The sequence below is a fragment of the Thermobia domestica genome, chromosome 7 (genome assembly GCF_964235325.1).
Source record: "Thermobia domestica chromosome 7, izTheDome1.hap1.1, whole genome shotgun sequence".
Classification (NCBI taxonomy): Eukaryota; Metazoa; Arthropoda; class Insecta; order Zygentoma; family Lepismatidae; genus Thermobia; species Thermobia domestica.
In genome coordinates this window covers 78,671,366-78,794,866 of record NC_137460.1, presented here as the reverse complement: position 1 = coordinate 78,794,866, position 123,501 = coordinate 78,671,366, and the positions used below count along the sequence as shown (strand labels likewise).

The following is a 123,501-nucleotide window of genomic DNA, read 5'->3' as shown; positions in this document are numbered from 1 at the left end:
AAGCTCCCGGTCGTTTGAGGGGGGTCCATTTTCAGACAAAAGTTTCTTATTGCATATGAGATACGAACATGAAATTATAAATGAAGCATTAAACAGGTTCACTACATTACATAAGCAAAACAAAACACAAAAGGTAAATTATACGGGATGTTAAACTCAAATCAAAAGGTAAATTAAACAAAAATAAGTCGTGGGCCCATTTCAGTAAAAAAAAAAAAAAGTATTCTATTAGGGGCCCTAGAAATAATATTTATTCGGGCGGATTTGAGATTTGTGAATATTTTCCTCTTAATTAATTTATCATGTATGAAACGGGCCCAGGGTCGTAACTAACGGCTCTGGAGACCTTGCCGAGCGGTAGGGCCCACAGGCTCCGGGGCCCCCTAAAAAGGAAGAGAAAGATGGAAACAAGGGTCCAAGAATTAGAAAAAAAACACCTTTTTCTAGGGGCCCAAATACGCGTATTAATGCTTTGCCCCCTTCCCCCCTAGAAAAAATCTAAGTTACGGCGCTGGCTGCTTCTCAATTGCGATACATTCATTGCTTTAATATGATGCGTAGACAACATAATAGTTCCCAATGGTGCGATCTCTAGCTTTCTGCCTTAATTCAATCACTTGAGTTTTAAATTGAGTTTGTTTTAACGTCTCACGTTTATGATCCAAGGCTAGAGGAGACGGTGTAGATGATAAACGAAATAGTGGAATGAAGAAAGTAAGGGGAAACGAGAGAACCTCTAGAAAACCCACGCACATGTTTTATCCACCACAAAGTCTACTTGGTGAGAGGTGAAATCGAAAATAAAATGTTGACTTTGGTCCAGTTGGTAGATGCACGTGACATCATGAAAGATCATTTTTTTTGTATAGGTCGTTCCTCACCATAATATTTTGCCTCCAAGAGCTGGATTACAGGACCAAGTCACCGATCCCGACAATTCAATCGTTTGATTGATTGATTTAGTAATTCACATCCCGTTTCAGCCAAGCATTAATACGCGTATGGTGAGATGATACTTACTACTTCGAGTGGGCGCAAGTACTCGAGTCAAGAACCATGCCACTAGAAAATGAAATTTTTGAGTTTTACCTCCCACGGTAATGCCGGTTAGGCTAAAGGAAATGGTGTTGATGATAATGAAATTGTGGGATGAAGAAAGTGGGAGGAAACGGGAGAACCCCGAGAAAACCCACGCTCATGGTGTTTGTCCATCACAAAGTTCACTTGGGCTCGGATCGAACCCGGGATCCCAAGCAACAGAGGTGAACGCTCTACTACTGAGCCACCGTGGCCCTAACCATGCCACTAGAATTCGAATCTGGGACTTCGCGCACAGAAACCAAGCATGGTTTCGGATTTAATTTCTGGGAAGGAGAACTTGCCTCAGATCCAAACCTGGATAATGATATATAGCCTATATAACTGCTCATGTGATATGGTACAAGGTATGTCAAGTTTCATTAAAAAAAAACAAACAAACAAAAAAACAAAAAAAACGTAACATTATAACAAATATAAGGATGATAAAGATATTTATTTCAGAAGTGATTTCTTCTGGAAAATCTTGTAAGACACTCTATACACGATAAAATTCTTTTAGTAGCTTCCTTACCATCGATGTTCTGAACAATGTTACAGGATTTCATACTCGTGTGAATCAGATATGCATATATATATATATATATATATATATATATATATATATATATATATATATATATATATATATATATATATATATATATATATATATATATATATATCTTCCTTGTCATAACAAATGACCATGTAGGTAGAGTTTAAGCATTAATACGCCACAAGAAATAACTGTTCACATATTAAAAATATTTCACTAATTTTCGGTGTATACTTTTACGAAAGATTTACACCGGGTGTTACAGCACGATACCTGTTTGGTACAGACGTTCATCGGGATACCACAAAATTGCTATTAATATCGAGCTTTTCTTTTTATTTGAAATACAGTACAATATCATAAAATAATACAGATTTTAATATCATAATCTGAGCTACTCGTGGCCACGTTCCAATATTATTTTAATTAGGCGCAGAAGAAGTCTAAGAGGCACTTACAATCATCCATGTACTTCAAAAACCTTTACAGGCTGGTATCCTATTAGCGATTTCACATTTTTACATGTTCAAGCTTGTGCCATACAATGGAATAAGTCGTAGGAATTCTCTTAGGAGTTTTCTTACGGATAATATTATATTTTCTAGCCTTAAGAGTCTTCATCCCGGCGAAATTAAAATACCGCTAATTTGACAGTAATTATGTGATATCTTCAAATAGATAAAAGATAATTGAAATATGGAACAAGAGCGCCCTAGCGCAATATTATTTTGCGTGAGGTACCGTTATCACAAGTCACTTAGTGACTTTCCGTTTTCAGCTGTTTAGAAACGCGAAAATAAATGCCGATTTTCAAAATGGCTCGAAATCGCAAGCAGATAAGTGAGTCGTGATGACGGTTTTTTATGTAAAATAATATTGTCTAGGGCGCTCTTGTTCCACATTTCGATTATCTTTTATCTATTTGGGGATATCACATAATTACTGTAAAATAAGCAGTATTTTAATTTCGCCGGGATGAAGACTCTTAATTGCCAATCACACCAAATTTTTCCTTGTCATAAAGATTAACGTTAAGATTACGTTTAAGGACGTCACTACAAATAGTACTTCAAAATGTAAAATTCTTTCAGTAATGGTCCCAAAGAAATTAAATGCCGATTGAAAGCAGAAAATTCGTATCATTATTAAGCCCAAATTCTTTTGTTTTCGCAAATTCTGTCGAAGAATATAACGCTTAAAGTAAATCAAATGATAATTGACGACTCGCTGTAGAAAACAGTGTAAGTGCCAAACACAAAAGTTACTGTAACAGTAGAGACGAAAGATAGTAAATTGTGCCCAAGCGTCACAAAATAGAAAATAGTATTGCTCAGAAATACAACCTAGCATATAACCAAGTATGAAAATCTAACTAAGGCATAGATGTATTCAAAAAATAAAATAAGTGAACTGCAGCGAGTCTTCAATTATGCCTGTTGTGCTGTATAGTTAAGAAATATGGTCGCTTACTTTGAGGGGAGATCTTAAACTGAAAGTATTTGAAAATAAAATTCTGAGGCAAATAATAATCGGACTGAAAAAAGACGGAAATGAGGAATGGTAGAAACTTGAAGAATTGTACTGTACTGTTTATCATTGTTAGCGTCATTAAATCGAGGAAGCTCATTGAGTTTGAGTTTGAATTTTCAGTTTAGCGTCCCTTTCAGCAACAAGTCTATATCAGACATGGACCTATGGCTGAACATGGGATCCGAATCATATGAGCTCCCACCGGGAACCGAACCCAAGTCTCCCACACCAAAGGCGCGTATGCTAACCGCTTAGCCACGAGGGAGCGAGCGAGAAGTTCATGCAGCTAGAGGAACGCTTTCAAAATTTTAACTGCATACCCAATCGAGAAAGGGGACACCTTGGTTCAGTGGTAAAGTGCGGGACTTGAAATCGTAAGGGCGGAAGTTCAATTCCCGTTTGGGTCAAACTTTAAGCCAACGGCCATTCCATACTGAATATACCGGTTCTTCTCCGATCACCGAAGTCAAACAGCGTCAGGTCTGCTCAGTACTTGGATAGGTAATCGCCTGGGAACACCAGTTGCTGTTGACATCTCTTTAGCCGGTGGAAAAAAGCCTAGTGATCCCGGGCGTTTGGCTTCGGATCATGAGGCGCAATTCATTCGGAGTTCGAGTCACTCTGACGAGCATGGTCTGAATTTCAACTGTCCTGGATATGCTTGTATTCGTGTTCCTGTCTAGTTTGGTAAAGGTTAAAACCCTGCGCGAGAAAAATCGGGTGCTCAGGAAACTGAGGAATTATCGGTTGATTTTTTTAAAAGTGATAGAACTCTGACCTGTGGCGTCCCTGGTTTGATCTCCGGCTAAGTCAGTTTGTGGTGGGCAAACACCATGTCCATGAGTTTTCTCGAGATATTCTCGTTTCCTCCCACATTTCACTCAACCGATTCTTCCGTTATCATTCACTTGCCTTACTCATCCGTCTCCCTTAGCTTAAAGGGCATAAGCGTGCGACGTTAAACTGAAAGATTTCATTTTATTTAATCTTTTTGTCTTTTTGACACTAGGCTATAGCAGAAGTACCCAACCTGCTATTGCTCACGACTATTCATATGCAAGTATCATTAGCTGTTATTTATTTATTACTTTTACTCGAATGCTTTTATTACCCAATTATATCACTACCTCTCTTCATTCATACGTTTTGCAATAAATACAGTAAATAAGTGAATAATTGAAATATCATACAGTATCACTTTCCTCCTACAGCAATGCTCTTCTGAATACATTCTAGAATTCAGCCTAAGCCAATATTGTAGCCATAAAATTCGCTAACAAAACATCTATACAATTAGTTTAGTAAGGTGAGGTTACATCATCATTTCATGAACATAGTATTGTGACGATTCTGATGGTTATTTTACACTTCAATAAGCGTAATAATTGCAATGCTTAACACCAAACACAACAGAATCTTTTTTTATTATTATTATTATTCCATCGCAAGGCACTCCAAAGAATACTCATGGTTTCTCTACAGTTAAAGAAATAGAAAGTAGGTGTTGGGAAATGGAAAATAATTTTTAAAAGTCTTATTTACATGACAAGTTATATATTTTTAGTGCATTAACATCTGTTTGTGAAGAGGAAGGAAGCGAAAAAAAAAAAAACATTTTTCAAGGTGTTTGTCTCAGCACGAAAATAGCCTTGTCAGAAAGTGTCAACTATAACTGCTTACTAGAAATGTCCTGAAAACATAAACATTACGCACAGAGAAATATATAGATATATTATTAAAAATACAAAATAAATAAAAACAGTGTCTGAATGAAGTCTGTTGGAAAAAGGCTAGTACGTATTTTGTTTTCATTTTGATATTACTTCACAGAGAGGAGGAAGAAGCTTGTAGGTTGTGAAGAAAAGAGTTTATAATGTTACGTGCAAATTACGTACTTTAGCACCAGTGAAGGACGCTCGTCACTAACAACTAGGTTTTTCAGTGATAGCAAGTACTGTCGTACAGTTGTGTATTGAGCGAGTGGATTTTTTCCTCCTTAATTTGTGACACTGATTACAAAGTGAACAAACAAAGCGATGAAAATGTGGGAAAAGATGTGTTACTTGGTATTTTTCAAGTTTCATATTTATTTTAAACAGCACTAAGCAATATTGTGATTGTGAATAATACTTAAGGGGGATTTAAAAGAAAAAAGTGTTTTAAAAGTAAGAAGATGGGTTCTTCAATGTGTAAAGAACAAGATAATACAGTTCCTGCTACTAATAATGCAAATACAGGAGATAAAAACCCTTTTGGACGTGTTGTTAATTATGTTGTGAGAAGAGCTTCCGAGGTAGGTATACTTTGTACTCTTTCTTTCTTTTGAAATTAAATCTTTCAGTTTCACGTCGCACGATTATGCTCTTTAGGCTAAGGGAGATGATGATTAAGGCTAGTAAACGATGATGGAAGAATTGGTGGAATGAGAAAGTGGAAGGAAGCGGGAGTACCCCCGCAGGAAACCCACGGACACGCTTACTAGAACCAGGGACCCCACGCACCAAGGGTAAGCGCTCTACCACTGAGCCAGTGCATCCCCCACTTTGTATTCTTGTTTCTTATACTAAGCATTTAATACATGATATCTTAGCGTCACTCTTTCTTTTAATTACATGATTATTATTGAATCGCATTTTAATAGGGCAAATTTGAAAGGGTTTTTATGGCATGAAAGGAGCATGGGTGCATTCGGTCCTTAGGTCCTCATGATCAGTGATGTAATGCTAGAATTTTTGGTAAGAATACTATCGATCGTTTTCAAAAGTATAGCGTATACTCAAGACTAGTTGGCATATACGCATCCCAATATACGCTCATTCTTTCGTAAATTTAAGGTGAGTATACGCTGGGCTATACAAATGTTAGGTGGGTATACGCCATATACTCCAGTATATGCCCCATTACATCCCTGCTCATGATCATCCATCAAGGAGGTATGAGACTCATGCTTCCGATAGACCTTATTTATTATACACTGATGAATCCACTGTTCTGAACTCAGAATTTCACCCAGTTTTTAAACTGCTAATTTTGATCCAGCTCAAAGGTACCCTGCAGGCGGATTTTATGGTGCATGTGAAGTTGTCATCATGAAAGTTTTTGGCGTGGCATATTTTTTTGGTTGAAAATTATACAATCAAACTTGAGAATGTAAATTTAGGGGGAGAAATGCATATTGGGAGATAGAATATTAAATTTAGGGGGACTAGTGGTAAATTTGTGGGGTTGCGTCCAAAAACTTAGGGAGATGGACATTTCCAACAACAGAGATCGTGGCTTACCACCCCTAAATATTAAAAGATGGATGCCTTTGTAGATTTTCTTTATTCTTGAAACATCATCATAGGTATTATCTCATCATAGACAATGGCGGCTCTCGACGGAAGTCACAGGGAAGAGAGCTTAAGTAATGTATTAATTCTTATTTATAAGAAATAAGGCATTAGGTAAGTTTTCTTCTCTTAGTTTGTAGAAATAAAGTTACATACAGGGTCGGATTAAGGCTTTTGAGGCTCTGGAGTCGACTATTTCAAGGGGGGCCCTACGTTACGAATAATTCCTATGATACGTTTGAATTATCAGTTTCAAACACCTATGTATGGACACATCCCAATTTTCTCTTTTTGTGGTCATGGTTTTCACACAGAAGATGCATGTTTGTTGCGTAAACAGTCTTCAAACACGTAATGTCTGTAAATGTGGGAAGTACATTTACAGCTAACATTGTCATAGGAAATAAGGGTCATGTAAACTCCTCCATTACTACACGAAATAATGATCTTAATGCCATTTTTGATTGAAGATAAGAATGCTGATGCTGTATTAGATTCCGCTTCGCAGATATCAATAATTAGAGAGGATTTAGTTTCACCTAAGGCTAAGATATTGAATATGAACAAACGAATAAAAGGAATTACTCAGAATTCTCTTTTGATAAACAAGATAGCAATTGTGTGTTTCAAAATTAATGAGAGAACATTTTATCATGTATTTTCGCGTGTTTAGTAATTTTTCCCAAGACATGTTGTTAGGGAATGACTTTTTAGTATCTCAGAGGGCCCAAATTGTTTTGAATAGGAACGTTTTATTGTTAAGGAGATTTGAAAAATCTCCTAGATTTGCTCTAAATTATGACAGAGATATTTTAAAGGAATTGTCACCACAAGCTAATAATTTGGTTTGTAATAGAGCCCCAAAATAGCTCACTTTCTCACAAAATAAGTATCGTGAAGACGCTGGTAACGGAAGACTTAACTCTACCGATACCGCGAGCGTAGCGAGCGGAAAAAAATTACCATGATTCTGAATATAATAAGTTGATTGTTATATTATAATATTAAACAGAGGGATTTTTGGGGCCCCGGAGCCTGGGCTCCATTGGCTCCGCACATAATCCGCTCCTGATTACATATATAAGGTATTTTTACCGATGTGATTTCTTCTAATAGTCGCCACAAAATGTGAAAGGTCAATTACTGTAAATTAAGAAGAGTTAATGCATTATGCTCCTTATATAAATATAACCTCTTTGTCATGACTGACATAGCATATATCTGTTTTAATGCCTTCCACCAGTTGTAGCCTTTCCTTCCCTCTATATTTTCCCTTCCACTATACCTTCTATCACGTCCCTTAGAATATAGTTTCTTCTCTTATACAACGTACCAACATCGCTGTTTCCCTCCTACTATTCTTAGCACTTCCTCGCCCACTTCAGATAATTTTCTCCATTCTTCTATACACTCATGTTTCTAGTTATTTTTAGTTGTTTTTGCGTAGTGTCTATGTTTTTACGCGTAGTGTCTGTTTCTACGCGCAGTCATTTTTTAGTTGTTGTGTGCGATGAATATTCTACACAAAACATTTTATGAGTACTTTTTTAAAACTCTTTATTACAAGGGGCACATGCTTCTTTCTCCATTCCTAGCTATCTTTTAAATTTCTTTTCTACTTTAATGTTATTAATAATAATATTACCTAGGTACAGAAAACTTTTTAAATTTCTTCCTTCATATTTCTGTATTCGATACAGATTGCTTCGTTCCAATTATAATTGTTTTTAACGTTTTAACTTTTTTTTTCTTCATGCCATAATCTTTGCAAGTGTTCCTTAGGTTCATAAACATGATGTTAATTTTTATATTCAGATTCCGCATCAACAGTTATATCCCATATATCTAATCCTTTTATCTGTTACCAAAATGGGTCTTCCTTATGCATACCTTTCTTCATTATCTCTTGTAGATAGATATTAAGTAACTTTGGTGAGAGGTAATATCCTGGTCGAACTCTCCTTTCAATTGCATTATTATTTCTTCCCCTATTCTAACATTTATTTGTTGGTCATATGTAAGTTTCTTATCAGTCTTCGGTCACTCTCATCAACAATTTCTAGCTCATCTGTTCAAAACCCTTTTCTAGATCAATAAATGGAACATATACATCCTTTCCTTTTTAAAAATAGACTTTTCACCAATACTCTTAATAAGTCAATATCAACTTTTGTGCTCTTACTTCTCCTGAATCCAAAGTATTCCTTCTTGCTCTTTTATTTGTTCTCCAATGTAACATTGAGTTCAGTATTTGAAACAAAATTGTTTGCTGGACATGACGTAAGACACGATTTTATCAATAGTACAGAGGCAGATTCCTGAATTTCACATGTTCGTTCAACCGGAGAGAGTAAAAGCAATAGATTTCCTTATTCCATTAAATCGATCTTCCTGAGAATTTTAGACCGCCTTTCACTTCCTTGGACCATGCGTTTGCTTCTAGGAGGTCATTAACGGTCAGAGAGGTCGGCGCTGTATTTTCATTTACTTCTACTTTCAATTAAATATCTACTGTTTTAGTACCATTCATTCTAGTATCATGATTCATACATCATTCTTTTCAGAATAAAACAAGCATTCAAATGAAGTCAAGTCCGTGATCGTATGACATACAGGAAAAGATAAATTTGAGATAATTTGGAAAACTTTCTTCCACGAATATCCCTTTCGGGAATTTTTGGGTACCCTGAACTGTGCCCGACTGTATGTATCCGGATACAATCCACCTTGAAATATACTCCCGGTCCTTCGTAACTCAAGTGTCAAGTTACATTGCATACAGTGAACAGTTACGAGGAAAAAAAAAAGAAACTATTTCCCAATCCTGTTGGAAGATCCAAAATGTCATAATAGACAAAAATACAATAATAATAATAATAATAATAATAATAATAATAATAATAATAATAATAATAATAATAATAATAATAATAATAATAATCCAAGCATCATTATTGTCAGAATGGAATCAGATTTCAGTTCTTATGAGTTCAACTTCTCAGCCAATGCTGTCATTTTCGTCCTCAAGGAATCTTTTGGTCACCCTCTCGCTCTTTTCTTGTGGTTCTTTGTGAAAGTTTAGCGTTCCTTTTCATAGCCAAAGCTATCTGAGACGTGAACCTACAGCTTAAGGTGGAATCCGTACCAGCACAATGAGTTCAATACTTTCCCGTCCAGGATCGAAGCTGCGACCGCCAAATGTGCACAAGCTACTAGACTAGCAGAGAGGGCACCTGCTTGATTGTCTTGGACGCCGATTTTGTATATTTCCTTTCAGAGTTTGAACAATGTTTTTCTCGCCCTTGCCCTCCATATTCTTAATGAACTTTATTGGTATTGTTGTGTTCTTGATTTAAGCGTTTTTAATGTTTTCTTAATTTCTGCTTTGCAATCATAACAGATAATTTAAAAGAGCGTCTCACGCGATGAGGTCATCACTACAGAAATTTTCTTTATCGTAATCTGCTTTACACTCTGTTGTCGATCATACATGGTAGTACACAAATGAGTTGAATAATTATGTTCTCGTTAAATCATCCTACTAATTGACGTGAACGTTTGATATGAAGCTCTGTAAATTTCTATTATGAAACGAAATTCATGGTTTCGATGGAAATCTCTGTAATTAAATATTCATTGAAACATCTAACATACAGTAGATGCAGAATAAACAAATGCAATAATGTGCACGTCATTAATATGTTGGAAACCAATTTATTTCAATAATTCTTATTTCTACGTAAATACCAATTTTCATTGTCATCAACATATTTTACAGAACCTAGAAATGAAACTTGTATGACGCTAACGCTAATGCTAGAAATACTGACCAAAGAAAGTCACAATTATTTTGTGCTGTTATTGTGAAGTCCAGTGACGTAACTAAGGGGTGGAAACGGGGCTTGTACCCATTGGGCCAGATTAGGGGGGCGCAAAACTGGACAAATATTTATTTGCATTATAAGGCAAGGAAAGGAGTTTTAGCAAGCTAAAATCATAAAAAATTACCTTAGAAACTTAACAGGACAACAACGACTCACCAACCTTACGATCAGTCGTTGTTTCAGGAAAAATGTTCCGGGGGGTACACTTAGTATTCCGGGGGAGCACTGCTGGTACTATTCTATTTATTATTATATTATAGATGTATTATTTTGGTCTTCTCCGGGGGGGCACTCTCAGAACTCCGGGGGGACAGTACCTCCCAAAAGAATGTCTAGAAAAAACACTGCTTACGATCATATCCATAGAGCATAAGTCAGCTTCAAAGCTATCTTTTGAGGACATTGTGAAAACCTTCGCAGCCAAAAGAGCCCGGAGAGTTAAATTTTAGTTTTTTAGTAATTTAGCTTTTTGTGTTTTCATTTAACTTATATCGATTTAAGAGATCTGTAAAATGTCCGAGTATAATATTCGAGACAATAGCTTCACTGTTTGTCATAATTAAATATTCTATTCTAAAGCAACTGACTGTTGATTCATTCTACATATATGCACATCCCGATATACATAGTTCCAAAAATATTGTGATTTGTAGTTATTAGATAAGACAAGAAAGAATATATCAGTCAAGCATGCTACTCTCAGATTATTTGGAGAACGTATACTAATTAGTTTGGGTTTTATCTTGAATTAAAAATTAAATTATGTACCGCAATTTTAAAATCAAGCTTTATTACTTGAATTAAAAACTGGAGTGGGAGAATTACTGTGTGATGCCAATATCAGGTGTAGTCGGGGAGCGTTTTGGTTTGGTTGGTCAGGGGAAGGGGTAATGCTAGTTCTTGCCCCGGGCAACAACTATCCTAGTTGCGTCGCTGGTAAAGTCATTGAACACTAAGACATAAACCTAACTAGCCATTATAATTCTGATTCGTCGTAATATCAAGTAAAGTTATTTCATGCTGTTTTCTATAGTATTTGGCATTAAACGTAAATGCTTCGTTGCAAACTAGAATTAATCTGATTTTTCTAAATATCCAATATCATTCTCATTCCCCTCTAAACCTTCTTTTCCTTTTTATAATTACACTACTGTCCTTATTTGCTGACAAGCCCTTAATGAGAATTTTTGTTCTTCTTTCTATTACTTTTGTATTTGTTCCTTAGTCAAGGGCGCCGATCCTACGGGGGGGGGGGCAAAGTTCATGTGGGCCACCTAATGTATTTATGAATATACAATATTTGGCATAATTTGAATGCAACTTCTCTTAAAATCCTCATATATATATACCTTCTGCATCTGAATGCCCCCCCCCCAAATTTACAGAGAAATCGGCGCCCTTGTCCTTAGTGCTAAATACCTCTGTTCTAGTTCTCATTGGAATTTTACAGTAGTTCCTAGACATCAACTAAAGGTGAAAGTAATTGGGTCCAGTTGGAACATTCTTCATTAAATTTTGTTTTCACTGCTCTTTAATTTAGTGTTTCCTTGCAATTAACACGACTTAATCTGTTCTCTTAATGAACTACTCGAACAGTATCTGCTGATTTTATTTGTTCTAATTGATCCTCTAGAACAGCGTTTCTCAACCATTTTTTCTTTGGGGCACACCAAAGTATGTTTCAAACTTTCGCGACACCCTTGAATGTGATTTCGTCCCTAGACGCAGAAAAGCAAACACATAAAAGTACATTTCTTTTATTATGGAACGACCATGAGCTACAAATCTCACAAGCAAATTACGTAAGATTCTTAAATAGAAACATATTAATATAAAAGAAACTTACGACTCTTAAGCAGGAGTAAGAGAAAGAAATATTACCAACAGAAATATACGAAGACATCAAACTTAAAATCTCGCAACACATGTGACATGTATTCGCAACACACTAGTGTGTCGCGATGCAGCGGTTGAGAAACGTTGCTCTAAAAAAATAATCTATGGTCTTCCTATGAACCGTAACACCAATTTTGTTTTAGTTTATCTGTCTGTATCTTTAACACCTCACGAAGGGACTTGGAATCCTTATCAAAATTCAGTGTTCTTGCGTTTTCACTGACCAATCAACGTTTATTCCTCTTCCATAAGAAGTTTACTGTTCTTTAGTTGTTTAGATTTTCGTGATCCTACATGTGATTGATTTCTGCAATACCGCCCATGTCAGACTGGCTACAATAGGTTTGATTACAATAACACTTTTTTCTTCAAAATTTTCATTACTTTCAATCAGTTCCATAATACCTTTGATTTCCAGTACAGGAGATAGAGCATTATCTCGGTGGTAAATTTTAGAAATGGTGTCAATTCTCGATGAATGAGCATACATATGCAAAGTGTCCAGGCAATCAAAATTTGAAGCACAGTTTATTTGCAGCAAACGCATATAATTAGTATGGGTTAACAAACAAAACTGTGCAACGTTGTGCCGAGATGTATGATTTTTGACATCTGAAGCATTCTTATGGTTTCACCTTTTGATAAACGATATCGTTTATATATACAGTGCCGGATCCAGGATTTTCTGAGGAGGGTGCACAATAACTACCAAAATAACCAGTCTCATTGAAACTTTTGACAGTGACATGTGACAATATTCTTTACACCTGACAACACTGATACATAGATCGAAGGAAGGGGGTATTTTAAAGAGCAGAGGGTCGCAAGTGATATGCAGAAAAAAAACCTTCTTTCTTCCTGGCTTCTGTTTCTTCCCTACTTGACAAATGTTATATTGCTGTGCTTGGTGAGTCCTTTTTCTTGAAACTTCAGAAAATCAACTTAAACTATTACTTTTGCAATACGTCTCTTTCTTTAAAGCCCCAAATGGAAACATGATGGCAGAAAGTTTCGGAATGTGATGCTATTTTCACTGCTAGCTTTTCATTTTAGATAGTGTATATTTACAACGAAGGGCACTGGTGCACCGGTGCACCCCCTAAATTCGGCCATATATATATATTCGGCCTTTCAGTTTTTGATTTGCATTTCATTTCCTTTTGCCTCCGTAGGCTTCAAATACCTCATCGTTAAATTAATAGGGTTGTATTAATTGTAACATCGCTAGAATGCCAGAAATACTGACCTTTCAAACTTACAATTATTTTCTGCTCTTATCGTAAAATCCTTATATGAACAAAAACACCAGAGGTGCAAAAAGTGCAGCCAAGTTCGTCAGCCTCAAAAAGTGTTGAGATGAGGATGGATGAGCCAAGTTCCTTGGCCACTGCATCTGAAAGGAACACTGAAACTTGATGCGAGGTGTCTAACATATTTGAATACATTAAGATGTCTGTTCCTAGTTTCACGGCCGGGACATTTCAGTCCTAAGGCTAGTGGTGACCCCCAAATCCACCACGCTCACAAACACCACCCCTAAGGCTCGTTAACGTCATTTACTTTGACACTTCGTGGAGGAATATAAGTTTTCCTTGTCTGGGTTTCGAACCACCAATCTTACTGCAGTATTCTGTATATGTGCCTTAACTCATTAGCAAAGTTGATATTCTTAAGGTTGATGGTGGTCCCAAACCCACCACGCCCACCACCACTATCCCTAAGGTTCCTTAACATAATTTTCCTTGACACCTCGCGCCAAGTTCCAGTGTCCCTTTCAGATGCAGTGGCCAAGGAACTTGGCTCATCCATCCTCATCTCAACACTTTTTGAGGCTGACGAACTTGGCTGCACTTTTTGCACCTCTGGTGTTTTTGTTCATATTTCACTTCTTTTTGTAGTTCACCATATCAATATCGTATATTGGAATTCTCAATTGTGGCATATTGCTGGATTTAAATTTAAAATTGCACATTTTTAAAGGAGTTATAATGTGTTACATACAATATTAGTTCCCAAGGGCTCTCCCACTGGGAATCGAACCCAAGACCTGTACAAGAAAGGCGCACATGCTAGCCACTAGAACAACGGGGAGGATTTATTCTATCAAATATCTGTCAGAGCGTTATATCCAAACGAGATTCCAATTCATTTACCCGAACTACAAAATCACAATCGCTAACATCTCATTTTTCATTGCCTAAATACAAAGAGTATCAACAGGGCCCAAAATCCTTGATGCTGAATCCTCGCTGCTACATCACTAGACATAGCTGGTGTTTCAATATACCTAGTTGTTCTCTACTTTTTCACATTGCGAAATTACGGAGTTCATTACATGACGCGCATGTTGCGCAGTTTCATACTGCCTCGGGTTTTCCTTCCAATGATATACACCTTTCAAAAAGCTTGTAAACTTAATAATATTTGCCACCAACATATCCTAACTGTATGTAAAGCTACATGAACTGGCATAAATTAAAGGGGTGCTTCCGGTTGACGTGGAAAGTTGAAATGATGAAGGGGGATGAAGAATTTTCCCACGTTATTTAAATGGTTCTTTTTTTTAAAATATAATCTCATGTTTTAGGAACTTGGAATTGGAATAAAAAATTGAAATTCGGTATGTTTGTACGTTTTCATTGGTATTACCTAAGTAAATCAGTAAAAATAGACAATTCCAACTTTAGAGTGGTTTTCTGGGGAACTGAAAAATCTTTCCCATGGTACGTATTTATATGCGACACCTTTTACACCCCAAAATTATACGGCACTTCCTGTAGAGCAACAATGATTAAATTTGACGTGATTGTAGATTTTCGGAACTAACCGACAGAAAAATTGCCAAAAGTGAATATTTTTAATTTTTAGGGAGTCTAAAGGGGAGATGAAGAAATTCCCCATGCTATTTAAATACACCTTTTTTTGGACAAATAATCTCATATTTTAGGTATTTGAAATTGGAATACAAACGTGAAATTCGGTATGCTTCAACGTTTTCGTTAGTATTACCTACGTAAGTCAGTAAAAATGAAAATATCCAAATTTAGAGTGGTTTATGGGGAACAAAAAAACCTTTTCCATGTTATTTATATTGGACATCTTCTACATCCCAAAACGTTTAGGCACTTCCGGCAGGGTTAGAATGATGAAATTTGGCACAATTGTATCCTCCCGAGACTAACCAACAGGAAAATTGCTAAAATTGAATATTTTTAATTTTTAAGGAGTCTAAAGGAAGATGAAGAAATCACAATGTTATTTAAATAGGCGTTTTCCTGGAATACAAAATCTTATCTTTTAGATAGTTGAAATAGGAAAAGAAACTTGAAATTCGGGAATTGTAAGCTTAAAAGGTGTGAGGAAGTAGGACGAGCAAAGGCGAGGGTATGGGGGCGAACCACCGAAGGGCAAATTCAGAAAATATGAAGAGCAAAAGGCACGAAATTCACTGTTGATGAAAAGGATGATACGTAAGAGATTCTCACTGTTCACAGATAGAGACACGAAGTATCAAGAACATTTTTACATAACAACTGTGGTAACTATAATATAACTCATATATTTACTAAATCGCTTACATTTTGTTGCTAGTCTCACATAAATTCGAACAATTGGATTTCTCATTTCTTCGAAAACTTCATTAGGACAGTTTTTTGCCTATAAAAAATTTCCCATAGCACATTCCTCAGATTTTGGAATTTTTCCATACTCAAGTTATTGTAGGATACCTTTATGCAAAGTTTCAAGTTTCTATCTCATTGGGAAGTACCTAATCAATTTGATGAGTGAGTGAGTGAAACGAGTTTTTTCCTGGCTAAGGATAGTTTTTTGCCTATAAAAAATTTCCCATCGCACATTCCTCAGATTTCGGACTTTTTCCATACTCAAGTTATTGTAGGGTACCTTTATGCAAAGTTTCAAGTTTCTATCTCATTGGAAAGTACCTAATCAATTTGATGAGTGAGTGAGTGAAACGATTTTTTTCCTGACTAAGGACAGTTTCTTGCCTATAAAAGATTTCCCATAGCACATTCCTCAAATTACGGACTTTTTCCATACTTAGGTCGTAATAGGGTACCTTTATGCAAAGTTTCAAGTTTCTATCTAATTGGGAAGTACCTAATCAATTTGATGAGTGAGTGAGTGAAACGATTTTTTTCCTGGCTAAGGACAGTTTTGTGACCATAAAAATTTCCCATAGGACATTCCTCAGATTTTGGACCTTTTCCATACTCAAATTGTTATAGGGTACCTTTATGCAAAGTTTCAAATTTCTATCTAATTTGGAAGTACCTAATCAATTTGATGAGTAAGTGAGTGAAACGATTTTTTCCCTGGCTAAGGACAGTTTTTTGCCCATAAAAGATTTCCCATAGCACATTCCTCAGATTTCGGACTTTTTCCATACTTAGGTCGTTATAGGGTACCTTTATGCAAAGTTTCATGTTTCTATCTCATTGGGAAGTACCTAATCAATTTGATGAGTGAGTGAGTTAAACGATTTTTTTCCTGGCTAAGGACAGTTTTTTGCCCATAAAAGATTTCTCATAAGACATTCCTCAGATTTCGGACTTTTTCCATACTTAGGTTGTTATAGGGTACGTTTATGCAAAGTTTCAAGTTTCTATCTAATTGGGAAGTACCTAATCAATTTGATGAGTGAGTGAGTGAAACGATTTTTTTCCTGGCTAAGGACAGTTTTTAGACCATAAAAAATTTCCCATAGGACACTCCTCAGAATTTGGACTTTTTCCATACTCAAATTGTTATAGGGTACCTTTATGCAAAGTTTCAAGTTTCTATCTCATTGGGAAGTACCTAATCAATTTGATGATTGAGTGAGTGAAACCATGTTTTTAGTGGCTAAGGACAGTTTTTTGACCATAAAAGATTTCCCATAGGACATTCCTCAGATTTTGGACTTTTTCCGTACTCAAATTGTTATAGGGTACCTTTATACAAAGTTTCACGTTTCTATCTAATTGGGAAGTACCTAATCAATTTGATGAGTGAGTCAGTGAGTCAGTGAGCCTGAAAACTGCATATTTTGGGGGTCCAATACTCAAATATGGTTGAAGGTATTAATGTGAGGTTTGGCATATGGGTACATCTGTGAGATATCTCCTAACATTCTAAATTTCATGTTTCTACTCTTAATAGAATTGTTTTAACGAAGCTTCGAAATCGGCGATTTTACCCAAAACTCTTGTTCGTGTATAATATGCTTACGGCAGTGCAGGCCAGTTTTCATTTGCTTCGTGGAACTTGGCTGCCATGCACTTTCGTGCATGTTGAAATATTATGATATATATTTAACTAGCCATTATAATTAGAATTCGTCGTAATATCAAATAAACATATTTCACTGTAAAGCTTCTGCTTCTATTGGTGTTGATGGCAACATTCTCCATACTTAATTGACATTATAGTAGAAGAAGGGTTTTCTTCAAATTTTTTATTGAAGTCCGGCAAAAATTTATTTAAAATTCCATAACATTTTGTTAAAATCCCATTCTACTTTTGTTAAAACCCTAAGAAAAATTTTGTTAAAATCCCATAAATTTAGTTGAAATGATAAACATTTTGTTAAAATACCGTGATCTTTTTTTTTTAATCACAAACTTCTTTTAAAATCTCAAAACTTTTATTAAAATCCCATACAAAATCCAACAAAAGTTTTAAAAATCGCACAAAATTTTGTTAAAATCCAACAAAACTTTTTTAAAACGTCATATAAAAAATTATGAGGTGCATCTGTAATTTAACTTGTCTTTACCGCCTGACATGTAAGACGTGTTTTTAACATATGTCTTTACAGTAACGTTTCGTAGAAACTGTTCTTGGTTTTATTGTTATTAATAAAAAACTAAATGTGTCCATCCAATGAGTCTAATAAAAAAAAACTTTATGATTCTGGCTAAAAAGAAGGCATAAACTTTTAACGAAGACCCTTTTACGAAAATAAGAATTGGATTAGATCTAAAGTCGACGCCTGTTGCAATTTCATCTAAAGTATTACAATGTGATTTTCTTAAATTGCAATTTTCACTCTTCATTGAATTTTTCGTTAAAAAAAAAAAAATCCAGAAGGGCAGTATATATCGAACGCGCTCTACAGAACTTGTCCAAACTTCGCATGGGAACATATGAACTTACTTAATACACATGCCAAATATTTTCTGTCTAGATCAGATATTTTCGATTTTTCGATGTATGACGTAAGAAGGAGGTTTTTTCACAATGAGGAAAGGAGAGGAGGAGGGGAAGGTAGCAGAAAGAAAAAAGCTAGTGTTGGGAGCGTACACATAGTGATGGATACACGAAAGTGTGCCTGTAAAACCATCGACCATGTTATCGGTGTACTTATTTGCCTACTATATATATATATATATATATATATATATATATATATATATATATATATATCAAAGTTAGGTTATCTCTTAGCCCCTTTCCCTCTCCGCATAGTTTAGTAAGAAGAAGAGCAGGAAGTCGTGACGTCACAGAGCATTCAGTTAGAGATAAGTAGTTTACACTTTTAGTTCCCGAATTCTGTAGGATTAAAATTGGGGTTTGGACTTAGTTAAATTGTCTCCCGTCACCACCATCACTGCTACCCATAAGGATGGGGACAACCTCGACAAATGTCGGGGTCAATGCCTGGAAATGAAATATATATAGCAAAATGATATACATATGGAATGCCGGCTAGGTTAAAGGAGAAAGTGATAATGAGAAATGAATGTACTGGTGGAATAAATAAAGTGGGAAGAAACGAGAGAACCCTGAGAAAACCCAAACACACGGTGTTTGTCCACCACAAAGTCCACTTGGCGTGAGGTGGGATCGACCACACACCAAAGGAGAACGCTCTACAACTGAGCCATCACAACCCCATATAGATAGATAGATAGATAGATAGATAGATAGATGTAGATAGATAAATAGGTTTAGTTACTTTCTAAACACAGTTTGGTTACAAGAAGAAAGTTTAACTCGTTGATAATACTGAAATTTAGTGACTTATGAATACTTACTTGACTATTTTGATCCTGCTACCCCTCACAAAAATCGTTAATTGCTATTTAGAAGATTAATTAGAATGGGAATATCCAGTAGATGAGCAAACCAGTTAAACTTTAATTTGAGATTAAATGGTAAACCGTTAAAACGTTAATTAAACAAAGTGTGTAGGCTTGTTACCAAGAGCGACGATTTCTCTGTAGCTTTGGAGGGATTTTTTTTTTTTTTTTTCTGACAAGGGTCTAAGAAGGCATATATGAGGATTTTAAGATAAACTGAATTCAAATTATGCCAAATATTGGTGGCTCACATGAGCATTAGGAGGCCGGGCCCCCCAGGATTGGCGCCCTTGCTTGTTACTAATAAAGATTTGCTAAAAACAGTGAATGACAAATTGTTTCCGCAAACGACAATCTCATTTACTACTTAATTTTATATTAAGTTATTCCCGTATGTTATGAAGTTAATTAAAATGGAAATGTTCCGTCAACAAAACCCTATCCTAACATGCATATAAGTACAGTATATCCTTCTCAGGAAGTAAATATGCCAAGTCAATAGTAAAATCATGTAAAGAATTTTTTTTTTTTTTTTTAGTTTATTAGCATTTACGCCTAATGCTTAACAATTGCATAACAATAAAATAATTGTTATATTCAAGCCATTAAAAGTCAGTTCACAGAGTTAGAGAAGCTTTACTTGTCGTTCAAGGCCAAACACAACAGATGAGGGTTAAAAATTACAGATAAACATATTACATAACACAACAGTCACATTGTAAACAAATTACCTGGACTCTAATAATTACTCCCGTCAATATATGTGTCTTGAATTTTTTTTCCTTTTTCTTTCTGAAAATTTATTTTCTATCTTTCTGTCCTTCCTCAAGCCTTAGAAAGATCACGTGATAATCTGCTTTCACATAACTCTTTTGTTGATGCTATAATAACTTTAATAAGAATACTTGAAGTAGGCGCCCACCAGAAATTTTTGTTGGGAGGGGCCCAATCATTTTTAGGGGGGAGAGATCCAATACTACAAGTCACTACGTCTATGTAGTATTGAACGGATATTATTCTCCCCCCCCCCCCGAAAAGACGATAAGTAATTGTAAAATACTTCCACCCATATTTTCAGAAAAATATATAACTAGAATGTTCTTATAAGAGAAAGAGTATAGATGAAGAGTAAGATCATTTTTTTTTTTTTTTGCTACATCAATCATTTCTCTGTTAAACAATTATAGTTTTATTTAAAAAGTGTACAAATGTATGCTAGGAAAGTTTTTTGCGGGGTCTGGACCTGCGTCTCTGACTTGAAACACTTTTTAAATGAATAAAAAAAATAACAAATAAATTAAATTACTATTGCATATATTGTAAATTAGTATTGTATACTTAGGGGTGTATCCATGGAGAGAAAATGGGGCCCAGCCCCTTAAATGACTTCCAGCTCCCTAAATGGAGTTTGACTGTTAAGTGTTTATTTAAACATGTTTACTAAATCAAATGAGTTTTGATTTTAAGTCTCTTTCAGCAGCGAGGCTATATGAGACGTGGATCTACTGATTAACGTGGAATCCGAACCACATGAGCTCACGCTGGGAATCGAACCCGGTCTCCCACACCAATACATTAAATGACAAATGCTTATAATAAAGCAAATAGAAGTGTCCGTTCTTCGCACGGGAAGTGTAAAGTTTAAATGAATATCAAACCGGAAATTTGAATATACTAAAAAATGTCTCTCTTTTCCGTTTTAGAAGCGAAATTATCGAAAACACTGTAACACATGTTTATTAATTTTTGATTATTTGTTTATATATCGAATTTCATGCCTCCAACTTAATGAATACTCACACTAATCATTTTCTGAATCAATAATCGAAAATTTTAATACTGGAAATTTTAGGAGCCAAAACATGTTTTCGATTAATTACAATTAGAAGTTTATATTAGTGCTCTCAAACGGGTCGGGTTGACCCGACCCGAGCCGTGACCCGACCCGACCCGAGTCGGGTCGGGTCAGCTCGGGTCGGGTTACGGGTCGGGTCGGGTCAGGTCAGCTCGGGTCGGGTTGTCGGGTCGGGTCAGTCGGGTCAGCTCGGGTCGGGTTATCGGGTCGGGTCACTCGGGTCGGGTTGTCGGGTCGGGTCAGTCGGGTCAGCTCGGGTCGGGTTATCGGGTCGGGTCACTCGGGTCGGGTTGTCGGGTCGGGTCAGTCGGGTCAGCTCGGGTCGGGTTATCGGGTCGGGTCACTCGGGTCGGGTTGTCGGGTCGGGTCAGTCGGGTCAGCTCGGGTCGGGTTGTCGGGTCGGGTTATTCGGGTCGGGTTGTCGGGTCGGGTCAATCGGGTCAGGTCGGGTCGGGTTGTCGGGTCGGGTTATTCGGGTCGGGTTGTCGGGTCGGGTCAATCGGGTCAACTCGGGTCGGGTTATCGGGTCGGGTCACTCGGGTCGGGTTATCGGGTCGGGTCAGTCGGGTCGGGTTATCGGGTCAGTCGGGTCGGGTTGTCGGGTCGGGTCAGTCGGGTCAGTTCACTTTGGTCAACTAAGTTTAGGTTGAGCTTAAACTCGGCTGGAGTCGAAAACTGCTGTTTTACACTACCTGCGTAATTAAAAATAGCAATTTTCAATTGATTTTATAGAAGCCATAAATGTATTTTGAACACTTGCAGCTAGTGTTTTTATGGTAAATGCTTATTTTTCTACTTGTGTGTACTTTAATTTTTAAATGTGGAAGATTGATTTTACCAATCGACTGTAATATTAATATCTACGCCAATATGGAGTCTGGATGTAGAACAAAACTAGTTGTTTAAGCAAGGCCAAAAGAAAGATTGGATATGGACGACCAAGCCCAAGCAGGGCCGCGGTAGCTCAGTGGTAGAGAATTCATCTCTGGTGCATGGTGTCCATGGTTCAATCCCAGCTTGTGTTAAGTAGGCTTTGTGGTGGAGAAACGCCGTGTAGTGGGTTTTCTCGGGGTTCTCCTGTTTCCTCCCACTTTCTTCATTCCACCATTTCATTCATTTCTCATGGTCACCATATTCCTTAGCCTCGAAGCAGAATCGAGGGACCTTAAACTCAGGGGTGTAGCTAAGGGGGGGGCATCGGGTCCAGGCCCCCCAAATGGTTTCCTGCCCCCCCAAATGACCAGCTTTAAAAACATCATAGTAAAATTATCTCGCTTCCTTCATTTAAAAGTAACAAAGTTATTGACAATTAATAATATACGGTAAAATAGTATGGAGAAATATTGTTTTTCCATACCGATCGAAAAATAGGATACATTTTTGTGACAGCAGATTACACAATTTACTGCGATTTATATTTGACAGTTTAAAGAGAAACATTTTAACAATATATTATAAATACAGCCATAAAACAAAGGTACTAAACTGATTTGTAAGTACATTATATTTTTATATGCTTTAACAAGTATTTTAAAAGACAGAGAATGGAAAATTTGGTGAGAAACAATGTTTTTATTCAGTTTGGATTTCATTCGCTCTCTTTTATTTCTACTCAGTGTAATAAAATAATTGTTTTTTTTTTTAGTCACGAATAATAAATAAATATTTTTGTCAGGAAACTATAAAGAAATTAAGTGAAATTTAAAGAAAATCAATCTTGTGTACATAGGTTCTGTATACAAGGTCTTAAATTTAAATAAAAAGGTAACCAAGAAAAGTTTTGTTGCTTTTTCACCCACCACCTTCGAACATCGATACGTCACCTAACCTGGAAGATCAAAAATAGTCCCCATCAACATCGACGACCTTCTGAAAACGTTCCTGAAGGCCATGGAATTCATCGCGGTAGAAGTTGGTGGGCCGTGAAACGAAGAAGGTATCAGGTGCATTTTGGACTTTTACTAGGGATTTGAATTGGCGGCCTCTAAGGTGATTGTCCAAAGAATGGAACAGGTAATAATCGGACGGTGCAATACCCGGGGAATATAGTGGTTGCAATATTGTTTCCCATCCAAGGCGGAGAATGGTGTCCTGAGTCATCCTAGCCACGTGGGACTTAGCGTTGTCCCGTAAACGAGGACCCATTTGCAATTCAGAAGTGATGGCTCCAGAGTTTTGAGTTTTTGTTGAGCACAGCTCAACTGCTGACACTACACAGTTGCATTGATACTCTGACCAGCTGGTAGCAGTTCCCGATGCACGATGCACCAAACACACAGAAGGACCTTCTTCTGGTACAGTGCTGGTTTCGGCTGTTTTGAAATCGGTTCATGGGATGCTAACCAATGATGACGGCGCCGTGGAGCTTCGTATAGGACCCACTTTTTATCACATGTCAACGCCCTGTCCAGAAATGGCTCCGAAACAGTAAATAAACCCATGCGACTGCCGCGTTGCCTTCTGGCCCGGAGTCAAAACATGTGAGACCCAACTTGTAGTGCTTCCCAACTTGATGGATGTGCTGCCGAATGGTTTCTCCACACACTGAATTGTAGTCCCAGTTCCTCTTTGTACGTACATGTGTTGGTCTTCTGGCATGTGGTGTTTTCGGGTGTTTGGTCATCGTCCTTAAACTTGTTAAACCATCGCTGCACTGTCCGTGTCGTCACGACACCCTCAACAAAGGCCTGGCATATTTTCTGTTCCGCTACAGCGGCGTTTGACCTCCATTTGAACTCGTTCAGCATACATGATCTTATGACGCTCTGTGGATGTCCCATGTTCCCTCTGTCTTTACGCAAGTTCACTGTGTATCTGAATTGCCACAACCAGGTAGTATGTTGGATATACCCACACCAACAACTGACGTTCGCCTTATCTCCACTCGCATTCAACTCACGGTGTGAGGTCCAATTGAACACAGACCTCCACGAAAAGGGACAGAACTTTCTGGTTATTTTTATAGTTATGCACAAAAGTATAGCGTTTGGTCCCGGGCAGTAGTTCTTGATTAAGCATAATAAAAACTATCTTGAATATAATTTATGGATATTAATAATAATAATAATAATAATAATAATAATAATAATAATAATAATAATAATAATAATAGTAATAATAAATAAGATAAAATAGTGTTTTTAGTTTTCCAGAAGGAAACCAAAATTTTCCTTTCTTTTAGCCCTGAAAAACACTAGCAGCAACACATTTTTTGCTTTGTACATTGTAGCCGCCCCCCCTCAAAAACGACGGGCCCTTCCTACACGAACCTGCTGGCTACACCCCTGCTTAAAGTGAATATTTCATTTTATTTCACCAAGCCCAAGGACATCGATACAAGAACAAGATAAAGATTGGATATGCAAGACGAATTGCATAGTAATATTGCTCTTGGCCTTGTTTTGGTGATCACCAAGTAGCGATGAGCGTATTTTCTAGCTTTCCGTATAGTATGAAATACCATAATCAAAATCAAACTTGGTCTTCATTTGTACCGATCACCAAGACTACGAAATGCAGGACCAAGACTTGACTGCAAGACAAAGAATAAGACGCAGTATTGATGACCAAGACCTAGGGAGCGAATTGTTTGAATTTCATTTGTTGGACTGAAAGTGATGAAATAAAATTAGTACTTTATAATTAAATATCAACCTGTATTTTTAAATTCATATTATGTATCTTCTTACGTGCAACTATATATAATGTAAAATACGTTTTAATTACCGAGAAAGAAAAATCAAAGTGGTCCCGGAATCATAAGAACCTATTTTGGAATGAAAGTTGAAGGGTTGGAAAAAATCACAGGTGTTCTCCTGTTTCCTCAACCCTTATCATTGTAGTTAAACGATTTTCTTTTGTCTCCGCCAAGAGACTCTTGCTACTGCCTTCCGAGAAGACGCCCTGCCGTCCCAGCAGGTGAGAACACTGACCTTGAAGAAAAATTTCGTCACATAGAACTAAAGAAAAAAAAATAAAAATAAATAAAATAAAATAAATAAAATAAATAAAATAAAAATAAAAATAAATTTCTCCCACGTCGGACATTGGTATCAGTTATAAAAAGAAATAACCAAACCTCAAAAGTGCCAAATATTCATTAAGATGCATATACAAATCCCCGCTTGATCTAGCTAGTGGTTAACGTGTAATACTTCGGTACACGTGGTCCGGGTTCAATTCCCAATGGGAGTGCATTTTGGTGTTCACCCAGTGTTGTGACCATAGTGCTCTCAAACGGATCGGGTTGACCCGACCCGACCCGTGACCCGACCCGACCCGACTCGGATCGGGTCAGCTCGGGTCGGGTTACGGGTCGGGTCGGGTCAGGTCAATTCGGGTCGGGTTGTCGGGTCGGGTCAGTCGGGTCAGCTCGGGTCGGGTTATCGGGTCGGGTCACTCGGGTCGGGTTATCGGGTCGGGTCAGTCGGGTCAGGTCGGGTCGGGTTGTCGGGTCGGGTTATTCGGGTCGGGTTGTCGGGTCGGGTCAATCGGGTCAGCTCGGGTCGGGTTGTCGGGTCGGGTTATTCGGGTCGGGTCAATCGGGTCAACTCGGGTCGGGTTATCGGGTCGGGTCACTCGGGTCGGGTTATCGGGTCGGGTCAGTCGGGTCAGATCGGGTCGGGTTGTCGGGTCGGGTCAATCAGGTCGGATCACGGTTCGGGTCAGTCGGGTCGGGTCGGGTCATCGGGTCGGGTCAGTCAATTCGGGTCACGGGTCGGGTCGGGTCGGCCTTCAACCCGACCCGACCCGACCCGTTGAGAGCACTAGTTTATATATCAGACTTCTTACCTCCAACTTAAACGTATGCTCACATGAAGTTCTTCCGTATAAAGAATCGAAAATTTGATTATTATAGAAACTTTTTCCCTTCCCCGTTAGAAGATTAATTATCAAAACATATATTTTCTTATTTTTAATTAAGAATTTAAATACCGAATTCCTCTCACTTAATTTCAGTGAATCCTCTCATCTGGCAGTTAGTTTCACAATAAAGAGTTGAAATTTTCAAGATAGAAACTACCGGTACCTCCTTTTTTTCTTATGTAAGAATAAAATTTTCGAAAAACGCTAAAAACACAAGTTCAGTTATTTTTAATGAAAAGCATATATGCTAAGTTTTTATTTTTTAATTTGAGATAATTACTTCATCCTTGAAAAAAAATAACCCCTCTTTCACCTCCAACATGGTACGGATTTTAAGAAATCCTTTCTTATCACTTGTTTTCATGGCAAGAGAGTTTCCTGTCTTAATTTCATTTTTCTAGCTATATAAATCATGACCTTTATGTTGATAAGCGAGGCGCTTACATATAATAGTATAGATCTGAAGGGAAAAGATTTTAAGCAGTGTCAACATATAGTAATTACGAACTTCCCAAATGTAAATGATTAGTGTAATGCTGAACAATGGCATATCCAGAAATATGTCATGGAGAGCACTAATAATTGCCGTTACGAAGAAATGCGCTTACATAGGCACATACACATATCCCAAGCATTATGCAGTATGACCAGTTGAAATGTGGACTATACGGTCGGCCAGAGTATAGTACCAGTTCATGGCCCTTTGTGACACCAAGTTTAGTATTTTATTTCAATATGTGAGGTGAGGCGAATTGCAAGTGAGACCGATAAGAAATAAATTCTTTTCAGTTTTATTTTAGTTGCACAGCATTGAAATACTGATGAATTTTGCTAAGAAGTAATAAATTAAACTTCCTGATGCTACAGCCATGAAAAAACTATGTATGACGAGCCAGATGGCTCACGTTCGACTGGGTGATGAGTGGCCAACGCATTGGTTCCCAGGCGTCATATTTCTGGCTTTCTGGATCGAAGTTCACTACCTCTTAATTCAGGTAGCTTCAATAGAACCAAGGGCTATGCACACTAGGTCGCGCACGCTAATAATGTGGCTAAACTGGAACTAAATACTACTAGGTCTACAGCACTAATAACGTTTAAAATCCATTTCTTTTTTTAATGGTTTGTTTGCACTTGTAGATGATAACGATAAATGCCTATCATAACGATAAAGAGTTGTAAAGGATTAAGAATACAGTATATAACTAATCTGCTGAAATCTTCAGTAGGATTAAGAATAGAGCATATGAGAAGTATCTTTTTGTTTAAACATGTCTGTGCAAAGCTTTTCCTTTTTTCGTGACAAAGTTCAGTATCTATATAAGAGAATCATAACGTGTCTATATAAAAGAATCACAAATGGAACATACTACATGAAAGCAGAATGGATTTCGGTATCACTGTATTGAAGGGGGAGGACTTAAGCCGAGCCTACGCGCTTTAGGCGTGGGAGACCCGGGTTCGATTCCCCATGTGGTTCGGATTCCACGTTAATCAGTAGGCCCACGTCTCTTATAGCCTCGCTGATGAAAGGGACGTTAAAATCAATTCAGTTCTCATTTATCTAACTGGATGCATACATATGCTATTTTATTAGTCTACGATACTATTATTTAATTGTCTCAGAATGATTTCATTTTTTCTTGAATTTTTCTATTTTGCACAATTTTTACTTTCGAGCGAACGTAGATGGAAGTACAATGATCGTGAAAAAATCGAATTCGAGATTCCAGTTGATTCACACATTTCATGGACTCTATATGTCGAAAAATTGATTTTTGGATGTCGGTCCGTCTGTTTGCCCAGATGTAAAGATATATACTTGCCTAGAGGCCATACCATTCAATGTATCAAACCAAATTTAAAACATAAAATTTTTATACCAAGATTCCCTAGGAGCGATTTTTTGAAGTTTTTTCCTACTTTAAGATAAACATTACAATTTACGATTTGAAAAAACGGCTCTAAAGATTTCGTTTATATTTCATAAACCAATGTTCTAGTTGTTTTTCTAGGAAAAATCTAGAAGGGATAGTTTATTCTTGGAGGTGAGTTTTCCGGACTATTTCCCAAAAACGACACAGATGATTTTGTTCGTATTTCGTAATTGGCCTAGATATATGAAACAGGAAACAGAATTCACATGTCCTTAAATTACCATCGTTGTATATTTTCTTTTTTTTTTTAAATTTATTTTTAATTTGCATGTCCCCAAATATGATTCTTATTTTGTCCTAACCTGAGTTTCGTTACAAATTAGCCATCGTTGACGGCATTATAGATTAAGTATTTAATAATAATAATAATAATAATAATAATAATAATAATAATAATAATAATAATAATAATAATAATAATAATAATAATAATAATAATAATAATAATAGCTCCATGTGAGTATATTCAAAAGCAGCTACGAGCTTAAATAATCTGTAGAACGTCAAAGTCAATACTTTTCCTTAAATTTATTTATATTTTTAACTTTATTTTTTGTTATCATATTTGTTTATGGTATAAAATTATTGTTTATTTTCATCATTTCATGTCCACGTAAAGCAGTAAAATAAATAAATAAATAAATAATAATTGGTGCGAGTGGTCCCGGGTTCGATTCGAAACAATATAATAGGTTCTTCAGGCCAACCATGCTGAATGAAGTTTTTCCATGCTTTTCTTTATTCACACCAGCCAAACGCCGGGATGGTACAGTACCTAACATACTACAGGTTCCAGGCCACTTCCTTCCTTCCCCAGATAGTGTACTCTCAGAGGGACGTCATCCTTCGTATGGGGGCGCGGTGGCTCAGTGGTAGAACGTTCATCTCCAGTGCTGGGGGTCCCTGGTTCGATCACGGCTCGTGCCGTGTGGACTTTGTGGTGGACAAACATCGTGCTCGTGGGTTTTCCCGGGGTTCTACCATTTCCTTCCATTTTCTTCATTTCAATCATTTCTCATTTTCACCGTCTCCTTCAGCCTAACTGGCATAATCGTGGAACGTAAAACTCAAAGATTTCATTTCATTTTTTTGTCATCCTTCATATGTGACGGACTTACGGTGATAGATGCCGATAACGTTGAGAAATATGTATAAAAAAATGATAATAATAATAAACCCCTGGTGAAAATTCTAAATTTTATTTAGCATTTAGTATTTCAGAGAAGTTTTACGCATTTCCCCAGAAAAAAAAAAGATCTGGCCGAACATTGGTCGATTCTTTATATGCCTGGTTTTGTATTATAGTTAATAAAGATCTATTTTGAGATTTCTTAGAAGTTATTTGCATATTAATTAGAATTACTACTTATCAACCTGAGCTGCTGTAATATATATATATATATATATATATATATATATATATATATATATATATATATATATATATATATATATATATATATATATATATATATATATATTTTACAAAAATAGTAACAAATTATTATTCTTTTCGGCTAGTGTACATTTTTAAAGAGATCTCTGCAATTCCAGTTAGACATTATATACCACAGTTGTAATTGGATGTAATTTTATTTAGCGGAGAATTTCATGCTTGAAACTGTGGTCACTCATTGTGAAATTGGGACACCGTTGCATACCTTCCCCCAAAGAGTAGAGCTATTCCTGGTTGAAAGCTTTCGAATCGACCGGTGGGGAAGAATAATTTCTAACGGACCTTGGCAAGCCAAAAATTCTTTACGGTTACCAAAAGAAAACTGGAATTTACTTGTATATTCACAGTGATAAATAAGCTGTTATCTTAAAGTAAAAGAAAAGAAATTGAATCCTTAGTTTTACCGTTTATTGATTTTGCTTTGTAACCTAAAAGAGAGGGATTATTATGGAAAGGCTAATGAAAAGAAAAAAAATAGTATGAAACTCGAAAAATCCCACAGACGCAGTACGATTTGTAGAAGTTTTCATAGTCAGGGATCAAACTGAGAATGCTCACACCAGGAGTTTTCTGGTGTTTAAACCAATTTGTTGAAGAGAGAGAAATATGGCTTATTAAAAATAGTAAACTTAGTCCGTGCAGATGAATAGTCAATTGTCTAACACGAACTGCCTTGTGGCTATGTAGATAGCGTACGCGTTTTTCTTGGCATGAGAGACCCAGATTCGATTCCCGGAGGGAGCCCATGTGGTTAGAATCCCACGTTAAGCTGTAAGCCTACGTCTTATATAGCCTCGCTGCTGAACGGGACGGTATCAACTCAAATCCAATCCAATCAAATGGTTAACAGTATGTGTTTGGTTTAGGTTCGATTTTCTGTGGGACCCAAAATGTTCGTCGTTGGCCAAAAGTCGTGAATCAATTGAGAAGCTATTTAGTTATGAAGTAACAAATTATGGGTTATAAATGACAGAAATAATGCTTCTGAAGTTCATGCGTTAATCATGCATGCATACTCCAGTTTAAAGTCTGCTTCTTTACTCAACCAGCTCATTATAGGCTGAAAAGGCAATTAATGTTATAGCTATACTATTTGCGAGTGAGATATGTCTTTCAGCTTGTGCTCGATTATTATAGTTTTTGCAAGTTGTGACATCTTTCGATTAATATAACGTACGTGTATATAACTTACATCTATAATAAATATTTTTAAAAAATGTCTAACGATGTTTGTTCTCGAACTACTACTTAGAATGCTAAAACCATTTTTATGATTTCTGGTATGTGACTTGGCTCTGGGCTAGCTTAGGATTTTATTACATTACTGAATAAAGGGGGGTATCTTAAGGCGGGTAGAGAAGGTTGAAACTTTATACAAAAAAAAAAAAAAAAAAAAACTCACGATCCTATCAAGTTAGAACTACAAAACTCGATAATATAGACTCCTCATTAAAAATAAGGGAAAACATGTCTCAACTTTTTTTTTTTTTTAATTTTCATTTTAAGAGGGGAGGATTTTCTTCCAGTATCTATCTACAGAAATATGAAATTTATAGCTTAACATACAACAGTTATACTCCTTCGGCTAAAGGAAACTGCTGATTTTAATGAAAGTGAATAATTATGAAGTTCATTTTTCGTGCTTTCTCTCACCGGGAACCAAACCCAGGACCACATGCACCAAAGACTGATGCACTAGCCACCAGACTAGCGAGAAGAGCTGCTTATTCGCGAAGTCTTTCTAAAGCACTGGATCAATTTTGATGATTTTTTAATACTTGAATTGACCCAGGCCTAGCTTAGATTATTGTCACTTTACTTTGATTAAAGATCGTATCCGAAGGGAGTAAAGGAAGGTTCAAAATTTATGCAAAAAATACTAGCTCGTCAAATTAGAAAGATGAAACTTGATACATAAAGCCTTTACTAAAAATAAGGAAACTTACGTCTAAGTGTTTTCGAAAATTTCCGTTTTGCGTAGCGTAGTCGCTAACGCTCTTGCCTTCGGTACGAGCGGCCCTGGGTTCGATTCCCGATGGGGGCACTTGATCGAAAAATGTAAAAAGCATTTTCAGGCAGGAGCGTCATTTCAGATTTTGCTTGGGGGGGGCAAAAACCCCTTGATATAAGTAGAATTTCGCGTTTTTCACTCATTTACTACTACTCTATTGATAAAGTCTATATTAATCTCAAACTCAGAGGGGGGGCAAATGCCCCTCCCTGCCCCCCTAAATGACGCCCCTGTTTTCAGGCCAGCCATCCTGAATGAGCTTTTCCTGGGTTTTTCTCATTCACACCAGGCAAATCTCGGGGGTGATACCTGGCTTATAGATCCCAGGCCGCTTCCTTCCTTCCCTCGCCGAGAAACGTCATCCTTCAAACGTGACGGGCTAAATGGCCATAGATGGCGAAAACCCAGAAATTCTAATCCTAATAAATAAAATCAAGGTACGATATTTGTCCGCCAACTCCTAGACCGCGAAACCGATATCGATAATTTTCGGTTCATGAGTCAACCCTGGCATAACTTACCTTTTTATCTAATTTCTGTCATGGATGAAAGGGGAGTGGGAACGGGATGACGACTATTTTTAGTAATATTATGATTTTTCTGGGAATTTATCTTAGCTTCAGGGTGGCAAAGGTACTCAAAAATATTCCTAAACACTGGTTGCATTAGTTGGATGAATTTCTTTAATATGCCTTTGCGAGCATAACTAGACCGTTTAATATTTTAAAAGCACACAATTATTTCCATATTTTCTGTAGGATACATATTAAAACTCAAGTACTGTGTTAGAAACCTTCTTACTCAGAGTTGTGAATCATATTGCTTTGAAACTTCCTACAAATAATTAACCATAATTGCAGGAGGCGTCAACAGTAATTACTATCAATCAGCTGATGGGAAAAGTTGAAAATATTTTCAAGGTCCCTGCTGACTACGTCATTCAATGAATATTTAAGTGCACTAGGGCTCAGGAGAAGTGACGTAAACTGTATTTTTTCCTTTTTTTAAAAATAACTATTCTCGATTCGTTGTTTTTGTTACTTAATCCCGAAGTAGAAAATATCCACGTTCAGCTGTTTATTGTTTTTAGGTTCCAATATTTTAAATAACAGCTGTGTTTGTCATACATGAATTACAAAATCACAAGAAATAACAATTGTACTTACTCTATTTTTTAAAAATACTACTACTACTACTACTACTACTACTACTACTACTACTACTACTACTACTACTACTACTACTACTACTAATAATAATAATAATAATAATATTAATAATAATAATAATTATTATTATTATTATCATAATGATGATGATAATAATAAAGTAGAGTTTGCTTTTGAGTTTAACGTCCCTTTCAGCAGCGAGAAATAATAAATTCGAAAAAAATTAAATGAAATCTGAGTTTTACGTCACACGCTTATGCCGGTTAGGCTAAAGAGGCCGGTGATAATGAGTAATAAATGAAATGGTGGAATGAAGAAAGTGGAAAGAAACGGGAGAACCCCGAGAAAACCCACGCACACGGTGTTTGTCCACCACAAAGTTCACTTGGCGGGGGCTGGGAGCGAACCCGGGACCCCAAGCAGCAGAGGTGAACGCTCTACCACTGAGCCACCGCGGCCCCTAATAATAAAGTCGAATTTGACATTTCAACTTATTTATATATTCCGAGCCGACAACAAAATCTTTTTCGTTGTTCGTCTAGTATCTATTCATCTATCCAACTGTGCAGAGATCTAAAAGTCATACCGTGGTAGAGCACTTATCTGTGGTACGTGGGGTCTATGGTTCGATCCCTGGCCGAGTAAGCTTGTAGTGGACAACATCGTGTCCGTGTGTTTTCTCGAGGTACCTTCGTTTCCTCCCACCTTATCACTCCACCAATTTTTCCATCATCATTCATTTGCTTAAATTATCGTCTCTCTTAGCTTAATAATCGTGGGACGTTAAACTGAAAGTTTTCATTTAGAAGTCATACCATTCAACTTGTCAAAATTATCGTTAACTTGTTTTTCTGTTTTCGTTTTTCTAAGGGTTTTTTAATGATACAGTGAAACCTCCCTTAACGGACACCTCTCAATAACGAACATTTCTATAATACGGACAAATTTTTTTGTCCCGGCAAAAAACATACGTACGTTCTCTTACGAAACAAAACCCTCCGTTTTACGGACACTCTCAGATACGGACGCGGACAGTCCTTTCTCCCCCCTCCCAAACATTTCAATAACATCTTCAAAACGGACAGAAATTATTCTCGGTTCTGCGTTACACAAACACACCACACACATATGTTTCTTCTGCAACCGTACTGAGGATTCTCAATGGACACTTGCCAAAGAGTTTTATTATCCTTGTAGAAGAAAAAGCATGCATTTTTCGCTAACAAAAGAGTTTAGCTGGTTAGTTGGTTCCTAACGTCTTTTGAGAAGGTTCTGAGAATTTGAAATAAATGGAAAATGCTTACAGTGTGATGATATGTACTTAAGAAAATTACCATACACTCATTATTTTTTGCAGTATACGAATATATTAACACATTCCCCAGCAATAATATTTTTTTAACAGAAATGAATTTCTCTTTCATTCCTCCCAGTAACTCAAATACGTACTAAATAGAGTATTTTCATGTTGAATTTTACGTATTTACGCTCATGCATAATGTATTTTCTGTATATTACTGTATACAATTACCATTGTGAGAAATTACATTTCTGTACTCTCTGTAACGGACACTTCTCAGTAACGGACAAAAATTCATGTCTTATTGGTGTCCGTTATTCAGAGGTTTTACTGCATATAATTTCCCCCCTTATACATAAAAATAAAATTAACTACTTGTTATTAAAAACCGAACTAATTTCCTCGTAAAAGTTATGAGCTCCTTAATAGCTAACACACGTGTTTCTTGCATATGTGGTCCTGAGTTCAATTTGTAATGATGATTCCAAGCAGGTCGGTAGCCAGCCCAAAAATGTGAGGGGGGCCCGACCCAACCATATTATAGTTCGTCACCATATTATAGTTCATTTGCAAGCCTACCGTGAAAATATTAGGGGGGCCCGGCCCCCTTTCCCCCCGTGGATACGGGCCTGATTCCAAGACTCAAGTACAAACCCAAGTAGTCTTTCAGACCCCTCTTTATGTGCAGTAGTTCTGTCTTACATTGTGTTACCATAGCATCAATACTGAAAAACGGGCTCAAATTTCAATCAATCCCCCCCCTCCCCAGAAAAGTTATTAATCCACTCTATATAGTTATGAAAATAGTGGAGGTTCCGTAATCATTCCCCATTTGGTAATTTCCCGTTCGTGAATGTCGCAGCTTTTTCTCGCAAGAAGAATGTCATCGTGGTTTCCAGAGTTGGCATGGGTCAATGAAAACTTGACCCACGACCCACTGACCCCCACCCACCGTGACCCACTCTGACCCACGACCCACCATGACCCATTACCCACCAAGAACCACTCTCATCCACTGTGACCTACTCTGACTCACCAAAATACATCGTCATCAACTCTGAACACGATTCACGGCCCCTTCTGTACTGACTAAAAAGTTTACACTTGTAATAAAAGAAGACTGTGAAATTGTCATAATCGGAGTTTGAATTTCTAGTCAAATCGCTCAAGCACCACTCTTACAATAACGGTGGATCTGACCTTTACGATATAAAATGGTAAAGTGTTTGTTAGTGAGAAAATTGAAATAGTTCGAGGTGGGGGGAAATTAGTGTGTGCTTAAAATATACCTTGTACTAAAAGAGTATCATTGCAAGTGTTAATTTCTGAACGCATTCAAAAGAAACTTCTATTTGCAGGAAAATATCCCAGTACAATATGGAAAAGGTTATGGTTTCTCAGTTCACAGTATTTTTCTCACAAAAGGCTTGAAAAATCAGTTTTTCATAGTGTATAAAGGTGCTCGGGTACCCTATGTGAGAGCATCTCCATAAAGTATGCTCATAATTGTAATTTGTGTAATCACTAAAACACCATGTTAAATTTAAGTTACAAATATGCATAATTACAATTATTATGAATATTTATTCAAAGTAGTTTACCTAAAGCAAAGAAGAGACTTACTAAAAATTAGGTACAAAGTTGAATAAAACTAGAGACTTACTAAAAATTAGTCACAAAGTTGAATAACACAAATAAGCCATTAGTAATACAAGTATACATTTTCCATAACTCGTAATTTTCCACCTTAAAACAAATCTGAAATCGGGTTTATTTCCTGTTGGTAACTCTTTCGTGATAAATCATCCGCAGCGGAATGATGTCTATTCTTCTCTCTAAGAAATAACTAGCTCGTCTACTTTGAGCTTGTCTAGCGGTGGGCCATTAACATTGATGAACAACAAGTTAGATAATCTTTGAGCACTTGATCTATTTCTAATATCAGTCATCTGTAAATTCATAAAGGGAAATCCCCATTCACACTCTGTCGTCGAAATTTATAATACTTCTACCCGATTTCTGCAATTCCTCATCGACAATCTGCTTGTTAGACTTAAGTCTGATAACGATTTTTCTTGGTCAGTTTTGAAATACTCAGCAAGAAGTATCATCTTTATATCACCATACAACATCTTTTCCATATCGACCATGTCAGTTGGTAATGTCGACTCATGGAGAACAGAAACTTCATCTACCACGCCTTCGATAGGGAATCTTGTGAATAAATTATCAATTAAAGCCTGATAAACTGATGATTTCTTATTTGTTTATAAATTTAATCTTTGTAATTACACATAAAGGTTTGATGTCATTACCAAGTTCCCTCCCCCGTCTAGAAAGCGAAAGGGAACGAGGTTCCTGGAAAGTGTTCAGAGGTGAATGGGAATTTCCCTCCTTCTTCCCCTTCAATTACCACATTGCTGCTTGCCATGTGCCAAATTACGATGAATTTCAATTAAATTATCATAGTATAATTATTTTCTTGTTGAATTATCGATACTTTTCAGTGGAAAAAAGGATGGAATTTGAAAATTCCAAATCAAGGTAAGTAGACCAACGTAAAAGGAAAAAAAAGTGTAAAATTTTCCATATAATTATGCGTACAATTGAAACTTAAAATGTCCGTGTAATTAAGCTTACATTACAAATTTTATGCCTATTTTCTCACAACTTTATGGGTTGATTGCCCTGTGCTGTAAGCGCTCCATATAATAAATATAAGCTTCAGCAATTATTATAGTAGAAAGCAATGGATATATGAAGCCAAGTACAGTATTTTTTGTTTCTGATTTTTTTCTTATATAATATCGATCGTTTTCGATCCTTTTTATAAACCAACTCAATACAAATTCTCCATATAGAGAAAGTGCCCCACCCCCATAAAGAAGAATTTAAAAAAATGCTAGAATGTTTATTTTCAATAAAGAGTTAATACACTGAATTTCACCTCCGTAAGTTTAACGGCTTGCGAGATACTCATTTTTTTTCGCAAAATTCGGATTCTGACTACCTCCTTAGGATATTATGCATTATAATGAAAGCAATATAACATCCCAGTTTAGATTAAGGCCTAACTATATACCGAAAGTCATTTCATTTGACTTTGCAATTTGACCATGATGATCACTCACACATAGTTACATTCATTTTTTATTAATTTATATATTACAGTGATTCAAAAACGTATTTTTCCCAGTAGTTAGTTCCTCTAGAAACTCACAGGTCTCGAAAGTCAATAGTAGTATAAGTCCTGTTGCTATTATTACAATTAAAAATATCAATATCCAAAAGTGCCTGAAGTTCTTTTTTCACTTGGTTAGATATACTCATCTCAGGTAAGTAGACAGAAACAAATGGAAAAGGAAGGGAAATAAAGGTCTTGAAAGTAAAACGAAGACAAATTTACCAGTCTTCGGAAGATACTGTCTACAATGCAGTGAGCAGAATGGGTCGGTAGATCATACTGAGAAGGTGGGTCGCAGTGTGTCATGGTGGGTGGTGGGTCACAGTGGATCACAGTGTGTCATGGTGGGTGGTGGGTCGCAGTGGGTTATTGTGGTTGGTGGGCCGCAGTGGTGACGGTGGGTGGTGGGTCACAGTGGGTTACATGCTGTTGACCCACGACCCACTGACGCACTCAGAAAACTTGACCCACTCCATCTCTGGTGGTTTCCCCCTAAAACTATCTTGATCAAGGACAAAAGATCAATTACGGGTGAATAAAATATATTTTCTAATACAAATATTAATCATTAATGCATATACATTTTGTATATGTATATATATATTTGGATTCCACGGTTATGCTAAAGGAGTCAGATGGTTAATGAAAGTGAAATTATTATTTAATGCTCTCTCACCATGAATCGAGCTCGGGACCACTTGTATTAAAGGCACACGCGCTAGCCACTAGACCAGCGGGGCGGACATTTGCATATTATATTATTAATAGGAACCCAGTATTATAGTTTAAAGTTAAACCACTGCAGCAATGTACCACCGCGGTGGCTCAGTGGTAGAGCGTTCACATCTGGTGCACGGGGTCACGCGTTCAAACCCTGCTCCTGCCAAGTGAGCTTTGTGGTGGACAAACACCGTGTGCGTGGGTTTTCTCGGGGTTCTCCCGTTTCCTCCTACTTTCTTCATTTCATTCATTACTCATCACCGTCTCCTTTAGCCTAACCGGCATAACCGTGGGACGTAGAACTCAAAAATTTCATTTCATTTCATTTCACAGATTGACAGATATTTCACCAGAAAATTCTGGTATTTTTTTAAAAAAAATAGTGTACATGACTCAATCAAACATTTAAATTCGAGGTTCATTTCCTGTTTTCTGTATTAGTTTCTCTTAAACATCCCACGTTTATGCTCCAAGTCTAAGGCAGACGATCATAGCATCCGAAATGTTGTTGTATTACCTGTGCCTAAAAGATTTGCCAAGTATAATATATTGAAGATTTGAATTGTTTTCCATTAAGGGACAAGGGATAACATAAAAAAAGGATTGTAGAGTGGTGATCAAGTTGTATACTTGTCCAATTCCTCGTAGCATCCGCTGGTTAAAAGAAAAAAAAAAAAAAAACATCAAAACTGCTTTGATCTAAAAATGCTTGATTACAGAACAAGTAATTCGTAGCAGAAAATTTGTTATTTTGCAAGTAAATGTCTAAATCGTCATTTAAAATAACCAAAACAAAAAAAAAAAGTCACTCATCGGAAACATATTATTTTTTTGTCGCTATATTGGAAGTCGAATACCCCTAGATTTAGTCACTTTTCTCGACAATGGCAACACTGAAAATAACTCTACATATAAATCCATGGGTTAAACAAAATCAAATATGGCATAGGTAGTCAACACTGTTAAAGGAACAAAATAACAATAGTCTAAGCAGCAATTCAAATATTCCCCTCTTTTTTTTTGCCAACCACAAATTGATATAATTTCCAGATTCTCTATGGATCAAGGAAGATATTATAAATATTCATATTTTTTTTTTTTTAAATAAAAAAGTATTGTGAGCTCTTGAGAGAAGAGTTGTTCAGAAAATAATTTTAGAAATTATCCAAAAGAATGAATTAAAAGATTTCGATCTTGACCAAGAATTAGTGTTACGATCAGGGGCCACAAAGTTTCTGAACGACCCCTAATCGAATTTTCGTATTTTCTACGGAAATATCACATCATACTGAGTTAACTGATAGTTTGGGTTTGGCTACACGGTCTGTGGTTCTCCATACATAAGACGTATTATCTGTCAGGAAAGTAAATGTACACCTATTTTTCGAGTCTGGCATTCCTGCGCTCCATCCGTGGAGAGTATGAGAATTAAATCAATCAAATGTTTACTGAGGGGCAAAAAGAAAAGTTTAATCTGAATAAGACATTGTAGAGGAGCACAAGCTGTGAATACGAATAGTGCATAGTGTAAATAAAGGATGACACCGAAAGAGAAAGCCAGAAACAGCTGTTAAACTTAGAAAAAAGAGTGAAAATTGTCGAAGTGGGAACATAAAACTCAAATACAACAAATACGCCGACAACTAAACGTTCACCACGCCATGATCTTGGTGTAGTGGTTAAGGTGCTGGCTTACAAATGAAAAGAACGCGAGTTCGAATCCCCATCAAGGACGTTTTTAAAAAATTTTGTTAATAATACATACAGCTCATGAGAGATGGTAAAAGAGGTCGTATTTAGTCTTTCGTAGCAATTATTATTGGTAATGTTTAATACTGATAGTACTTTTTGTCTTTGCGTATTGCTTTTATTCTCTTCTTAATTTTGAAAGAGAAGAATATCCGAACAAATGCCACCAAAATTCCTCATATTTTGAATGTAAACGCCATTTGCAATTAGTAAAGAATAAAAATTGAACGTTCCGATGTAGCTGCAAAAAGTAAAAAGAAAAACATGGAAGTGGAGTGTTCGAATCCATACTCATGGTTATTAAAAATTCAATTTTTACATGCTTTACACCTCCCGACCACGTTTCTACGTTAGCAATTAAAAGGTTTGTGTTTAGGTTAGGCTGGTCAATACGTTTTGCAAAGGGGCCCGGTTTAGCTCTGACGCACCACAGGTGCGAGCAGGGAGCAAAACACCTCTTCTCTCTCCCTCTGTGTGTCTATTTATCTATCTATCTGTATATATATATAACGCTATTTGTGAATGCCATAACCACCCTAATTTTCAGCGGATTGAGACGAAACTTGGCACAAACATTAATTGTTGAAATATCTTGATGAGTTCGTTAACCAGAATAATCAGATGAAAATGTTCAAAATGGCGGCCCTTCAAACTCTTAAAAACTTCCAAGGGAACCAAATTTCGCCCATAAATAGGTATTCAGAAAGTTTGAATAACTTTTCCTCTTTTACTGAGATATTTGTGTGCTGGGACTTATTGAAATATTGGACCCGATTAATCGCATAAAGAAGGTTCACGCTCTTTCGCTACGGTCAGTTTTTTTTTTCAGGAGGGAGTTATTTTCGTATCGGAACAAGATGATTGTTAGTGATGATATGAAATTACACATTGAAAGTGAAGTAACTTGTGAAACGTGTTATTTGAAAGAATAATATAATAAATGTGCTTTCCCCTAACACAGAGGATTGTAAATCATGCATTTCGAGTTCGGGAGCGTGAATGGCGAGGAGTGTTATTTGATTTGCTTTTTAGTAACACATTGCATTGCAAATAAAGGTAAGCAACATTAGTGGTAAGTAAATTATTATTATTATTATTATTATTATTATTATTATTATTATTATTATTATTATTATTATTATTAATAATAATAATAATAATAATAATAATAATAATAATAATAATAATAATAATAGGTGTTGTTAGTGGCAGGGCAATATCTTCCTCAATTCTTCTTCAAACGTAATAATTGTAACGCCATATCTCCCTTACAAACAAAATATTAGCAATTTATATCGAGAGAACGGGAAATTGTAGAGTGATGGGAGCAACGTTGGACAGTGCACTCATAGTAATCAGAAAAATAAGCGATTTCAATGCAAAATGAACGAAGAGTCATTGTCATGGGTAGTCATGGAGCCACGGCAGAGCCCTCTTTAGGCAAAATGTCGATAACTTATATCGAGAGAACAGGAGGTGATAGTGAGATGGGACGAACGGTGGACACTATGGACCCATAAGACGCATCGAAAAAAATTAGTGGGGGGGGGGCGCCAGCCAGTCTTACTTATTTCCATATAATAATATAAAATTATATTGTCGAAACACACACACGAGTTAGCTAGTAATATTTGACATTATTATTATTATTATTATTATTATTATTATTATTATTATTATTATTATTATTATTATTATTATCGACAGCGTCTTTTCATTACGTGTGCATGTTTGACATGAAGCCAAAGAGGAAATCCATTATTCGTAGAAAGAATAAGAATAGTCAGTTACTTTAACTGTTAACGACAGCGAAAAATACGAAAAGAGTGATTAGCTGTAGCGAAAAGAAACAATACTTTCTCTTAAATGGATAAAAAACCAAGCCGAGATAGATTCGAACTCGCATGGACGGCGTGAAAAGTCAATGCTTTGTCCACTTTTTTTTTAACTGACTCACCGAACGTGTTTCAGTAACTAACTTATTGCTAATTTTACTTGCTTCACTCGTTTAACTTGCTTTTGCTAATAAGTTATAACGACAGAGACACGAACACAGAAACATAAGGAACAGTTAAAAATCATAGATGCTCTCCCGCCGGGAAACGAACCCGGGACACCAGACACCAAAGTCGCACGCGCTAGCTACTAGACCAGAGGGGAGGGCACTGCTCACTCTCTGTGTCGTTAGGGATTACGACCACTGTATTGCCAGCTATCACTTCTGTGGGTTGTATACTATGATCACATGTTTCTTCTTTGCTGGAAGAGTTAAACCTACATTCTATGTAATACATGAGGTATTTAGACCTACATGCTCTTCATATAATGTAATAAAAGGGTCATGCTGGGAATAAGGAAAAGAGCATTCCTTGGACAAAACGGAAACTATTGGCATCAGAAATATTTATCTACGAGGCATGCGCAGAAACATAATTCAGAATAGTTACTGTTTAGTTCAGTAAGCGAAGAAAGGGGTATAAAAAGCAAATATGTCACGTCAACGAGATCGACCGGAGTTGACAGAGGCGGATGCAGATGTATAGTAATACAACAACTTGGTTAAATTGATAATTGGTTCTTTATTCTGTAGTAGATCGTATCACAACTTTACGGGAGAGCAGAGTAAGACTTACTAACGCTGTCATATAGTGAGCTTTAGTAACACGATCATATAGACACAAATGGATGTAACTGTGAGTACTACAACTTGGTTTTAACGAAAGCCGTTTAGATTTTCAGTGGTTTGCAGGGTTGTATAAGACACAAAAAGATAAGACACAATACAATTCTTCATACCTCAGCTTCCAGTAACTAGATACATGCAATTTCTGGTTAGATACTGAAACTGCTGTCGGATTTTAATACATGATGTATTGCAGGATACAAAATGCTTTGCATTACTTGTTTGTTTGTAGACAGCTACTAGCTTAGTGTTCTGAAAGGTTGTGCATAAACCACGGATAGCCAATTCCGGAATTATTACTTTCCGGACCCCCGAAGGTAAAACCGGACAAATTCCGGAATTCGGAAAATTCCCATTTTGGAATAATTCCGGAATTCGAAAAAATCCGGAATTTAGAAATTTCTGATTTCGTTAACATTCCGGAATTCGGAACAATCCGGATTTCGAAGAAATCCGGAGTTTTTCTCAATTCCGGAATTTTCTAAATTCCGGATTCTTCCCGAGTTCTGGAATTTTTCTGAATTATGGAGTTTAACTGAATTCCATAATTTTCCGAAATCCGGAAAGTGAAAGTTCCGCTTCCAAAAAATGAATTTACTTTGGTTAATATGAATCGTGGCGGAAATAAGTCTTTGAGCAGGTAATGGCGACTGCTTTGAAAGAAATGGGGTGTATGAGAATTCAATCTGTCATATTTGTAGTGTCGTGTGGAGAAAAAACAAACTTGTGAACCAACGGTTTAAGAAAAACTGAAGTTATTAATGTAAACTTTGCCGATATCATAAAAGAAATACGAAAGACACTTTGAATGGAAGAAATATAACATACAAGTTTGCAAGCGGAGACAAAGAAACCCAACGTAACCAGACTAAAGATGAATCGTTTACCGCGTAGCGATCAAGTCCAAGCTGTTTTCGAGGGCAAGTTTCGAGTTGAGTCGAGTTTGATAATGGCTCGCTCGCGTGTTCAGTTCGTTTTAACTCGTTTTGAAATAATGGCCTGATTAGACTGGAATTGTGAAAGCCATGAGAAAAGTAAGCAATAACGTGGAATACTTTTAGTGTTGCTCACGACAGGGGTGCGTCTCGTCTCGAAATTTAGTGCATCTCGTGGGGCAATTTTAGTGTATCTCGTCTCGTCTAGACAACGAGAAGACAAGAGTTTTTTTTACAAGACAGCCTCAAATGTCGTAATCACCAATATAAGTATATACTGTAGTTCTTAAAATCAAGGCTGAGACCTGCACTGTCGAATTCTTGAGCCCAACAGAAGACCAACTCGGGTAGTGATATCAACCGGCTCGGCTCGTATCAACTGAGCGAACAGCTCGAGTCGGCTCGGTTGGGATGAGCCGATGACCCGAGGCGGCTCAGTTAGAACGACATTTGAGCTGAGTCGATGGCTCGAGCTTTCTCGGTTGGGATGGGTCCCCTACTCTGCTCATGTGAACCGGTTCAAGCCAGCTAAGTTGAAACTAGTCCATCGGCACGTTTCGATTCAGCTGAAATAACCCGATGGCTCAAATGGGCTTGGTTGGTTGAGCTGTTGGCTCGGCTCAGTTCTCGGTTCGGTTCGATAGTGAACGAGCTGTAAGCTGAGCCGCTCGAGCCGTTGAGAAGCCTAAACCCGGTCCCAGCTGTTTTCAACATGTTTGGCTGGAGCCTATAACTTTTAGTTTTGCCACGAGACGAGACAGAACCCTTTTACACGAGACACGAGACGAGACAGACTACTTGTCCCGTCTCGAAAATGAAAACGTTGGTTGGAATGGCCAAGATTGAAATTGCCAGTGGTCATATAGATTGCAAAAGGAAAATCCCCTTTGTGAGAAAACATGTTGAAAAGCCTTCATAGAAAAGTGTCCTCTGTCTATTAAATGAAACAATCGTGATACATGAGCTTCCAAGAATATCATCCTTAATGTCTTGTCCCCAATTCCTCTTGCTGTAAACTGAGGAATTCTCATTTTTTTCATTTCTGGGTGGAATGATGCCAAACAAAATCAAAGACAGGGAAGATTTTTACAAGGTCAAGAAACCGAACTACCACCACCATCTATTCAATTTGAAAACTGGGTAAGGTCTACATTCATTACAGGCTGTAGTTGAAAGTTCTGGCTGAGATGGCGGAAGAGAACAGAACAGACTACACTTGTCTTTATTCTCTGGTGGCGGTATTCTTTTTGCTATATGAACCGAAAACGGCAAATGAAGTATGTTATCTTGCAACTAAAATTTTGTCTTCTCTCTCTCTCACACACACATACACATAAAACACACTTTTACCATTTTACCAATCGTTCGCTTATTATACAGCAGTCATGTTGTAAAATTCACCTCTTCGTTTGGAAGCCGGGCGAAGGACAAAGAAAGCAAAAATATTGTCGACGAACCCTTCAAATTGTTTGCTTTTAGCAAATTTATGGTACTAACAATACCACTGGAGTTGAAGAGGTTTTACAGGGGGCCTTCCTTTTGTTACGCGGAAACGTTTGATCTGACCAAAGTGCGAAATTGCCCTCTGCTTTCATGTTGAGAAGAGGGGAATACTTCCCTTTCCTAGTGAATAATATTCATTAGAACCTGAATTATCTTCAAAAATGGTTTCTTTCAGGCGCATAAAATCTTTCGAACTTGATAAATGTAAAGAACATTTGGTATAATATTCATGGAACTCCGTTGAAAGCAGAATATATCATGAGAATGATCAGAAAATATCATGAGAATGAGAATTCCAACATTGAAGAACATAATTAACAGAAAAGAAATAGGATACCCAAACCATATTTTTAAACCTGCCATAAAATGTATATCCTATATTTTTACTAATTCCTTACTTCCATGAAAGTATCCTGGGGAGGATATTCTCTCCAATTTTTTCAGACTGAAATCCTTTTATTTCGTACGATTCCCCCCCCTGACACAATACGAAAAAACAAATACTGTTAAAATCCATACAGATGACCCTTCCGGGACTAACTCGGGGCCTTCAAGCCGATGGTCTATCGCCGCAGACCGCTCGGCTTGGTATGAAGATGTACGTTGTATGATTGAGAATAGATCACGACAATATAAGAAACTTTAATCCAAAATGGCAACCCAAAAAATCAACTTTTTTTTAGACCACTAGCTAATCTGGGTGTACTGTCATAAGTTCGTTACACAAACAGGGCAACCACCACATAGTATCACACACCCCGCGGTTATGGGAACAGATTTGAACCATGGAGGTGAAGACTGGCCGCAAGCATTTTTTCGTCCGATGTGTCGTTCAGCTCCCATTACTATGAAACTTTAAGTAGAGCTTACTGTGCAGTAACATAAAATTTCAATGAAATACTTTCCATTACTCAATAAAATTATTTGGTTCCGAGATTTTTTGTAAAATAATAATAATAATAATAATATAATAATAATTGCAACAAATCTAAACATGCTAAAATGGAAAGTAATTTTTGATTGGTATGGGTTAACACTGTGAAACCTAAAGGCTGGAATATATGAAATCAAAGTGTACACACATATCTATCTCTCTATTTATCTATATATCTTTCCATCTCTCTCTCCCATATATACAGACACTATAAAGCAAGTGGGTTGATAGTATACGGTAGTGTCGGGGATGGTGACACCTTTACATCGAACTTTGCTTGTCGTGTAAACAAAATTTGACATTAGTGGCTTCATCTTCGACGTATCTATGAGCAATTTACTGTATATTCGTGTATTAAAACTCGTGAAACAAATTTCTGTTTCAGAATGTAAAAAAAAAAAAAAAAAAAGCCAGGGTCGAGAAGCCTCAGACAACTAACAGCAGAGATATATTATCTTGTAAACTATTTGTCCTTGCCTTGTGAGCTTATTTGAATTTATTTTTAAGACCGTTAGCCAACTTTGGCCGAATGGATGATGATGGGAAAATTAGTGGAATGAAGAAAGTAGTAGGATACTAGACAACTTCGAGAAAACACACACATTCGAAAAATGAAATGAAATTAAATGAAATCTTTGAGTTTTCCATCCCACGGTTAGGCTAAAGAAGACAGTGATGATGAGTAAGGAATGAAATGGTGGAATGAAGAAAGTGGGAGGAAACGGGAAAACCCCGAGAAAACCCACGCACATGGTGTTTGTCCACCACAAAGTTCACTTCGCGGGGCTGGGATCGAACCCGAGACCCCAAGCACCAGAGGTGAACGCTCTACCACTGAGCCACCGCGGTCCTCACACACATTCAATGTCCACCACAAAGCTAACATGGCACTAACCGAGATCGTACCGACTACCACATACACCAGAGGTGAAGGCTTCAGAGTGTAGCTAACGTGACATTTCTTATCTTGTGTGTTCTGGGTAATACTTGTAACTTCGTTGTATCTTGATTAGCATGGTGCAACCTGCTACATTTTACTTTCGTTCCCATGGTATCCTGCTATTTTTTACGAGACAAAACGAGACAAACGAGACGAGACGAGACGGACAGAACCTCTCGAGACGAGACACGAGACGGGACGAGCTCATTTTTTGAGACGAGACACGAGACGAGACATGCTTTGCACGAGACGAGACGAGACAGCCTGAAGCCTCGTCTCGTCTTGTCTCGTGGCAACGCTAAAAACTTTTAACAATTTTTGGCTCGAGCCCGAATACTTGCCCCTTCGGAACTCAAACCCAGAACGTGACCGATGTCCTTCCCTCCTGAAGACTTCTCGACGACCGAGATCGACAGTAGTGGAGTGGATTAGAGGAAAAATTCATAAGAATCATACATATTGTGATAAGAACATAAAATTTTGCACACAGTCTACTAATATAGTAACAAATAAATTCTGACGTAGACCCCAAAAATCCGACGCCAATTTCCTGGAATTCCAGGCGCTGGAACATCTGGAGCACTGGAGAACAGTATGTTATCGCTGGAATAGCCATTACGAGAAAACGGCTTGACCTACAGAGCCAAAGTAAGACTCAAATGCAAGAGAAATAACAAGCCTTTAATTTAAATTCTATATTGTCTTAATTGAACATCATCCAGGGCCGCACGAGGGGCCCAAAATTCATTAAATAACAAAAAAAAAAAAACCTATGGCGTTTGATTACGGTTTTATCCATTTGGGAGCTTTGGTTTAATAGATATCGCAATAACACTTTTGTAAATCGTTTAGCAAAACCTTAAGCTTTACGTTGATGTCCTTTTAGTGTATATGAGATCAATAGTCTCGGAGCTATGTGCATTTAAAGTGATGCACTACACCACTGTTTTCCGTTCATGTTAGTATTGAATAAAAACCTGCAACCATCACACTTTACTTTATCATTTTGTGAGCAAAAGATGAATGCAAAAGTGGCCCACCCAGTGATTGTATCTGACACCGAGGGAAGCATAACAAAGGTATGTTTCCTCCCAGTATACAGTTTCAAATGTTTAGGCAATAGTGAGAAATTAAGCGCGGGTAGGTAGATGTTTGCAGATAATTGCAGTGGCTGGCTAGAGTGACTCCCAGCTGGAAATATGGTTGTAATGATAGCAACTTTGCGCCGTATCTGAAGAAATCTATTTATATTTGACAAACGAGTTGTTGTCTTGAAAAACCAAATTATATTTTATCATCAAGAAAGCCTTTTAATATTACATATGTGTGAAAGAAGCTTGAAGGTGGAACTTTAAATAACGAGCCGGTCTTTCTGCTGTTCATTGGGATGTATGCTGATATTCAGGTAATGTTGATAAAGTTTTTGTTTAACAGAAACAGAGTTGAGAGAAGATTTATATATCACAAGAATCTTCGTTGTTTAAGCTACCAGAATGTATTAAAATCCCTACTCAACTACTGAATAACTTTCTCGCAATCTGTATGAGAAGGTCTAAAAATGTGGTTTGTTTACATTGTTACTGACGTGATCCTAACAAGCGATAACATGTCCAACATTAGGTTGGATTGGATTTTAGAAAGTGGAGGTTAAGCAACTAGGGGTACAACAGCGTTTGTGATGTGAGATGCTAAATAAAAGAAAACTTAGCTGTTGAAATTTTTGGATTGCGGTCATTTTTTGAATATAATTTTTTTCTGAAAATAAAATGTGAATCCCGACATCTGCGGAATGTATTCGACTATTTACTTCCAGAGTTCTATTTTGTAGATATATATCTGGTTAGGTTTGGTTATAACATATCAAAAAAGAAAAAAATTCTTTTTTCTTGGAATGAAAACTATTCTGAGGTTATTTTGTATCAAATTACTGCTATATTTTTTGGAAAAATATCTCACTAGATTTTTTTTTGAGATTATAAAAAATAAAAACAGATTGGACAAAATATCACAGAAAACAGGCAGTAATGTGAAATTTAAATTTGTATGTAAATGTGTATATAATGGTCGAACATAATAGTTAGAACTGATAATGCTACAATATATTTTATATATATATATATATATATATATATATATATATATATATATATATATATATATATATATATATATATATATAATATTTTGCAGGTATGATATATTTTGAGGTATTTATAAGAGAGAAACAACTACTGAACAAACAGTAACAGCTACAAAAAATGTCGAAAAGAAGAAAATGTGAGATTATTAAGATCCCAGCCGATTTCAGCCATTCTAATTCTGAAACCATAGACTGGAACATGTGTATTTTATTTCAGAACGATAAAGCTGAATCGTTGGTCTGTCCTGCTAACAGCTCGCGCATGGACAAGGGAGCAGGCTATAAATATTTGTGCAATGATCTTCTAGATTTTAAAGAAAAGATTGGACTTCCATCAAGCATTCAACTTAATCTTCTCGACGATGGAAATGGAATAAAGGAAATTTCACAAAACTTGCCGAAATAGTTCGACAAAATTAAGCTAGCGCGGGTTGTTGCTGCCAAACGAAAGCAAGAAGATAAAAACACTCAAGCGGGACCATGTACTCGATCATCATTCCGAATTGGTGAAGTCAAATTCACTTGCTTCTTTTGTGATGAAGCAGGTGATGAAACATTAGTAAACGTGCGCACGTTGGAACTAAGTAATCGTGTACGCGAAGAAGCTGTGATCCTAAATGACACTAAATTATTAGCAAAACTGAGTATGGGGATATGGTCGCAACAGAAGCCAAATATCATCATAAGTGTCTTCCGCAGTTCCACAACCGTGCACGTAAGGCCAAGAAACAGCCCGCATTTGTGGATGGGGACAACAATGCAATAATCTATGGAGCTGTTTTAAACGAAGCTATTACTTATATTAAAGATATCCTGTCTCGTGATGAGTCTTCACCAGCTTTCAAACTTTCAGAACTTTCTCGCCTTGTGCTCGTCGAATGTCAGAATTTGGAGTAAATGATGCCGAGAAAATGGTGCACAGCTCACGGCTAAAAGAAAAAATATTAGCACATATACCTGAGATGACAGTACAAAAGTGAGGCCGTGATGGCCGAAGCAGGCCATAAATCCATTATCATCAAAACGGTAGATTCAGATGTAGTTGTCCTGGCTTTGCATGCTTTCCCCAAACTACTTCTGTCCCACCTGTGGGTTGAGTATGTTGTTGGTAAGCATAAACTCTTTCTTCCTATTCACCAATACGCGGAGAAACTAGGAACAAATCTGTGACGGCATCCTGTTTTGGCACGCATTCACCGGATGCGATACTGTATTTGCCTTTGCAGGTCGGGGAAAGAAAACAGCTTGGGAAGCGTGGCGGACAAATCTAGAAATTACTGCTGCATTTGTACAACTTTCACATGCACCTTTAAAATTAGACGATACTACATTCATGAAATTGCAAGGTTTCACCGTGTACCTATATGATCGAACCAGCAACCTGCAAAATGTAAACTACTGTCGTCGAATGCTTGTAACTAAAAAAAATGTCGTCAGTTGGAAAGCGTACCTCTCACTGAGGCTGCATTTCTTCAACATGTGAAAAAAGCCTTTTTGCAAGGAGGATATATTTGGTCACAGTGGTCTGCGCTACAACCTAATTTGCCAGATCCTGAACACTAGAGCTGGAAAAGAAGTGATTCAGGGTATTCACCTTTATGGTCTGTGCTACCAGAACTTTCCAAGCACTGCCAAGAACTTGTTCGTTGCGGATGCAAATTTCTGTGCATTAATATGTGTAAATGTGCTGGCCTATTCCTTCCATGCACAGCCTTGTGTGCTTGTGATGGTATGTGTAAATGACTATAAACTGATGCAATTACTACAGCAAGAAACTGTGGTTTACTTAATTTAAATTTTGACTTTATTACTATTTTATGTAACATTTTCTTCATGAAGCAACCAAATAAAAAGCACAAAGAAAAAGTAGGCCATAGGTTTTTTTGTTTTTTAATGAATTTTGGGCCCCTCGTGCGGCTCTGGATGATATTCAATTAAGACAATATAGAATTTAAATTGAAGGCTTGTTATTTCTCTTGCATTTGAGTCTTACTTTGGCTCTGTAGGTCAAGCCGTTTTCACGTAATGGCTATTCCAGCGATAACATACCGTTCTCCAGTGCTCCAGATGTTTCAGCGCCTGGAATTCCAGGAAATTGTAGTCAGATTTTTGGGGTCTACGTCAAAATTTATTTATTACTATCTTAGTAAGCTCTGTGCAAAATTTTATGTTCTTATCACAATATGCATGATTCTATCATTATGCTACCCCACTACAGTCAATTGGCTTTTACTATTCAGATACAAACCGTATATCTTTTAAAGATTATACACGGTGTTGATATAATAATAATAATAATAATAATAATAATAATAATAATAATAATAATAATAATAATAATAATAATAATAATAAATTTAAACTTGCCATTGAAATTTGGCAAAACTTACTTAAAAGTAGAGATTTCGGGGAAAGGGTTCCGTACCTTCAAGACACCTCTGCAACTACCAACATTTTAAACTACAATGTTGAAGTTTCATGTAGAAAGCATTCTACTCTATGTTTTAAGGAAAATAACTGTAATAAATATAACTGAATATCACGCAACAGTAAGGCATATAATAAACTAATTTTTAGGATATGCAGAGGTAAATATAAAAGCTTTGCTACAAAATACCTACACAGAGCATAATTCAATGAGCTCTGAAATATAATGTAACGAAATAGCCTATGAGATTCAGTATCCAGAGCAATTGTTACTTAAAGAATGGACATACATTATTTCGAGAATCGAGATAAGACGGGAAATGTTTACCATACTTTTCGTCTCGTCTCGATTATCATCTCCAAAAAGAGACGAAAAATTTGAGTTAGCCGTGACCCGTCTCGAATGTAAAATGTTAATTCTCATGTTATTTTATTTGTTTTAGAAACGAGATGAGAAACTCCTCTTGTCGTGAGCAACATTAAACCAAACCGAAATATTCTTTCCAAATGTCACGTTTCTGCTTGTAATGGTATGACCTGAGCGATAATTAGCTCCTAGCTTTTAATTTTCTACGAGATAATAATAATTATTATTAGTTTATTATTATTACTATTATTATTCCTGAAGATTTGATAGTTCAAGTATTGAAACATCCGAGTATTCAAATATCTGAATATAATAAAATGTATGTTATCGCCCATCAATCGCCATAAAAAATCCTAAAGTAAAAAAAAGTGCATTCGCACAAGCACCTTGACCACTGAACCGCGATCGCTACGCGGTAAAATATTCGTTTTTAGTCTGGTTACGTTAGGTTTTTTTGTATCCGCTTGCAAACTTGTATGTTATATTTCTTCGATTCATAATGTCTTTCGTATTTCTTTTATGAAGTCGGAAAGTTTACATTAATAACTTGAGTTGTTCTTAAACCGCTGGTTCACAAGTTTGTTTTTTCTCCACACGAAACTACAAATATGACAGATCGAATTCTCATACACCCCATTTCTTTCAAAGCAGTCGCCATTACCTGCTCAAAGACTTATTTCCGCCACGATTCATATTAACCAAAGTAAATTCATTTTTTGGAAGCGGAACTTTCACTTTCCGGATTTCGGAAAATTATGGAATTCAGTTAAACTCCATAATTCAGAAAAATTCCAGAACTCGGGAAGAATCCGGAATTTAGAAAATTCCGGAATTGAGAAAAACTCCGGATTTCTTCGAAATCCGGATTGTTCCGAATTCCGGAATGTTAACGAAATCAGAAATTTCTAAATTCCGGATTTTTTCGAATTCCGGAATTATTCCAAAATGGGAATTTTCCGAATTCCGGAATTTGTCCGGTTTTACCTTCGGAAGTCCGGAAAGTAATAATTCCGGAATTGGCTATCCGTAGTTTATACACAATCTTTCAGAACACTAAGCTAGTAGCTGTCTACAAACAAACAAGTAATGCAAAGCATTTTGAATCCTGCAATACGTCATGTATTAAATTCCGACAGCAGTTTCAGTATCTAACCAGAAATTGCATGTATCTAGTTACTGGAAGCTGAGGTATGAAGAATTGTATTGTGTCTTATCTTTTTGTGTCTTATACAACCCTGCAAACCACTGAATATCTAAACATCTTTCGTTAAATCCAAGTTGTAGTACTCACAGTTACATCCATTTGTGTCTATATGATCGTGTTACTAAAGCTCACTATATGACAGCGTTAGTAAGTCTTTCTCTGCTCTCCCGTAAAGTTGTGATACGATCTACTACAGAATAAAGAACCAATTATCAATTTAACCAAGTTGTTGTATTACTACACATCTGCTTCCGCCTCTGTCAACTTCGGTCGATCTCGTTGACGTGACATATTTGCTTTTTATACCCCTTTCTTCGCTTACTGAACTAAACAGTAACTATTCTGAATTATGTTTCTGCGCATGCCTCGTAGATAAATATTTCTGATGCCAATAGTTTCCGTTTTGTCCAAGGAATGCTCTTTTTCTTATTCCCAGCATGACCCTTTTATTACATTATATGAAGAGCATGTAGGTCTAAATACCTCATGTATTACATAGAATGTAGGTTTAACTCTTCCAGCAAAGAAGAAACATGTGATCATAGTATACAACCCACAGAAGTGATAGCTGGCAATACAGTGGTCGTAATCCCTAACGACACAGAGAGTGAGCAGTGCCCTCCCCTCTGGTCTAGTAGCTAGCGCGTGCGACTTTGGTGTCTGGTGTCCCGGGTTCGTTTCCCGGCGGGAGAGCATCTATGATTTTTAACTGTTCCTTATGTTTCTGTGTTCGTGTCTCTGTCGTTATAAGTTATTAGAAAAAGCAAGTTAAACGAGTGAAGCAAGTAAAATTAGCAATAAGTTAGTTACTGAAACACGTTCGGTGAGTCAGTTAAAAAAAAAAGTGGACAAAGCATTGACTTTTCACGCCGTCCATGCGAGTTCGAGTCTATCTCGGCTTGGTTTTTTATCCATTTGAGAAAAAGTATTGTTTCTTTTCGCTACAGCTAATCACTCTTTTCGTATTTTCACTGTCGTTCACAGTTAAAGTAACTGACTATTCTTATTCTTTCTACGAATGATGGATTTTCTCTTTGGCTTCATGTCAAACATGCACACGTAATGAAAAGACGCTGTCGATAATAATAATAATAATAATAATAATAATAATAATAATAATAATAATAATAATAACAATAATAATAATAATAATAATAATAATAATAATATCAAATATTACTAGCTAACTCGTGTGTGTATTTCGACAATATAATTTTATATTATTATGCGGAAATAAGTAAGGATGGCTGGCGACCCCCCACTAATTTCGATGCGCCGTATGGGTTCACAGTGTCCAACGCTGCCGTGTTGTGATAAAATGCTGTAACTTTGGCGGAGCAGTTTTGCGAAAAAGAGCCGTAAAGGTTTCATCTGAAAATGTGATCTGTATCGTGTAGAACCAGTGTATCTTGACTTTGGAAACACGTGATTACATGTAATGTTACGTAAATGCATGTTCTGTGATTAAATTTGGTGAAAATTGATTGGTTGACCATTATTGCCCAGTTACTCTTCTTCTACACGATACAGATCACATTCTGCACGATACAGATGAAAACTTTACGGCTCATTTTCGCAAAACTGCTCCGCCAAAGTTACAGCGTTTTGTCATGACACGGCAGAACGTTGGTCCCATCTCACTATCACCTCCTGTTCTCTCGATATAAGTTATCGACATTTTGCCTAAAGAGGGCTCTGCCGTGGCTGCATGACTACCCATGACAATGACTCTTCGTTCATTTTGCATTGAAATCGCTTATTTTTCTGATTACTATGAGTGCATACTGTCCAACGTTGCTCCCATCACTCTACAATTTCCCGTTCTCTCGATATAAATTGCTAATATTTTGTTTGTAAGGGAGATATGGCGTTACAATTATTACGTTTGAAGAAGAATTGAGGAAGATATTGCCTTGCCACAAACAACACCTATTATTATTATTATTATTATTAATAATAATAATAATAATAATAATAATAATAATAATAATAATAATAATAATAATAATAATAATAATTTACTTACCACTAATGTTGCTTACCTTTATTTGCAATGCAATGTGTTACTAAAAAGCAAATCAAATAACACTCCTCGCCATTCACGCTCCCGAACTCGAAATGCATGATTTACAATCCTCTGTGTTAGGGGAAAGCACATTTATTATATTATTCTTTCAAATAACACGTTTCACAAGTTACTTCACTTTCAATGTGTAATTTCATATCATCACTAACAATCATCTTGTTCCGATACGAAAATAACTCCCTCCTGAAAAAAAAAAAACTGACCGTAGCGAAAGAGCGTGAACCTTCTTTATGCGATTAATCGGGTCCAATATTTCAATAAGTCCCAGCACACAAATATCTCAGTAAAAGAGGAAAAGTTATTCAAACTTTCTGAATACCTATTTATGGGCGAAATTTGGTTCCCTTGGAAGTTTTTAAGAGTTTGAAGGGCCGCCATTTTGAACATTTTCATCTGATTATTCTGGTTAACGAACTCATCAAGATATTTCAACAATTAATGTTTGTGCCAAGTTTCGTCTCAATCCGCTGAAAATTAGGGTGGTTATGGCATTCACAAATAGCGTTATATATATATACAGATAGATAGATAAATAGACACACAGAGGGAGAGAGAAGAGGTGTTTTGCTCCCTGCTCGCACCTGTGGTGCGTCAGAGCTAAACCGGGCCCCTTTGCAAAACGTATTGACCAGCCTAACCTAAACACAAACCTTTTAATTGCTAACGTAGAAACGTGGTCGGGAGGTGTAAAGCATGTAAAAATTGAATTTTTAATAACCATGAGTATGGATTCGAACACTCCACTTCCATGTTTTTCTTTTTACTTTTTGCAGCTACATCGGAACGTTCAATTTTTATTCTTTACTAATTGCAAATGGCGTTTACATTCAAAATATGAGGAATTTTGGTGGCATTTGTTCGGATATTCTTCTCTTTCAAAATTAAGAAGAGAATAAAAGCAATACGCAAAGACAAAAAGTATTATCAGTATTAAACATTACCAATAATAATTGCTACGAAAGACTAAATACGACCTCTTTTACCATCTCTCATGAGCTGTATGTATTATTAACAAAATTTTTTAAAAACGTCCTTGATGGGGATTCGAACTCGCGTTCTTTGCATTTGTAAGCCAGCATCTTAACCACTACACCAAGATCATGGCGTGGTGAACGTTTAGTTGTCGGCGTATTTGTTGTATTTGAGTTTTATGTTCCCACTTCGACAATTTTCACTCTTTTTTCTAAGCTTAACAGCTGTTTCTGGCTTTCTCTTTCGGTGTCATCCTTTATTTACACTATGCACTATTCGTATTCACAGCTTGTGCTCCTCTACAATGTCTTATTCAGATTAAACTTTTCTTTTTGCCCCTCAGTAAACATTTGATTGATTTAATTCTCATACTCTCCACGGATGGAGCGCAGGAATGCCAGATTCGAAAAATAGGTGTACATTTACTTTCCTGACAGATAATACAAAAAATTTTTGATTGAAATAGATTGGATCTTTGGACCCATAAAACAACTCACTCAATGATACTAGAAGTGTTGAATTATATAATATTGAAAAGAAATCCTCTCCGTAAGCTTCTCTTTTGAAATATCTTATTTTTATAGTAATACATAGGAATTTTTGATATTTCGGTTTACTAAAATATTTCGAATGATTAAAGGAAATAAAGAGTTTTTTTTTTAAATTTAATTACAGCTATGGATAAGAATACTAAATATGCTCTTTAGCTTACCGTTCGATGATTATGCTCCGAGGCTAAGGCAGATGGTGATGATGATATTGAACGAAAAGTTGGACTGAAGGAATTAGGGAGAAACAGGAAAACGGCGAGAAAACCCATGCATGTAATGTATTGTCCACCAGAAAAAACTACTTGGCGTGAGCTGGAATCGAACTTGATACCTACGTACCGTAGATAAGCGTTCAACTACTGTCCTTCTAACCCTAAGCTAGTATTTTAAAACAGGACTGTACGATACTATATAAATAACTTGAACACAAATTTCTGTTTCGGAAACTTTGTAGCCTCATTTACTTAGGAATATTTTCTTTTTTAAAATGTATAGCCAGAAGAATAATATATTTTAGGATCATTGACATCCAATAATAATAATAATAATAATAATAATAATAATAATAATAATAATAATAATAATAATAATAATAATAATAATAATAATAATAATAATAATAATAATAATGGGTTACATAATGAAGGATTACTGTTGAAAACTTGGAAAACTAGAAGACACAAGAATTATTTTTCTTCTTTCAAAACCATTAATCGATGTTCTATTTATGGAACCATTGAGATGAAATCGTTACAAGTATTTCCGTACGAAAACAAAGTTCTGTAGGAGTTAGTGCCAGGTGCCAAGTAAAGTTAATATCAGTGGGTTATAGAACATGCAACGCCCGATGTAAAGAAGTTGGACGACTCGTATTGATCATAAAAAGCGTGGTTTTACCTCGACAGGTGCATGAATTTACGAGATCCACTTTTATGGTCAACTGCTAATCCACATGTACTGAATGATTCTCCCCTTTTCCCTAAAAATATCGGCATACGGTGTGCCATATCTCGAAAGATAATTTTTATTATCTTCTTCCGCACAACGATAATAGTATATGTTATATTCAGCTGGCCAGACAATTTTTTGCTACTTCTACGTATGAGGAAAAGATAAGGATATAATTTCAACGGGTTCCAATCTCCAATAACGCTCATGTGACAGTGGACTATTTGGAATCAGTGTTCCCTGCTCACCATTTCCAAGCCACTATCGTCACCCCGGCCTCCTGATCTCACTCCACCAGACTTTCTCTAATGTGGATATCTGAAGTCAGTAGTCTATACAACCCACCCTCATACTTTAGAAGATTAATATTCAACAAACTGGGGACAACATTTTACCTTCAACACTCCAGATCGTGTTCAGGAACAGAGTTAGAGGAGTACACGCGTGTGAAGCAATAAATGATGGTCATTTTCAACATCTTTTGCAATACCTATATGAGTCCGATGACTTTGTGATCACCCTGTATATACAGTACATGAGTTGGACTCATGTTTGTATGGTCTTGGATTCGATTCCCGATCGGTGCTTTCCAGTTTTCTAATTTGAGTGTGGACGTCGAAAATTGGAAAGCACCTATCGGGAATCGAATCCAAGACCATACAAACATGAGTCCAACTCATGTACTGTATATACAGGGTGAGGCAAACGGGAAAGTCACGTGAAGAAAAGACGTGACAGAAACTAGGGCTAGAAAGTTTTTGGTATGCTTCTTAGAGACATGGCGACACAGTGTGCTGATTAGATGCTGGTCTGTGCATAGTTCTTCAGCCGGTAGCTAACAGGTGACGTTGGAGCGGCTCCGTTCCACAAAGAGCTGTCACACCAAGTGTTTATTTGTTCTGTATTTACAGTACATCTTTACCAAAATGATATTTTGAGTTTAATATAATTAATTAAATATTATAGTAAACATTATACCACGAGTAACTATAATAATTTTAATAGGCTATATCTATTTATGTTACAGATATGTCCAACTCACAGTACAAACGGAACTACACACGCTATCAATGGACGGAAGGGGAATTCTGCCAGGTATTTATTTTAAAATATGTTAATATAGTATTGGGTTTGTTCAAGTAAATAAATAAAAAACGAAAAAGTGTATAAGAGTTAGACTAGTAATCAATTCTCCGCATCGTATATCTGTAGATTTTTTTATAACGGTAAAACAGATCCATTTGAACGGATCATTTTATAACGGTTAAATGACGATGAATTTGAAAGGATTATGATAGTTCGTGATTAGACCATAAAATTGGTTGAATTTAAAAGAACAGGTTCGATCTCGAGTAAAGTTTATGAAGTTTAAATTGTATGTTAATTAATTTTATGGGCCAATTACCGAGTATCATATTGTTAAACCATAGACCCAAGTGTTATATAGACTCAGTACTAGGGAAAAAAACTTACATTTAAAGAAATTAATAGTTCAATAGTTAAAAAGAATATTTCCTTAATGGAACAAAAACAAAGCGAACCATCCCTTGTGGGAGTCGAACCCACGACCTTTGGATTAGAAGTCCAACGCGCTATCCTCTGCGCCAAAGGGACCTGCTGATATTGCAAGGCGTCGTATATGCAATTTCTCGTGCTTCTAGATAATATTGCTTCTGAATTAGGCCTCAGTAATCACTAGGCATATCAACTGATTAGTATAGTCCACAACACAAATTTCAGGCGCAACCAAGGATTGTCAATGGAATATTGAAGAAATCACCACAGAGCGTAGACAATGCAAGTGTATAGTATTTAGAGAATATTTTAAAATAAAAGTAGGAACCTTCTGAGGACTGAAGAACTTGTCTTTCGTTTTCTGTTGTCCTAACATTCGTTGTGAGCTGAATTTCTTTACCCTTTCTCTTCTCTGGTCGACATTAGAAGTTTCAACTACCTTTCGCAACAGTGTATAGTAGCCACGGAATAAAAAGAAATTTGAGAGAGCAGAAACCTATATTGTCCAAGAGAAATGATACATGCACTTCATAGTTACAGAGAGTGAGAAAGAGAAAGGAAAACACAAAGATAGATAGATAGATAGATAGAGAGAGAGAGTGACTGTGTGTGTGTGTGTGAGAGAGAGAGAGAGAGAGAGAGAAGGAGGCATAATATACAGTTGATAAGCGTTGCTAACCTAGGCATTTAAGATACCAGTAGCAAGACCTGGAAAACTTCAATATACAGGGTGTTTCAAAACAACAACGACAACGTTTGAAAGCTGAATCCTGACACCAAGATAAGACAAAAAGTATAGATTAACATGGATGCACAAATGCTTTCTTTCGGAGTTATAGGCTACCCAAAACATGAAATTCATAGTATTGACTGTATAAACTGTATTGAAAAGCAGTCTTACGTGTCCCTCCTTACATGAAGATTGAACACTCATAAAGTACAGCAACAGGTCCCTTTGGCGCAGAGGATAGCGCGTTGGACTTCTAATCCAAAGGTCGTGGGTTCGAATCCCACAAGGGATGCTTATTGATTTCTCTCTTTTACTTGTCTTAGTATTGAATGCAAATAATACACAAGATATTTGGACATAATATAGAGTAGCCTTTACTGAAAATTCATCCAGTGGCGTCATGTAGCGTAGTCGCAAATGTTTTCCCCCTATGGTGCAAGCGATCCCTGTATGAAAGAGTGTTAAAACTTTTCTTAGAATAGCCTAATTTACACCAGGCGAATGTCGGGATGGTACCTAAATTCGAACTCCCTTCCCTCTCCGTGTAGTATCTTATTTAAAAACGAAGTTTAAAATTTGCTTCCGGTACGTCAAACAATGCAGTCTCTAGAAGGTCGTAAATCAAAGTCAGCAAACATGGAAGGAAGGAAGGACGGACGGACAAACAGACATCAAAAATTTACTTTTTTGGTATGTAGAAGCCATGAAACATGTAAATTTGTTGAAATATTGAATTCGATTAATTTCATGATCACCATACTTTCTTTCCTTCTGTCATCATTCCAAAATAAAAATAAAACTATTTATTCCATTTATTCTGTGTAATTTTATTTATTTATTTTTTTAAGTAAGTTTATAACAATTCAAATCTGTCTTTGCAGCCGATTCAAAATGAAAATTCATTAAAATTTATGCAAAAACGTTAAAATAAAAGTATATATAATATTATGTAAGATTGTTGTTGTTGTTGAGTTGAGTTTAACGTCTCGTTCAGCAGCGAGGCTATATGAGACGTGGACTTACTGATTAACGTTAAATCCAAACCACATGAGCTCCCGCCGGGAATATTATGTAAGTTTATTAATGTATTTTATTTGTTATGCCGGCCCTGGTTTGATGTGTCTTGTGAAGAACTGAAATACATTTCAATGTATCGGCTCTGCTCACACAACCTAAATAAATGTCTGTTAAGACCTAAACCGTCGTAAATCAAAGTCAGCAAACATTCTTAGCTCAAGATCGTCACAAGCTATAAAAGATCTGTAGCTCCGCTTTAGCTTGGCTTTGGGTAACAGTGAACTACTTACTGGGGGAACAGTCTACTGCAACCAGAGGTCAATTTGGTTACACAAAAGCTATTTCTCTTCTGTCCCTAATTTTATTGTATTTCAACGGTTCTATTAGCCGTTCTAATAAGTGTTTTCCCCGAAAAATAGGTTACGGTTCCGATCTAGGAAGAACTGATTTTCTCGAAGAATTGGTTCGGTACCGGGTCCGCTTTTTATAATAATAATAATAATAATAATAATAATAATAATAATAATAATAATAATAATAATAATAATAATAATAATAATAATAATAATTATTATTATTATTATTATTATTATTATTATTATTATTATTATTATTATTATTATTATTATTATTATTATTATTGAGAACATTCTCCCGAATCTGCACTCAGAATATTATTTTCTTCTTCAAGAAAATAACCCGGATCTAGAACCGAAACGCAATACATCTCATTCATGGCTATCGGTTCCGTTACCATTCAGTTCCGATTCTAGAACCAAAATACAGTAAATTCCATTTATGCCTAGTAGTTATTTTACCACAATAACTCTGAATGTAAAAACTATTTGGTTTCTGTGTAAAAGAAAGTTAAAAAAGATTAGGTCTACACACATCCCTTGTGGGAGTAGAACCCACGAACTTTGGATTAGAAGTCCAACGCGCTATCCTCTGCGCCAAAGGGACACTGCGGTCGAAATACTTGTTTATCTTTTAACTTCTATATGATATAATCTCCGCTTTAGCTTGGCTTTGGCGTATATACTATATTCGTAATGGTTTAAAATACAGCTTCAAGCTCCGATTAACATACATATTTGATATAGAAATTCCTTTAATTTACTTCAAAGAATATTGAGATAGTTTTCGAGTGTGTAGTGGTAAGTACGATACGTAGCAATGAACTGACTTGCAAAATCGCAAAAAAAAGTCATTAAAAGGAGAAGAAGAAAGCAAAGATTTAAAAAAGAGGAAGAAATTCAATCTTCCTTATAATGCTCTTTTTATTGTACTTTCAAGCGTACAAAGAACTGAATCAAGTTTGGTAATCGTGAAATAATAATAATAATAATAATAATAATAATAATAATAATAATAATAATAATAATAATAATAATAATAATAATAATAATATGATTATTAACATAAGGGAATTACACGCTTCGTGATCCTTACATGCAGAAAGCCTTTGACATTGAGCCACCTACATGTACAGAGGCCTAGAGACCATACAATTGAATGTATGTTTATTTATTGAAAAAGTTTAGCGTTCCGTTTCTGCACTGATGCTGTGAGGTGGAGATGTGGGCCTATAGTTTAAGATACAATCAGAATATCTGTAATGAATTCATATACAGGGTGTTTCAAAACAACACCGACAAGGTTTGAGAGGTGATTCCTGACTTGAAGATAAGACAAAAAGAATACACCAACCTGGGTGCACAAATACTTCCTTTCGGAGTTATAGGCTATAGAAAACATTAAAAAAAATGAACAATTAAGGTGCATAGCTTCAAAACCATGGGAATTACCGTAGTCGGGTCAAAACTTCACTTAGGAACTAGTATGCCCTACCAAAAAATACATGTTTTAGAATCCTAAGGTACTCACGCGACAATTTTTATAGACGAATTTTGGCTACGGGTATATAATTTCAAGCACTCACCAACTACTTCTATAAAATTGTTGCGGAAGTACCTCTGTAAAAATTGTTGCGGATTCTGAAACTTGGATATTGGATAGGACACATACAGTACTAGTTCGTAAGTGAACTATTGACCCGTCTACGGTAATTCCCATAGTTTTGAAGCTATGGACCTTCAAAGTTCATTTGTTCATGTTTTTGGCAGCCTATAACTCTGAAAGGAAGCATTTGTGCACCCAGGTTGGTCTATACGTTTTATCTTATCTTTGTGTCAGGAATCACCTTCCAAACATTGTCAGTGTTATTTTAAAACACCTTGTATACTCTCCCACCGGGAACTTAGGACCCCATGTACCAAAGGTGTGCACACTACCCACTAAACCAGCAGGAAGAGTTATAAAGTCTAATGTACCAACATTAAATTTAAAAAAAAAAAAGAAAGAAAATAAAAGCTTTTCCCCGTGTTCGATTGCTGGCTGGTGCTCATGTTGTTCGTATTCCACTTTAAGCAGCAGATCCAAGTCTCATAGAAGCTTCCGTGCTCAACAGGACGCTAAATTCCAATTCAACCAATTGGAAGAAGCGAAGAAAGAAGACGAAGGAAGGAAGGAATAGTGAAGCAGTCTGGGACTATTATGTGAGGAACCATCCCAACATTTGCCTGCCCAAGTAGGAAAGACTCGTGCATAATGGCTGCCTGGAATAGGTTTTTACACTTTTTCGAATCGGGATCGCTCACACCAAAGACCAAAGCTTTAGCGACTACGCTACTTGGTCACAGGATGAATCTTCAGTAGAAACTACGGTATATCCAAATACTTTGTCTATTGCTTTTGTATTGCATACTAAAACAAGTAAAAGAAAAGTTAACAACCATCCAGGGCCGTGCTGGGATACTAATGAGGGCGGTGGACAAGTCTACTAAAAGGGCGCCCATACAAACGGGAATATATATATATATATATATATATATATATATATATATATATATATATATATATATATATATATATATATATATATATAGAGAGAGAGAGAGAGAGAGAGAGAGAGAGAGAGAGAGAGAGAGACTTTGAAAGAAAATATGGGTGCCATTTTATATAAAAATCATCACCAAATTTGTTTTAGTATTGACGTAAATAGCTAACCTTGAATCGAAATCCTCTTTACTACAGAAAAACTTTTTAGTTCCTGTAATAACATTACTGTCAAATAAAAAGAAGCTAATGTATCAACAACTTAATATAGCACGCCTATGGATGCAGGAGGCTCATTGCCGCGTTCACAAAAGCTCTCCATTGTTTCCTGTCCTTAGAAAGCTGAACCCAATTTCTACTTTATATTTCAATCACTGTGAGAATCATTTTAATTTGTCCTCCCATCTGCGCCTCGGTCTTCCTAACGGTCATTTTCTTATTTGGATTTCCACTTATAACTTCGAAAGCGTTTCTGATTTCTTCCATTCTGGCTACATAATCTGACCATTTGAGCCTCCTAGACTTGATGACCCTAACAATGTTTGGTAAACGGTATAAAATTATGCAGTTCCTCGTTATGATATTTCCACCTTTCCCCATTCCCCATTTGGAGTTCGAATATTGGTTTAAGAATCTTGTTTTCAAATACTTTCAGTCTGCGATTTTCCCTCAGAGTGAGTGACCATGTTTCGCAACCATACAGCACAACAGACATGATTATCGTTTTATATTTTGAGCTACAAATTCCTCAACAGAATTAGCGACAACAAAAGATTTTTAACTGAATAATAGCACGAAATCCCTGCTTTCAGTTGACATAATTTTTTTTAGTGATTATGGTTTTGGTGTGTTAATAATGATCCTAATTATTTGAAAGTATCCATTTTGTCGAAAAAGCCTATATTCCTGCAAGCGTTAATTAAGATTTCTGCATTCCTTTTTATTGTTCTATCATTCCCTATTAAATTTACATCATCAGCATAAGCCATAACCTGGCAAATACAATTCAGCTCTAGTACCTGATTGCTGTCTTTGATTTTCCTTATAGTGTTCTCCAGAACAAAGTTAAATAAATATGATGACAACGCATCTTCTTGTTTCAGGTCATTCTCAACGTGAAAGCTCGTGAACAAGAATTTCTCTACTCGACTAAAGGTTTCTTTAGGAGTCGAAAGAGTGTACAGGCTTTCGATACCAGGCATGCGAAGTTATCAATATTGTGTCCTACCTGTGGGACATATTTCTTCCGCAGCAGCGCTTAATAAACTGGTCTGTGGACGAGTTCTACGTAATCGCGTCATCCGTAGACGGGATGGTACATTGGTGCAAGGTCCTTTTTGAAAAAGTTAGAGACCGGGGACTAAAATTGTCTCCCGAATAAACAAAGATCGCACATTATTCTCTGATAGTGTTGGGACATCGTTTATCAAAATTTGGAGTGCAAGTGTCGGATCGAATGTTAGCCGCGATTCAGAATTTCCAACGTCCAATTTCCAACGTGATTGGCTCCCCACTCACCTGATTCTCCTATTTAAAAAAAAAAAAATACCGCTCCGTTTTCAGATATTGAATATTTCCTTTATTACACGATTCTCTCGTACTATCACAATCAACTCCTCTGAACGACCGAACATCAGTTGTGCTAGACTGTTCTTTTCTGTCTACTAAAACATGATCAGTTTGAATATGTGTTTTTCCATCTGATGAAGTCCAAGTATATTTATGAATGTTGCGATGTTGGTATTTTGTAATCTTCACGATAAGGTTTCTGGATTTTGCACAGTTCACGAGTCTAACGCTGTTGTCACAACCTTCCTTATGCAAACATTTATTCCCTATAATCGGTTTGAAAATACCCTCTGGTCCTACCTTCGCATTGAAACCGCCTAACAGAATTTTCATATGGTATTGCAGTAGATAATCAAATACCCGTTCTATTCTTTCGTAAAAACTGTATTTTTTAAATCGCCATCCTTATTTTCTGTTGGGGCATGTGCATTTAAAATAATAATATTACACCACCGACCCTTAAGAGAAGTAAAAGAAAATCTATCATCAACAAATTCAACCTATGTAATTGCTGATATTACGTATTCGTTTGTGAACGGAAAGCCCTGTTTCTAGTTGGTAATTTTTAATTTGTTCCCCGTAAAAGAACGTAAAATTTTCCGACTTGACTCCTCCATTTCCTTCTCATCTAACTTCCTGATATCCCACTAGGTCCAACCTCTGTTTCTAAACTCATTTTTTACAAATTTTAACGCGCCTGTCCTATAAAGACTTCTTACATTTTATGTTTCAAATCTCATATCGATTTTACTTTGCAGAGTTCGTGCCGAGTTATTAGTTCTGATCCGAGGATTCTGCGAACTTATCTGATTTTTTTTAATCGATGAGATTGTTAGCCTCACACCAAATTCTCAAGCTGGATTATCACCCCTTGTCTGTCCGCGACTGCTTACTCAGTATATTCACAGCTTACCTCTATATCCCAGAGGCCTTCTCCTCGATCCACAACCTGAGGACGGGCCGTGCCGTGGTGACAGGAAGACCACATTTTACGGAAATTAATACAGCTTTATTTCAGAAATACAACAGGTATTGATTATCCGAACACTGCTTTAAAACACACAGGGACAATCAATATGCTCGGATATATGGATGCATATAAGACTGTGAAAGCTTCGATACCGTAAAAATCGTAAAAAAGAGATTATTGTCAGTGTAGTATTACATAAATGCATCGTACGTTTGACTATCCGAACTATTCTTGATGTATCACATTGTTTCGTTTTATAGCTATATAACTTTCTGAAAGTATTTGAGAACAAGATCCTGAGACGAATATTCGGACCCAAGAGGAACGGGAATGGGGAATGGCGGAAACTTCATAACGAGGAACTACATAATTTATACGGTTTACCCAACATTGCTAGGGTCATCAAGTCTAGGAGGCTTAGGTGGGCAGGTCATGTAGCTAGAATGGAAGAAAATAGAAACGCTTTCAAAGTCTTGACTGGAAGACCAATCGGAAAACGACCATTGGGAAGACCTAGACCCAAATGGGAGGACAATATTAAGATTTATCTCGCAGAGATTGGAATACAAAGTAAAAACTGGATGCAGTTAGCTAAGGATAGAAGTCAATGGAGAGCTTTTGTAAACGCGGCATTGAACCTCTGGGTTCCATAGGCCATAGAGTTAGTTAGTTAGTTAGATTATACTCTTTACCTGTTCTCTGCCAATAACAACTGTATGAATTTATAATACAAAACTGAAATACAGAAGAATAAAATTTAAAAAATGTGATATTTCGCAGGGCATCTTATGTAAAGGGCGCCTTGTATTCTTCACAGGTTCTGTACTACCAGTCAGTATTTGAATTTATTAAACAAAGCTGGTATACAGGATAACTAAAACCACTTATCTATAATGTGATGTTTCGTAGGGCGCCTTATGTAAAGGGCGCACTGTACCTTTCACGGTTTCTTCGCCAACAGTAACTGTGTGTATTTATTGTACAGGACTGTGCTATGCAGAAGAGCAAATAACATCATTCATTTTTGATGTGGTCTCGGAAGGGCGCCTAATGTAAAGAGCGAACTGCACCTTTCACGGATTCCTTACCAATAAAACTGTAAAAATTTATTACTAAAAACTTGTACCTTTATTTATACTGTGATATTTCGGAGGGCGCACCGGGACACGTCCCGGTGTCCCGGTGGGCCAGCACGGGCCTGCAACCATCCCTTATGAAAATCGAACTCACGACCGTTGGATTAGAAGTCCAACACGTTGCCCTCTTCGCCAAAGGGATTACGTAAGAAGCACTTTTAAGACTATACTATCAACATCATAAATACAGTAAATAGAACAACTTGAAACTGGAATGAACTAATTGAGCTGGAAATATACATGTTTTAACATGTATCAACATAGAGCCAAAACGAGAGAAAGTAAGAAGTGATTTTTTTTCTGGTGTCGATTCAGTATGCCAAGAATAGGTTCTGTGATCTCTTTTAAACCCACTATTCAAACTGCGGGTTAAACGTTGGCCATACAGCAAAAAGGGCCCTAGATAGCAGGAAGTGGTTCTATGCAATCGATTAATTCGTCGCATGAGAACCAGAGAATCGTAACTCCATTTTCATAGGTTTACAGGCGAGAGGACAAAAATAATATTTTCTTAGGGAGAGGTGTTTTTAATAAGATGGTAATTGAACTACATTACAACAGATGATCGACAAAAGGAACAGATGGCATTACGTTCCATTTACACCTAGTGGGGCTCTCAAAATTATGTCCAAGCATGAAGAAAACGAAAAACGAATTTTTGGAGTTACGTTCTTCTGGTTCTCATGCGACGAATTGTTATGAGAATATATTCCATTTGCAGTCTAGTATCTCAACTAAAACCAGAAGTGATAGAAACCTACCATCACCTCCACTTTCAACATTATTTCATAGGGGAAAAAAATGATAGAAGGTAGCGAGAAAGATTTTTTTTTTTTTTTTTGGTATCTGCAGTGTCCCTTTGGCAGATATACTGGGTTTCGGTCCCAGATCCATCTTATTTTCTTGAAACACCCTGTATATGAATGTATTACAGATATTCTGATTGTATCTTAAACTATAGGCCCACATCTCCACCTCACAGCATCAGTGCTGAAAAAGAACGCTAAACTTTTTCAATAAATAAACATACATTTAATTGTATGGTCTCTAGGCCTCTGTACATGTAGGTGGCCCGATGTCAAAGGTTTTCTGCATGTAAGGATCATAAAGCATGTAATTCCCTTCTTCTTCTTCTTCTTCTTCTTCTTCTTCTTATTATTATTATTATTATTATTATTATTATTATTATTATTATTATTATTATTATTATTATTTCACGATTACGAAAATTGATTCAGTTCTTTCTACACCTGAAAGTATAATAAAAGAACATTATAAGGAAGATTGGATTTCTTCCTCTTTTTTAATGCTTTCTTCTTCTTCTTCTTCTTCTCTTAATGATTTTTTGCGATTTTACAAGTCAGTTAATTGCTACGCATCACTACACACTCGAAAACTTTCTCTGTATTCTTTGAAGTAAATTAAAGGAATTTATATATCTTAAATATGTATGTTAATCGGAGCTTGAAACTGTTATATTAAACCATTACGAATCTTGCCAAAGCCAAGCTAAAGCAGAGATTATACCGTGTAGCTATAGCGTAACGTCTTCCGTTAAATGATCAAGAAGTAGTGTCCCAAGTTTTGCTCGTAGTGTCCCTTTGGCGCAGGGGACAGCGCGTTGGACTTCTAATCCACAGGTCGTGGGTTCGACTCCCACGAGGGATGTGTGTGTACCTAATCTTTTTTAACATTCTTCTACACAGAAACCAAATAGTGTTTACATGCAGAGTTATTGTGGTAAAAGAACTACTAGGCGTAAATAGAATTTACTGTGTTTTGGTTCTAGAATCGGAACTGAATGGTAACGGAACCGATAGGCATGAATGAGATGTACTGCGTTTCGGTTCCAGATCCGGGTTATTTTCTTGAAGAAGAAAATAATATTCTGAGTGCAGATCCGGAAGAATGTTCTCAATAGTACTACTACTACTACTACCACTAGTAATAATAATAATAATAATAATAATAATAATAATAATAATAATAATAATAATAATAATAATAATAATAATAATAATAATAATAATAATAATAAAAAGCCAACCCGATACCGAACTAATTCTTCGAGAAAATTGGATCTTCCTAGATCGAAACCGTAACCAATTTTTCGGGGAAAACACTTATTAGGACAGCCTGTGGCGTATTTAGGGCGGGAGACTTCCGGGCTTAACCCCCGAAATCTTACTTGCTATAGTAAAGTAAATGAAATATCTTCCAGAATTTAGACATTTCCAGGCAAAGTCCTCCTGAAAGTTGGCAAAGCGTTCCCCCGAAAGTTAGCAAACCCTCCGAAACAAAATCGTAAATACGCCAATGAGGACGGCTAATAGAACCGTTGAAATAGAACTAAAACTAGGGACAGAAAAGAAATAGATTTTGTATAACCAAATTGACCTCTGGTTGCAGTAGACTGTTTCCTCAGTAAGTAGTTCACTGTTACTCAAAGATCTTTTCTAGCTTGTGACGATCTTGAGCTAAGAATGTTTGCTGACTTTGTTTTACGACGGTTTAGGTCTTTTATTTAGGTTGTGTGAGCAGAGCCGATACATTGAAATGTATTTCAGTTCTTCCCAAGGCTATTAAGTTAACTAAGCTGTCTATTGTATGATTTCTCTTGAACAGTGATGCTTATATTACTTCTGATAATTTTGGGAACAAAATCTAAAGAACTAAGTCTCTACAATTGGTCAGTGTATCCACCCTTAATACCGCTATTTTTTGACTTTGAAAAATGTAGTTTATTGTCTTTTAATTTTCACTCGTGTGAGCCATGTCAAAAAATATCTTTCTCACTATTTTTTTTACGTTTCTGTTCTATGAAACAATGTTGAAAGTGGAAGCGATAGTAGTTTACTACTATTTCCGGTTTTAGTTGAGATATTAGACTGTGAATAGAATATATTCTTATGATACTTAACCGAGAGTATAGATTATTTCCTGCTAATTAAGACTATTTTTGCTGTATGGTGACCAACGTTTAAACCGGACATTTATTTTTGCACTTCCGGTTTGAATAGTGGATTAAAAGATATCACAGGCCATATGTTTGAGACGCTGAATCAATTGCAGCAAAAAAAAAAAAAAAAAATTCTCTAATTGTTTTGGCTCTATGTTGATACAGGTTGAAACTGGAAGTTTAGATTTCCAGCTTAACTAGTTGATACCAGTTTCATCAAGTTTTCTGTTCGTTGCATTTATACTATTGACTATATAAACTGTATTGTAAAGCAGTCTTACGTATCCCTCCTTATATGAAGATTAAACACTCGTAAAGTACATCAGCCGGTCCCTTTGGCGCAGAGGATAGCGCGTTGGACTTCTAATCCAAAGGTCGTGGGTTCGAATCCCACAAGGGATGCTTATTAATTTCTTTCTTTTACTTGTCTTACAAGGAAGGGTCACGCAGTGGCTCCGCTGAGATCGGAACGAGACCATTGTGTTTGCATTTTATATGTTACTAGCAGCGTTCACCCCGCTTCGCTGCGGTCACCCCGGAACGCAATAAACTTTGTTACTTAGATAATTTTTACTTTTTCGCTTTCAAATTGCAGTAAATGTTAACATTATAGCGCCTGTCATTTATGTTAACCCGCCGAGTCACATGGTCATGCGGGTTGCATATAAATACGTTTATTTTTACCTATGATGAACTAATAACAAAGGATTTGTACGTATGGACACTTGAATGGTCAATTATCTCAAGACACTGGTAATTAAAAATTAAAGTGATATGATAAAAACCATCTAGGGTCCAAATCCTAATAACCCCCCAAAAATGAAAGAAATTGGTTCAGCCGTATTAGCGTGATGAGTTCACAAAGGATTTGTGCGTTCTCTTTTATATATATAGATAACTAGATGGATCCCAAAGTTATACGTGCCACCGGGCGGAATATCGTGAGTTACAACATATTTTATAATGTAAGAACTACAAAAAATTACCATGCAGAATAGTTTGAACCGTCATTTGTTCGGAAATGGTTGAGTAAGTGAAAAACTCTGCCAACACTTATCCCACCATTTTCAACGAGAAACTTTTTGTGGTAAGAAAAAAATGCCCCAGGGACCCCCGCGGGGTCCCAGATGGGGTCCAACTCAAAATTTTCAAATGGCAAGGGGGGTTAAGTGGCACATCATTTGAAATCTGTTGTAAAATGAAAGAAAATGCAGCAAGTCTCAACTCTCTACAACAATCGTGTGCAAAAGGGCGACGGGTCAAAGTGTAAACAAAAACTTAATTGGAAAGTCCATGACTACCCCTATAAATCGGAAATGGTAAGACAAATGTGGAAACAGGAAAGAAAGCGTGGCATTATTTTCAAAGCACAACGTGAAAATGTCTTGTTCCAGGGTCCCCACATGGTCCCAAGTGGAGTCCAACTTAAAAGTTTCAAATGGCAAGAGAGGTAGGACATCGTTTGAAAGCTCTTGTTAAGTGAAAGAAGATGGAGCACGTCTCGACTTTGTACGACAACCCTGTCCAAAATTGCGGCGGGTCAAAATATAAGCAAAAGCTTAATTGAAAATCTATGGCCACCTTGAACCCAAGAGACAGCTTAAAACCTATATCGAAAGGATAGGCATACCAAACTGCTGAAGCTAGGAAAACCAAATTTGGCATGAATGTTGATCAGTGGATGACGAAAAGATGCGAAATGTTCAAAAACGAAACGTCTTGAGTTCAAAATGCCGTAGTATGTGTCGAACGCATGTCCAGCTCAAACCACTGGTGTTGGAGGTAATCCAATATGGCTGCGAGCGTGAAAAATGAGTTTGTATATAAATATGTTATTTCTTGGAATACTGTAATTAAACCAACAAAGTTTGGCGCAACTCGAAGCACTGAAATGACTTACACATGGTTTGGTACTACTCGATAATCTTGCAAATGATTTTTTTTGTATATATTGGTATTGCTTGGAGTATTGCGATCAAACCAACGAATGACATACAAATGTAACCGCCACGAATACGCAGTTACGAATTAAAATAGAGCCACCCACCTACTGGTGCAGCAAGTCCTTTATGTATGAACTACGTATGACAAAATTAGAGGAAGTCAGAGTTGTGTGCTCATCGCATATTCGTTATATTAAAGTAAATGATGGCGAGGGAACCAAACAAAACATATATGTGTTGTTACCGAATGAAATTATAGTTGAGGTGAATCGAAATTCAATTGTTCTTTAATCTTCCTACTGTTTCTAAATATATAATAGAGAAAAATAGAGATTTAAATTTGTACTGTTATGAACGACATAAGTTTTAACCGGCCATCTTGGATTCGAGGTGGCCATAGTTTATCAAATAAGCTTTTGATTACTTTTTGACCCGCCGCAATTTTTGGACAGAGTAGTCGTAGAGAGTAGAGACTTGATCCATCTACTTTCATTTAACAAGATCTTGCAAACGATGAGCTACTTTAACCCCACTTGCCATTTGAAACTTTTTAGTTGGACCCCATCTGGGACCATGTGGGGACCCTGGGACAAGACGTTTTACCTTAAATTGTTGTACTTTGAAAATAATGCCACACTTCCTTTCCTATTTTCACATTTCTCACCGTTTCCGATTTATAGGGGTGACCATTGACTTTTCAATTAAGTTTTTGTTTACATTTTGACCCTCCGCCATTTTGCACAGGGTTGTCGTAGAGAGTCGAGACTTGCTGCATCTTCTTTCATTTTGCAACAGCTTTCAAACGATGTGCTACTTAATCCCTCTTGTCATTTGAAAAGTTTGAGTTGGACAACATGTGGGACCCTGCGAGGATCCTGGGCAAACTTTTTTATCCGAAAAAGTGTGTTCTTGAAAATGACGGGATACATATTATCCGAGTTTTCCATTTACCCAACCGTTTCCGAACAAATGATTCGGCCAAAATATTCTGCCAGCTTTGTAGTTCTTACATTACAAAATATATTGTAACTCACGATATTCCGCTCGGTGGCACGTATAACTTTGGGATCCATCTAGTTATAACATATCAAATGAAAACACATTTGTCTCGTTCGGATCTCAGCGGAGCCACTGCGTGACCCTTCCTTGTTAGTATTGAATGCAAGTAATAGACAAGATATTTGGACATAATACAGTGAAACCTGTCTATATTGGCCACTATCGGTTCCCTCGAAAAGTGGCCAACTTACAGAAAATAAGTGTGATTTTTAAAATAGGATTTCTAGTATTACTTGATTGTAAAATTTTAATAAGCAGTGGCACGACAGCTACTTATAAATAATTATATAGAGTAATCATAAAAATATACAGTACTACAAAATATTACTATAGTACGTGTGTGTAATACATATGTGCATACCTTCCTCTTCCTGAAAACTAGTCTGGTACATTGGATTATTCGGATTGAAAACACAATAACACAAACAACCATGAAATAGAAGCGTATGTACGCAGTTTATTGAAATTGATATTATAGCACACCAAGTTCTTCAGATTGAAAACAAGAAAAGCTAAGTTATAAATTGAGAAATTCATATGCAATTTACATTACTTCTTTTCAGTTGTTACTGAATGGTGGTTCATTCTAGACTTTTTTTTTTTTTTTTGCAGATATTCACATTCTAATATTGTAGTTAAGTACCTCTTCTTAATGAGCTAGAAGTGTTTCCCTCGGAGCAAAAGATGTTTTGACAAAATCTTCAGGAAATTCATACCTCAAAAACTCCGCTATCTTTTGACAAGCCGACAGGTGCCAATACTTGACAATGGAGATGGTTAGTTTTAACCTTGAGAATTGTGCGGAATTACTAAAGCTCCCCACTGATGAGAGGAGTTGATATAGCTAATGATTTTACCAAAACAGATAGGGTAAACAAATAAGTACAACCATCTCCTGAATTCCTGTACGTGTTTTTTCACAACTTCCTTCACCACCCCTTTATGAGGGTAGTGTTCTGGCCATTGACCTCCAAGAACAAATCGTGCGAATCTATGCTTCTTTGTGTCCAGTCACAAACACAGAACATCTGCCTCTCATATGGGAATTCGAAAAAGTTAAGAAAAATAACAAAACTGTATTTTGCGTGGCCAAGATACACAGGTAAATTTGTCATTATAATCATAGGGTAAACATTGCTTCAGTGTGGCCAACTTAGAGAGTAGTAAGTAATGAATGTCTTATGGGAATATATATATACATATATATATATATATATATATATATATATATATATATATATATATATATATATATATATATATATATATATATATATATATATATATATAATAAGGTCTATCGATTCGTACATCGTTCATCTTCGAACAACGTTTCTTCGTTAAATGCTAATATTATTCTTAATTTTACCCACTATGGAGTTATCATTGCTAAAAGACCGGATTTTAAAGTGCAGAGTCATGGTTGGAAACAGAGGCGGATCTACAAGGTAAAAACTGGGGGAGCCAAACACATTCCCCAGACTATGATAGATAGATCCTAATTTTACTATACTTTCAAAAAATATATATAAATAATAGTTTAAATTATATTTGTTACTCAAGAACTAGAGGGGCCTACACCCCTCCGGCTCCAGACTGGATCCGCCATTGGTTGGAAAAAGAGAAAGGAAAGTGTTGAAAAAGTACTCGAAAAGGTAAAAAAATACTCAAAAAGGTGAAAAAAGTGCTGATAAAATTACTTTACAGGTTCAAAAATGTGACATAAACATTCTTTATTCAAAATAATAATAATAATAATAATAATAATAATAATAATAATAATAATAATAAACTTACGGAAACAAAGATCAGTTCATTCAGGAAACTTGTTGTATTTGATTATCCAGAGCATTGTTATTAGGGTTGCGCACGAGTCGAGTCGAGTCGAGATTTAAGCCTGTCTCGACTCGACTCGAGAAAATGTTGTCTCGACTCGTGTCTCGACTCGAAAATATGTTTCTGTCTCGACTCGTGTCTCGACTCGAAAATATGTTTCTGTCTCGACTCGTGTCTCGACTCGACAGTCTCTGTCTCGACTCGACTCGAATTTGAGTCGAGACGTCTCGAAATTCAAGTTGAGACAAAATATACGAGTTAAAATATACGCACACATCAGCCAGAATATTATGACTATCTACCTAATTGTCCGTATGTCCAACTTTGGCATGGATAACAACGGCGAATGTTCTTGGCATGGACGTAATGATCCTTTGTACGTCGCTGGAGGGAGTTGGCACCACATGTGCACACACAGGTCTCCTAATTCCCGTAAAGTCCGGGGAGGGGGGCGATGCTCTCTGACGTCACGTTCAATCACATCCCAGATGTGTTCAATTGGGTTCAGATCCGGCGAGTTGGGGGCCAATACATCACTTGGAACTTGCCCCTATGTTCCTCGAACCACTCTATCACACTCCTGGTCTTGTGACATGGTGCATTGTCGAAAAATGCAACTAACGTTGGGAAACATGGTCGTCATGAAGGGGTGTACGTAGTCTGCAAGCAGTGTGCTTGGCCTTCATGGTGCTTTACTCGAGCTCCACTAGACACATGGATGCATAAGGGTAACCTTGGCCCATATCGTTGAGGGTGGGGCAAAACATTCGTGCACAAACACACACACACATACACACGCACACGCACGCACGCACGCACACACACACACACACACACACACACACACACACACATTATATATACTGTATATATAGAACCTTTGTCGACCCACTTCTGGATTGAAGGTCTCTCCAATTCTTTTTACACTATCTATTTTCGGCGGCAGTCCGTTTCCACGTTACTCCACACTGCTTCCTAATTTCGTCACACTATAATGTATTACAACGTTTTCTAGATCCTTTTTGTTCCTTTAGGATCCAATCAAGGATTGCTTTTGTCCACCTATCGTCAGTTCTTCTTGCAATTTGCAATATGACCAGCTCCCTGACACTTGAGTCCTTTTATTTTCGCGATGATATCGGTCACTCCTGTCATCTTCCTGGTCCATGTATTTCTTTTTCTATCTCTTCGGGTTATTCCAAGTATACATCTCTCCATGCTTCTTTGAGTTGTATATGCTATCTTCCTATGGAAGTTTAAGAAAAATTATACATTAACAACTGATCACAAAAAGTTGTGAATTCAACCAGGCGTAGATTTTAATTCCTACTTTAGATTGGAAACAGCAACATATTTCAAATTATTGCCTTTGGTATAAAAAATCGATTATAAATTTTGAATTTGCGGTGGCAAGCTACATGGCATGAGCGTGAACTGCGATTCTTCTTTTCTTTCATTATTAAAAGACAGCAAGTTTTATTTATTGACTGTAAGATTCACAAGCTGTAACTAGAAGTATATAATACACATTGTTCACTTGTGCACGTGTAAACTTCTCTTTGTTTCGAAAAAAAAAATATATTCACAAATTTCCACTTGGGCAGGTAGTCTTCGACCTTAAATTGTCACTTTTTGAAACCAACCATACATTTGCTTCTAATGTTTTAACCAAATATTTAGCATCGTAGTTTCGAGAAACCCTCTCTGATTTTGGATCATCATTGTGTAGTTGGAGTGTGGGGATGATATAAATACTACTCAGGCAGATATCCAGCCTAACTTTATGTCAGTTTTTGCGGATGAGACCTAAAATTAAGCCTTTGCCTCTGTGCTAAAAATTGTTTTAGTCTATAGCTGGAACGCCTTTCCCTAAAATAATTTCGCGGAACACAATGACGCAGAACGAAAAATTCTAGATTAGTTCTTTATCGTGCTTTAATAGGGTATTAATCTGCTTAAATATGACAATAATAAACTGAAAAGATACAAATTTGGAGTGAGACAAGTACAGCACAGGAACTGAATTCGGACACCACATTGAATTACTGGAATGCAGAACTGGTGCGTTCCAGCCCATTTTAAGCCCTGCTTAGCCAATCTTTCTCTGATCTATGCGCAAATCCCTCATATTGACTTGAGCCTTAAATATTGTTAAGGAATTACCTGGAAAACCCATCAGCACAATATCCACATATTCGTTTACCCCAGCTCATTAATAGTGTTTCTTTCAGGAAAAATCCCCAAAGAGGGTATTTTGAAAGTAAAGAGGGGAATTATAGCTAAACATATGTTTCTTGATGTCCTGATTTTCCATTCTCTGAAAATTTTCCTGAATGGTATTTTGCACTTGACTGTATGTGTATGGAGGGGAAAGCCTCGGCTCACCCACTGAAAGAAATACTGCTTATCAACACAAGGAAATCACAATATTAAGAAATCCAAACAGTAGCCAGTAAATATTACATTTATAATTTTGATTTAATAAGTTAATATTTCACTTACTGCTAAATGTAATGATATGGAAACTGGACTTCAACTGTTAATGGGGCTGGAGCCGCCTTCCTCGAAGTGTTGCTTCTGAATCAAATTTGTCGATAATCTGAGAAACATTAATGTCGTAAGACCTTTCTGTGCACAACACAGCTAAACTACGAAATTTTTCTTAATCCATAGTGCTACGAACGTGTGTTTTTAACCGTCTCAGGCACGAAAAGGAACGTTCACTGGTTGCGGAACTGACAGGCACGGTTAGAAAAATCTTATAAACTTGCTTCAAGTTTGGGAAGCATTCGTAAAGATTCAATTTCTAAAATAAATTTAGAAGCGATGAAAAATCATTTTCAGCCTGTCTCTCTGCACACAAATTGGAGAAAACTGTTAACTCTGATGTCAGCTCAACTTTGGGGATTGTTTAGGTGTTGCTGACAATTGTGATACTTTCTGCTGATGGCTTGTGTTGATTCAACACGTCGTGGAGGGAATGAAGAACCTACATATCATTTTCTTTGAACTTTTATTGCTAATATCTGCCACAAAGATGTCAATAACGGAATAATACACTTCGCGTCTGTAATATTCAGCTGCTGTCTCACACTCGAAGAAGTATCACCACCATCCAATGCTCGTGGGATTCTTCTTCTTTGTGGAACGTTCGGTGCAGTGCATCCCATGGTTTCTGCAGTTTCTTGTTTTTGTCCACAGCGTTTTGAAACTTTTCTCAATCCGTAAGGACTAAAGGCTGCAGATATTGGCTTGCGTCAAATTTTTCACAGTAGAAAAATTGGCACGTGTATTCTGTATGTGCATGGACAGTTGATTCGTGTTTTTAAGAACACGTCTCATCAGTTTAAGACGAAACAAAAATAAAAAGTCATGAACGTTTCTTAACAGTGAATGCGCATCTCGGCCGTAAATTTGATAGTGATCTGCTATTACTTCTAGTTTAAACTACAGATCCAAAATGTTCTAAAACTGCACGAATAGCTTCCAATTTACAGTTCCATCTAGTGTCGCTCAAAGATTTTAATGTTACCAAATGCTTTAAGTTTTCTCCTTGACGTTGAATATTTTCAAAAATAGCGTGCTTTTTCAACGACGCTTCTATGAAGGAATGCAAACTACTCAGAACACCAAACATGTTTCGAATTTGCAAACACTTCTCGGCACACATCAACAATGCATAAGTTCAAAATGTGAGCATAACAATGAATATAAATGACTAAATCGTTCACGTTCCTGGTCTTCTTTGCAACGCCAGAGTACTGACCACGCATAGTGGCTGCACCATCGTAACATTGTCCTCGGATGTTATCTACGCTCAGACCCGGTGATATTAACAAATTTGTTAACAGTTTGGACAAACTTTCGCCGTGTTTTTTCTGTGTTGTAAAACCCGATAAAACTTTCGTGAACGTTTAATGTTTCATCACAGTATCACAAAACAATTGATATTTGTTCATGTCGCTTCAAATCTTGAGTTTCATCCATGGTGACACTATATATACCTACAGTCTTCACACGATCAATTATTTTTCACAGCACATACTCAAACATTAAATCTAGAAATTGATTTTGGTATTCGGGACTAACGTATCTAAATGTTTTCTCTTTGTTAATATAATACCGAAAAATCACGTCATTGTCTTTGGATCTTACCAATAAGAGTTCTAGTAAATTACCTTTATTTTCACTTTCGTTATTTTCCCTATGGCCTCTAAGAGGAACACATTGGCGAGCACAATACAAAATACTATCTAGAAGTGCTTCTAAATATATTCTATTGCCGTTAACTACATATTTGGTTCGTCTGCAAATCTAATTTACGCGCAACTGATCCGTGCAATAGTGCGTTTCGGAATTCCACGGCCTTAGAAATACGAGTCTTATGAGCGTTACTTGCCTCATGAATACCGAATTTATCTACGGCCTTCTTCTAGTTCGGAAACCCTCCTTAGTAAAGGTGTCTTCAGATTTCGAAATATTTTCGGAGAATGAACAACAATAAAAGCAAAAAGCACTATCTCGAGAAATGCTATATTCTAACTAACTAAATTGCCTATACCACTCAGATAGGAACCGGCGGCCATTTTTATTGGGGTATGTTATTGGGGTATGTGGTTGAAAGGGACCTTGACCTACTGCCAGAAATGTCTTTGCCGTTTCACAACCTTTGACTGGATCACGATCTTCTGAAACTTCATCTTGTGACACTGTATCCACAGTAGTACCGGCATTTGAATTCTTATATTTTGAGACTTCATCTTTTGACACTGTTTTCACACTAGCACTCGAATTCGTATCTCGTGAAACGCAAGAAGTAGATTGTTTAGTCACAATTTCATTATCTCCGCTGGCACTGTCAATATTGCTAAGTTTCGGCTTCTTACTAAAATATTCCAATAAAGTTTTCTTTTCTTTTCTTTTTTTTTTTTTTTTTTGAGCTGCATATTAGTCACAATAACTACCTGTGAAACTTGAGAAATGTTCAAGTACCACAGATAAAATATAAAAAATGAAACCACTATACACCGATACACGTGAAGGCTATATATACAGAAAAAAACTTCAAACGAACTGCTCACTGCCAAGGGCACCGATTTCTCTGTAACTTTTTTTTTGGGGGGGGGGGGGGAAATCAGATGTGAGTTTGTATATTTATAAAACAATATATATAACAATACAAAATACATATTTAGAAAAATACATCCCATATGAAATTTTGGGTGCCCAGCCCCCTCGGCCCCCCAGGATTGGCGTCCTTGCTCACTGCAAACAAAAACTTCAGAATAAATCAAGCGTATTATTTTTGGTTTGGGTACCAGGGTGGCTATTAGTAAAAATAACTTGCAATTCTCCCTTTCCACTTTACAATACCAGATGTTGCTATTTTTGTGACTTACAGGGAAAGCAATAAAATATCTTTTGTATTTAGGACCACAAGATTTCCGACAAAAAGCCGCGTTCTGTATGTCTCTGCTTATCCTTTTCCCCAGCACGCTCAAAGTTCACTGACCTTTATTAAGATGGATGTAGCAAAACATTTATTGCAAGACATTACCAGATATGGTTAAAATCAGAGTTCCATTCCCGTTGTTATTCTAGAACTGTCTACAGACTTAAAGACAGTTTACATTTGAACATTTTATAATAATATCAGCATAAATAAGACAAAATTTTAAATAACTGTCCATTGCCTAAGAAACAGCCAGAATCAGTAAGGGAGAAGGTATATGAACGAATCAGTAAGGGAGAAGGTATATGAACATCTCTGGACATGAGCATTTTTTTTTTTTAAGATATAGTTCAGTCACAATTTTACACTGGCTCTGTGATCATCATCCTCCCCCCAAAAAAGACATGCTCAGAATAAGTCCTATCTATTCAAATTACAAGCATTTCTGATGTAACAGAAAAATAAAGAAATCCTGAATTTGACACTACAGTTTATAAATTATTACCGTCGTAAAGGAACATGTAATGTCTAAAAACGAAAAAAGTGAGGTATGAACCAATTCAGATCACATGCATCGAAAGTGAGTGACAATTACCCAGCTAGTAGTAGAGAGGCAGTGTTAGGGCTTAAAGTGAGCCGGAACGCACTGGCACTGCGTTCCGGCAAATCAGCCTGTTCTCAGAATTTAGTTCGTGTGCAACACTTGTCACTTCACAAGCATTGTGCATTATTTTTTAATTAAAATTTTGGTTCCGTCTATGAAACGACTATTAATATGATTTATCACACCAGATCAGGGATTATTTGCTTCCATTGTTGATTGTGCTCTCGCGGTGTCTTCCTGTTCTGCCTAATACCTGTTTGCCTAATGACCCTTCAGCACTTTGTAACACATTTTTGATTTAATCTTATCTCTAGGCAGAACAGGAATTCCTGTTCTGCCTAGGTCCTGTTCTGCCTAATTCACACAAAAAGGGATATTTAGATTTGAGGGAAATTTATTAGTACCTATTTCCCCTTGATTTTTAAATATCATTCAAGAACTCTTTAGATTGAGCACGCGAGTAGAACGAACTGTTTCATGTGACCAAAACCCATAAAAATCATTTTTAGTATAACAAATGTAGGGAAAGTGTCCGGTATAAGGTAAAAAGCAAAACACCACAATTACGTTGAGTAAAATGATTACACAATTTATTAGAGATAAATACTTCCAAATATCTACAAAGGAAACTTTAGAAGAACAAAGTTTGCTCTAGAATAACAAATTAAAATATCGGAAAGGAAGTACAGTTTTAACTTCTTAAAGTCACATATATATCTTTTCAATTTGAGAGAGAACGAAACTTCGAAACACATACTAAACCCACACACAATCTTCATTGTTATAAATGTAAACTGTAAGCTATAGCGTCTACATAGGAAATCATATCCAATTGACCCGACTCTAATCTACTTTCCAAGGACTTGATTCTCTGCTGAATACGCTTATATTTTAGTTTCCGTTCTCTTGGTTTCTTCCCAACTTCTACAAGCATAGTTGATCTTTCATTTTCATTCTGCTCTTGCTGTAAAAGCTGGACAAGGGTAAACATATTCGGATGTTCCTTTGTCAGCCTTTTATTAAACTTCGAATGCCAGCCCTCCACTATATTGGTTGTCCTTTCTTCTCCGTTGTCATAATGGTTCCATAATTCACTGGAAAACATTTAAGAGACATTAGTATTGAACAACACAAAGCAAACAAATTATAACGTTTACGAATAGATAATTGTCTGAAATATCTGTTGAAGTTTCAACGAAAAGCGCATCAAATTTCCTGCCAAAATGTATGAAATGGAAAGACCTGCCCCAAATATTTCCCGTGAAAGGTATAAAGTTGATGAAATAGACGTGGAGCAGCTTTAAATTTACCATTCATAAATAAAGTGTCCATAGTTAGGTTTACTTTTTCTTACTAATTATGTAAAACATATGTAATTTCCTATTGCAGTAACTTTTCCTCATTGCCGATTTGGGTTTAGTATATTGGTCCAAAATTGCAATTAAAAAAGGCAGAAAAAACTATTTGCTTATGTTGATCAATTCCAGTGTTTCCTCAAACATATAGTTTTCGAAAATGGCTCTGATTGTCACTGAATAAAGTGACACTGACACCATTGTCAAAAGCCCGCAAATTAATTACAGTAATTCATATGTAATTTACGTACATTTCATATGTTATTAATGGCTGAAGTTATTTTTAGCTGTGTAAGTGTAATAATTATGGATATTCAAATATCTGAGCTCCCCATGTAGATACATTTCAGTGTGAAGGGATTTTTTTTGTACTTCTGTCCCCTCCCACTTTGATTTTGCGATTTTGTACCCTGGGTTAGAACCTTCAGTCTGTTTACTGCACGCTGAATTTTATACATTTTGCCAGGAAACTTGATGCGCTTTTCGTTGAAACTTCAACAGATATTTCAGACAATTATCTATTCGTAAACGTTATAATTTGTTTGCTTTGTGTTGTTCAATACTAATGTCTCTTAAATGTTTTCCAGTGAACTATGGAACCATTATAACAACGGAGAAGAAAGGACAACCAATATAGTGGAGGGCTGGCATTCGAAGTTTAATAAAAGGCTGACAAAGGAACATCCGAATATGTTTACCCTTGTCCAGCTTTTATAGCAAGAGCAGAACGAAAATGAAAGATCAACTATGCTTGTAGAAGTTGGGAAGAAACCAAGAGAACAGAAACTAAAATATAAGCGTATTCAGCAGAGAATCAAGTCCTTGGAAAGTAGATTAGAGTCGGGTCAATTGGATATGATTTCCTATGTAGACGCTATAGCTTACAGTTTACATTTATAACAATGAAGATTGTGTGTGGGTTTAGTATGTGTTTCGAAGTTTCGTTCTCTCTCAAATTGAAAAGATATATATGTGACTTTAAGAAGTTAAAACTGTACTTCCTTTCCGATATTTTAATTTGTTATTCTAGAGCAAACTTTGTTCTTCTAAAGTTTCCTTTGTAGATATTTGGAAGTATTTATCTCTAATAAATTGTGTAATCATTTTACTCAACGTAATTGTGGTGTTTTGCTTTTTACATTATACCGGACACTTTCCCTACATTTGTTATACTAAAAATGATTTTTATGGGTTTTGGTCACATGAAACAATTCGTTCTACTCGCGTGCTCAATCTAAAGAGTTCTTGAATGATATTTAAAAATCAAGGGGAAATAGGTACTAATAAATTTCCCTCAAATCTAAATATCTCTTTTTGTGTGAATTAGGCAGAACAGGACCTAGGCAGAACAGGAATTCCTGTTCTGCCTAGAGATAAGATTAAATCAAAAATGTGTTACAAAGTGCTGAAGGGTCATTAGGCAAACAGGTATTAGGCAGAACAGGCAGGAACCGTTCTCGCAAATCACTGTGGATAAGCATTCTGGCGAGGTATCTATTCACTGAAGCTATTTGAAGCCCTAGGTAGTATGCATGCCTAACGAGCAACATTTTAAAGGTGTAGCATGGCCATGAACTCTGTTCCGACTGGCCATCCTGACTGAGTGACTGAGGTTTTACCTGGTACCTTTCGTCAGGCCAGGGTCGCTGTCTTTTTACTTCCTTGCCCCTCTTTTCTCTTGGCCTCGTTAGTCGCCTAAAGACCCTGGCTGTGCAACAAAAACATAAAATTTAGCAAAATGATGTTGTATACGCTTCAGCTCAGTTCATTGATAACACTGGATGACTATCCAAATAAACCTCAAAAATGTGGGGGGCAGTTGCCCCCCTGGCCCCCTAAGTTACGTCTATGCATGGATGCTCACTTGAATTAGTTTCAAGGCTGTTTGTGAGTAAATACTCTCTTCAAAATAATATTAAAAATTATAAAAAGATTTTCGAGACATTCGAGTCGAGTCGAGATTTTTACGAGCAGTCTCGACTAGGAAATTCGAGTCGAGAAATACGTTGGTCTCGACTCGTCTCGAATTTTACAAAGTGTGTCTCGACTCGAATCTCGACTCGAATTCATTTCATGGCCCGAAATACATAACTCTCCATACAAAAATAGCTACATTTCTGGAAAGGTGCTGGACCTTAAAATCCGCTTTCTAATTATTACTTCGAAGTTATTTATGCAACCAAATAAAATACGTAAGTGTAAATATTATTTAAAAAAGCTATTTTTGGGTAAGACTTGATGATTCTATTCAAAGGATAGTTTCCTTCCTTGATAACAGATGGTGGTAGTATACACAACTTATATTTGGTGATGTATGTAGAGATTTTACTTCACTCTGGATGCGTTCGATAGGTGGTGGCACCTCGTGTTCGTATTTCCAACTTCTTGCTTATCAGGCTTAGAACGTTTTTACTTTAATGGCTGTGACCATTAAGTAATTAGTATTTGGACTAAAAATAGAGGAACCAAACGGCTTGCGCTGTTTTAAATGAATCAGGCCCTGGTCTGAAGCAAAGCAAACTATTTTCCTTTATATTTTTATTTCTGTTAAGGATGTGGCATCTTGGTTACACGTGAGTTTTTTAAAGCACTAATTAAGTCCTTTAATTTGTCGACATCCCCTTGTGTCTCAGTGCGACTTTGACAGGCATTTAAATATTTCTTCAGTTTTATGCTATACAAATTATGTTCGCGAGTTTCACGGAAACAAGTTAGTAAATTAAGAATTTTACAATAAGTGTAACTAGGGGCAGATCCAGGATAGACGTCTGGGGGAGGGGGCGATGGGTTGTAATACTGCTGAACGAGACGTTAAACTCAACTCAACAACAACAACAACAACAACAAACTTGCATAATTTTGAATCGGCTGCAAAGACAGATTTCAAATGTTATATAAACTTTCTTTAAAAAATAAATAATATTACGTACAATAAATGGAATAAATAGTTTTATTTTTATTTTCGAATGATAACAGAAGGAAAGAAAGCATGATGATCATGAAAATTAATCGAATTCAATAGTTCAACAAATTGTCATGTTTAGTGGCTTCTTCATACGAAAAAAGTAAATTTTTGATGTCTGTTCGTCCGTCCGTCCTTCCACCCAGATGTAAATAACTTCAGTCTTCTAGAGACTGCATTGTTTGACGTGCCCGAAGCAAATTTTAATTTTCATTTTTTTAATAAGATACTACATGGACAGGGAGGGCAGTTCGAATTTAGTCAGTTTACTGAAGGGTGAAAAAATGCGATTTTAAATTGACTCAAAATAATAAGCTTGAGAAAAGCAGTAGGCAATGAATTTTTTGAAATTTCTAATCATGGATCATTAATACGATGTATGTGACTTATCCGTTATTGATTTACAATCGGTAGAAGTAAACGCCAATACCATGCAAATGTCGAACAAGCAACAAAGAATCTTTCTACTTCGACTCATGAAGTTGATAAGATGGAAGGATTAGTCTTCAGGGTGTTAGGATTAGGGACTACATTTCTGGTGTTTCGGCATCTATGATCATCAGGAATAATCATTACTTTACGTAATCATCAAACTGCCCGGAGATTTGGGGAGGAAGAAAGGAATAAGGAAGCGGTATGGAATCACTGTGTAAGGTACAATCCCGACATTCGCCTGATGTAAATTAGGTTATTCTGACAAAAGATTTTACACTCTTTCATACGAGGATCGCTTGCACCAAAGGGGGTAAACTTTTGCGACTACCCTACATAACGCCACTGGATGAATCTACAGTAAAGACTACTCTAAATTATGTCCAAATATCTTGTTTATTATTTGCATTCAATACTAAAACAAGTAAAAGAAATGAATTAACAAGCATCCCTTGTGGGATTCGAACCCACGACCTTTGGATTAGAAGTCCAACGCGCTATCCTCTGCGCCAAAGGGACCGGTGGCTATACATTACGAGTGTTTAATCTTCATGGAAGGAGGAACACGTTTGCAGGGACACGCAAGACTGCTTTACAATACAATTTATACAGTCAATACTATAAATACAACGAATAGAAAACTTGATGAAACTGGTATCAACTAGTTAAGCTGGAAATCTAAACTTCCAGTTTCAACCTGTATCAACATAGAGCCAAAACAATTAGAGAAAGTAAAGTCTTTTTTTTTTTCTGGAATTGATTCAGCGTTTCAAACATATGACCTGTAATATCTTTAAATCCACTATTCAAACCGGAAGTATAAAAATAAATCATATCCGGTTTAAACGTTTGTCACCATACAGCAAAAATAGTCTTAATTAGCAGAAAATAGTTCTATACTCTCGGTTAAGTATCATAAGAATATATTCTATTCACAGTCTAATATCTCAACTAAAACCGGAAATAGTAGAAAACTACTATCGCCTCCACTTTGAACATTGTTTCAAAGAAAGAAATGTAAAAAATGGTGAGAAAAATATTTTTTGACATGGCTCACACGAGTGAAAATTAAAAGACAATAAAACTACATTTTTCAAAGCCAAAAAATAGTGATATTAAGGGTGGATACACTTACCATTTGTAGAGACTTAGTTCTTTAGATTTTGTTCCCAAAATTATCACAAGTAATATAAGCATCACTGTTCAAGAGAAACCATACAATAGACAGCTTAGTTAACATAATAGTATATTTTCCAACGTATATAATAGATTACATAAATAATAAATAATTTCTTCCAGCAAACTTAAAAGTTATCTGCTAGTAAAAGCATGGTTTTAAAAAAAAAACTGTCAGTAATTATTGGGAACTAATGATGACATGGAATTGTCGTTAGTTGCGAATTCTTACTGATAGTTTACTTGTTTAGCAGGGAAATGCTAAATGTACTATGAAAATTTGATTTTACACTTCATCTGTATTCTTTTGCCCATAAAAACAATCTAGTTATATCATTTTTTTTTTCTCAAAATATAAGTCGAAGTATTTTTCAATTACTTATCGTCTTTTCGGGTGCAGAATACTGTAATAATACCCTTCAATACTTCACAGACGCAGTGACTTTTAGTAATGAACCCCTCCCAACATACATTTTTGAATGCGGACCTGGTTAGAGTGTTGACTACGATGAAAAAGTACTTCCTTAGTACATGATGTCTGCAGCAATACACTGAGGTTATGTGCAATACATGTGTGGATTTTGGTGGTAGATACGGCGGTCTGGATTATAAGGGTCTATGGTATTGGTGCGTTCGTATATAGGTAGATGATCCAGTTGTGGGTAAGCATAGCGTGGTAAAGCTGGAACTTCGCCGACGAGCTCATGGACAATATTTTAGGTTTAGAAATTAATTGTTTCTTATTTAAAAAAAAAAAAAAATTCTCGAAAACAAGGCATGAGCATTTACACTTGTGCGTATATATATATATTAATAAGGTCTATCGATTCGTATATCATTCATCTTCGAACAATGTTTCTTCGTTAAATACTAATATTATTCTGAATTTTACCCAGTGTAAAATTCTAATTTCTTTTTTTAAAAAAAACATCATTATTAAAAGACCGGATTTTAAAGTGTAGAGTCATGGTTGGAAACAGAGGCGGATCTACAAGGTAAAAACTGGGGGAGCCAAACAGACTCCCCAGACTATGATAGATAAATCCTAATTTTACTATACACTTTCAAAAAGATATATAAATAATAGTTTAAATTATATTTGTTACTCAAAAACTAGGGGGGCCTACAACCCTCCGGCTTCAGACTGGATCCGCCATTGGTCGGAAAAAGAGAAAGGAAAGTGTTGAAAAAGTACTCGAAGAGGTGAAAAAATACTTGAAAAGGTGAAAAAAGTGCTGATAAAATTAATTTACAGGTTCCAAAATGCGACATAAACATTCTTTTCCAAAATAATAATAAAAAAACTTGCAGAAACAAAGTTAGATTTGTTCGTTTCAGGGAACATGTTATATTTGGTTATGCAGATCATTCTTATGTTCTTGAACGTAAAGTTCTGTCGTTTGGAGCTCAGGAGGTCCTTTTATGCAGAAAAACCCATATCAATATCAATGGAAACCAACGGAGCAGGCGCGCAGTATGAAATTTTTGTTGCGGGGTCCAATACTGCAAGCTACTAGGTCTATGTAGAATTGAAAGGGTATTTTCTTCACCCGAAAAGACGATAAGTGTAAAATACTTCCACCTATATTATAAAATATATAGAACTAAAATGTTTTTTATAAGAGAAAGAGTGCAGATGAAGTGTAAGAGCAAATTTTCATGCTACATCAATCATTTCCCTGTTAAGAAAGTGTACAAATGTATATTGAATTAGGAAGTTTTGGACGAAGTCTGGATCGGATGCACCCCCCCACCCCCCGTCCATGGGAAGGGACTTCAATTGAAGTTGCAAAGGTTTCTACATCCAGATTATTTATCAAATTTAATTCAAATTTGGCTTTGCCAAATGGGAAATAAACGCGCTGAAGACTTAGAAGTGAAAAAGATAAGGAGTGAACATGTTAATCGCACGAAGAAAGGTGCAACAAATTGTCTCCATTTCGCTTCATTTCATGGTCCGAAATACATACTTTGAACTCTCGATAGCTACATTTTTGGAAAGGTGCTGGACCTTAAAATCCGCTGTTTAATTATTACTTCGAAGTTATTTTTGCAACCAAACAAAATAAGTAAGTGTAAGGGTACAGAGAGACTTGATGATTCTATTTCAAGGGGTAGTTTCCTTCCTTGATGACAGATGGTGGTAGTATACAGAACTTACATGTGGTGATGTATGTAGGGATTTCACTTCACCCTGGATGCGTTCGACAGGTGGTGGCACCTGGTGTCCGTATTTCTAACTTCTTGCTTATCAGGCTTACAACGTTTTTACTTTTAATGGCTATGACCATTAAGTAATTAGTATTTGGACGAAAAATAGAGGAACCAAACGGCTTGAGCTGTTTTAAATGAATCAGGCCCTGGTCTGAAGCAAAGCAAAGTATTTTCCTTTATATTTTTATTTCTGTTAAGGATCTGGCATCTTGGTTATAAGCGAGTTTTTTTTTAAAGCACTAATAATAGTTCTTTAATTTGTCGACATCGCCTTGCGTCTCAGTGCGACTTTGATAGGCATTTAAATATTTCTTCACTTTTATGCTGTACAAATTATGTTCTCGAGTTCCACAGAAACAGTTAGTGAGTTAAGAATTTTACAATAAGTATAATCAGGGGCAGATCCAGGACAGACGTCAGGGGCAGGGGGCGATGGCAGGGGCGTCATTTCAGAAGTCGCTTGGGGGGGGGGGGCGCAAGAGCACCACCGAAATAAGACTTTCATGTTTTGTACTAGTATATTAGTATACAATTAATTAAAGTATATGTGTTCCTCAAACTCTTGGAGGGGGCCAATTGCGCCCTCCTACCCCCCTAAATAACGCCCCTGGGCGATGGGTTGTAATACCGCTACTTAGAACTACTTTTAAGAGCCCCAAACTCTGGGATAGCTTTTATTTATATATAAAATAAGAAAGTTTACTCTTCTGGGGGGGGGGGGGATCATTGCCCCGATCGCCTCCTCCTGGATCCGCCCTTGAGTATCATTTATCTCTGTTAGGTTGCTTATACGCTGATGCAGAAGAACGTCATTTCCGTTTCCGATTTGGTTAGCTGGTTACAAAATTAAAAAATGTAGATCTCAGAGGTTTCTATAAACATGATATATTTTTACATTGTTTTATTAAAAACTGAGATTTACATTACAAATCGAGACTCTTTTTCTCCCGATTTTTTCGCCCCGCTTACTTCGGCGCCCGGGGCTGTGGCCCCGCTCGTCCCCCTAGGTTCGGCCCTGTAAGATATGTAAAAAAATAAGTAAAGGACAGTTGTCTGGTGATAACTGAGAAGTGTTAACAAACTATTAAAAATACTATCAGGAATAGTGTATATTTTATGTTCAGTGCATAACATCCGTGACTGGAAATAATTTGTTTTGCATTTGCATGTAATTACAGTAGTTCACGAGAAATCTTTAAAAAAAAAAAAAATCCTTTCATATTAAATTTACACCGTTGACACCAGGCACGTACGCAAGAATTTAATTCAAAGGGGTTTCCAAAACTTTCCTGGGAAGGGCACAAATTTAATATGAGGATAAATAATATTAAAATGTGCAAAATCACCTCTAAAATTTGACTAAATTTACAGAAAAGTCGTAATCGATCCAAAACCAGAACCGAAATTCTCAGAAAAATTATGGGTTTTGTTTCCAGAACCAGAACCGATATTCTGAGAAAAATTAATTTCAGTTCTGGAACCGAAACCCATTTTTGTGAGAAAATCAATTTCGCTTCCAGAATGAGGACCTATATTTAAAAAATATGGGTTTCGTTTTCAGAACCAGAACTGCTTTTATCAGATAAAATCTCTTTAGATTCCGCACCGGGGAACTGTTTCTCGAGAAAAACAGTGGAATCCATTGACGCCTATTGCTACCGTTACCCTTAAGAACCCTGATAATAAATGATATATTTTATATGTATTATAGACAATGAATAAATGTCAAAGTTTAGAGGAAACTTGTTAAGTTCTGCTGTTGTTCAAAATATTTTTTTTCTCTACCTTCAAAGCTTTTCGAAACGTAGTCTGATGTCACGCATTTGTACCTTATTAATTCACATACGCTTGTGCGATATTTCTCCAATAATAGTTGTGCATGTCAGAAGAACCAGAGAAAAGGACAAGAACGGAAGAGCCCTAGTCAAAACGGCCCTGGTCAAAACGGCCTAATCTCAAAAGGATCAGGGTCAAAATGGTCCCGCATCAGAAAGCCTTACGTCGAAATGACTCCGAATATAAAAATGACTCTGCGTCAGGAGGATCCGGGTCAACAAGAGCGTCAAAAGAATCCCGGTCCAAAGAGTCTGGTCACAATGTTCTGGGTCAAAACGTGTCGCAAAAGAATCTGAAATCGATTACCTAAGATCAAAGTATAAAAAGTATTAACTAACTAACTCTATGGCGTATGGAACCCGAAGGTTCAATGCCGCGTTCAAACAAGCTCTCCATTGATTTCGGCCAAATGGATCTACTTTCTACTTGGTATTCCTGTTTCTGCGAGATCCATCTTAATATTGTCCTCTCATCTGCACCTAGGTTTTCCTGATGGTCGTTTTCCGATTGTTCTTCCGGTTAAGACTTTGAAAGCGCTCCTACATGACTTGCCCACTTGAGCCTTCTAGATTTGATGACCCTAACAATGTTTGGGAAACCGTATAAATTACGTAGTTCCTCGTTATGAAGTTTCCGCCATTCCATATTCCCGTCCCTCTTCGATCCGAATATTCGTCTAAGGATCTTGCTCTCAAATACTTTCAATCTATGTTCTTATAAAAAAAAGGTACAGTACAAGTAAAAATAGAAAGAAAGCAAAAAAAAAAAAAAAAAAAAAGAGAGAGTTATTCTGGAGACAATATCTATTTTGTTTGTTTTGAAAAAAAAAATATTGTATTTGCTCAATTCGAGTTTCTGAGCGAGCCTTCCGGGCTTGTGGTAAGTTAGAGAATAACTGAGAATTTATTGAAATCAAAGGGGGCAGACGCACATAGAACAATAAACTGGACGGAGGGAGGGACGTGAATTATGCTGACTTACAAAGGAGGGTACTAAATAAACAAGATTGGGAGCTACTGCGTAGAGTGAAGCAGGCCGGTAGCCAGCCCCAAAATGTAGGGGGGCGGCTGAAGTTAGGGGGGCTTCGATCCAACCATATTATAGTTCATAATCATATTATAGTTCATTTGCAAACTTAGGGAGGGCGGCCATCCCTAGACACCCCTAGATGCGAGCCTGGAGTAAAGTAAACTTAAGTGTACTAAAAGGTATACCTGGTTGATTCCTTAGTTCAGTTGCACGGAAGACACTAAACTGAAAGCAGACATTCAAAAAACAACAAAAGTGAAACCTGCACACACACACACACAAGGCACATGTAAATACTATCCAACACAAATAAAATATATATTATCCATAGATTACTTTTCTTTCTGTTCATACTTTTTCTTTTTCTTTCTTTTGCATACTAATACGCGCTTTTGGTGCTTTGATCTCAGGCTCTTTTAACCAGGGACCGTTTTGACTCAAGTCCTTCTGACGCGAGGCTGTTTTGTCCAGGACTCTCCTAACGTGGGACCGTTTTGACCAGGGCATTTTTGACTCGTATTGTTCTGTCTTTGCCCTAGAGAACTGAGAATTGGGGTGTGAAATGAAGAAGTAATATGAAAATTCCGTTAATACTAGCGGCGCAGCTCAGTTGCTGTGTATGCAAGGGTTGTTAGACATACAAATTCAAATTCTGTATTTCCGCTGAACTTTATAAAATTCCATTTGGAATAAAACTAATATAACGTATTCTGAAATCATTAATATAAAATATTTCGTTTTTTTCCCTAAAGTTTAGTTCTCTTTCAGCACCGAGGCTGTAAGAAGCGTGGACCTACAATTCAAATTGTAATTCGAACTATCATAATAATTCCAATTTTCAATCCCAGGACCACGTCCACCAAAGACGAATGTGCTAGATATTATAAAAGCCGTGAGGCTGATATTTGTTTGAGACTCATTTAAGGAATCTACTCTAAATGTTGTTACAGTTCACTGAATGGACTTGAACAGTTTATAAAATATTTTCCAGTAAACTTTGATACTTGTAAACGAGATTTTATTTAAAAAAATAACACCAAAGCAATCTCAACTAGCATTGTAAAACAAACTTATTGTTTTAATTTTACGGTGCTATGGGTTGCCGATAGGCGTCGCTTGCTCAAGGTTGATCAGAAAATGAAATTTGAATTTTACTAACCCTATTCATGTATAACAGAAATGCTACAGAATAAATTAAAAGGCAATGCGACTCACTAACACATTGAATATTCAGATGGAGGGGAAAATAGGAATATTTTCACTTATAGTACATGTACTAGTTAAATAACTGTAATTGGTTTGAAAATATTGGGATTTTTGTAAAACTTCAGAATTTTATTTAGTGACGCATGAGCTGTTGTCCTTAAATATTTTAAAAATCGATAATATTGGGGCCTTTCCATGCACGGAGCCCTGGGGAGTTGCTCGGTCCACCCTATGCAAAGGCCGTTATTGCCCTTAGACATCCACGTCTGTGAAGTTGTCCCGCCCCCCTAACGAATTTTTCCTTTTTTTTCTACATCGTTAGTTTATCGTTAGTTTACGTTAGTTTTGCTAAAATTATCGTTAGTTTTGCAAAACTAACGATTTTATTCGAGAAAGAAATGGGCAGGCCAACTTTACGGTTCCCCGCCCACAAACGAATTTCGAAAGTTTTTCATATCACATCGTTAGTTTATCGTTAGTTTACGTTAGTTTTGCTAAAACTATCGTTAGTTTCGCAAAAATAACGATTTTATTCGAGAAATAAAGTTTCCCGCCAACTGTGAATTAGCCCGCCCATATTGAGTTCTCATAAAATTCCAACTAATATCGTTAGTTTATCGTTAGTTTACGTTAGTTTTGCAAAAGTAACGATTTTATTCGAGAAATAAAGTTTCCCGCCAACTGTGAATTAGCCCGCCCATATTGAATTCTCATAAAATTCCAACTCATAGCGTTAGTTTATCGTTAGTTTACATTAGTTTTGCTAAAACTATAGTTAGTTTCGCAAAAATAACGATTTTATTCGAGAAATAAAGTTTCCCGCCAACTGTGAATTAGCCAATCCGTATTGAATTCCCTTAAACTCCCTACTCATATCGTTAGTTTAACGTTACTTTACATTAGTTTTGCTAAAATTAACATTTGTTTTTTAATAATAACGATTTTATTCGACAAATAAAAGTTCCCGCCAAATGTAAACCCTAACAGCACATTTACATAACAGGCATACGTAAGAAGAATATAAGGCACATACTGCAAACATTCTCATGTACTGTACCTGAGGGAACATGATAGGCGTATGCCTGCTATGTAATTGTGTTTACATTTTGCGGGAACTTTTATTTCTGGAATAAAATCGTTATTTTTGCGAAACTAACGATAGTTTTAGCAAAACTAACGTAAACTAGCGATAACTAACGATATGAGTTGGAATTTCATGAGAATTCAATATGGGCGGGCTAATTCACAGTTGGCGGGAAACTTTATTTCTCGAATAAAATCGTTATTTTTTGCGAAACTAACGATAGTTTTAGCAAAACTAACGATAAACTAACGATATGAGTTGGAATTTTATGAGAATTCAGTATGGGCGGGCTAATTCACAGTTGGCGGGATACTTTATTTCTTGAATGAAATCATTATTTTTGCGAAACTAACGATAGTTTTAGTAAAACTAACGTAAACTAACGATAAACTAACTATGAGAGTTAGAATTTCATGAGAATTCAATATGAGCGGGCTAATTCACAGTTGGCGGGAAACTGTATTTCTTGAATGAAATCATTATTTTTGCGAAACTAACGATAGTTTTAGCAAAACTAATGTAAACTAACGATAAACTAACGATGTGATATGAAAAACGTTTGAATTTCGTTTGTGGGCGGGGAACCGTGAAGTTAGCCTGCCCATTTATTTCTCGAATAAAATCGTTATTTTTGCAAAACTAACGATAGTTTTAGTAAAACTAACGTAAACTAACGATAAACTAACGATGTTAGTTGGAATTTTATGAGAATTCAATATGGGCGGGCTAATTCACAGTTGGCGGGAAACTTTATTTCTTGAATAAAATCATTATTTTTGCGAAACTAACGATAGTTTTAGCAAAACTAACGTTAACTAACGATAAACTAATGATATGAGTTGGAATTTTATGAGAATTCAATATGGGCGGGCTAATTCACAGTTGGCGGGAAACTTTATTTCTCGAATAAAATCGTTATTTTTGCGAAACTAACGATAGTTTTAGCAAAACTAACGTAAACTAACGATAAACTAACGATGTGATATGAAAAACTTTTGAAATTCGTTTGTGGGCGGGGAACCGTGAAGTTGGCCTGCCCATTTATTTCTCGAATAAAATCGTTAGTTTTGCAAAACTAACGATAATTTTAGCAAAACTAACGTAAACTAACGAGAAACTAACGATGTAGATAAGAAAAAGAAAAATTCATTAGGTGGGCTGGACAACTTCACAGACGTTAGACATCCTACGTCTCCTGTGGAAATCTCTTCCTGCAGAAATGAGCATTCTGGTTGACGATTAAGGAGGAACAATAGGTTTTCTTCTGACTGTCGATAACTTTTACTATAGTACGAGTAAATGCACACATATTTTAAGCGAGTTTATGGTGTTTTTCGTCACTCTTTTCTATATAACCTTGTTCTTAGATATATTACTACAGTATTTGTTTATATACATCTATTAATATTTTGATCTCTTTCTTGATTACTTCCAGGAAGGATGGTGTAAATGGAGTACAGAAAGGTAAAACATGGCCAGCAGTGCAATCCAAGAAACGGAGAACTCGCATCAAGAAAGAAGAAATTGTTCTGGCTGTACACAATCTCCCAGGTTTTGATGAGATACCGCTGAGAGAAGAGACACCAGATCGTCCCAAAAGAGAACGGAAAGAAGTCCCTCCAAACTTGGATATTCCACCAGTCAGACCTCCAAGGAAACGAGACTTACTACGAATGCGTCAAAATAATAGTGTTGCACTTGATGGTAACAGACCTAAATCCCCTACGTCACCTACTCGACCTCAACGTCCTCCTCCGCCCCCACCTTTAGTGATTTCCCCAGCACAATCCACAGATACATTGTCATCAGACACAATTCCTTACGGGAACAACACTGATGGGAATTCCACACTACAGAGCAATGACACGAGTCCCAAGGTCAACGGTGTGCCAGCACGACGTCGCAGATCCACAAATCCATTTGTGTCAGATGATGACGATGAGGACGTAATAAATACTATTACTAATGTTGAAAGCAAATGTAACAATACTAGCAATAAAACGGATTTAGCAGCCTATAATAACGTTTCCTTGGATAACAACATTACCCCTCAGGAAAATGAAAGTAGTACGAATAGCCCTTGTACAGCAGCGGATGATGACCAAACAGGTAGTAATCAAGACAAAACTTCGGGTAGATTTTCAGTGCGAAAAATCATTGAAACATTCGAATCTGTTGCACGCAAGTCATCATCAAGTGACAGTAGCGAAATTCCAACCCGAACTGATACGGAAAGAGGTTCTGATCGCGTATATGCTGAAACTAATAATGCCAGTTCGCAAACAAATGAACCAACTACCGAGCTGGTTGGACAAAAGTTATCAATGGAAAGCATACCATTTTCTTCTAACGAAAATTCGTCTGCAACTCAAGCTTGGGATAATAGTTTAGAATCAAAAATCGAAAATTCACCTACCGATATTGGAAACAACCATACAAACCCATTTATAGCCACTAATGGAGATAGATCCACAGTGGACAGCCATTCAAAACAACGCAGTAATAGTTTACCATTTATAAACATAGTGGACGAAGAAAACATAATAACTGCTTTTACTGATGACATGAGCGATGCGATAGCTGTGAACATCATTCCACCAACACCTGAAGCAAAATCCAAGAACACTAGCTTGGAAGACCTGTTCCTCAGTTCACATTTCCAACCAGAAGTGAAATTGGAAAATGGTATATCATTAGAACAAGAAGCAATGAAACAAACATTTGTATTTCCCATCAAGCGAACAGCTCTTGAAAATGATGAAAAGAAAACCGGATCTAATACTGCCATGCCTGAAGCAAATGAAGAACAATCAGGTAACAACAATATCAGCTTCACTCCATTGAATGATAATTCTGGGAGAGATAGTTCATTGCATAACGAAGTAGAGGGCTTGTGTGACGAAAGAATATCAGAAACGCCACTAACAATGGTTGTAAGTACAAAGGATAACAGTAAAACAAACAACAACAATGAGTCGAAACTGGTTACAAAAGATGATGAATCCAGTATACTAAATTTATTATCAGAAATACAAGCTTTCAACAAAGATTCTTTGAAGAAAGTTGGAGATAAATCAGAAGAGGGGACTAATATCAGTTCTGAATTGGACGAGAAAATACTGAACACCAGTCAAAGTGAACAGATTAATTTGAGTGACCACATTCAAGAAACAACTCATACACTTTCTCTTGATTTGAAAACGTTGGAACAAACAACGTTTGAGTTCCCAAGTTCCGAATTCGAAAATGAACTTCAACGTGATTACCTGGAGAGAAAATCAAATGTGTATGGCTCTAGTGATAAGTGTCTTATCGAAACATCAAACCCGTTTAACTCTCATAACGAAGAACAAAATGATTTAAGCTCACACCCTTCAACTGAGCAAATAGACCAGATTGACTTCTGTAACTCGATGCGCCACAATGCAGACCTGGTAGAGGAGAACTGCCCGACTTGTTGGCTTCAAAATGCCCTGCGTCGTGCCTCTGATGCAGACAACTTATCAAACTCGACTGAATTTGAAGACATTGAACTGCACTCAACAGATGAACATGAAATGTCGTTGGATAAATCAGACCTTACTTTAGATAGCATTAACACTGAATTACAAACTCCAAAATTATTAAGGGAAATTTCCCGGTCTGATATTTTAGAAGAAGCAAAGAAACTACTTACTCCAGAAGAGAAAGAGTTTCAGGATGCCACTAGATTTCTTCAATTGTCTGAAGAAAATGGCGAATCTTCTTCATTCTTAGAAACTAATCACAATCACAATCCATCTTGCTTCAATGAAAGCTTCTGTAGTCATGATAGTCCAAGAGATGAAGCATTGAACAGCAGTTTTGTAGCTTTGTCTACGAATCATAGCAAGGAAGAGGATATCGAATCTACAGCATTCCAGTCTGGACATGAAAAGAGTGAAAATAAAGAAGATAATTTAGCGGGCTTAGAAACTGATCTTCCTTTGTACGCTGATATACTGATAGAGTCAACACCAAAATTCAGGAGCGCAACAGATGAACCAGTTTCCCAATCAAATTCCAGCTCTGTTGACCGCCCAACTAATGAACTATATCATCCAGAAATGAACTCAATTTCAGAGGAAGAAACTAGCCAGGAAAACAAGAAGAAAGGTATTGAGAAACAGAAAGAAGAGCACGTATCTCCAATTGCGAATATGATCGTAGACGGGAGCAGCAATAATAATGAAAGGCAGGAAGAATGTATACAAAAAAGTAATGATTTATCATCTGGAACTCAGACGGATAACAAATCGCTACGTGAGATTCCCCAGTATCACTTTAATGGTAATAAACATAGGAATAATAACTGTAATCTTGAGAGTGAAGATACGGAGATAACTTCTAATAACTCTCAAATCGCAGCTGAGATAACTACTAATAACTCTCAAAACTTAGCTACAGCAAAACCTTCTCCTAATGATTCCAAATGTCACTCAATCATTGATGATAAACAAAAAGGTGTAAATATATACTATAATTTGTCACACAATGTTGGAACGGTTGACATGTCTAGAAGTGCTACTAGTTCATCAATTTTTCCTACATTCAAGAACACTGAATTCGGCGAAGCAAATATGTCACAATTGAGCGAAATATCAAATAAATTTAAAACACAAAATATTCCTGCTACTATTCCTGAAGGCTCAGAAGAGTTAGCAAATGAAAATTTGAACAAAAGCGAATCAACTGAAAAGTTTCATAATCGAAGTGACAAGGTAAGCGATCATTCGTCACTCTTAAGTATTTTGTTACAAGATACACCTTATAAATTTGACGAAAGTTTTTATAAGTTATCTTTATCTGATTCAGAAGATAGAAACAGCAGCACAACTAACCCGTCTGGCGATAATTCACTAGACACTAGTTTTGAACAACAAAATTTAATGGATAGCATGCCAGATTCCCAGGCAGATAAAGGATCTAAAATGAAAGACGAAGCATCGGTTGTCAAAAATGAAGAAAATACTGATGTTTATCAACAAACGTCTAAGAAGTATCCAGAAGCCGAAGATGAATACGAAATGAACTATAAAGCATATGACAACAAAAACGAATCTTTTGAAGATTCGGAACACAATGCATGTGAGACTTGTGAACAAGCTTCTCCATCCTCGTCTTCACCTAGCAAACGCATACCAAGAAGAAGTGATGTCACCCCAACTCCACACTCGACTCCACAGGATAGTTTCTTAGCTTCTGATGGTGGACCTTCTGCAGAAAGACTGAGGGCCCTCCTGGATAGTTTAAATTCTCCCAACACTAATTCTCCAGGTGGCCAAAAGTCCTGTCTCACTACCGGTAGCGACAACGAAGCGGAAGATTCTTCCCTGACGCCCTCTCTCTGCGAAATGGAGCAAATGTTAGCTGATATGTTACCCAACGATGACGATGAAGATGCCCTAAGGACACAAAATACAAACCACTCTAACTTCTCTGAAAATTATGAACATCTTCAATCGTCTTCCACAGCTGAACAACAACCTATTTCCAATCCTAGTCCAGAATCTACCAAACCTGTTCCTAGTCCAAGAATTTCCAAGAAGCAGAATTCAGAATGAATAAAATAAGACTGATAATTTAAAATAAAATTTTCATTGTAAGTGAATTAATAATCACAATTTTCCTGTACCAACTGAGTTTAATTTATGTAAATATTTTTTCTGAGTTCCTGGGCGAAACATTCCGAGATATGTTCTTAGTCTACGGTGAACAAAAAAGTATTCATTCAATTGTAAATGCATATGAAATAGTAACACATGAAAAAGTATTCATTCAGTCTCCAACTAGTGTTCATTCAACTCCAAATACTAGTTGGAGACTGAATACCTACTGCTATAATGAATTCGAATAGAACTGTTACGTAAGATATTATTAATACTGGTGTTACTGTTTCTAAATGATATTCGTAAGTAAATATGTTTTCTAAATTTTGATGTTTATCTCAATTTAGTAGACCCTCACACTAAAATTAATTGGGCTATAATGTTATGAAAGAAATTGTATTTTTCTCTTTGTGCAGTAACAGTTCGTTGTAGCCATAATCAGTAGGTATCAGGTTCAAAATGAGAACGATTATACATTTTTTTTCCAGAAAAATCAAACGTTAACTTTCCATTTGAAAGTTATTCGTTGGTAGTTCGTTTTCAAACATAGGCACGCAAAAAAGGAACAAAGAGTAAATGTTTCCCTTTGTCTTAACCCTACTTTAAAATTAGAGTTTATAGCTTCTGAAAGAAAGGTGGATATTCATTTTCTCTTAATATAACTGCACGTATAACATGACTTTATTGCCAAAGAAGTATACACTGTACCAAACAACTTACACGCTCAATGAATTACGACAACCTGTCTGTTACTTTATTGCTCTTTCTTTTGCTCAGAGGATGGCCTAGACACGTGCATGATTTTGGTAGTTGTCAGCATGGATTCTGGTAGTTGGTGATTTGTTTCCACCGGTATCTTACACCATATATTCCTGATGGCATCCCACAATGAGCTCACAAAGGTCGATGCATGAGTGATGGTGCGAAGATCTTGTTCCACAACATCCCATAAATGTTCTATAGATTAAGATCTGGTGAGTTAGAGAGCCAATTCATATGCTACAGTTCGGTGGAATGTTCCCTCTCCAAATCAAGTACAATCCTGGCTTGGTGGCACCGTGCATTGTCGTTCTGGAAAATGTCTTCGCATTGGTAGAAGTTTTGCATTTTTTGTAGGGTGAACGTGATCCTCTGACATATGCAGGTACACAAGGGATGTCTCTCTGTGGTCCAACCGTCCCAATCCATATGAATGGACACCAACAGTCCCAATCCATATCAATGGAAGCTTCCCCAAATCATAGAGCCGCCTCCACCTGCCTGTGCAGTACACACCATGCACGAAGGGTACATAGCTTCGTGAAGTTGATCCCACACATGCATATGCCTATCCAAAAGGAGTAGCACAAAGCGTAATTTATCGAACCTACACACCCTTTTCCAATCATCTACTGTCCAATTAGAGTTATCCCGTACTCTAGCCCGATGAAGTCGGCGGTTACGAGCCGTCAGAAGTGGATGACGAGTGGGTCGTTTGCTGTGGAACTTCATGCGTGCCAGTATATTGTATAGTTGCATGGAATATAGGAGTTGTGCATCCATCATTGTATTTGTCACGTAATTCCCGGACACCGATGGTTCGTTTGGCTGTAACGAGCTGTTTGACACTACGCTAACCCCCAAGTCCTTGCAGTTTCGTCTTTTGGAGACCGTTATCCCATTCTTTTGTATATCTTCACTACACAGGAACGGACGCATTCGACAAGTATTGCTGTCTGGGTTATTGACGCACCGATTACTCGGGTATCCACAATCATTTGAATGCGGATAAATCATGCCCAGTTACTATTATAACAGTGTGCTCTCTGCCAACTAATAGCCTCAAATGTGTTTTTTCTCTGCAATACTACCAGTTGGGGTGATCATGTAATCAGCTAGGCTGTTGGCCACACTTCCTTGTGTGAAGTAGTAGTCTCAATTAAGTGAGCACTCAATGTAGATATTCTGTATTTTTGGAATTAACAAACTTATTTCAGCGCAGTAATTTTGATTTAAAGGAAAAAAGACATTTAGAAAATCCAATAATGTACAGAAGTCACACCAAATTGATTGAGGCAAGATTTGCTATATAATAAATAATCCGCTGTAGAGAAATGATGTCAAATGGGGTCAAGCTCCAGTTAACAGATGAAGACCACACGAAAGAAAGGCGAAATGCCACGTTTTGATCATTATTGAGTTATAGATCATGGGTCAGTGTACATACCTCGAGAAGTAGAATCTCCCATCCTAATATTATAGGCAAATAGTGCATACGTTATTTACAGTCAATAGTATTTTGTTCCTGCTATATACTAAGTAGGCTGTGGATCAAAATTTAAAGTTCATTTTTTTAGAATTAAGAAAAGTTGAAATTTCCCCTTTCTTTGCTGTGGTCTTTGGATATTAACAAATTATCGTATTGAAGATGCTTGAAACAAATTCTTAGGTCTCTGTGAAATAAAGATGTGTTAGGGAAATTTAAGCTTGGATCAAATAAAGATCTAAGCTGTTTTGAAGCAGTAATAAAAGTAAGGAAATAAGATTTCGGGTTTTATCTGGTCACTGTGCTGATGGGTGTAGAATAGGGAAGCACCTCGAAAGGCGTTTCTCTTCCCTCCCTCCTAAAATTTGTGATGGTCTCAGTTAGTGGTGATTTCAGATTTCCCTTGAAGAAACTTTTAAAACACGGGGGACGAAAAATGGTATTATGAATATTGTATACCCATAACCCACACTGAACATAAGCAAAAATATGGCTCCTTGGAAGAATGCCCCCGGATCATACCCTGGCATCATTACTGGCCTTTCCTGTCCTGAAATCTAAATCTTGATTCTTCTCTTTTCAGTATATGACTCTCTGATAGGATATTTCCATCAGCTCAGCAAAATAGACTTTAACTTTTGAAAAAATGAACAATCTGGACTTTTGTGGATATGTCCTAAGCATATCTAGAAAAGTGCTCCTCATTTGAGCCGTGTTTTTTTTTTTCTGTTTTGGGTGGGCAGTGAAAGGGCCGTGGAATTCTAGCATTTTGCAATTATCTCGAAAATTATCAGTTTTTAGAAGAAAATAATTATAAGGAAAATTGTAGCTTATAAAATTCCACATGGAGAGGTCCTTAGACTTTTTTCTCGTAGACTCAATTGTTTTGAAGACAGAGTTAATTATGTCTCAACAGAAATAGCGCACACCACCATTATCTTATCTATAAAAGTGAATGTTTGCTTGCTTGTTTCCCCGGCATACTAATACAAATCCAAGCCTTTAGCTTGACACTTCTAAGTAACTTGAAACTATCGTCTGAAAGTCACCGTAGGCTATTTACATTTTTTGATGCCTATTCTAATGGGGTGGGAGGGGGTCTCAAAGTATACAATGAGAAGACACTGTCATAACTAAGAGTAGGTGTCGCCCTTTAAAACTGTAAGTATGCGCTCATGACCACTAACTTTTTACCAAATGCACGTATCTTAAAACTATTGATACCATTGTTTTTCTGCTTAAATTCTAGCCCCAAATCGTGTATCATATTGCCCTATTCCTATTTACAAAACTTGACCTGAATTCAAGATGGCGGATTTCAAGATAGCTCCTGTCAAGGTTCACCTTATCGTACGACTTATCCTTAGGTATAGTATGTACCCACATTGTTGTTATTGACTTTTTATTATTAACAGACCGTTTACAAAGGGTGGTGCTGAACGTATTGTGCTATTGTCGACATGGATACGCGACATTTCAATCTGCCATTTTGGTTAATTCCACTTCGAAAACGCAGCTGCTATTTTGTGTGTGGTCTTTCTGTGGGACTTCCTTCCTCTGAGTGAAATTTTACAGTAGGTTTCGATATGAGCACATTCATACTTCCCTTGTAAGAAGTGCTGTTAATAGATGTCGTGTACTATTCTCTTTACTTTCATCTGATATCGAACTTCCGAAGATTTCTTTTTAACATAAGTTAATAACCGTGCGTTATGGTGCACAAAGGCAAGAACTCCCAGTTATGATGTCTTTCAGTTTTACTGAAATAGAAAGGTGAAGAAAGCAAAACATGAAGTTAAGAGGGAGGTAGAGGAAAGAGAGGAGGAAGAAGAAGAATATGAAAAAGAAAGAGTTAGAATGACCTCACCAAAGAAATAATTCGTCTTAGAATAGTAATAGGCAAAAGGAAAACAATACGGAGAAAGGATGTCGAATAATCTATGGTAAAGATGGATGAAGGTAAAAGAGGGAGAAGAAGAAGTAGAGAAGAAGGAAGATACGGGATAATCGCTGAAATATAGTTAAGAACCTAAATGAGTATTGCATGTACGTTGTATTCCCATTAAATTTCATAAGAATCAAGGTTAAACACTTTGCTGCTTAACACATGTCAATCTACACAACTCCGACCTGGATCCAAGCAAATACACAACTCAGATTCACTCGAACCAAGTTAGACGGTGAGAAATGTTAAATATCATTTCTGTAACTGTTGTTTTCAATCAAAGTTTATTCATTTATCAACTTGATACTTTTCATTCAATAGTTAAACCATTCCTGAAACTTACGAAGAAAAATAAATCAAACTGAAATATTGCATTATACGAGGGTCATTTAACTGGAACTGGCTAAACTGCTACGATTGGAGTGTCGTGTGGGCAGGAGACAAATGACGAAGGTAGTGTGTTCTGTGGATGGGTACGAGTCAGTTCAACGCTGCTGCAGTCCCATATTACAGTGTGTGTGTCGAGTAGACATAGTTAAAGTGATTGGTGTGTGAAATACCGCTCTAACGCAATGTTCACGCGTGCAGAACAGCGTGTATTTATGAAATTCCAGGTGGCTCGAGGGCCAAATGCTAGAACGATTCACAATGGATTAGTAGAGGCCTGTGGTGAATCTGTTCTACCGTATGCGGACAGTGGCGAGATGGGTTTCAGAATTTCAGGCGGGACGACAGTCAACAGGCAAAATGCATGGTGGAGGGCATATGCGAACGTCTACGGACGAAATTCATCTTGCAAGACTACGGACACTACTTGACGGTGATCGGCACTGGACTTGTAGTGAATTGGCGCAGGATTCACTACAGGATACACTATTCTTGTGTTCCGCATGAAAGAAAACGTAAAAAATTTAACGAAGATAAAAGAGCTAATGTAGAGGAGTCGCTAAAAATTAATTTTCTTTAACGAGGACGATTACGAAAGATCACTTACTGATTGAAATCCAGATTATTTTCCAATAGAGTAACTTCCAATAAACCTTTTGTTATTGTTAATTATTCCATATCGGACTCCCGAAGAAAACTCATCGAAACAACTTATTGACCGTGCCAATAGCGACTACTCTCAATCATGACTCCGTTTTCTTTCATTTAGAAATAGGAAAGAAAGAGAAGAAAATAGAAGGGTAAGAGAAGGAGGTAGGAAAAGAAGAAAGAAAAGAAATAGGGTATTTTAATAAGAAAACAGATTACTGGATAATTCCGGAAATATAGTAAAAGGTCGGGAAAGTCGTTGAAAGATGAATCATTCTAAATGTTATTAACAACTAATCAATTTTGGAATGCTTCGGAATAGACACATGTTCCCTCATACCACCCAGACCTAGCTCCAGGCACCACGATCATGGGGTTGCCCAGACCTAGACCTGGAAATGAGAAAAGTGAAATTTAATTCTTTGTAATGTTATTCCGACCGGTGACTGATAACCATCCAGCATCTGAACTCTGTCCTCTAGGATCGACCACACATATGAATTAGCCAAGAAAAAAAAAAAATCAAACCTATAAACTCAATATAAATTTATGTGTCGTATCAATCGAAGTCTCAACTTCCTGGAAGAAAGATGTCGTATTTAGGCTTATCCTGCTATTTTTGCTTCACTCCTCGAGCCGATCTAAACCATTAGTGACGGTCCTTCATGACCTAGGTTATTTACCTTAACACATATGTTAAAACATGACACATATATTACAGATGTTAATATGACAAATGATATCACTAAAATTACTTAAATTAAATCTATCATGCATTCACACACTCACTCACTCAGGACAGTGTATATATGTTTAAAGGAAAATCAACTAGCTACAAGGGTACAAATAGTTTATTACATTCATAGTGAAAAGAAAAGACAAAACAAATAATTATGAAAAAAAAATATTAAAAGCACAAATTCTTTGTTATATATTAATAGAGTACATAGTGTTATATTTTAGTAAATTTTTATATATTCAATCATATTGACAAAAGAAAAGAAAAAGGAATTATTACATATATCATATCTTAGGCATGCTAAAGCAAAATTATGATTTGCGACATATGCAAAGAAGACACTTATTTCACTTTAAAAAAAAAAAAATTGGACAAAGAGGAAAGAAAAAAAAACTTTTTGGTGTATTAGAACTTATATGAGTCTCTACCTCACGTCGAGATATTAAAATATTAATAATTTCGAGCGTCCAAATCACAACTCACGCACTAGTCGTAGTGTCCAAAACGTTTCGCTCCATTTAACTTAGTTTGTGGTCATTTATATATATCTCTATATGTATATATATATATCTAGTGGTTTACGAAAAAAAAAAACATTCATCGACTATATTTGGTTTATAACTCTTAACAGATTGTATCTGCAATCGCACACTGCTACGTTTATATCCATCTAGGGATTTCGAGAAAATCACTTTCACTAGAGGAAGTTTCTCCTCTTAGACGGTCTATTTCCAAATTTATTAATCGAATAATTTCAAGTTATTTATCCAACACTGGGACACTTCACGAGACCTTTCATTAGGATCACTTTCGTATATGTTTATACATGGTTCGGATTAAAAAAAAATGATCTTCCACAGGTGTACGGAGTATGATGGTTCAAATTGAGGATAAACAAAACTGGTCAAGTCATAGGATACACATGTAGGTGAGAAGGATTCAAGGTGCACTTTCCACAATGGTTTTAGGTTAATTGCTCAGGGATAATATTTGTTATGATGTGGGTTACGTTTAGACCTGCCGATATTTTTTCAATGCATGCCAGTATATAATTACAGAGGTTATCACTTACATTGATTCAGAAGAAAAGGAAAATTACTTAAGTGCACGGCGGTATTCTTAACAAAATCTACGTTCTTAAATTCGTCGGAAGACTTCTGGTAAACTATAGCAACCAATACACGTCTAGGGGGACAGACACGAGCGCTCTTACATATATTCATAATACATTTAATATCAAACTTTTACTTTAACATCATATTCACATACTAATTACACATATATTTCGAAGTATTTATTTCTCTATATATATATATATATTTATAATAAATGCGCACACATTTCAATTAATCATCCCCAACAATAAAATTTTACAAGGTTGCAACATTGTCCAAGAAAACAAATGACTTCCAACATTACATTTGGAAACAAATTAAATTTTATCTGATACCGCGCGTCTATAAATTTTTAACTTTTATATAATCAATTCGTGTTTAAATCATGAAGGAAAAAAAAACTTTGTGAGGCAGGCACGTAACACAGAGCATTTCTAGATATAACTAGGTAAATCAAAATACAATTTCTGGGCCCAGATTAACTACAAAGTAATCGAAAACCAAAACAGAAAGGAAAGTGACCAACGGATTAAAAAAAAAAAACTTAAGAGGGACGACGGTGAGAGAACGTAATCGAAGTGTCGTCAACTACGAAGTCTTTGTTCATTTCGGCGATAGGTCAAAATGTGATGGAGGACCCAATCATTATCTACTCCATTCATGAATCGTGTCTTGCGACGTCTCAGCTGGTAATTTCAGATCAGAGTTGTGCGTTAAATAAATCGTAAGTAACAAGTTTCGAAATCTTGGGGGGGGGGGAAGGTTGAAAAAAATAAAAAAAACTTGAAGAAATGAAGACAGAGAGAGAGATAGAGAAGAAGGAAGACGAAGAATAGGGGCGCCAAAGACTTAAGTGAGAAATAACTAACGCTACAAAGTTAGAAGTCGAATTTCGCTCTCAACAAAATCCATAGCCAAAATATTCTTAATATGCCAAAAGGGTGGTCTACTCAAATACGTAGACTCAAGGGGCGTCCTGCTGCCAAGGATGCAAGTTCTGTGTCCATCAGATCCCAATCCCACAAGAGTTGGCTTGTAAGATTGAAATCCGATCCCCGTATCCGGCCCAGACCAGCAGGATAAAAGGAGAGGGGGAAAGGGACCAGGTAACTGCGTCCCCAATTTTGAAATCTCTAAGTAAAAAAAAAAATATTCGACCCCTTAGAAAAAACTAAGAAGGTTCGAGGACAGTAATGAAACTAGAATAGAAGTATTATCTAAGATATCCCTAACTAATGATTTGCCGAAATAAAAAAAAAAATAAATAAACTGAATTTTGGATCGGTGATTTATATGCCAAACCTCACCGATAGCTACCCTGCGCAGACACGCCACAGTCTGGGATGTCGTTAATTTCCCTCGTCTAATTAAACTAAGAAAAGAAATGAAAATACTTAAAGGGACTAGGGGTCGACATCCGGGTACGCGAAAATAAATTTCAATAACTAATTGTTTTGATTCTGTACCCAGTCAGAGCTGTCGCCTCCATGAACATTGTAAGCTAGCCCGAGTAGGTAACGTGGAAAAAAAAAAATCTCACGGAGCAGGGTATTCTATTTTAAAAAACCGACCAGAAAATATAATTCACTACAGCCCTGTTGTATAACTGCTACTGTCTTCTCATAATTTATTATTCAATATGTCTAGTCAGCGATTATATGATGCTACCCATTCTATCAGATGGTATTACTATGGTTGATTATTATTATGACACATAAAACTACAAAGTACTACCATAGTCCGACTATATATCACCCTCCGGTCCGCGTGATATTATGGTGCAGGGGTCGGAACCTGAGATGTTTGTAGCTATACGTCTCTGTTCAATATTTATATATCAACACGCGGCGAAGTATTCACTGGGCTACTATATATTTTAAACTATATGGGTGTCCTATCTACGATATTCATTTACTATAATATTCATATACTTCATATTCATATTCATAATAATATTCATATAATATTCGTATCATCATTCTTTTCATTCACTACGACGCTATATCTTACGAACACCCTGTTTCCTCTATTTACGCCCAGCCTATATACACATTTCATCATAACACTTTAAAATCTATAATCACTACAAACATTTTCCATTCCGATCACCGCACAACAACCTCACTCGAACTCAAGACTCTTTCACCATACACACAATACTATGTAATACCTGGTAGCTTTATTAAGAACGAAAGAAAAAAAAATCCTATGTATGTTCACTGAAAATAGAATTATCTGCGATAATGTTTAATGTTTATAAAATTCTGCATCAACAATGAAATTCTACAGCCACGAAGAAAAATGGACATTTAATATATTTTCAAAGCGAAGAACTAGCATCATATCGCCCGACTTCTGTTAAAAAATTTACGTATTGTTTATTTATTTAAATATTTCAGGTTCTAGACTAAGCAGAATGTTGAAATTTTCAGAATATATTAATTTTGGGTCACTTGACCTAACTGTACATTCATATGGGCTGTGAATTATACCTTCTAGGTTTTATTTTGAAAAGAAAGGTCAATTTCACGAAAACTAAATCACTAAGAACATTGACATGCGAATGGCAGTTAGTACTGACTTTTGACACTAGGGCTAGCGACGATGTAATCAACCCTTGAACAACTGAATGTGACCTTGTACACGGAATTATTATACTATATTACGTTCACTTAATGACGGAGTAATAAAAATTTATCGCATAGTAAATACTACACTGTCCAACACACTCTTTCATCACTTAATTATCACTATCACTGATACTACATTACAAATATACACATACTACTCGAACTACAAGACACATCATGCCACATTCATACTACACACTACATTAATACATGTTATACTAATAAATATACACAGAAATCATTCAGATTTTTCCATGTTAACTCGGCTCTATGAAAGGTAACGAAAGGAAAGAAATGAACAGGGCCAACTGGCCCTTATATTTACTAAATCATATTCTTGAAATCAACCTGTTTAATCGATGCCCTGAGGGGACATATCGGAGTATTAGCTAACAATAGGACCCCTGCCCTGAAGGGGCAGGAACCCGGAACAAACTACATGTTCAACTCATCCCGCTGGAAGCCGGACTCCCAATTTGGGAGTCAGATAGGAGCCCTTACTGAAATTTACACGTGCATTGTGATTACTGGACTCACTACCACCAAATTAAATACCGCCATATATATATATGAAAAAAAAATCACGTACTAACTACATAAACAAATCTCTATATGGACAGGTCTTGTAACCCTCAATTAGCAGGAAAATCGGAAGGTGAAAATATCATGGGAAACACTGATCTTCAGAACCGGTTTTAGAAAAGAAAACAGAAATCACAATACTTCTGAATCCTGTCCATATCGATCGGCAGATGAAATCATGGCGTCATTATCTTATGGTTCCTATCTTTGCTTTTTTGTCCAGTTTTGACTAGGAAATTTAACAGTTTATGGCTTCTCGGACTTCCAGTGATTTTCTATACGTTAATAACGTCACAATATTACCTTTATTTGTAGTTTCTCTCACTCCGTTGCGACCTTTTAAGCTCGACGATCAAATCCAGTGTCTTCAATGAGACGTTCCGGCATGGAATGGAATAATTGCGCCCTAATATCATCGCGTGGGTTTATCAGCCAATCAAAACTAAGCATTTTGGCGGTGGGGCTTTGAAGCGAATAAAATTTGGTAAAATCTGGATTAAACTAGATTTTAGAAGGACCTAGGTATCTAAAAGAGAGGTGAAGGGTGGTCCTGAAAATTCTGTCGAATTTTAGATTGGTTATTTGATCTGGAAAGTTCCGTCCAATAGTGGATCTATATTTTCGGATAGCACTGACACCGTAAGAATTGTAATAATCCATTTACATATCCATATACAAGACTTATAACTAATTTAAAATATAAATAAAGGTATTGATTCCCAAAACTATAATTCCTAATGAATTTTTACAGTTTTTCCATGTTAATTTGAAATAGAATAACAAATAAAATTACGGATTATCTGAACAGCCAGAAATTTTTTGTTAAACGTCAAGTACAGTCGGTGCAAAAAATTTCGGGCACCCTCCTATTAAGAACATAATATCATTAGACTGTAATGGCATATTACACGCATGCTAACACAAGATCTTGGCATGTGGAAAATTGCAGCCACATGGGTACCCCATGCTCTGACCGAGGTTCAAAAGTGGCATAGGTAAGAATGTGTGCGCCTACATTTTCAATGCTACAATAGGAAGATGATGACTTCTTGCACCGCATTATTGCAAGTGACGAAATGTGGGAAGATCCTATGAGCCTGAATTGAAACGTCAGTCGAGAGAATGGCGCCACCCAGAATCTCCACGACCAAGAGCCAGAAAACGTGAACATGATAATGTCATACGACCACGAAATCATTACCCTGTCACATCAAGTTCCACTTGGCGTTACCATCAATGCTGCATACTATGCTTCATACCTCAGTCATCATTTGCGACCAGCATTGCGGCGCAAACGTCCCACCCCTTGGAGTCTGGACCAATTATTCTAGACGACAATGCCAGATACCATACAGCCAATTTAGTACAGACACTGTTAAGACGATGGGGTTGGAAGGTACTGAAGCAAACGCCATACTTTCCGGATATGAACCCCTGCGATTTTGATCTTTTTCGAAAAATGAAAGAACCTCTCAGGGGCAAACGTTTCAGACATTCCCAGAATTGTTCGTGGCTTAGGGCACACTGTCAACACCTCTCACAAAGTGGGGCTTTGACAGGTATTCTCAAACTCAATGGCTACTATCACTAGTTTCATTCCATTGTCCTCGCTTGCGTTGTAGTGCCATAGGTGATTAAACAGAATGATTTACACTCTTCATAACCTAGGTCATGTATTAATAATAACTACAATTTTCATGAATATTTATGCAGCGAAATAGTTACCAATCTTCTATCTTGCTGGGTAGGTTTCTATACTTATAACTAAAATCACTCACTCATTCACACATTCATTCCATATTAAGACATGATAGGAAGATATATATTAAGTTCATCATTGTTTAAAAGAGAAAGAAAATCCACTAACTACATTTTACACAATTTTATTACAGTCAGTAATGAAAAGCGAAGAAAGTACCTATATACTGGAGAAAATACCGCAGTGATTTTAGTAGACTTTTGAGTTCCCACAACTTTAAAATATACAAAGTTGACAGTATACATTAATATTTTTTATATGATGTAAAGTAATCTAGGTATTTCTGTTGCTAAACCAAAACTTCAGAAAATTATTTTATAATCTTCTACCGGGTACACTCTTTCATTTAATATACTCGTACATAAAAAATGGGTTTTGTTCTCTAAGTGAGATATATATACGAAGAAATGACTGTAATTTTTCGAAAAAAAAATATCAATACATTTTTCCTCACATAAAGCTATGTATCTCTGTTGCCAAGTCAAAACTTAAAAAAATTATCATTTTATAATCTTCTACCTGTTTCATTTGATATGTATATAAAGGTGGGCTGTCTACTATTTAAGTATGATATGCACGAGGATAGAAGAGTATTTTTTGTCGTTCTATACATTTTGTCGGACACTACATAATAGTCGGATTATTTTCGTATTGTCAGTCTTGTTTAATTGAGATCCTCAGTTGAAGAGTAAGTGATTACAAGTTCATTATATATGCGGAAGTAAGTTTGTGACATATATTCTGACTGTACAATAGGTGATGACTGCAGTTAATATAGTTCTTTAAAAATTTAACATTCTACACCAATCTCTATTAGGCTAAAGCAGGCAGAAGATTAATGAAAGTCAACGATTATGAAAGAATTACAAGATAAATTGAACTCTTGTTGCGTTCAATTCTTATCTTAACGCGCACTACTAATTATAGTTCTTGGATTGATTTATGTTTTCCACCAAAGGTCAATGCAGGAACAAAGATGAAGACACCTTTGACCACAACATACACTAATTTATGTATAATAAACACAGAAGCCAAACAGACAAACCGATTTGGTAAGTATACAGTTATGTCTAAGAGGTCTGTGTGGATGCAGATCAGAGCTCTGCACGGGCCGGGCGCGCCTGGTTCAGCCCGGAATGTGCCCGGCCCGACCCGGCCCTGCCACTTTCAAACTGGACCGTGTCCTAATCGGGCCGAACCAGGACGGGCACATTCCGGCCCGGACACTCTGAAGGACGGATCGGAAACTAATGTTAGCCTATGCTAATCGTAATGTGTTTGGGAAACTGACTCTTTATTCAAGACTGCAAAGTACTGTGATACTACTACTATTACTACTTCTACTACTAATACTACTATTTCTACTATTACTACTACGACCACTGCTAATACTACTACAACTGTTATGACTTCGCGTCAGAGTTGAATTGTCTCATGGTACCGAATTTACCTTCTAAGTACAGGTAAAAAGGAGAAATACTAGTTACTATGGCCGGTCTGCGTAGAATGTGAACTGATGCTTGATCTACGAGGGACAACGGTGGCTCATAAGGAAAAGCACTTACATCTGGTGCTAGAGGTCGTCGGATCAATCCCTGCTCGTGCTATGTGAGCTTTGTGGTGGACAAACACCGTGTGCGTGGGAGTTTCCGAGGTGGTCCCGCTTCCTCCCACTGTTTTCATTCCACCAATTCATCCCATTATCATCCATACGCCTGAGCCGTAATTACCTAAAGAACGTATAATAAAGTCAAGTACTTGACCTACTAAGTAGAATTTGGTACGCTACCATTAGACCACGGAGACCAAAACTGTGAACTGGCGTGCTCGTAAGATCAGCGCAATTTGTAGTAATGTTTAATTAGCAAGGGAAATACCAATTGGTGTTACATGTTCCTGTATTGTTTGTAGCATAATACTACAAATATAACAAAATATAATGATCAAATAAATCACCAAGACGCCAGGGTCGATTAGGTGTTCCTGAAACGGTGGCTCAGTGGTTGAGCGTTCACCTCTGGTGCATGGAGTCCCTGGTTCGATCCCAGCACTCACCAAGTGAACTTTTTGGTGGACAAACACCGTATGGGAGAGGGTTCTTGGCGTTCTCCCGTTTCCTTCCACTTTATTCATTCAGCATTTCTCCTTAGCGTAGCCGGCATAACTCTCGGACGCAAAACTCAAAGATTTCATTTTCATTGCTTTCTTTTCGTATTACTAGTAATAGCAGTAGTGGTATTCGCTTTCGTATTAGTATAGTAATGAGTAGTAGCAATAGCGGTAGTAGTAATAGTAGTAGCAGTTGCAGCAATAGTGGAATTAGCACTAGCATTCGTAATCGTAATAGTAAAGTAGTATTAGCAGTAGTAGTTGTAGCATTAGTATAAGATATGGTGTAGCAGTTTTACATATCTTCTCTGTTACTCGTAATGCACCAATGAGTGTAGTATAAGACTTTTACGTCCATGAGCTATATTGTTGTACAGTTCGCGGCATAGAAATTGTTACAAATTCCAAAGTCCAAATTAATAACAAACTCTTGCCCCGTTTTCTTATGCATCCAGAAATACATGTCTCAATCGATTAGTTGCTTGTAATATTCAATCCAATTCCTCCCCCTCCTCCACCTCTCCTTGTCTAAAGCAGTGTGTGTGACGTAGTACACTCTTTCCATTCAGCCGGAAAAAAACAGGAATATAGTTTACAACATTGCAGTCTTTTCCATTCGTTTGTTCCGAAATATTTTAAGAGCCTAAATTAAAAAAAAGTCACACAATATTCCCAGAGCTTCATAAAACCTTTAGTTTCATTCTTTCCCTTCTTAAAAGACTGCAAGCCAGTAAGATGCTCCCTAAGAAATCTATGTAAATTGCCAATAATGGCAGTAGGTTTTGTGCTTCCTAAAGTGTGTAATGCACGCACAGAGCTCTAAAATATCTACTGACAGAAATGAGTGTTATTCAACGATTCATTTAATTTCTTTTCAGTAATTGTAAGCAAGTGTTCCAGGGGCGTCATTTGGGCAGGACAGGAGGGTATAATTCCCCCTCCCTTGAGCTTCATAAATACCTATTGTTTGATCAAATGTATAGTAATGCACTAATAAAAAAGTGAAAATCTTATGTCGGCGGAGACTCTCCCCCCCAATAAAATCTAAAAGACACTGCTTTTAGCAAAAATCCTATAGAGTTACAATAGCACATTGCTAGAGAACTTACATTTGGTTTCAAAAGTCGAAGGTTTGATCTCAAGCCATATGAGTTCCTGGGCGACATTGAGAGAGAGAGAGAGAGAGAGAGAGAGAGAGAGAGAGAGAGAGAGAGATAAAAGTATGAAGACAGAGAGGGATGACTTATATACATAGATTTAGAATTGAGGAAAAATGATTGGACAGCACTCGTATTATGACGAAAATTGTGATTTTGTGAAACAGAAGAAGGGAAGGTTTCGAACTGCGAGGATGACATTAGACAGTTGTCGAACTAAGGTGGAGAACTCTTTTTTAGAGCATCAGATGATTACGAAGCAGAGAAAGATCTTGAGAACTGAGGAATTAAGAATGAAAAAAAACTGAAGCTACCGAGACAAGTTTCGAACCACGAACCTTGTAGCTATCGAACCGTGACTTTATCCATTCTACTACGGACAACTCAATGTACTCCTTCACATACGCTTCCTTTAGCTACGTTGAAAGCTAACTTAATGGGATATTCCAAAAGTTGACTCGGTAGATGCGCCGTTAAGATAGGACGTAAACCTCTTGTGTGGCGGACATAAATAATTGATCAGGTGATGGCGACTGCTTTGAAACAAATGCAGAGTATAATTAAATCAGTCATATATGTGGTTTCGTGTGAAGAAGAAACAAATTTGTGAACCAAAGGTTTAAGAACAACTCAAGTTATTAATATAAACTTTACTGAAGATTATTCACTTATATCATCATAAAAGAAATACGAAAGAAGTTCTGAAACGAAGAAATACAATTTTGCAAGCGGAAGCAAAGAAACCTAAAGTAACTAGACTAAAGACGAATCATTTACCGCTTAGTGGTCATGGTTCAGTGGCCAAGGCGCTGGATCAGTAACCTGGAGGTTCGTGGTTCGAATCCACGTCTGACTTTTTTTACTTTAGGGTTTTTGATGGCGATTTATCGACGATGACACACGTTTTATTATATTCAGATATTTGAATCCTCGTATGTTTCAATACTTGAACTATCAAATCTTCATGAATAATAATAGTAATAATAATAAGCTAATAATAATAATTATTATCTCGTAGAAGATTAAAAGCTAGGAGCTAATTATCGCTCAGGTCATACCATTAGAAGGAGAAACATCACATTTGGCAGGAATATTTTGGTTTTGTTTAATGCTGCCCACGAGAAGAAGAATTTTTCATCTCGTTTCTAAAACAAAAACAAAAAAAAAAATGAGAATTAACATTTTACATTCCAGACGGGACAAGGCTAACTCAAATTATCGTCTCGCTTTGGAGATGAGAATCGAGATGAGACGAAAAGTATCGTAAACATTTCCCGTCTTGTCTCGATTATCGAAATAGTGTATGTCCATTCTTTAAGTAACAATTTCTCTGTAGAGTGAATCTTATAGGCTTTTTGTTACTTCGTATTTCAGAGCTCATTTAATTATGGTCTGTGTAGATATTTTTGTAGCAAAGCTTTTATAATTACTTCTGGAATTTGTGCAACAATTTCTATGACGCGAACTGTACCTAGGAATAATAAACATGGGTGGACAGAGCAAGCACAGATAACACATAGACAGACAGAATACTGATATAGAAAACAAACCTTGGGTAACCTTTCACACGATTTTTCCATTCCCGAAGGACAAATAGACATTGCAATATTATGACGACAAATTTCTCATTTTCCATTGCATATTGAAAGATTGACGATTTATCAGACTTGGTTGTTCTCAGGCCGGTTACCCCTGATCCGTTTGTGCTAGGCCCATTTAGAGCCTGTCTGGTTTGTGCCCGGCTAGTTTAGGGTCCGGCCTGTGTGTGCCCTGCCCGGTTACAGCCCGGCTCGAGATTGGGGCCGGGCCTGGGTTTGCAGGGCTCTGATGCAGATACCAGCGGATATATATAAACGGATTTGTGCATAATATAACTTTCTGCGGATTACTATCTTTTTGGAAGGTGAATAAAATGGCAGATGCTCGTAAGACGATAAAAATGTTCATTTTTCGAAGAACGTTTATTATTTATTGGCATATTGTACCTAATTATGTTTAATACCCTTACGTAACAACAGCAAACTTACGTTTCGTTGGAATTTTCTTTCATTGCTTTCTCTGTGTGCTTGTGCTGAGTTTACTCACTCTCCTTTCTCAATGATTTATCTTCTTTTCATCTTTGCGCCACTGAACAAAAATGCTCGTAAGTAACGAGATAAAAATAAACTCTGCTAGATAGTAAATATGGATCGTCTAGAAGTTTCAATTCGTCCGGTAACTGGAGATGGATGTTTGCTGCCATCTAGCGGCGCAAAGTGTAACTTCTAGCATTCTACAATTGTAACTAGAGCAACTCACATTATGCATTACTTTTTGTGTGTTTATGCTTCATTTTTTCCAAATTATGCTTTATTATGCTTTATTGTTAATTTCAGCCATTGTTTTATATTAATCGTGTATAATGTAAAATATTTACTGTACATTAAATATTCTAAATATCTTGATCTATTTATTAATATTTTATGCAATCAGTTTCTTTCATATTTAATGAAATTTATACTTAATGCATTGTAAACAGATATGCTTTACTCGAGTCAGTTTTTGTTTCAATTGTGTGCGCCTTAGAGGTGCATACAGTATATACAGAAAAGGAAAGTAAAAGATATCATCAAAAAATACAGAAAGTGCTCAAGTTCAGGAGGTACACATAACAATATAGTGTGGAGTTCTTGTGTACTATTCATTATTGGCGGAAAGTTTTCTTCATATCCTTTTTCTTCTCCACATCAAAGGATTACACCGAAAAGTTTACAGAAATAAAAAATAGCTTTTCATTGTTGCATTGTTATGTTCTCAATGATTATGCTTTGTAAATATTAGTTTTTTTAAAAAAAAATATATATAAATATACTATGTTAAACTTGCAGTTAAACAGAATTTTCCAAGAATTGTGCTATATATTTTAAATTATGTTTTATAATGCTTTTAAAATTAGTTTCTTCTGGACCCTTAAATAACCACAATCATGTTCAAGGTACCATATGTCTAAATTGCTATTATGCTTTTTATGCTTTTGGGTTGCTCTAATTATAACCTTTGTTTCAATAGTATCAGGTCATCCCATAAGTAATGTAGGGTTTTTTTTTTTTTTTTTTTTTTTTTTTACCGTGAAGAGAAGAATGATGAAGAATGATAGACTTCGTTATACAGCAGACGTATAACTGAAAACGCGTGTTTTATAATATTTTCCGTATAAGTGTTCCCTCTATACGTACTTTCCGTATGAAACAATATAGGTTGTCAGGATCTCACATACAGATAGATGGATGTAACATAGCTGACGAAGATAACATACATATGCATATGTAATATAAAGAAGACTGTTAGATATCAGACATCGGCAACGGCATGATGTAACATCTAAGGGCAGTGCCTATGTAGCATACGGATAACGTATGCTCCGAATTGCTTTCTGTAGTAAGCAAGAGGATTTCGTATATTTGCACAATATACCTCTGTCCGGAGAACGGATTTTTCTCTGTGTAAGTGCTCAAAATAGGTTATCCTACGGACATCCCAACTAACACTCAACATCTCAATGTAGCTAGCACATCCTTTTGATTTTCCTTCGTCGACATGTCTTAGAGAAACAGGTAGCAGATCACGTGCTTTCATCACAATATATAGAAAATGTTGCCCCAGTTCGCTTTTAACATTTTGATTGGCTTTCTGTCCATGATATCATTGGGAGGTATCAGCGAAGATTTCCTGTTTGCCTGTCTAGGCCTTAATTCTCAAAACTACCAGTCTTGTAATACTAGTGCGTAAGTTTCCAAAATCAAACATTTCACATTTGTCATATGCCATAAAATTGTGACAAATTAGAGGTATTAGCATAACATTTTGAAATAACTTTCAGTATTAAATCTAGTATTTTTGCTTCATAATAATTTATAACTTGTAAAAAAAAAACATATTACAAGACTAGTAGCTTTGACAGTTGTTATACTTTGCGCTTTACTAGTAAAACTTGTGTGTGAATTGACTGGGTAATGGCAGATTTCTCCCCTGATAAAAATTTACCTCCCCTGGAGAAGAAAAATCTTCAACACTGACAAAAGCTTTTCCCTCTCTAGATCTTTTTAGAGTATATATTTTCTTTTTAGAGTATATATATTTGTGTTACATAGCCGAAACTATAACACAAATATATAATCTTAAAAAATATATATACACTGCATTGGTCAGTTGAAGTTTTATTAGCAAATTTTTCGAATGACAATGAAGTTTGAAACGGGAAACAACTTTTATTTTGTGTATCCAAACAAAAGAAGCTCTTTTATATGAGTTAAAACAGTTTATGAAATATCTCGCTTCTCAGCCTTTTTGTTGTCGTTAAAATCACAAACTTTTGTTTCCTGAAATATTTACCTATTCATGCGGGAAATACATTCTTTTTGCAACGACTAAGTTAAGGAGACTAAAAGAGGATGGAAATGCCACGAAATTTTTAGGTCTGCAATTCCTGGACGAACATAGTGGGAGATATATAGCGGAAGAGTGATAACTGGGTGCGTATATAGATGAAATCCCCTTTCCTGAGAAAAATAGTCAATTAGCACAGTGAGTAAAACTGGATTTGGTACAACAAAGCTTAATTATGAATCTCTTTCGGTTTGCAAACGCTAAAGCATGATTTTTTTTCTCTGCTAACAGATTAGACAATATAATTTTACAAATTATAATAATAAACGTTGTCAATTATAACGATCTGTAACGCTTACTTTTCACGTCATAAAAAAATGAAAAAAAAACAAGTTCAATATTTTCTAGCTGAGATATTCGATTCTTTTTTTATATCGGTTTTGTTAAAAAAAAACTATTTTCCCAGGTTATTATTCAACGCATTTTGACTCGTATTCCAGAGTCCTTCCTAAGACAGTACCCGCTCGTAAGAACTCATAAAGCATTACTTGCTTGCGCTAGACTACCATAATATCTGATTTAATTTGTTTATAAGGCTAAATTAGATAGTTCCATTTTATATCAGCGATCTCATTTATTATTTTCAGGTAACAGCATACAAGAGAAAAAGAAATTTCGACATTATTAGCACTATAGCTTACATAAAATGTCATCTGATTGAAAAAAAAAATAATGTATATATATATATATATATATATATATATATATATATATATATATATATATATATATATATGTTCGACAACATATACGATTTCAAAAAAAAATCTGTATTCTTTTGACAGTAAAATAAAATTATACAGTTCACGTTGTTTGTTTCCATAAGTACCTCATTGTAGTATCACATAAAACGCACTTTGATGTTATTCTAGACTGATCTACAATCATCTAAACATAAGCTAAATATGGCACATTGCAATGTGAAGTGAAGTACGATACATTGTAATTCCCCTTCTTCAACAAGAACCTTATCTCATGACTTCTCATGAACATGCGATTAACAATTAAGCTGTCTTTATCAAAAATATGGGTTCATATGAGCGATTATTTATCCTCTATCATGTTCCACCATTTTATATTCTTTCTAACACTCATTATAAAAGAAAATAGTGGCAGATATGAGGCATCACTCTATATACGGCCATAATGTTGAATCTCTCAACTCAGCCTCAAAACCCAAAATAATGAAGAAATGAAAACGTGGACTATATACAAATGAAACATGCATGCTCTACAAACAAAAAAATCTACCAGACAGCACCTTAAATCTGATTAGTGACACATATTGTTTTGTTGGGAGAATTACAAAACAGAGTTTCAAAAAAAAATGCAGTGCCAAGAGAAAAATCAATTCAACATAACCGATCAGTCTATCGTAAATGAGTAAGTAAGTAAGTAAATAAGTGCAACAAGCTGATGCCGTGAGTACATCTACAAGTGAGGTAATGCTTTCTTTATTAGGTGTCAACAACCTGATCTTAATAGAATACAAAACAAAAATTATGATTAAGTTCCGTACTTGGATTTTCTTTTTGCATTTTATTTATTTATCTCTACGGTTCAGACTATTTAGATAGTAGGAAACCTAACACTTGGCGTTATACATCGTCACCGTAGCAACAGAAATTAGTTATGATCGCTGTCATAGTTCTCGAGAATTCTGAGAGACTACATCAGTGGAGAGACGATTGCGGAATGTTTAAGATGTGTGAAGCCGCACACAAATTAACTTGACATTGTTATATTCGCCATTATTAACACACACAAATATTAGAACACTGTTATTCAAAAGTTACTTGGATAGGAAACTATTATTACGATGGTAGCATAAAAGTCGCCATCTTAGTTTTTACTAATAGCTGCGAGTTCCTGACTGTCTATAAATTTAAAGAAAATTCGGGTTACCTGAATTCCACAAAGTTAACCGTCGTTAGCAATCTCCTGACACCACCAAACTCCACTCCTCTTTACGGGGTGACTTCTGGCCGCATCATGACGCTGCTCCCGACAATACAGGTTCACCATCCAGTTCCATGATTAACAAGGCGAACATTCAAAAGTGACGACTAATATCCACATGAGGTTGAATCTAATTTAGAATTGGAGCTTATCCTTTTATCTAAACACACCAGGTTATTCCAAGAATGCCTAATTTCTTTTCACAGGTTAGCCAAAAGATCGTGCAATTTCGAATAATAAATTTCTAAAGATAAAAGCTCCAAGTCGTCACATTCTTTCTTAAAATAACTGAATTCTTCTCTTCTTTTTTTTTAATAATTCATCACTAATTATAGGCACTAATTGTGAAGTTATATCTTTACTACTAGATGGAGCATCTCTATCAAATAATATATTTCGATTTTCCTGACTACCCTGACGTGATAAAAATTTCTCAACCTTTTTATCTAATTGATTAACATTATCCTTAATACAGTTTTCCAATCGTTCATGTACTTCCCGTAACTTTTGTTCCACTAGCCTATCAACCTTTCTTTCTCTTTCAATACACATTTCCGAGTTTTTTCTTATTGTGCTAATTGTATCCTGCTCTAGGAGTTTAACCTTATTCGTAATTCTCTCATTTGCCTCCTTCAATTGGTTACATTCATCTCTAATTCGATCTGAATTCATCTTACAGGTTTCTCTAACATTACTTACATCTACTTTCAAATTATAGAAGTCAACTGTCAACAAGCCTATTTTAGTTTCCACATTTTCTGATACTGACCCTATATTATCCTTCAGTTCCTTTTCTATCTTTAATAAGTTCTCTTTCGTTTTATTTAAATCCTCTGTCACAGATTTGGTCTCTTCGGCGCACCTAGATTTTACTTCATCCAAACTTTCAGTCCACTGAGTTTTAACCAATTGAAGTTCCGACTTAACCGCTAACAATTCATTTGATACCTTCTTATCCAAATCTAAAATAGAAGATCTCATCGAGTCAATGTTTGAATTTACTTCCGCTTTCACCGACTTAATATCTGATTTCACTTCATCAATACGCAAGTTTACTGAATTCACTGAATTAATCATTTTCTGTTGGAATGATTCCATCAAATTCTTAAGGCTCTCAAGAAGTGGTCCCCCACCAATCTCAATTTCAGGTATTGGTCTCTGAACACATCCACCCTTAGATTGATCAACTCTAACATCATCCTTTTCAGCATTCTTATTTCTAGCCATATTTGTCTCACCATGATTTTGACCAAAGCCCATAGAACTTTCATTCGTTATTAAACCTGTTTCGCTACTTTGAGCACTGTCACTTGAACTCTCAATTATTTCAGCACTCGCAATACAAGCATGACACATCCACTTACCATCGTTTTGTTTCATTAATTCAACTTCTTCCTTTGACAGCTCTATACAAGTCACATGAAAGAATTGACAGCATTTATCACACCCTACAGATCCATCAGAGTTTAGTGCTTCTTTGCGATTACAACATAAATGAATCTTAGGTTCAACATCACTAACACTAAAATCCAAAAACATTATTTCATCACATATTTGTCCGTCACACAATCTCAAGTAAGCTACTAAAAGGGGATAAGAAACTAGCAATAAAACCATAAACCTCATTTTCATCATTGTTGGCACATATATTCATTAAATACAATGTAACATGTACATGACATCAGTAAACACAAAGCCTAACCTATTCTACCTAACCTAACCTAATCTACCTAATCTAACTAACCTAACCTAACTAAATACACAAATGACTTAACTCTCATTGCCAATGGAAACAGGTGCATCATTGAAGTATATATTTTTCAATATTAATCACATTTCTATTATGTAAATTAATTATCGAACAAGATTAGTCATAGGATTCACACAGGTTGATA

General features: G+C 36.4%; 1 protein-coding gene and 6 non-coding genes across 7 annotated transcripts; 4 read left to right on the top strand and 3 right to left on the bottom strand.

The window, feature by feature from the left end:
- The first annotated feature begins 4,633 nt into the window (after positions 1 to 4,633).
- On the top strand, positions 4,634 to 100,243 carry LOC145690212 (uncharacterized). The gene is made up of 3 exons (XM_081764883.1): positions 4,634 to 5,459; positions 58,325 to 58,392; positions 95,715 to 100,243. The coding sequence occupies exons 1-3, from the start codon at positions 5,340 to 5,342 to the stop codon at positions 99,859 to 99,861; spliced, it is 4,335 nt and encodes a 1,444-aa protein (XP_081621009.1). The 5' UTR covers positions 4,634 to 5,339; the 3' UTR covers positions 99,862 to 100,243.
- Positions 58,839 to 58,911, bottom strand: TRNAR-UCU (transfer RNA arginine (anticodon UCU)). The gene has a single exon. It is a non-coding gene; the product is annotated as a tRNA-Arg (tRNA).
- On the top strand, positions 59,762 to 59,834 carry TRNAR-UCU (transfer RNA arginine (anticodon UCU)). The gene has a single exon. It is a non-coding gene; the product is annotated as a tRNA-Arg (tRNA).
- TRNAR-UCU (transfer RNA arginine (anticodon UCU)) lies at positions 61,450 to 61,522 on the bottom strand. The gene has a single exon. It is a non-coding gene; the product is annotated as a tRNA-Arg (tRNA).
- On the top strand, positions 68,728 to 68,800 carry TRNAR-UCU (transfer RNA arginine (anticodon UCU)). Its single transcript has one exon. It is a non-coding gene; the product is annotated as a tRNA-Arg (tRNA).
- On the top strand, positions 70,421 to 70,493 carry TRNAR-UCU (transfer RNA arginine (anticodon UCU)). The gene has a single exon. It is a non-coding gene; the product is annotated as a tRNA-Arg (tRNA).
- On the bottom strand, positions 86,181 to 86,253 carry TRNAR-UCU (transfer RNA arginine (anticodon UCU)). Its single transcript has one exon. It is a non-coding gene; the product is annotated as a tRNA-Arg (tRNA).
- Positions 100,244 to 123,501: the final 23,258 nt, after the last annotated feature.

Bases quoted from the DNA above. Each gene is read 5' to 3' on its own strand.
- LOC145690212 (XM_081764883.1), top strand. From the start codon at position 5,340: ATGGGTTCTTCAATGTGTAAAGAACAAGATAATACAGTTCCTGCTACT. The intron at 5,460-58,324 runs GTAGGTATACTT...TTTATGTTACAG, and splicing joins TTGTGAGAAGAGCTTCCGAG to ATATGTCCAACTCACAGTAC. The intron at 58,393-95,714 runs GTATTTATTTTA...GATTACTTCCAG, and splicing joins CGGAAGGGGAATTCTGCCAG to GAAGGATGGTGTAAATGGAG.